This window comes from Mesoplodon mirus (genome assembly GCF_964341445.2).
Source record: "Mesoplodon mirus genome assembly, chromosome: 7".
NCBI lineage: Eukaryota > Metazoa > Chordata > Mammalia > Artiodactyla > Ziphiidae > Mesoplodon > Mesoplodon mirus.
Window position 1 is genome coordinate 16,211,132 of NC_138983.1, and position 142,789 is coordinate 16,353,920.

Here is a 142,789-nt window from a genome sequence, read left to right on the forward strand (position 1 = left end):
AGATATTTGGGATAAAGTTGGAAAATGTCATTTTTAAAGTAACATGATTTTCTAATCTCATAATTAATATTTTACATATTATTTTTATTCATTTTAAAATGCCTTATAAGAACGAATGTCACCTGTGGTAAAAGAGCATTTACCTGAAATTTAGCAATTTATTCCATTTCAATTTGCTGATCTATTTTAGGCTTTTTACTTGGAAATCATTTTAGACTGAAAAGTTGCTAAGTGTCCCCCATATACCCTTTCCCCAGCTTCTCCTAATGTTAACATCTTGCATAACCACGCCACGTTTGTCCACACTAAGACACTGACGTTGAAACAATATTATTAACTGAAGTACAGACTTTATTCAGATTTCACCAGTTTTCCCACTAACTGCCTTTTTCTGTTCCAGGATCCAGTCCAGGGTGGCACACTACATTTAGTTGTCCCGTGTCTCCTTAGTATCCTCCCATCTGTGACAGTTTCTCAGTCTTTCTTTGTCTTTCACAAACAACACTTTTGAAGAGTCCTGGTCAGGCATTTTATACAACATCCCTCAGTTTGGGTTTGTCTGATGTTTCCTCTGGACTAGATTGAGACTACAGATTTCGGGGAGGAATACCAAAAGAGTAAAAATGCCCTTCTCATATCATATCAAGAAGTACATGAAATTAACATGACTTATTACTGGTGACATTAACCTTGATCACTTGGCTTCACTTGGTTGAGGTGGGGTCTGCCAGTTTCCTCTGTGAAAAGAACCTGTTTTTCCCCTTCCATTGGACAGAAGTGAGTCACTAAGACCAGCCCTTATTCAAGGGGAGAGGAATTAATCTCCACTTCCTAGAGGGAGAAGTAGGAAAGAATTTGTGAACATATATTAAAACCTCCACAGCAATGAATAAATATTTTTGGAGAGATACTTCGGGGACATTCATCGGTGGATCTTGCCTGTAGAATTATTACTCTGTTCAAATGATGATTTTCTATTGCCCTCATTCCTTCTACGTTTATTATTTGGAATTCTCTACAAGGAATATTTGTCCCTTCCATTTATTTATTTAGCTAATCATTTGTTTATGGCAGTATGGACTCATGAATGTTTATTTTATTCTTTGGGTTGTAACCAATACTATCATCTGTTTTGTTATCTAAATTATTCCAGGCTTGGCCATTGAGAGCTTTATCAGGTTGGCTCCAGTGGGGTTTTTTTTCCCCCACTGAATAGACTTTATATTTTAGAGCAATTTTAGATTTACCTAAAAATTGAGTGGAAAATAGAGAAAGTTCCCCTCCTTCACCCCTCCACACACAGTTTCCTCTATTGCTAATATCTTGCATCCATGTGGTTAATTTGTTACAATTGATGAGCCAATATTGACACATTATTATTAACTGAAGTCCATAGCTCACATTAGGGTTCACTCTTTGTGTTGTACATTTTACGGGCTTTGACAACTGTATAATGGCATGTATCCACCAGTGTAGTATCATGCGGAGTAATTTCACTGCCCTTAAAATCCCGTGTCATGTCTATTCATCCCCCACCCTTGAACCCTAGGCAACCACTGATCTTTTTATTGTCTCCATAGGTCTGCCTCATCCAGAATGTCACATAGTTGGAATCATATAGTAAGTAACCTTTTCGGCTTGGCCTCTCTCTCTTAGCAATGTGCATTTAAGGTTCCTGTGGCTTGATAGCTAATCTCTTTTTATCGTTGAGTACTATTTCATTGTATAGATATACAACATTTTGTTTACCCATCCACCTACCAATTCACCTATTGGAGCATCTTGGTTGCTTCCAAGTTTGTTTTGTTTTGTTTTGTTTTTTGCGGTATGTGGGCCTCTCACTGTTGTGGCCTCTCCCGTTGCAGAGCACAGGCTCCGGACGCGCAGGCTCAGCGGCCATGGCTCATGGGTCCAGGTGCTCCATGGCATGTGGGATCTTCCCAGATCGGGGCACGAAGCCGCCTCCCCTGCATCGGCAGGCGGACCCCCAACAACTGCGTCACCACGGAAGCCCTGCTTCCAAGTTTTGGTAATTGTCAGTAAAGCTGTTATGAACATTCATATGCAGGTTTTGTGTGGACATCGTTTTCAAATAAATTGGGTAAATGCTTAGGAGCACAGTTGCTAGATTGTGGTGAAACTATGTTTAGCTTTGTAAGAAACTGCCAAATTGTCTTCCAAAATGGCTGTAACATTTTGCATTTTTACCGGCAGTGCATGATTGTTCCACATCCTCACCTGCACTTGGCGTTGTTGGTGTTCTAGATTTTAGCTTTTCGAATAGGGGTGTAGCGGTAATTCAGTGTTGCTTTAATTTGCAGTCCCCTAATGACTTATGATGTTGTATAGCCTCCTGTGTCATTCGACATGCCTCCACTTTTTTTTTTTTTTTTAAGTAAGCACTTTCTTACTTCTTTCTGGCAGTACAAGATGCTCCAGGCTCATCTTATATTTTTTCTAGAATTCAGTCCCAGAATCAGCCATTTCTCCAGGGAGTCCTGGTTCTTTTTATTAGAAAATGGTATTTAGAAATCAAGATCTGAGTGCTAGGTGTGATTATTGTTACTGGAGTGTCACTGCTTCCATGTCCTCTCAGCAGACACAGCTAGGAAATGTATGTATACACACATAACTATATTTATTTCTGCATTTACTTGTATATATATTATAATAAACATGAGTTCATACTGACATCTTGACTCTAATCCACCATTATAGCATTCATTCTAGGCTTCCCCCTTACTTATTTGTAATGTCTTTCTTTAACAGTGAAAAAGCTGGCTCTCATTATCTAGAATATATATATATATGTATGTATAGTATATACAGCCCTAGTACAGAGAATGGATAACCTGGAGGGTGAGAGTATAGTGTCTGTGTACTGTGTTTCCTCTTTAGGTTTACAGTATTGAGTCAAAAAACTGTTTTCAGAGTTACTTAGGTCAGTTCCTTTTCCCCCACTAAACTTGTTTTTATACTATTTTATACTATTAGAGTCAAGTAAAATTAAATGCAATACTTTTTATTTTAAAATAGGATTTTTGTTATCCCATATTATTATAGTACTTCTCTCTATTTTTTTTTATTATTTCTCTGTCCATCCTTCCCTCCATTAGTATGCATAAAGCAATGCCTGGAATTGTATTAACCAAGTGTTAATAACAGTTGCTTCTGAGTGATGGGATTTGAGATAATTTTTAACATTATTCAGGTCCATATTTTGTAACTCATTTTTATAATAAGCATACATATTATTTTTTACAGAAAACAAGGAATTGTTCTCTAAAATCAAGGAAGAAATGGTAAACAGGTGGAACACTGCTGAGGGGTAAAATCCTTAGTGGATGTAGTATCTAGGAGATCATTTGGGGGCCTCATGGGAGCCATCACTTTGGAAGAGTGAGGCAGCCAGATTGGATAGAGGAATAAATGGAAGACGTGGACAAGGCAAGCAATGAAATTGAGTGCTTTCTGGTGTGTAACATGCCTGGAAACCACCCGGAGCTTGTCCAAACATATTCCTGGATCCCACCTCCAGGGCTTTAAGTCAGCAGGTCTTGAGTAGAGCAGAAAACTTGCTTTTCCACCAAACTCCCAGGTGATGCTGACTCTGCTGGTCCTCACACTAAACTGAGCTGCACTGAGTTAGGCAAGTCTTTTGAGAAGATTTATGGGCTGTGAGGGAGGCAGGAGAGGACACTGGAAGGAAGTTGCTTTGTTTGGATTATTTTTGTTGTTGATATCTGTTTGTTTTTTATGTGCTCCTAGTCATATATAAACAACAAAAAAAATAGAGAATTACAAAAAGAAATAGAGAAATCAATAATCTTAGTGAGAATTTTTTTTAATACTTCTTTATTGGAGTATAATTGCTTCACAATGCTGTGCTAGCATCTGCTGTACAACAAAGTGAATCAGCCATATGCATACATGTGTCCCCATATCCCTTCCCTCTTGAGCCTCCCCGCCACCCTCCCTATCCCTCCCCTCTAGGTCATCGCAAAGCACCGAGCTGATCTCCCTGTGCTATGTGGCTGCTTCTTAGTGGGAGATTTTTAAAATACTTATTTATTTATTTTATTTTTGACTGTGTTGGGTCTTCGTTTCTGTGCGAGGGCTTTCTCTAGTTGTGGCAAGCGGGGTCCACTCTTCATCACGGTGCGCGGGCCTCTCACTATCACGGCCTCTCTTGCTGTGGAGCACAGGCTCCAGATGCGCAGGCTCAGTAGTTGTGGCTCACGGGCCCAGTTGCTCCATGGCATGTGGGATCTTCCCAGACCAGGGCTCGAACCCGTGTCCCCTGCATTGGCAGGCAGATTCTCAACCACTGCGCCACCAGGGAAGCCCTTCACTGCGCCACCAGGGAAGCCCTTAGTGGGAGATTTTAACACACCTTCTTCAGTAACTTTAGAGCAAGGTGGTAAAAAAAAAAATCAGTAAGTATGTAGATGATATGAATAACCTAATTAACAAGCAATGTCTGATGTATACAGAGAAATACATCAAATAATGACAGAATTATTTTCAAAGGCACATGGAATTTGCCAAAAGATTCTACCGGACCATCAAAGAAGTTTCCAGAAATTTCCAAAGATTGAAATAATACAGAGTATAGGCTGGTCTTTGACCATTGTGAAATCAATTATGATGATAACTGCAACATTTTCAAATGTTCAGAAGTTATGTAGTACGCTTCTATTTTCTTAACCGTTTATTTAGAAATAATGTCAAATTTACAAAAAAGTTGTAAAAATAAAAATAGTACAATGAACATGTATATTCCCTTCACTCAAATCCACTTATTGTAAGCACTTAACGCCATTGCTTTATCACCCCTCCCTCCCAGGCCCCCCATGTCCTGACCCCAGCACACACACGTTTTTCCAAGCTCTCAGCTGAGAACAGTACCAACTTACTGTGATGCTCTAAGGACAACGGTGCTTCAACGACAAAGAACGACCCTGCCTGAAAAAGTTTCAGAGTTACACCCCCTACCGGACTCTTAATCGCCCTCTCCACCCTGTTGCGATGGTTAAGAAATTCCTGAGACCACCTGGGCAACGCCCACCTGGGCCACAGGACCTGTCCCAAATAAGGAAAGGCATATGCCCTGTCCCACTCCCACCCTATAGAAGGAAGGTATATGTGCCTCGACCAATCAGTAAATGAAATTTTCACCTCGGATCATTCCTTTGTTTTCTGGCTATAAAAACTGATCAATAGCACATGTTCGGGCTCGACTCTCCCAGACTACTAGGAAGTTGGCCCGCTGTTCTGGCAGCGACCCTTCCCTCTAATAAATTCTATCTTCTTTACATTCTGCCTTATGTCTGGAAATTCTTTTCCAACCCGCGTTCGGACCACCACTCTTTCCAGCCACATGAATGAGTTCCTTGGAAGTGGATTCTCCAAACTCCCATGAGCTGCCCCATCTGATGCTGAATGGGGCAGAGCCAAGCCTTGCCCCAAATCACAGATTTGTGAGTTAAACAAATGTTGTTTCAAGCCAGTGAGTGTTGGGGTGTTTGATATGCAGCAGTAGGAACTGGACTTGATATTTCAGGGCTTGGGAGGTGAGTGGTCCAGAGATACATTAGGGCGTTGTGGGTATTAGGAGGCTCCTGTAGTTTCAGTGGGAACAACCTGCCGTGGGGGGTGGTTTCCTCCTTCTGTCCTGGTGCGGGTAAAGAGAAAGCTGAGAATCAACTCATCTAGGGTCGCAATTTTGCAGGTGAGTGCAAAAGACAGATGGAAAAGTGTGATTCAGGAACTGGCCAGAGGGTCACTGAAATGGTGGACCACCATGGATTCTAAGCTGGTTGCAGAAGAAAGTGGAGGTGGAAGGTGTTTGCCAGAAAGGAAGTAAATAAAAGGGTATAATGGTTCATTTAGTGTGCCAACTTGCCTGGATCATGGGGTGCCCAGATATTTGACTAAACATTATTTCTGCGTGTGTCTGTGAGGGCGTTTCTGGGTGGAATTAGCATCTGAATCAGGGAATTCAGTAAGGCAGTTTGCCTTCCCCAGCGTGGTGGGCAGCATCGAATCTGTTGAGAGCCTGAATAGAACAAAAAGGCAAAGGAAGTGAGGCAGGACATAGATGGGCCCCAGGCTGAACAGCTGGAGTTGTCCCCTGTGGACAGATACTCTAAGATGAAGAGGGGGAGGAGCTAAGCCCTGCCCAGTTAAGAGACCACATATTTCTCATTCTCGAGGTCAGGAAGACCTTCCCGACTGCACAGGTGCAGAAAGGCTCCTCAGAGGTCAAAGGGAGGGGGCGTCACCCCATAGTAGGTGATGTCAACCTACCCATAGGCCTATTCGCTAGAATCCATCTTGGCTAAGAGATGCGTGCGCACACGTGGGAGGACCCTGAGATAAACCAAACAGGGACACAGAACCAAGCAAAGTAAGATGATTGGCCAAAGGAAACCCAGAAGAAATGCCCTATATAAGTGATTCAAACCACCACGAAGGTGTGACTCTCTCTCTAAGCCCACCTGTGTGTCTGTCCACATGTACTCTTTTTCCTCCTAATCAACACTTTACTTGTTTCACTACTTTCCGTCTTTGTGGGAATTTATTTCTGCAGTCATATGGACCAGGGCCTTGTCACTGGCCACTGCTCCCAGCTGGTCTAGTGACTAGGATTCAGTGCTCTCACTGCTGTGACCTGACTTCAGTCTCTGGCCGGGGCACTGAAATCCTGCTTCAAGCCGCTGCAGGCTGAGGCCACCCAAGGTCAGAAGGACTAATTCAGCCTTTCCTGTCTGATTGCTCAGCTGGGACCCCGATCTTCTCCTGCCCTCAGCGCTCCTGGCTCTCAGGCCTTCAAACTTGGACTGAATTACCATTGACTTTCTTGGGTTTCCAGCTCGCAGATGACGTATCGTGAGACTTCTTGGTCCCATAATCGCACGAGTCAATTTCTTATAATAAATCTATCATCTATCTATCTATCTATCTGTCTATCTATCTATCTCCTATTAGTTCTATCCAGAGAACCCTGACTAATACTAGGAGTCAGGGCATTCAAGACCCCAATGAAGCTGACAGATGGTTGTAACTGGAGTACAACCATTATCAGGGAAGATGAGACCAGGAAGTCTCGGTCTCTACTGAGAAACTGCAGGAAAAGCCCTGGCCATAGGGCAGGGCAGTTTTAGGTCTGATGAGGACTTTCTCTTACTGGCGACTGCTGATTGTCTCTCAAATGTCAGCCTTCCCTTGCTTCATCACCAGAAACAGACACCCTTCTCTGCGCCCTGCTTGGTTCTGTCTCCTCTTTGTCAAGAGCCCTGCTCACACTGAATTCTCTTTGTTTCTTCCCCCTCTGCCTCCCTGAGGGCTGGCTCTGCGCTTTGTTCACCCCTGCATCCCCAGCACCTGGTCTGGCACATTCTGAGGCCCAGAAAGTGTTTGCTAAATGAACCAATACTTGAAGGCAGAACTGATGGATGGAGAGTCCAAAGGGACTCTGACAATGAAGGAAGTCCCACACCCTCTCAGGCTCATTCATTCTGCCCCACTTTCCAGAAGGTAAATGGGAAGCCAGAGAGGTCAGAGGCCTGCCCAGGTCACACAGCAGAGCAGGCCCGGTGACTGAAACTGCAGCAGAAATAAGATCAAGGGCAAGGTGGTGGTGGTGGGAAACAGCTGGAAGGAAGCCCCTAAATCCCTGTTCTGCAATGTTTCAGCACCTCGCTGGACCGGGACAGACACCCCCCTCTTCTCACATCTTCCTCCCTTCACTGGCTGGCTGCAGGGAGCCGCCCAGCCCAGGGGCCAGGGGTGGCTGCCCCTGAGCATTTGGCAGCCTGTTTACTTAATCCTTGCCTGCGGCGGGGAGGGGGAGGAGAGGGGGCGGGGAAGGGCCCAGCAGTATCTCGGCGCCCACCGCTCCCCCCTGCTCCCCAGCAAGTAAAAGGAAAAGGACAATTAAAAGGAAACCCAGAGGTGGGAAGGCAGTTTTCCAAGCCAGGCTCAGGGGCCTTCCCTGGGAGGAGGAGGTGCCCTAAGGAAATCCCGTTAAATGGATGTTTATTTTAATAGGAGCTGAAGGGAGAGGGGCTGAGACTAATCCTGGGGGTGGGAGGAGGAAGGGAGGGGAAAAGATGCAGCGTCTGTGCTCACAGACGGGCCTTTGTGAGCTTCCCGGAAGGCTGCCCATTGAGTAAGTGGCCAAGATACCAGAGGCAGACAGCAAGGCCAGAGGTGCTGGTTCTGAGGCTGCCATCTGGGTTGGGCGGTGGGGATGGGGGATGGAGATGTGGGGACGAGGTGGCACTTATTCCTTCCTTCCTTCACCTCCAACATCCCTTGGGTCCTGAGGACACCCTGACTCCATGCTAGGGGTTGGGTAAGTAATGGCCCATCAGCCCTGCTCCCTGCCCCAAGTAACAGGGGAGACGCAGAGCTAGGTGGTCTGTGGTAATGTTGGTGGGGCAGCCAGAAGCACAGGGTATCTGGGAGCATGGGGAGGCCCACGGCGCACAGGGAACATAGACGTCCCAGGCTTGTCCCACCGTTCGGGACCCAGGGTCTTGCGGAAGGGGTACTCTGAGGCTTGTCCTCACTTCCAGGCAATGACCTGGTGGAGAACCACTTTCTCGGTGCCTGGAAACCTAGCTGGGTATGGGGAGCCCCTCCCCCAGCTCCTCTGCTCATGGGGTCCCTGTCAGCCTTGATGGAGCTGGAGACCCTCCTGATGACTGGTCAGCCCCTAACACTCTCCTGGGCAGGGGTCACTTCCATCCCTCCTACTCACCCCCTCATTCAGTTCACAGCTCTTCACTGAGACACGATGGGGTGTTCAGATTCCAAGACGAAATGCTTCATTCATTTGCTTATTCATTCATTTATTCACTCCACAAATCTACACGGGGCATCTCTTCCGTGCCAGGCACCGCCCTGGGTGCTGGAATTTACAGTGAACAAAACACAATTAAAAATCCTTGTCCTCATGGAACATCTTGTGGATGGAGATGAGAAAGAAATGAGTAAACTACATAGAGTGTCAGATCCGGACGGTGCCGTGGAGAAAACAAGGCCAGGGTGGAGGTGGAATAAACGCTGCAGTAGCCACACGGTTCCTCCTCGTTCTAACGCTGAGAGGAGCATCTGGGTCCGGCTCGGAGCTGAGATCTCCAGATCACCCCCTTCCATCCTCACCGCTGGCCTGTGAGTCAGTTCTGGGATTATCCCAACTTTGGGACTGACCATGTGGAGACCCCCGGAGAGAATGCCATATGTGCCAACAGTGACAAGCTAGTCCGAGCGGGGCCATGCCTCAGTCCCCACCTTCGAAGGTTGCTTGAGGGCCCCAGCCACGAGCTCCTGCTTTGGCTCAGACCCAGGAGGCTTCAGTGATCAGAGGCCTTGTTAAGCGTGTGGCTCTCGTCCGGGGACACCCCTCACCCCCACTGACCACATCGTCAGTCCTCTTGGGGCTCCCACCTGCCCCTGGTCAGTAGCCAGGGAAGCAGTGGGGTCAGGAGAGAGGGTGATGGATGGGAGTCAGGAGGCGTGGGTTCCAGCCCTGCCCACGCCCCACCCCACCCCCGGCCTCACCTGCCTTGTTAATTCGAGGTCCCTTTCCCGCTCTCTCTGTCTCTCTCCTAGTCTACGGAAGGAAGGAGATGGGCTGAGATAATCCCTGAGGCCCTGTGGGGTCTACAGCTCAGTTTCCTCATCCGGAAGGGATGCTCTCACCTTGACCACACCCTTGGACAGGATGAGACAGCCTTTCCTGTGAATGCAGATTCAGGGGGAGCTCGTGACTCTGGCAGGTGGGGAGGGTGGGAAGCTGGCTTGCTGTCCTTTCAAATTACCTCCATTTGTGACATGGTATGTGTATTACCAATTAAAAACACAAACAAAAAACCCTGAACTTTAAATGTAAGCCTTTCTATGTTTCCTCCTCTTCCGGGAACCACAGTCTGTTTAGCAAAGTAAAGGCTCCTGACTTACCCCTGGGGCTGCCTTGCTGGTGACGACATCTCAGGGCCTGGCGCATCATAGCAGGAGCTCCTACTGACACCCTCTGCATTCACTCCTGTGAACAGGGGTGCACTGGCCTCCCCCATGTGCACACCTGCTGGATTCAGGCCCCTGGTGCACAGAGGCCCTACTTGATTGATCTCAGAAACCCCTCCCCACCCCCACCCCCTCATACACACAGACAGACACACAGACACGCAGACACGCAGACACACACAGATACGCTCAGACACAGACACACATGCTCCCAATGCCCTCTGGGGTGCTTTACCCATCCCTTAGTCAGTGATTAAGACATATTTGCTAAATAATAAATGAGTGCAAACTCTCAGGTCCAGGAAACCAGAGAGCCGTGCTGGGCCCAGCCTGTCTGCAGTTTCTCCGGCCTTCCAAGCTGCCTGTAGTCTGTTCGGCGGGAGAAACCGCTGAGCTGGTCTGTCTCACTGGGGCTGCTCTTAACGTTTCTTTTGTAATTTTTGAGACCAGGAGAGCTGGCACCGGTCGGGGTTACCCAGGGGAGAAGAGAAAATGAAAGGAGAGCTGTGTCCCAGGAGGGGCTTCTGGAAGCAAGGCTCTGGCCCTGCCTGGGAATGCCTCTGACTGCCGCGCTCCCACTCACTGCCTCTAATGGACTGCCCAGCCCCACGTCTGGCAGGGCGTGTGAGCATGGAGGGTCCAGAGTAGCCAGTCCACATGTGCTGAGGCGCACAAGCCTTCAATTATGTCTTCTGTGGTCTGATCCACCCAACCTAACTGGCTGCTCCCCCGCTGAATTTGAACTTGACTCTCTCCAGATGTAGTGCAGTTCACAGGGAGCCATGGTCAGCCCACGTATGTCCTGTGTGGAGTTGCCCTGGGGCACCTCTAGGGAGTCTGGTCTCAGGATCCCTGGAGGAATGAACTGGTTCCAGCTGATCTGGGTCTGGTATGTGGTAGGGGGTGGAGAGTGAACTGAGCATCACGTGGGGCTGAGCTGGCTTGTTGAAGGCAAGGCCCAGTTCTGGCCCCAAAGAGCATTTCCTTGCCTGCACCAGAACCCCAAGGGCACTGCTGCCCCCAGGGGCAGGTGGAAGGTTCAAGAAGGAAGTTGTAGACATAGAGGTTCCAAACCCAGGCCCTGATGGGGAGCCTGGGTTCCAAACACAGGCCCTGATGCTCCCTAATGGGTAGCAAGAGAGAGGGGAGGGGGATGGAGGGGGTACAGCTAAGACAGAATTCTACCCCATTCTGGAAGGCCCTTTAGGAATTATCTTGTCTAGTGGTTCACGATTTTGTGTACCCTGTGAAGAATTACAAAAATAAAGGACGGTTGTCTGACAAAATGACCATTACCAGCCCTTATTTTATAAAAGAAATGGTACTCTTTAATGCCAAAAATGTAAGAGGAAGGTGGGTATGATTTCAAGATAATGGACAGTTCTTTACACAGAAAGCACTGGGCTTTTTGGAAATCTCAATATACAGTGCTTTTTCTTTTCTTCCTTGGTGATCAAAACCTCCTTATTGACTAGCTGCTGTGAGCAGGCCAGTGTGTGGAACAACGGGGAAACTGAGGCCCAGAAAGAAGTGACATGTTTGGATCCCGTGGTGAGTGAGGGGCAGAGTGGACCCCGAGTCCAGGGCTCTTTCCACAGCACTGGTTCCTGGGAGTGACTTGGGCTCCAAGGTCCTGCATGGGTGGGGGTCTGCCCCCTGCTGGAGGCTCGGTGGGGCGACTGTTCCCAGAGCCCCAGGGGACAGGCAGCACAGAGCCCACCTCTCCCAGCCTCCCACGGTCCCCTGGGGCCCGCTCCAGAGCCCACTCCAGGCTGTAGTTTCACGTTTTGCCTCCTGCTCAACTGCCAGCAGTTCCCTCTGGGAACACTCCATGCCCTTGGTTGCCAGCTTTCCTGGCATGACACGTCTCCAGTGCCAGGAGGGAGGGGGCCACATGTTCCCCATATGCCACCAGGGTGGGACTTCTGCACTGAACAGCTGAGCTGCCCTCTCTTCCTCCTTCCCCTACCAGACCTCCCTGCCTCTCTTCTCTTTGTCTGTCTTCCTCAAAGGACCTCCCACTTCCGACCAAGGAGGAGACAAAATGGGATGTTTCAGCATTTGCAGGGCCTGCAGTCTTTCCAAAGCATGGCCACCCATGTTGGTTTCAACTAAACAAATATACATACCCTGAAATCAAACAGGTGCCTACCCAGTGCCAGGACCTGCAGAGACAGGTAAAGCTGAGCTCCTTAGAGGATGCTATCCCTCCATTTCTCCATCCATTCTCCACCCTGTCATCCATCCATCCATCCACCCATCCATCCATCTCTCCATTTCTCCATTCATCCCTCCCTCCCTTCCTCTGTCCTTCCTCCTTTCATCTCTCTCTCTCTACCTCTCTATCCCTTCCTCAGCCCCCCTCTACCTTTCCATCTCTTCATCTATCAATTTCTTTCTCCATCCTTCTCTTTATCCCTCCCTCATTCCTCCACTCAAACTCTCCCCCATCCCTTCTTCCAGCCAATTAGTCATCTTTCCCTCTCTCCCTCCATCCCATCACCCATCCAACCATCCATGCATCCACCTACCCACCCATCCAGTCATCCATCGAGTCATCCATCCATCCATCCACCTCTCCATCCCTCCATTCTTCCATCCACTTCCCACCCTTCCATCCCTTCAACCATTCATCTCTCCAGTCCTCCACTCATCCCTTTATCCTTCCCTCCTTCGATTTCTCCCTCCTCCCTCCACCCATCCCTCCACCCTTTTATCCTTCACCTAGCCAACAGCCCTCTCTCCACTCCGCTCCTTCCTCTCCATCCCCCCTCCACCTCTGCTTCCATCTGTCCATCTCTTCATCTCTCTCCACTTACTGAGAGGTCTCCATGGACCAGGCACTACCACTGTATTCCCTCAGGGGGACGGCATGCTGCCCACCGTAATATTTCAAGAAATGTTTGTTCCCTGGTGGTCTAGTGGTTAGGATTCGGTGCTCTCTCAATAAATGTTTGTTGACTGGACCTAATGGCACCCCTGCCTTCCGGAGCTTATGCTACCCTGAGAATCAAGTCCACAACTAACTCTGATTCTGCTAAGTCTGTGATGGGGACTGAGTCTGTGCTTGCAAAGCAGGTGGGCGGAAGAGAAACACTGGAAAGACTCAGCTTTCATGAGTACCTACAGTGAGCCAGGAGCCTTACACACCCTGTCTCTTTTTAGTTCCTAGCAGTCCTATGAGAAAGATGTGTTTTTTCGCCCATTTTATGACTGAGGAACTGGGCCCAGAGGCCCCGGCATGGGAAGGAAATCTGAGTGCATCTCTGCCCTACCACTAGCTCCACTTTGGGGATCAAATATGTGGTGCTTTTTTGGGTTTAATTGTAAATCCCTCCTCCAGCAAATCCTACATTCCACCAAACACAGCCCCCACTTCAAGGCTGATTTTTTTTTTTTAATAAATTTATTTATTTATTTTTGGCTGCGTTGGGTCTTCGTTGCTGCGTGCGGGCTTTCTCTAGTTCCCACGTGTGGGGGCTACTCTTCGTTGAGGTGTGTGGGCTTCTCATTGCGGTGGCTTCTCTTGTTGCGGAGCACGGGCTCTAGAGCACAGGCTCAGTAGTTGTGGCGCACGGGCTTAGTTGCACCGCGGCATGTGGGATCTTCCCAGATCAGGACTTGAACCCGTGTCCCCCGCATTGGCAGGTGGATTCTTAACCACTGAGCCACCAGGGAAGTCTGAGGCTGATTTGTTTGCTCCTGTTTCTTTCCCCAGCCTGGAATAGCTCAGTCTTCTTCTCCACCAGAAGAAATCCTACCTACTCCCCAATACTCACCTCCAAGGACCTTCCTCAGGAGGTCTTCCAAGATTGCTCCCGCCTCCACCAGCTTCAGCAAGAGTGAATCATTTCTTTAGTTCCCACAAAACTGTATTTACTCCCCCTTTACAAATATCACATGCTCTGCCTTGTCTGAAGATGTGTCGAGGGAGGGCGTGGTATGTCTGTCTTCTTCATCTGAGCTCCTTAAGTGGGGTGAGGGGCCTGCTATCCGAGTCACCTCGGTCGCTCCCTCCGCACCCACCCCCGACATAACCTAAAACCAGAACACACACAGTAGGAAAGCAATGCATGTAGCTGAACCACATTTACAACCAGGGGTGATATGAAAAATATTTGCCAGCCAGCAGAGCGTGGACACCGACCAGTCAGAAAGGTAAAAACCAACGGGGCATCATTTCCAAAGAGCTTCAAGCTTTTGCTCAGCCCCTCCTGACCTGATCTCTACTTCAGAACGAGAAAGAGGCTAAGAGGCGGTCAGCCTCTGGGGAGGCTCGGGGAGGGGGGTCCTGGCTGTGAACTTGGGGAGACCAGGTCCAATGAGGCTGCACCTGATGCCTCCTTCTCTTGTCTTCTGTGCCCTAGATCAGCCCTGTCCAGGCCATAGGAGCATCTGGGAAGGGAGGAGGAGAATCTGGGAGTCAAATAATCAGAGCTAACATGTAACATGCTCTGGGGGCTGAAACTTGACATGCACCATCTCCTTTAATCCAAACCACTGTCTCGGGGTTGGGGGCACCATGCTTATCCCCATTTTGCAGATGGGAAAGTGAGGCTCAAGAAGGTGAGATGATTTCTCCCAAGACTTCCCAGCTCATATGGTCAGGGGAGGAATTCAAGCAGTGGGACCCCCAGGACTCACAGCCATCAAAATGGCCCCCTCCCCCTCCCTGGCTTTGGAGTGGACCAAGAGGGAGCCTGGGCGTAGGTGACAGGTGGGGCCCTTTTGGACAAGAGGAATTTTGGAGCTGGGGCACCAGGCCTGCGCCATTCCCCCCAATAGTCTCACTTGCGGGAGCTGGGCCTGCAAGAACCATTTGGAAAAGAGGCTCCTGTGTGCTGGCAGGGCATCCTGTGCCAGCTCCGCTGTGAGCCCAGCTTTGCCACCAGCATGGCGAGGCAGTCTGTGACACCAAGGAGGTGAACTCTTAGTTTTTATCTATAAAATAGATAATATTTACATCACAGGCTTATTGGCAGGACGTGACACGGCACTTGCCCGGTCTGTAGCAGGCAATCACACTAGTCCCCTCGTTCCTCTGGCTCCTGCCCTGTACATGGGCACCAGGCTGGGCATGGAGGGGGTGGGAGGATGGGTGGGCTTCTGCCACAGCTGAGGTCTCCTCTTTAGCTCACATGGCACGTCAGGGCAGGAGTCTTGGCCAAGCACACTGCGAGGTCCCTCGGCCAGAAGTTGGGCCAAGTAAGTAGCAGCCTGGACCACACCACAGCCTGCCTAGGGTGCTTGCCCTTGGGGATTGCGATGCAGCACCCCTCAGCCCCCTCCCACGCACACCCCCGCCCCCCACAACCAGGACCGGCACACCCAGGATGAGGGCCAAGACAGCGACAATAAGGCCACGGCCTCTATGTGGTTCTGTGAGGCTCACTGCGTACCTTAGCTCTCATCTCACAAGCTGAGAATTTTCAGGGCCATTTCACAGAGAAGACAACTGAGGTCCAGAGAGGCTAACTACTTTGTCCCAAATTGTACACCTGGGCAGTGGCCAAGCTGAGACCCAGCCCGAGGTGCGGCTCCCCTCGCTGTCCCTCTCACGCTGATGCATGAGTGACAGCTCTCGGCACCCGCAGACACAGCTCCGCAGTCACAGGACAAAGTCTGGGCAGCAGGTCACTGGCCAGGAGGGCAGTGCTGGCTCAGCATGGAAGGAGGAGAAATGGAGGGCTTCCGGAGAGAGGAGGACGACCAACTCACAGGCCTTAAAGGTCCCCCGGAAAGACCCCAGCTTCACGGGAGCCCCTGCCCTGGGAACTCCTCATCCAGGGCCCCAAGCAGGAGTCCCTCCCAGGCCTTGGGTCCCAAGTTACCTGATCAGAGTGACACCCGCTTCAGTGCCGCCTTCCGTGAGAGGGCAGGAGGGCGTCAGGAATGCCCAACTTAACCAACTCCGTGTGCCCGGGAGCCTGGGTCTGTGCAAAGTGGGCGCCAGAGAGTGTGCCCCCCGCCTCCCCGTCCCCGCCCCCACCCCCTGCCTGTCTGCGGACTGAATGGGGACAGGGTGAGGGGGCGGGAGGCAGCCACAGAGAAGAAGAATTAAGAGCCCAGCTTTTTAAAGTTTCTTCTTGGGGGCCCAGAAAATTGATCTGAGGGTCGGGGTGCCACCCCATGCTCCCACTCTCCGATTTCACAGCCTCCGGGCCGTTTTCTGTCCCTGGGATCTTGCAGCCTCTGTCAGGTGAGGAGAGAGGAAGCAAGGCTGGCTGGAAGTGAGGCCGTTTTCCTACCTCTGGAGCCTCCTCCCTCTTTGATCCAGGCGGGAGGAGAAAGGCAAAGTCAGCAGAATCCACCCCACTCACCCACCTGGGGCCCAGCCACCCCCTCCCCTCCCCACTGTTACCAAGCTGGAAAGCACCAGAAAAATCGTGGCAGGGATGCCATTCTCTGGGAGGCAGTAAAAGCCAGCTCCCAGGCCAGGGCCAAGCACGGGCAATCTCCAGAACTGCTTCTTCCCCGAGGCTGCGCTTGGGTGGGTAGGGGGTAGGGCGGGGGCAGAAGGGAACTGATCATTCAGCAGAACCTCATGGTGGGAGTCACTACCCCCATTTTACAGATGGAAACACTAAGGCTCCAAGAGATTGCAGCTGAGGAACACTATGCTTGGGGTCTGAGCTTAAACTTGTATCCCTTCCAAGACTGCCAGCCCAGCTGGGGGTGGGTGCAAGGTGTTCTGTGTCACTACTTTCTAAGTGACCTTGCTGCTTGTTCTGGGCCACCTAGGAGGACCGCTCTTTGCCCAGGAGGACTGAGTGGATCTGCTGGACCACCTCTGAGATTTCCTGGAGAGTCCAGGAAAGAGTCCCATCTCAGGTCTTGTGAGAGCTCTCACCCAAAGTGACTGTTCACCGCAGGGGATTCAACGCCCATGGGTTGAACAGAACTTCACGGGTCAGCCCTTCCCAGGCTTTGTCACCTGGGAGAGAACTCAGGGCCCATGGTCACTGACAGGTGGCTGCAAAGTGACCATCCATGAGTGTATCATCAGTCCTGACGATACACTCCGTGAAGGACGTGCAAGATGAAAAGTGCCAGGAAGTGGATGTCAGATTCAGGAGACCTGGCTGGTAAATGGCTGTCTTTGCAGCCATGCAAGGGATTCATGCTGGGTTTTGGGGAGGTGTGATTGGAGTTCGGGGCTGGGGAAGTTCTCCCTGGAGGCTCCCTACCAGCTGCAGGCTCCATCACAACCCTTTCAGACCTGTCTCTCTGAGGAACTGGGGAGATAGGAGGCTTGATATCGCCTGTATCCTCTCTGAGAAGGTATCCTTCACACTAACCCAAGTTAGCTGGAACTCCTGATGAATTTACATATCTGTGTGTTTGCTTTTGGTTGGGTCTCCAGCCCAGTCCACCGTGGAACCTCACGAACAATTCTACCTGTATGTTTGTGAGCCCCCTACCTACAGACCCAATCTGGGGAAAACACAAAACACTTTCTGCCAAGTCTGTCTCTTTGGGGGCAGAGAGCACCCTCTAGCTACAGAGCTCCATTAGCGGATAGTTGCAGCCAGACCCCAGGTAGGAAGGGGCCTGAGCCCGGAAGCCAGGGAGCAGGGAGGGGGACAGGGAGTGGCAGCCTGATCCACCCCAGCTGTTCAAACATCCAGGCCCTCTTCCCTCTTCCTTCCAGAATCCTCGGTCAGCACTCAGACCTGGCTCACGGCCACCCTGGGTCCCTGCAGTAAACACCTTGCAGAGATTTCCTCCCACAGATATGAGGCTTCTCTCTAAACCTCGGAGGCCAGAAGGCCACGAGCTCTGGGGGATCCACCAGGGCTGGGCGGCCGCCCCAGAGAATAGAACAAAGGACCCTGCTGAGCTCAGCGGTGGGCACAGGAAAGAGCAGGGCAGGAGATGAGTGACCACAGGGCTTGGCTGCACCCAGGTCTCCTTGCCTTGTGCCCCTTCACCCGTGTGACATCCACATGACACAGGTCCCACCATTAGCAAGGTATCCACTCCGGTGCATGGAATTCCTCTCCAGCCACCCTTTGCTACAGCCAACACCAACCCCTATGTGTCTCTCTCCCCGTGTTCCCACCTCTAGCCATTGGCCACACTGTCCTCTCCTGTCTCTTCTCTGAGTATCTAAATTCTGTCTACTTTCAAGGCCCCTGATAAAGTGCTTCCAGGTAGAAAGCATCTCTCTCCATCCTCTGACCTCACGGTGCCTTGCCTTTTGTGACACTGGTCATTTTCTGCCGTATATGATAGATATTTGGGTAAAGGTCACGTCTGCCTTCCTGCAGCTCTTGAGGCCAAGTGTGAGCTGAGTCCTGCCGTGTGGTGCCCAAAGGGTGCTTAATCCAGTGCCTTGGACGCGAGCAAGAGGAACTGACATTTACTAATCTAGTAACTTTGCCCTTGCTAGTAGTCCTTACTTATCTCAGTAATCCTCATACAAGCATGGCGAGGCAGGCAGTACCGTCCACATTTTACAGATGTGGCAACTCTCATAAACACTATCATTTTTTATTATTTACATTTTCCAGTAGTATTGATACATACAAGCAGGATGGATTCTTTTCTGTGTTGATTTTGTATCTGGCAGCCTTGCTAAGTTCTCTTGTTAAGCCTAACACTATATCCATGAATTCTTTTGGGTTGTCCATGAAAAAAATCACATCATTTGCAAGTAGTTATTATTATTTTTTCTTTCCAATATTTATATCCTTTAATCTTAAAAAACTTAACTTTATCTTATTATCTGTCTTACCATGCTGTCTGGGACTTCCAATACAATACTGACTAGAAGGAGCATTAGTAGGCAACTTTGTCTTACGTCTGATTTTAAAAGGAATGTTTTCAATCACTCCTCATGCTTTATGATGTTTGCACTAGGGTTTCTGTAGCTACTACTTATTGGGCTAAAGAAATGTTTCTTCTCTTTCTAGGTTTCTAACAGTTTTTGTCATGAGGAGATATTGAAATTTATTGAACTTTTTCTGCATCTGTTGAGATTATTATATAGCATCTGTCCTTTGACTTGTCTGATGTGGTAAATTACATTAATCTATTTTCCAAAGTCAAACCAACTTTGCATTCCTGGGGTAAATTGAGCATGTCAGGATGTGTTGTCATTTTTATTCATTAGAATATTCAGTTTGCTAACATTTCGTCCAGAGCTTTATCTCTATGTTCACAAGTGAAGTAGCTTCCTTTTCCATCGTGTTGTGTCTGGCTCTGGTATCAAGGTTTAACTTGTCTTATAAAAATGAGCTGGGGATTACCTTCATTTTTCTGACCTCTGGAATATTTTGTGTAAGATTAGAATTATCTGAAACTTGACTGTTTGGTATAACTTGCCTATAAAGCTGTGTGAGCCTGGTGTTTTCTATTTGGAAAGTCTGGAACTTCAGATTCCATTTCTTCTGTGGTTCTAGAACTATTTAGATGGCGGGGGGTGGGGGTGGCATATGCACAATTTTAGAGACACTATTTTACCTTGTATTTCTTCTGGTTCCAAGTTTTAAAGTTTTATTTTTCTAAGAATTCATTCATGTCACATAATTTTAAAAATGTATTTGAAGAAAGTTCATAATATCTTCTGATAATTTTGGCCATTTAATTGAGCTATAACTGACATGAATTAACTTTACATATACAAAGCATGAAATCTGATGAGTTTTGACAGAGGTATACACTTGTGAAACCATCACTACTTTCAAGATAGTGAACACATCTCTTATCACCCCAAAATTTCCTCATGCCCCTTGGTAATTCCTTCCTGCCCCCTCCCCGACCTTCCGTCCAGGTAACTACTGATCTGCTTTATGTCACTATACATTTGTTTTCATTTCCTAGAATTTTATAAAATAGAATCATACAATACATACTCTATTTTGTTTGGTTTCCTCACTCGGTAGAATTATTTTGAGGTCTCCCTAAATTGCTATGTATATCAATAGTTCATTCTCTTTTATTACTCAGGAATATTCCACTGTACGGATATACCACAATTTGTTTATCCTTTTCCCTTTCAATGGACATGTGGGTTGTTTCTAATTTTGGTGACTAGAAATAAAGCTGCCATGAACATTGGTGTACAAATCTCTGAATGAAACACATGATGGAGCTGGAATGGCTGGGATGTATGGTTGGTATATGTTTAACTTTTCAACAAACTGCTAAACTGTTTTCCAAAGTGATTGTACCATTTTACATTCCCATCAGCAGTGTGTGAGTTCTTAACATATCCTCACTGACACTTGGTATGGTCAGTCTTTTTCATTTTAGACATTATAATAGTGTATATTGATATCTCATTGTGGTTTTAATTTGCATTTCCCTGTTTGGCTAATGATGTGGAGCACATTTTCATGTGCTTATTTGACATCTGTATTGTATATCTTCCTTGGCAAAGTATCTGTTCAAAATTTTGCCCATTTCTGTTTTTTATTTGTTGACTTTTAAAAGCTCATTATGTATCCTGGACTTGTCTTTTCATTCTGTTAACAAAGTCATTTGAAGACCGCAAGTTCTTATTTTCGAGGAAGTCTAGTTTCTCCACTTTTTCTTTAATGGCTCAAGGTCACAAAGATCTTCTCTTACATCTTCTTTCAGAAGTTTTATAACTTTAGATTTTACATTTAGGCCTATTATTTATCTTGAGTTCATTTTTGTATATTGTGTGAGGTATGGATCAAAGTTAATGTTTAAAATACAGACGTCCAATTGTTCAGCACCATGTCTTGACAAGACTACTGTTATGACTTTGTTAAATTAACACTTGTTAAGTAGAGCACAGGGCGTGGGATGGTGGGTCTCAGTTCAACATGAGACCACAAAAGACATCAAAATAGAGAAATCTATTATTCACAGGTCCAGAGGAAGCACATGGCATGCCTCAAGGGGCCACAGGGGGAGGTCAAGGCAGAGTGCAGACAGAGAGAGCAATAGGACCTAGAGCAACAACCCTTTATTAGGATCCGTGGGTCGAGTGCTTTGGGGTTCCCAAGCCAATCCCAATCTTAAAGCCAGATTGGTGAATTCAAACCAAAAGAACAAGTTTTTGGTAAACTCTATGGGGTCTCATCTAAGGGGTACAAAAGGGGAAGGCCCTGGGAGGCGGGGTTGACTTGATCAACAAGGGCTTTTTGTCATATCAGAACTTATACTTGCTTCTGACTCTTCAAGCTTCTATCTAGGTCAAGTGCTTGCATGAGGAGGCTGGTATTATTTTAAGGCTGCTGCAGGCCGCTTGGCCAAACAAAACAGATGTCGTGGCTGCGATACGTGGAATAGCCTAGCTAAACTCTCAAAAACTATCCTTTGTCCACTGAATTGCCTTTGTACCTTTGTCCAAAATCATTTAATTGTATACACATGAGTCTAGTAACAGACTATTAGTTCCATCAAACTATTTGTCTATTTTAGATGCTAGTACCACACTGTTTTGATTACTGTAGCTTTTATACTAAGTCCTGAAGTGAGGTAGTATAAGTCTTCCAACTCTGTTCTTCTTTTTCAAAATTGTTTTAGCTGATTCTAGGTTCTTCACATGGCCAAATGAATTTTAGAATGAGTTTGTCAGTGTCTGAATCTGTAGATGGATCTGAGGAGAACTGACATATTAACAACACTGAGCCTTCCAATCCATGAACGCAGTATGTCTCTCCATTTTTTTTAGCCTTCTTTAACCTCTCTCAGCAGTGTTTGTTAGTTTTCAGCGTACAGATTTTTCACATCTTTTCTCAGATTTATCCCTAAGTTTTTCATATTTTTGATAGATTATAAGTGATATTTTTTGCTTCATTTTCCTATTGTGACCAGTATATTGAAATACAATTCATTTTTATATATTGATCTTATATCCCATCACCTTTATCAATTCACTTATTAATTATTGCAGTATTTTTGCTATTCCAGGGGATTAGTTGCATAGATCATCATGTCGCTTGAAAATAAAGGCAGTTTTACTTCTTCCTTTCAAATCAGAATCCCTTTTATTTCTTTTTCTTGCCACATGCACTGGCCAGAACCTCCAGTACAATGTTGAATTGAAGTGGTGACAGGGGACATCCCTGCCTTCTTCCTGATCTTGGGGGAAAAACACTCAGTCTTTCATCATTAAGTATGATGTTAGTTGTAGGGTTTTATAGTCACTCTTTTTTATGTTGAGGAAGTTCCCTTCTATTTTATTCTATTGCTCAGAGTTTTTATAAGGAATGGATATTGGATTTGACAAATGCTTTTATTTCTTCCATTCAGATGATCAAATGGCTTTTCTTTTTTTTAGTCCCTTAATAGGGTGATTTATATTGATTGATTTTTGAATGTTAACCCAACCTTACATTTTTGTAATAAAACCACACTTGGTTGTGATGCATTATCAATTTAATGGCTATCATTAAAAAGTCAGATAATGGGCTTCCCTGGTGGCGCAGTGGTTGAGAATCTGCCTGCCAATACAGGGGGACACGGCTTCGAGCCCTGGTCTGGGAAGATCCCACATGCCGCGGAGCAACTAGGCCTGTGAGCAACAACTACTGAGCCTGCGCGTCTGAAGCCTGTGCTCCGCAACAAGAGAGGCTGCGATAGTGAGAGGCCCGCGCACCACGATGAAGAGTGGCCCCCGCTTGCCGCAACTAGAGAAAGCCCTCTCACAGAAACGAAGACCTAACACAGCCAAAAATAAATAAAAATAAATAACTAAAAATTAAAAAAAAATAAAGTCAGATAATAATAAGTGTTGGAGAGGGTGTGGAGAAATTGGAACCCTGACACTTTGCTAATGTGGTGCAGCCATTCTGGAAAAATCTTGTCAGTTCCTCAAAAGGTCAAACATAGAGTTTTACCATATGACCCCCCAATTCCAGTCCTAGAAAACAGATGTCTACACAAAAACTTATACATGAATGTTCATAGCATCTTCATTCATAATAGCCGAAAAGTAGAAACAACCCAAATGTCCTTTGGCTGATGAATGGCTGGGTAAAATGTCTGTCTATCAGACAATGGGATATTATCTGGCAATAAAAAGGAAGGAAGTACTGAAACATGCTACAACCTGGGTGAACCTTAGAAAGATTATGCTAAGTGAAAGAAGCCAGTCACAAAGCAGCACATAATGTGTGATTCCATTTATGTGAAATGTCCAGGACAGGGAAATCTATAGAGACAGAAAGTTGAATGTAGTGGCTACTTAGGGCTGGGGGTTTTGAGAGAAATGGGGAGTGACTGCTAATGGGCATGGGGTATCTTTCAGGGGTGATGAAAATTTTTTAAAATTGATGGTTGTGCAACCCTGTGAACATACTAAAAACCACTGATTTGCAAACTTTAAATCGGTGAATCGTGTGGTATATGAATTATACCTTAATAAAGCTACTATTTAAAAGAAGAAAGGCAGGAACATACAAGCAAACATAGGCACAAAGATTAAAAAATAACTAGCTTTGGGCTTCCCTGGTGGTGCAGTGGTTGAGAGTCCGCCTGCCGATGCCGGGGACACGGGCTCGTGCCCCTGTCCGGGAAGATCCCACATGCCGCAGAGCGGCTGGGCCCGTGAGCCATGGCCGCTGAGCCTGCGCGTCCGGAGCCTGTGCTCCGCAGCGGGAGAGGCCACAACAGTGAGAGGCCCGCGTACCGCAAACAAAAACAAAACAAAACAAAAAAAAACTAGCTTAGAGCTGGAATTTAACTTTTAATTGAGTCTAAAATTTTGTCTTTTAATGAGAACATTTAGTCCATTTGTATTGAATGTGATTACTGTTTAATGGGTTTATTCCCATCATTTTATTTTGTGCTTTTATTTGTACAGCTCTTCCTGTTTCTTTTCTTTTATGCTTCACTTTGAATTAAATGGGTTTGGCCCTCACTGAAGAACACATTAACAGGAGAAAAACAAACAGGAGGGACAAAAAGTAATGTTATCTGCCAATTCCCCCAGATCCAGCCCCCAGAAAAGTCAATCTGTTTTATTTGTGTTTTGTTTGTTTGTTTTCCTATTTATTTATTTATTTGGCTACGTTGGGTCTTCATTGCTGAGCGCAGGCTTTCTCTAGCTGCAGAGAGCGGGGGCTACTCTTTGTTGCGGTGCGCAGGCTTCCCACTGTGGTGGCTTCTCTTGTTGTGGAGCAGGGGCTCTAGGTACGCAGGCTCAGTAGTTGTGGTGCACGGGCTTAGTGGCTCTGCGGCATGTGGGATCTTCCCAGACCAGGGCATGAACCCGTGTCCCCTGCACTGGCAGGCGGATTCTTAACCACTGCGCCATCAGGGAAGCCCCGGTCAATCTCTTCTGAGGTGAGCTTTATCTTCTCTATGGCACTCTGCCCGTAGAGCCAGCTATTCTGGGATCTGCTTATATGCCCAGTCGAGGTCCAGATTTCCATGCATATTGAGTTCCATTCCCTCCCCACTAGTTCAACAGTTTTATTTTCTTTATCAATTCTTTGTTACCTTTAATATTTTCACATTCTTACGTAGCATAACAAAGCTAAGTTCTACCTCGTTATATTAGACTCCCTTCAATTAGACATTATTTGCTTTGTATGATACAGTCATTGGGTTTAGAATTTAACCACACATTTACCATCATCTTTGCTCACCATTCTTTCTTGCATCTCAGTCCTTCCAACTCTGAGATATTTTCTTTTCTGCCTAGAGTACATTTTTTAAAAACTGCTTTATTGAGCTACAGTTCATATACCATATAATTCATTCATTTAAATTGTACAATTCAATGATTTTTTAACATATTCACAGAGTTGCGTAAACACCACCACAGTCAACTTTTGAACATTTTCATGACCCCAGTAGGAAACTCCGTAACCTTAACCATTTGTAGTCATTCTACATTTCCCCCCAAATCCCCCAGCCCTAGGAAACAACTAAACTATTTTCTATTTCTGTAGATTTGCCTATTCTGACATTTCACATAAATGGAATCATACAGTACATTTTTTTTGTGATTGGCTTCTTTCACTTAGCATAATCCTTTCAAATTTATCACGTTGTAGCATGTATTAGTACTTCATTCCTTTTTATTGCCAACTAATGTTCCATTGTATGAATATACCACATTTTATTTATCTATTCATCAGCCAAAGGACATATGGGTTGTTTCCACTTTTTTATTGAGTTGTTTCCAATAATGCTGCTATGAACATTTGTGTATAATTTTTTTGTGTGGTTGTATGTTTTCATTTCTCTTTGGTATATATCTAGGAGTGGAATTGCTGGCTCATATGGTAACTCCATGTTTAATATTTTGCGGAATTGCCAAACTGTTTTCCCAAGTGACTACACCATTTTACGTTCCCATCAGCAATGTATGAGGGTTCTAATTTCCCCCAGTCCTCACCAATACTTGACATTTTCTTTCCTTCTGGGTGTAAAGTGGTATCTCATTGTAGTTTTGAATTGCAGTTCTGTGATGACATTATATTAAGCATGTACTTCTGTTTTCATGCACTTGTTGGCCATTCATATGTATTCTTTGGAGAAATGTCTATTTAAGTCTTGTGCCTATGTTTCACCTCAGTTATTGGTCGGGTTGTCTTTTTACTATTGAGTTGTAAAAGTTCTTTATATATTCTGGTTAGTTCTTTATCAGATAGATGATTTGCAAATATATTCTCCCATTCTCTGTTTGTCTTTTCATTTTCTTGTTGGTGTCCTTTGAAACATGAAAGTTTTAAATTTTGATTAAGTCTAATTTATCTATTTTTTCTTTTGTTGCTTGTGTTTTTGGTATTGTATCCAAGAAGGATCTAAGATTTACACCAAGGTCGCTAATATTTACACCTATGTTTTCTTCTAAGAGTTTTATAGTTTTAGCTCTTACATTTTGGTTTATGATCTATTCTAAGTTAGTTTTCATGTGTGATGTAAAGAAGGGTCCAACTTCATTCTTTTGTACAGGGATATCCAGTTGTCCTCATACCATTTGTTGAAAAGATTATTCTTTCCCCACTGAATTGTCTTGGCACCGTTTGCCATAAATGTACTAGTTTATTCCTGGATTTTCAGTTCTGTTCCACTGATCTATATGTCTATCCTTATGCCAGTACCACACTGTCTTAATTACTACAGCTTTGTAATAGGTTTTAAATTCAGGAAATGTGAGTCCTCCACTTTGTTCTTTTTCAAGTTTTAGCTATTCTTGATCTCTTGAATTTCCATATGAATTTTAGGATCTGCTCATCATTTTTTTTTTTTTTTTTTGGAAACAGCCAGCTGGGATTTTGAAAGAGGTTGCCTTGAATTTGTAAATTAATTTGTAGTGTACTGTCATCTCAACAATACTAAATCTCCCAATCCATGAACAGGAGATCTCTTTCCATTTACTTTGTTCTTCTTGATTTATTTCACTAGTGTCCAGCAGGTGAACGCTGGCACTGATATTGATTTACATCCTAAATTTCCTGAATTGAAAATCATTTTTGGCCTCTGTTAGTTTTTGTTTTATAATATTTTATCTGGCTTGTTTTAGCTGATGTATTTAGGAGGGAATGTCAGAGCAGCTCATTCTTCATATGACTTGAAGAGCCCAAGCATTTTACGTGTATAAACTCACTTAATATTCTTAACAACCCTGTATATAGGTACTATTATTATACCCTTTTACAGAAAAGAAAACTGAGGTGTAGGGAAGTTAATTAACGTGTCGACCATCACACAGCTAGCAGTGTGGAAACGGAGATTTTAGCCCAGGGACTCTGGCTTCAGATTCATGCACTCAGCCACTGTGCTCCAGCTGCCTCTAAGTGCAAGGGAGGATGAAACCAGTGGCAGCATCCAGATGGAAAAGCTCAAATGGAAATTACTTGAGTCATCCTGAAGGTCACCTATACTGGCTGCCATTAGGTGACATGTTCTTTGGTAATAGCCACAATTAAACCCTCAGTCCAAACTTCTCAATGATCCAGAGTTGATCAGGTTCATGGACGCTGATTCACACCTACCACCTCCCAAAGGATGCTGTATAAGTCAGAATGCCAGCTGGTAACGTACATAATCACGACTGCCTGTGTGTCACCTTCCCACTAGGAAAGCCAAGGCTCCAGACGTTAGCATGGGGAAAGGGGAGCTAGATGTGTGATTTGAGTGTGCACTAGTTCCCAAAGTATACTCTGAAAGTCACCCCTTCTACAAGATTAGTGTTATGGATGTCAGAGGAGTTTGACAAATACCAAAGGAGAAGGAAAAAAGGTAAAGCCATTTTTTTTACTGAAGTATAGGTGATTTACAATGTTGTGCTGTTTTTTAATACCAGAGCTCATTCATTCATTCATTTATTCACTCAAAAATATTAACTAAGGGTAAGCTGTGACAAAGCGAAAGAGAGGCATGGACATATATACACTACCAAACGTAAGGTAGATAGATAGTGGGAAGCAGCCGCAGAGCACAGGGAGATCAGCTCGGTGCTTTGTGACTGCCTGGAGGGGTGGGATGGGGAGGGTGGGAGGGAGGGAGATGCATGAGGGAAGGGATGTGGGAACAGATGTATATGTATGACTGATTCACATTGTTATAAAGCAGAAACTAATAAAAAAAAACAGAAAAAAAAATATTAACTGAGCATCTACTCTATGCCTGGCTGTGTACTAGACACTGGGGACACAGTGAAGAAGAGCAAAGCAGACAGAAATCCTTGCCCTCGTGAAGCTGCCAGTCTAGCGAAGTACAGATGACAAACCTATATGCTAAACGATCCATAGCACAGTGTCAGGTGGTGTTTCGTGCTATGAAGGAAAACGAAGCTGGGTGAGGACAGCAGAGCATAACATGGGGTGGGGGACTATCTAATTAGGGCGGCCAGGGAAGGCGTCCGAAGAGGGGACATGAGCTGAACCCTGAGTGAGCGGAGGAACTTTATCTTCAGTTTATATTTGTCTCCATCGTGTGAGCTTTTTACTGTAACCATGTGTTATTTTTATAACAGAAGCTTAAAGTGTTCACCATGAAAAGCCAAGGTGGGTTTGGGTGGATGGGGGGAGGTGGGGAAGGTTTTTTGCCTCGCTTGCCGAAGTTACTCAACCACATACCCTCACTACCGTCATTTTACTGGTGGCGGTGGTGGCAGTGGCGTGTGTAGGTGTGTATCTGATGAAGCACCTTGCAGGACTGGCATCCTGGGGGACACAGCTGAGAGGTGCTGGCTGGGTGGCACCTGCTGGGGCAGCCTGGGGGATCTCCTCCCTGGAGAACTCCAGAGGCAGCCAGAGGATGCGATGAGGGAGAGTGATCTCCCAGAGGGAGGGACGGGGAGGCTCTCCCCTCTCCCTGCCAAGCCAGCCGCCCTCTGCATTCGAATTCTGGGTCCCAGGTGGCAGCGGGTGGGGATTAAGAGCCTCACTGTGTTTCAAGGTCATTCCTGAATAAAACCTCCATCCAGGTATTTGCTGGGGAGTCACAATCCCCTTGATGGGAAGGATGAACAGCCAGTGATGGTATTGTAGCCTTGGCTCCCAGCTGGAGCTCCTGCAACCAGAGCGGTCCGGTGTCGGGAATTTGCACACGTGGCCGTGCCTCACACTGGCTGCTGTGGTGCCAGGAGGTGGGTGTTGAAAGCATGGGTGGGAGGTCCTCGTCCCCCCGATGGCCATGACAGCAAAGGACCAGACATTTAACTTTGAAATGGACCTTGAGGACTTAGGAATAAACATCCCACTGGCAACCAAGATGGCCCAAAGATCCCGTTCCCCCGGGCGGGACCCTGATGGACATGACCCCATTTAAGCCTCACAATCTTCCTGCGAGGCAAGTCTGATTACTGTCCTCGTTTTAGAGATGAGGCTTAGGGAGATAAAGTTACTTGTCCAGGGCCGCCCAGCTGGTGAGTGGAGAAGCCTGAGTGTGTATTTGTATCTGATGGCTCTGCCTTTAGGACCATGACTGCTCCAGCAAGACAGAGAAGCCTCCAGCTCAGAGGGGAGGCAAGGCAGCCTGAGCACGCTAAGCCCAGAGCTGAGGACCCGGGGACAGCTCCCTCCCCCACCCAGGATGTGTTATATTCTCAGGGGCAGCCAAGGGTGAAGGGTAAGCTGGCTGGGGTGGGGTAGGACTCTGGAGGGTGACGTCACCGCCCTCTCAGTAATGCTTTGGCAGACCTGAAGCTCCCACCTTGGGAGGGAGGGGTGAGGAGGGGCAGCACTGGAGCCAGCGGCCAGGAGGCTGCCAAGTTGGTGATCAGGAATGGGCACCCTGCCATGAGCACGCAGGACCAGGCCTCCCGGGCAGGGGGTCTCCGGGAAAGGAGAATTCCCAGAGTCTTGGGAGGGGACTCCGGAAGGGAGTGTCCACATCGGATTGAGTGTGGAGTGATGGTCTGTCTGGCAAGGCTGGCAGCCGGACATCCCCTGATCGATGCTCTACTATCTGATGGCCTGATCATTCATTCTCCTCACTGTGTGATGGACTGTCTGATTTATGTGACTGACACTTGAAGATGGCGGCAGGGATGGGCTGAATCTCTGTCTACTTTTATGAAGCCTTGGGCTAACCTCTCACAGGTGCCAGAGGCCATCCTTTCTGAGCACTCAGGGTCAGGTGGAAGGCAGGGAGGAAATTAACATCCAAGGGTGGCCAGGTGCCAGAGGAACGGAGGTGAATCCGACAAAGGGCCTGCCCACAAGCAGCTCGCATTCTGGGAGGGGAGACAAATCCATACCCATGAGGACAGAAACCAGTGAGCACTTGGGACAAGCTGGACTCATGGGGTGGACATGGAAAGCAGTTTTACTCTTGTCTCCTGATGTCTCTTTACAATCTCTTCATGGGAGCAAGTTCTTCCCCCATTCCTGGATGAAAACTCAGGCAGTTCCTCTAGTTTTCTATCTTCCGTTAGGGGACAAAAATTCTTAGGTCACTTTAAGTTGCAAACATGAAGTCAAGCTAACAATTCAAAGCATCTGGTCCCAGGTAAGAGTCACACCTTTGAACTTGGCTTAGATTTAATACTTCAGCCCTTGCTGTCCCCCACCGTCTGCGAGCTGGAGAAGGGCGTTAGACCCTCCTTCACCCCTGCATGGGCCCTTGCTCTTCCGCTCTCTTCCCTCATCTTGTTTTTGAGTTTCAGAGGTTGCCAGAGCCTTGAGAGGAAGAGGCAGAAGTCGAGGGAAGGAAAGGTTTGATTTCACTCGTCCCTTTCTGAGCTGGATTCTGCTCATGGGACCCTGCAGAGGGTAGGACTGACTCGGGGGGTCCTCAGGCCCTGTTTCCACCTCTCACGATGTGGGCGTGTGCCTTCTCCATGTGGCTGCTCCCCAGTCAACCTCAGGCTTTCCAGGGCCACACAGACTCTCTGATTATTGTTTCTCGAATTTACTAGACCACATAATGGTGATGATGTTCTGTGTCTTGTAAAACACCTCGGCAGACCAGGCCCACGTGTGGATCACAGAAAACACACATGTGTCCTGTACGAGCTCTGGGGTCCTGGGCCATTCTGCTCACCCCTAGCAGGTAGCAGCCCTTTTCTGGCCCTTTTAGATTTCCCTGGTGGGAGCCAACTATGTCTGGGCCACTATGTGCCAACCTACTGGAGACACACGTGACCATCTTCTTATGGTCCCCTGGGAAGCCTCTCACCAAGCTGGAAGTAGGGGTGAGTAGTCCCACCTCTCCCCGCTTCACAGGGGCCGGAAATTCAAGCACCCCCAGATCTCCCTCTAAAGAAGCCCTTTTGACAAATTCTCTCTCCTCCTCTGCAGCCACCTGACCCATTTACACCCTCAACATGGCGTGTCGAAAATCTGTTTTCTGCCCAAGTTCCTGTTCATCATGACCCCTTATCTGTTCCCAGTCATGCCCCTCCTCCAGGTTCCCAAGCTTGTAAATGTCTCTTCATCATATTCAGTTGCCCAAGCTGGAACCTGGGAACCTTCTCTGACCCTTCCTCTCTAACCCCAGTCGGCCCCCTTGTTCTGGGGACTCACCCATCCTGGAGTGACCAACGCATCCCGTTTGCCTGGGACTTTCCAGGTTTTAGCACTGACAGTCCCACATCCCGGAGAATCCCTCAGTCCCAGGCAGACCAGGATGGCTGGTCACCCTCCTCCATCTCCCCTGCTCCAAATGGTCCAGGCTGCCGACACCTCTTATTCGGACTACTGGTCTCCCTGCCCCTACTCAAGCCCTTTCAACCTGCTTTCCACACAGCAGCCAGAGTTATTCTTCAAGGTACAAATAGGGTCACGGCTCCCTCCTCTGACACCCTCCCAAACCCTCAACACTTGGTCCTCACTCACCTCTCCTCCCTCCTCTCTCTCCTCTCCCTAGCTCTGTGCTTTCTGCCCCAACCGTGGGGCCTGGAAATTTCCATCGCTAAGAAGAGACTCAGGTGATCGTTAAATCAGGAAAGTGTGGGGCACTGCTCAAAGGATCGTTGCCTGAGCTCTTTTCTGCATCACCCTATTTCATTCTGGCATGGAAATGACATTATATTCATTCATTCAACAAATATGCATCAAATGCCTGTCTGTGCCAGGCATTGTGTTCCAAGCTGGGGGCATGGCAAAGAACAAGCCAGAAGCCCCCTTCCCTCCAAGAACTTAGAGTTCAACAGAAGATGCAAACTTTAACCAGCAATTACAATTTACTGTCACCAGAGCTCCAATGGGGAAACAGTGCCCGTATCTGGCCCTGAGAGTCTGCTCCTGGTTGGGCAGCAGTTCTATGCCTGCACATGTGCTAACTCACTCCATCCCTCCAGCAACCCTCTGAGGTGGGACTATGATTATGCCCGTTTTACAGAGGAAGAAACAGAAGGTTAACCCACTCACTGAGGGTCACACAGCGTGGGAGGGCAGGGTCTGGATTTGAACCCGTGGCCCACGTGCGGGTAGCCAGGAGGCCGTGCTATCTTGTCTCGGGAGGAGATCTTGGGAGGAGAGGGCCGTGGGCGAGCAGAGCAAGGCCACCCATGTCATTAGGGGGTGTGGTCAGGGAAGCTCCCTGAAGGCTGACCTGAAGGCGGAGCAGGGCTCGACAGAAGACCAGAGGGAGATTGTTTCAGGCGAAGCGGACTCGTTTCTGAGCGCGCTAGCACGACAGAGGAATTCAGGGCGCTCAGGGAGTACAGGGTCAGCAACAGTCCAGAGCACCAGGTGAGTAAGTGTGGGAGGGCCACCTGCCCAGCAGCTGATGAATCTGGCAGGGTGTCCATGCACTTGCAAATGGTACCTCCCCCAGAAGGAGGGCCAGCGGCCATGAGGCCTAGCCCCTGTGCTGGAAATTGGGGTGGCTCAGTTCAAATACCCTGTGGCCACCCATTTGCCAGCTGTGAGACTCTGGGCAAGCTACCTAACCTCGCCAAGCCTCCTCAGTTTTCTCACCCGTAAATGGGGAGGATGCTAAGAATTTTTCGGTCTCAGTGTTGTTTGGAAAAATAACTAAGATACTGTGCCGTGAAGTTCTGAGCGCTTGCTAAACGTTGGTTTCAGCTGCTGTGCGTACGTGGCTCTGAGCGCTCTCTGTCCAGTTTAAAGATGAAGAGATGGAGGACCAGAGAGACAGAGTGACTTGTCGAAGGTTTCTCAGCCCGTGGGGGCCCCTAGTGCAGGGATCTTCCCGGCACCCAAGTTGAGCCAGGGGAAGAGAGCCACGTGTAGTTGCGGGGTGTGAAATCCCTGCCAGCGCCGAGAAGACCCTCAGGCCTCCTAGCCTAGTCTCTCTGTGCCCTTCCTGCCCTGCAGACACACCTGCTGCTGCGCCTGGGCCACGCGAAGGCTCCTTGCAGCTAGACTCTGATCGGTCGGGGCAGCTAGGTGAGGTCTGCTGCCAGCCTGGAGGAGACAGCCTTGGCGGGAACAGGACTCTGGCAAACTTTGAAGGCCTATGGCTAAGCCCCCAGCCTGGGAGTGTAATCACCCTGGGAGGAGGAGACAGCCTGGACCGTCCCTGAATTCCCCGTTTGTAAACAGTTCAGCCAGGAGGAACAGGGCACTGTGCCCAGTGCCTGGTGCTGGAAGATGGCTGCGGTCCAGCAGCTAAGCAGAGGGGAGGGGCTGGTGGGAGGGGGATGAAGGATGGCTGGGACTTGTCAGCTGTGGACACAGGGGAGCAAGATGGAGGCCGTGGTTGTCTCTCCACCCCACCGCACATGCTCCCTCTTTCCTGGCCTGATGCAGCTCACAGGGTTACCTGGGCCTGAGCATTGTGGCAGGGTGCCTGACAGCTCTTGGAGTCAGGGAACATTTTCCAGCACCCCACTACGCTTTCTTTCTCGTCTCAGCCTCCCAGTCCCCTATCTGCCACTCAGAGCCCAGGGTAAATTTCAAAAAAAGTATTTTTTTTAAAAAGCCACAGCTATGGTGATAGAGTAAGAAGAGGACCATCCTGAACTCAGCCAAATCTGGAATAAAATCATGTCCCAGCCACTTACTAGTTAGGTGGCCTCAGGGTGGCCACTTCACTTCTCTGGAACCTCAGTTTTCCCATCTGTAAAGTGGGGATGATCTTAACTACCCCAGTGTTGCTGTAAGGATTACATATACTAAGTGAGGGCCTGCCACACAATAGGGGTTCAGGAAATGTCATGAGAGAAAGAATGCTATGGAAATAGGCACATGAAAGACCCTCAATAAGTATTTTCTGATTAAATAGGAGGTTGAATAAAAAAGAAATAAATGACCCCAATATCTGTGCCTTTGTCTTTCTAAAACACATGGGAATTAGAAGTATTGGCTGGGGTGAGAGAGGAGCAGGGTGAGACAAGGCATAATTCTGGGGGAATGGAAGTCTGAGAACATTCTTAATGACATCAGCTCCTGTGTGCAGAATACATTATGATCTCAAGGGCTGCTGGCTTGCTCTGACACTGAGGTTCATCTAGGAAGGAGATTCAGAACTGAGTCCATGAAAACAGACTTTAGGTTCCAGTCTTGCTTCTGCCACCGGCCATTCAGGCAGGCATGGACGAGGCCCATGTCTTCCCCGAGTCTCAGTTTTCTTGTCTGTAAAGCAAAGATCTGAACACCAATGCTCAGAGTTGCTAGGAGGATTAAATGAGGTGATCTATGTCGAGAGCTTGGGCCTGGGCCTGGTGTACAGTAGGCTCAACAAATGATAGCCATCATTATTATTACCTAAGCTCATCACTGTATCAGTTAGCTGTTGCCATGTAATAACTACCCCCAAATTTAGGGGCCTAAAACAACCACCATTTAGTTAGCTCACGATTCTGTTTAGCACATTAACAATTTAGGTGGGCTCAGCTGGGTGATTCCTTGGCTCTCCTCTTGCGTCTGTGGCTGGCCAGAGGTGAGCTGGGCAGCTCTGCTTCCAAGGGGATGCTGGCTACCAGCTGGGGTTATGAGGTGACTGAGAGGATGCTTCTCATCCTCCAGGAGGCCAACCTGGGCTTCTTCACTGGGCAGTGGCAGGGTTTTGAGAGAGAGAGAGTGGCAGTGCCCAAAACTTCTTGAGGCTTGGGCTCAGATCTGACCTGCTATCCCTTCCCCAGCATCCCATTCACCATAGCAATTCTCAAGGCCAGTCAAGATTCGGGGGCGGGGCGGGGGGGGGAGCTAGCTGCACGGTCATGGTGCAAAGGGCATTGACACAGGAAGGGGGAGAGTGTGACCATTTCTGGAAACAACTGACCACAGTGCAGCCTATGAGGGGACCTCTGGGACAGGAACCAGGTTTCTTGATTCGCAGTGCAGTGACCCCACCTCAGCTACCTGCTCTGCCCTGCGACACCAGCAGCAAAGTCTGGTGCTTTCTCAGATGGCTCCACTGCTCCAAGCCCCAACCCCAGTCAGAGCCAGGTTGCCACCTTCAAATGCCTGCACCCTTAGGAGATGGAGCCCAGGCTCTGCACAGGGCCAGCCACATGCATCCCATTCATTCATGGAGTCATGGGAACCTGATGACCTGCATCCGCCATGGAAACTCTATGGAGTCCCTGTCCCCTCAGTCCTCAGGGGAAGGAAATATACACAGCACACCTGGACATGCATGTGTCCTCTGCCCTCCCCACAGGGCAGCCCCAGCTGTCTGCTAATTAAACTCATTAAACTTATCTCTGACGAGGTGTTTTAGACCATCGTAAGCTATAGATAGCTCCTTCTGCCCACGTTGCATGGACAGGAGGGCATGTCCGTTCCCCTTGGGGGTAGGGGGTACCTGGTTCTCATTTGCATTCACATTTTGATCGGTTCCTGTGCATCCTCTCCGGTCGGCCAGCCTCCTGGTAGAGCGGCAGCCCTGCAGTGCTCCAGGCCATGAGGACGTCAGGTCAGGAGGGCAGTCTGGGGACAGGCGTCTTCCATCCTCTGTGCATTTACTGACAGGCAGAGACAGTGTCTTGGTCATACGTCCCCGATAGGGGGCACATTTTCCAGTCTATGTTTGTACTTATGGCCTGTGCCCCACCCTAGACTGTAAGCTCCACCATGTCAGGGATGATGGTGAAACCCGATTCCTTCCACAGAGCCTGGCACACAGTGGGTGCCCAATAGTTATTGCATGGATGGATGGATGAGAAGTTGGATTTAATTGCATTGAGCCTCCTCACAGAAGGCTTACCTCCCCTACTCCTTTTCTGACCACGGGTCTTTACTCCCATTGGCCTTGAGGCCTAGTAGAAAGAGCCATGAACACAGAGCCACAGGCCTGGGGGCCAATCCCAGCTCCTCCGCTTACTGTGTGACCGTGGACACGAGGTGGTCACGTGCAATGGTACTGGCTGTCTACTGCCACCTCCGGGGGGAGCCATTTATTTAGACTACAATGTGAATGACTCCTCCTGGGTTCGTGCAGTGGGGCAGGCCTGCAGCAAGCGACTTAGATGTTTCACGTCTCAGTTTCCACAACCATAGGGTGCGTCTACTGTGCTGGGGTGTGAAGGGTAAAGGTTGACGCTAAGTACATGGCGGTTGCTGTGACGGTGCTGATGATGGTGATGACGACTGGGAAGGAAGCAGGTGCCAGGGAGATGCGCCTGGACCGCACGTCTGCTGGCTGCCCGCCCTCTCTCCTCTTGCCTCCCCGCCTGCCCTCTGTCAAGTCATGCCTTTCCCTGCAGAGTTGGCCCAGCTCTTATTCCCAGCTCTGCCGCCGGCCAGGGTCCTGTTCACAGCATCCTTCTCACCCTCGCCCTCCCGACCTCCTCTCTGCGGCTCCCTGGGTGAGCCTGCCCCTGTCCTCTCATCCTAGCAGACCCCAGGACAGGGACACCTATGGGTCCCCCAAGACCCTGAGTCCCCCAGGGACCGTCACCAAGAGGGTCGTTGTCCCCCCGGAAGCCCCAGAGTGGGCTCACCCAGGTGTGTGACGCAGGGCAGAGGCCAGACCGCTCCACTCCTGTCAGCTGCCGTCAGCAATTTCCCACCCCCGCTCCCCCCGACCCCTGGAGGCTGCTGGGGCCTCTTCAGCTCCCACCTTGCATCCTTCCCTCGCGCCAGCCCCTCTGTATTTGCAGCTGTTCCTGCCGATGCCCCTACACCCCCAGCATCCTGCAGGAAGCCCACTCCTGTTTCCAGAGGGCGCTGCTTGAGGCATCTGAGGTAATAGTGAGCGAGCAGGGAGCTTGGCTCTGGGCCTGACATCCCCCCAGCCCAGAAGGCAGGTGCTGGGGAAGTGACTTCAGAGGGGGCAGCTGGGGTGGGGGGTGCTCATAGCTCACTGCCCTCTAGCGGCCCCTCCTACCCGCTGCACCTTCCCCAGAAGCTGGGAGGCTCCGCCCCACCGGGCAGGGGCCTGGACACAGATTCCTTCCTGCTGGCAGCAGCCTCTTGGACCAACCAGCAGTTCCTGAGCTGGAGGCTCCAACCTGCCCGTTCCGGTCCAAGGAGGCCCACCCCAAGGGGATGAAGAATCCCACTGAGGCCAAGGACAGTCATGGGAATAGGCGGCACGGGAAGTAGCTCATTTTGTACATCATTTGATTCCCACGATAACCTTGGGAGTTAGGAATTATAGTCCCCATTTCACAGATGAGACTAAGAGAGGTGAAGTCACTGGGCCCATCACCCCCAGGACCAGGAGGTGTTTTGATTTTATTTGGTTTCGGCTGGAAAGGGGGTGGCCAGGGGAATGGCTGACTCGTGTGGAGTGTGACTGGAGCGGAGGGGGCTGAGTGATGGGCCTTCCACCCCCTTTCCTGTTTGTTCCACTCGCTGTTCATTATTCTACTTCCTTCCACAGGATGCCAGAGGCCTTTGGATGGGCCCCAGGGGTCCCAAGCAACACTCAGCAGGGACCACGCTGTCAGCAGCTGGCGGTTGTGTGCGTGCACATGTAGGTGTGTGCAGGTGAGTGTACAAGACTCCCTACATTCACCAGAACACAAGTGCCATGTAAGTGTCTTCACAGCCGTGTTATCAAGAGCCTAGAACAGTGCCTGGCACATAGCAGGTGGCCATTAAGTATTCCTGGCATGAATAAATGAATGAATGAATGAATGAGCCTTAGCCCACAGGTTCCAAAGACCCCAGGGAGCAGCGAGCTATTTTCCCTGAGGCAGTGTGGTAACTTAGGTCTCTGTCCCTCTGCAGGGGAAGGAGGTGGTGGCAGTCCTGGCCCACAACAAGTGCTGGTGGCTGGCCACTCCAGTGTCACGGTGACCCCCTTCACTGCTCCTTGGCCTGGGGGACTTGCTCACCTGGAAGACCCCAGGGCAGGGCCTGGAGGAGGCTCTGCCCTGAAACAGGCAGGATCGGGGTCGGTGGTGGGTTGCTCTGCCTGTTCTGGAATGTTCCAGGCTGGCAGACATTTGGCCTTTCCTGCCTACCACTGGCTGGCCACCCACAGCTTAGTCTGAGCAGAGAAGAGCTGGGAGTCTTCCCAGCCGGGAATGGACTGAGCTCAGGGGGTTTCAGGGCCCCTGTGTGTGTGTGTGTGTGCACGCACGCGTGCACACAGGGGTGACCTCCAGCAGTACTCACCCATACAGCCATGCCAGTTATTAAAACACGGAAATAGTTCTCTACTGGTGGATGAGAATCCCCCCAGGCCAGCCCCTAGGTGGCCCTGCACCGCCCACCAATCCACACAGAAGGACCCTATTCCAGCTCAAGTGTGGCTTCCATTCCCATTGGTCAGTGTCCATGCCACACAGCTCCTCTGAAGTCCAGCCTCCTGGACACTTCCTGGGCACTGCCATTGGCTCCCCTAAAACCCAGAGAGCAAGCTGGCACCCACCTAGGCCTCCTGCCTGGCCCCAGGGGCTCAGCAGCCAGGCACCGTGGGACCCTTGGCCAGTCCTCAGAATGGCATGTGCCCTGGCCTGGACCTTGGTGGGACAGACAGCGGCCCGGGGTTGGCCCCGCCCCACAGAAGGCCTGGCAGCAGCTCAGCTGGCCCAGCCGCCAGGGAGGGAGGTCAGAGGCTGGAGGCCCTAGGCCCCTGTGGACACATGACCGGCTCTCGGGGCCAGCTGGAAATTAGAGAAGCCAGTCCACAGCACCTCCCTGTGGAATTTCACAGGCCTGGGGCAAAAGCGGGTGGAGAAACTCGGTCCTCCCAGGAGGTAGGAGTGAGCGGCCAGCAGGCTCAGAGCGATGGTGACCAGGTTTCACAACACAACCCTGGGGTCATCCCAGGAAATCTGGGGCAGAGGGAGGCTGTGGAGGCAGGAGGATGTCCTTAGAGTCCGCTCCATGCCGTTCCAGTCCTGGTTCTGGCACTTTCCAGCTGCCAGGCCAGCACGTGCCTCAGGAGGTGGGCATGCCAGAAGAAGCCGGCTCTGGGATTTAGCCCACCCCCTAATCACTTATGACATCTTCTCTGTCTTCTCTAAAATATTTTCGGGCACAGTTTTGAACCCATTCCTACTCTCTGTGGCACAGGGCCCGTGAGGAGAGGCCAGGTAGAACCTTCTATACTCCCCCATCCCTCCCCTTCACCCACTCGAGAGGGAGGTAGCCAAGGTCCCATTTAGGTCGGAGGTCAGCAGGTGGCCGGGACAGGAGTTACCTCAGGTCTCGCTTGCCCCCCACCTTCTTGAGACTCCCAGCCTCAGCCCCAGAGCCCCAGGCATCGGGGCCTGACCCACCCAGATTTCACGCTGTGTTCTCAGCCAGCTAACATCTGCTGTTGCTTTTTGGGGAAGGGGCTCTGGGCTTCCTGGACCATCCTGGCTCCCCCATTCTTCCACCCAGGACGAGGAGGGTGGAGGAGAGCTGTGCATGGGGAAGAAAGGGGCCCGAGGTTTCCTTGTGCTCATCTGATTGCTAGCCCCACCCTGGTGTCGTCCCCAACTCCTGGGTCCTGATGGATCCTGAGAAAGGAGAAAGCGCCCGGGCAGAGACCCCTGTCTGCAACACCCAACACCCTCACACCTACTTTTCCAGGTGTCCCACTAGGGGCCCCATCCGCAGGCATCACTGAAGGGCAGGAAAGCGCTGCCATCTGGGCACCTAGACTCTCCCGCCACTGCCTACAGGGCCCCGGGCTCCTCCGCTCCCACCTCCTGCAGCCCCTCACTGTGCATTTACCATCAACAGGTTGGGCAAATCAAATAAACTTGTGTTTATTTCACCCAAGTCTATACTTCCTCATAAATGTACTTTTCTCTAAGTTTTTATATTTTATTTGATGTACTTCCTTTGTGGAATGAGGCAGATTATAAATAAAATAAGCTGGAACAGCTTCACTCAGAGCCCTCAGCCCTCTGAGCTTGGTAAGAGTTCCAGGGAGAGTCCCTGACTGCGGTGAACAGCCCCTCGGAGTTTAAGGTTTTTTCAGCCCAGGGCTGTGCCCGGCATCTCCCACAGGCCCGAAAGCGGGTTTGCCCTGGATTTTAGCGGCAGAAAGCCTCTTGCAAGAAATTAACTGGGTTCAGATCAAGAATTAGACTGTCTCTAAGGTGTACCCCCTCCCTCCTTCCTGTATAGACAAGGGCTATCTTTCCCAGGTTCACCCTCCAGCCCATCTCTCTTTGGGGAGCATCTGTAGCTACATCTTTTCAGAGCCTGAGAAACTAAAGCAACTTGATTCAGGAATTACCTTGGAGGGCTGCTAAAGATACAGTTTCTTTCTCCCCAGCCCAGATCTGCTGAGCCCTGGAATCTGCACTTTAACCAACCCACCCGACTGAGAGACCCACAGGCCTGGAGCTGGTGAAGCACCTGGAGTGACCTGGCAACAACTCTGGGTTCCACCAGCTCCAAAGCTGGGGCAGCAGCGCCACCTGGTGGGTCCCGCTGAAACACCTCTACCACCCTTCTCGCCCCACTTTAGGGAGGCAAGTCCCCCGCCGGCCCCTTCCTCTGCCTCCAGGGCCCCGGAGAAGTTGGAGAGGAGGAGATGGCAGAGCAAGTGCCACCCTAGACTGGCCGTTCTCCCAGCCTTCCCTACCCACCACACCGCCCCCCTCCACCCCAGGGAACTTCCTCCATCCTATGTCCTAAAGCCGCCGTGATGGCAGAGCGTCTGAACCCCTCCTCTGGGCTTCGTGATGCTGGGCAGGGGGTGTGCTGGGGCTCACCCCTGTGCACAAGTAAGAGCTTTCTTTAAAGTCTCACCTTGCATCTTTAAAAACCTCCCGAACTGTGCACATCTTACTCCATCACATTTCTTTAATATGAAAATGTTTCCTTCCTTTGTGAAAAACAGATGCTCTAGAAAGAGGCGGAGTTTATTCTGTGGCTTCACTGATGCACCCCCGCGGCTAGCCCAGGGGCAACTGTACCCTGGTCTCGGAGGCCGGAACCTAGGGGTACCATCTACACCTGTTTGAACACACAAATCAAACTCCAGCCACGCCGGCAGCCAGGCAAATGGACAAGAGCCAGGCATCACTCTTCTCATGGTCCCAGCTTGAACAGGGGACCAGAGATGCCCCAAAAGGGCCCCGGGCCCTGGAGACAGCAGTGAGGCGCCCACAACTCTCTCCTTCAGACCCAGCCACTCTGTTAACATTACCTCTCCCCTTTGGTCCTCCCCCAACCCAGGGAAGCAGCATCCCCACCATGGCAGGCTGGATTGTTACAAATCCTCTTTAATAATCAGTCATCTATGTTTTACAGAACTGTACACAGGGCCCCTCCCCACTCCCCTACAAGGCACAGCCTTACCCACCCGTTCCCCGGGGGACAGGGGACAGGAAAAAGCATCCTCTAGCTTCCCTGGACAGCTCAGGGTCCTGGAGAATGCAGGGCCAGCTCTGTGCCACACCCAGAGGGTTCACCTCTCTGATTCCCTAAGCGGCCCAGGGCCAGTCCAGACCCTCTGGCCCAGGCAGCCCCACTCCAGCCCAGCTCACTTAGGCACTGTTCCCACAGCACGGCCCAGACTGATCTGAGCTGCCTGGGTGGGGCTGGCTCAGGCTGGGGAAGGGGTGCTGCTCCTCATGTCAGGTAAAGCCCCCCTCTCCCGTTACCTCAACGAAAATGTGAAAACCGAGGACAGAAGCATCGTAGTGGAAACAAAGTTGACCCACGCAGTGGGCAGTCACCTGACAGCCCAGGGTGCCTTATCCACCCCACCCCAAGTTTTTAATACACTTTCTCCCGTACAATATACACAGCCCCCAAGGCAGGTAGAAACCCAGCCCACCTGTGCAGGGAGAGTTTTCTCGGAATTGCTAAGACAACCCTGGCAGACAGTGAGTGGAGGAGCCACAGAAGAGCTGGGGCTTAAGGCTGGCGGCAGAAAATCAAAGGAGAGGGGTCCAGGACCCAGGATGCCCCCCACTTCCAGCCAGCACAGGACGGACAAGGGGTGTTGGCAGTGAGGTGGGAGGCAGGCCTGGAGGGGGAGCCAGGGAGACCCATAGGAGCCCTGAGGTTGGGGGACAGGCAGGGAGGCGGGGACAGCGGCCGCTTCAGTACTTGGGGACCTTGCTGTAGTCTTCGGAATGGACGTGCCGGCACAAGAACATGGAGAGGAGCATCCCCAGGAGCTGTCGAGGGAGAGGGCGAGAGTCAGAGTCAGGCAGGGCTGCCCGGGTCCCCAGAGGCCCCAGAGCAGCATCCCGCTGTCCGGGTCAACACACGGGACTTGACCTGGATGAAGCTGACCCTCAACTAGAGCCTCAGGACCAGCCTGTAATTCAGGCGGCAGAGGGGCCGGTGAGGGGCAGTGGTCAGGCCAGGCTAGCCGCAGGACCTCTAGAAGCTGCTGAGCCTCAACCCGCCCCTCCCCGCACCGGACGTCTGCAGAGCAGGGACGATCTGGGAGGGCAGCATGGGGAGGGTTGAAGGGGATGGGACCCAGACCTCGATGACAGCGACGCCCACACACACGCCAAGGATGATGCCCAGGTTCTCCTGCAGCCAGGCCTGAACCTTCTCCATGCAGCCCTACAAGCGGAGAACACAGCCACGTCACCCCACGATGGGCCGCTTCACGCCGCACTCAGAATCACCTGCAGGGGCCACCCCCAGCCTGGAGGGCCGGCAGAGAGGGGTCTGGGTGTTCCTTGAATGGATACATTGATGAATACATAGATGAAGGTGCACATGACAAGCAAACAAATGAATCAAAGGCAGGAACAGCTCAGTGAAGAAAGGTCGATGGAGCAACAGGCCAGGCGAGCCAGGGGGACTGAGGGTCTGAAGCCACTGTGCCGAGCCCAGCCCTAGCCGACAGCCAACCACGCACCTCCTTGTACACAGGCCAGTCATCGGGGTCGTTGCTGCTCTGGGTCCTATTGCCAGCGGGGGCCTCGCAGAAGCCCATCTGCGGCAAAATGCTGCTTTCATTCTTGCTCTTTTTCTCGCAGGAACAGGGGTAGGTGGTATTGGTGCGATTCATGAGCTCGGCGTTTTCCGTCCAGTTGTAGAAGCTGACCCAGCCGCAGCACTGCACCTGCGCAGAGAAGGGGACAGGCTGTTCGAGCCCATCGCCCACTCAACCGGGGTCTCCCTGGACAGGAGCTCCGATCTGCCTCTTCCAGCTCCCCCAAACCCCGGTCTCAGCCAAACCACCAGGATTAGAGTTTAGGTTTCACTTTGGCATTTGTGAGCCACAAGGAATTTAAAGGGGTTCTCAGGATATACCATAAACTATGAAAACAGCAGGAAACAAAATCAGCAAAAATATAAAGCAGAGCAGGAGGGATGGTCAAGTTGAAAGGAGATGGTCAAGGTATACGGGACGTGAGGAGGGCAGATGGCATACGGCTAAGAGTATGGGGGCTGGAGTCAGGCTACCGGGTTCAAATCCCATTTCTGCCACCTACCAGCTACTCAACTCTGATCAAAGTGCTGACCTCAACTTCCCCATCTGCAAAATGGAGGGAACAAAGGTTCCTAACTCGGTCTGTTATAAGGACTAAATGAGACGAGGCAGGCAAGGCATCCAGCCCAGGATGGAGAGCACAGTACTCGCCCAGGTAAGGCCAGTTCCACTGTTAGGCTCTGAGAACATGCTGGAGCTGAGGTTTGGCTCTGAGCTTACTGGTTGCCAGAGTGAAAGGGGAGACACGGTACATCTGCCTTTTTAGAGGAGAAAATGCTCTAGTTCCTGAGGCAAAGAAAGACTTTCTGGGCTCCATGGGGTTCATGAAGAGGACCCCGAGAGGCTTCAGATCACATGTGGGCTTGAATTCCCGACAGGACTGGGACCTCAGGGACTAAGCCTGTGCCAGGCCAGGAAGGCAGAGCAGAGTCGGGGGAGGGCCCTTTCAATTTCTGGCCCTGCCCTGAGCCTCGGTTTCCTCACCGGAGAATGGGGTGATGACAGCCACTCTGCTAGCGCCCCCGGGAGGCTGAAAGGCTAGCATGGGAGAGCTGTGTGCCACCTTGCCCAGCACGAGGTCACTTCCCCACCTGCTTCCTTCCTATCTCAGGTGGGAAGTCCCTGACCAGCAGCCCGGTGGCCAGCAGAGGGCGTGCCAGGCACGCTCAGGCGTTCTCCGGCTCCAGGCAGTTTCTAGTCTAGGATTTATTTTTTATGTTGCAGGTGCCTGGCTGCCTCCTCTCCAGCAAGAAAGGCTGGCACCTCAAACCTCTGAGGGGCACCCACAGGCCCTCCCATACCCAAGCAAAATGAGGCAGCTTTCCTTGGTCCTTCGACTGCACCAGGCAGAGCCCCGCTCACCAGGACCCCCTGCACCAACGCCCCCTGTGTCTCAGTGGTTGTGCATGATGATTAAACATCACCACCCACATGCCACATGATAAGTGCCTCGGGCTTTATAAACTCATCTCACGTGAGCATGGGTCAACAGCCCCGTTTTATACATGAGGAAACAGGCTCAGAGAAGGCCTGGCCAGGAAGTAGCTGAGTTTTGTATTTCAGCTCTGGGAGCCTGACTCACCGTCTGTTTTCTTACCACCATCCCAAGCAGCATCTGACAGACATCAAATCACCTAGAGGCCCTGCGAACTGCAGGAATCCCCAAGTCAGTCCACCACCTCCCATGACGGGGTGCTCATCACCTCCCCAGGGACCCGCCTCTGCCCCCAGGCTCCTTGAAGGGTGACACTTGTTCATCCTGGGACACCCCGCTCCCTCTAATCTTAGCAAAGGGTCTCAGCCACTGCGGATCAAACCAAAGGTGGCATGAAAAAAGTCTTCCTGTGCGCCTGGAGCCCTCCAGATGACACAGGCCCCCTGTGTCACCAAAACTCTGTGACGCACACAGCCCAGAAAGTGTCACAGCTCAGATGATGGACGTGCCCATGTTGCCGGGACAGAGAACCATCTAGTCTCCACGCTGTCCTGGTGTCAGGCTTTCTCGTGCTGTCCTGTCCCTGCCCCTCACATCCCACAGGTCTCCCCAAAGGCAGCCGGCAGGCAGTGCCGGCAGGTCCTAAGTGATTGTTGTGTGCAGGGCCCTCTTGTGACAGAGGGGGAGGCTGCAGCCTGGAGAGGGCGGCTCCTGGCCAAGGGCACACAACATCTGGGACCACCAAAGGCGGGCAGCTGGGATCCCATCACTGAGGGCGCTTTGCGTGTGTGCTGATTGGTTCATCGTCGAGGCAGGCTGGGAACCCAGTCAGTCAGTCAGTCAGTCAGTCGTCAGTTGTTTCATCCATCAGTCTGTCATTCACTCGTTTCGACAATCAGTCAGTCATTCTGTCAGCCGGTTTGTCAGTCATTCTGTCAGTCGGTCTGCTTGTGAGTCAGTCAGCCCATCAGTCATTCTGTTAGTCAGTCCGTCATTCTATCAAGCAGTCAGTTAGTCTGGTATTTTGTCAGTCAGTAAGTCAGTCGGTCCATCAGTCAGTCAGCCAGTCTCTCTCTTTCGCTTTAACTGAGGTGGAAGTCACACACACACCAAAGTGTACAAATTCAGCTTGACGAACTTTTCCACCCATATTGGCAAAACCACCACCTGGATCAAGATTTGAATAGAACATTCCTTTCACCCCTGAAGGTTCCCACGGCTCCTCCCCAAGGCAGCCTCCACTCGGACCTGCGTCAGCATCTCAGCTCTGGCACCCAGTTTCTTTTTTTTTTTTTTTTTTGATCAAATATTTTTATTTGAGGAATTTAAGGCTAATCAATAGTAAGAAATCTGACAACATACCTTATTATATCAGCAAATCATATAATCATTTTAATAGGTATGGAAGTTTTCAATAAAAGTTAATTTTCATTCCCAATTAAACTAGAAGTAAAATGGAAACAAGGGAATTCTTTGGGGCAGTACATTTTAGCTGACAACCATTATTTAAAAAATTAAGCTTTCTTACCTTTATGATAAATACAAGTATTCTGAACTTGCTAACCAGCTGATCGCAAACAGCTGGCCAGGTAACCACATAAATTTCCAGAGAACTGGTTAGCCAGACAAGTTATCCTTTTTTAGCTAACCACCAAACTCTTTTATGTTACAAAATGCTCATGACATTCTGCAGAATGTCATGGCACCCAGTTTCTTTTTTTTTTTTTTTGAATTTTTTTTTTTTTATTAGTTTCTGCTTTATAACAAAGTGAATCAGTCGTACATATACATCTGTTCCCGGCACCCAGTTTCTTAACCTCCGGGGTGAGCTGCCAGCGTGCCCCAGTCCGGCTTGAGAGGAGAGGGTCGAGGGCTACTCCTGCTTCTGGCCACCTGGGGAGCACTGTGAGCCCTGGAGCAGCCTCCAGGGCCTGGGGCCCCTGGGTGAGGAACTGCTGGGGTCGGCAGGAAGCAGGGCTGCTCAGGAGCCCTGCCCCCAACAGACACACACTGACACTCAAACCGCTAATATCTTCTGTCTGTCAGGCACACCCAGGCCCACAGACGATCAGCCACAGACACACAGACACACAGAGGCCAGTCTCCCAAGTCCCCTCACCTGAGCCTGCACGTAGTCCCAGGCCTCCTGAAGGCTGTCCTCGTGACCATCCGTGTAGTTCTGAATGAGCTTGGTCACGATGCTGCCCATCTCCTGCTTCAGCTGCAGAGAAGAGAGTGAGGACCGAGGTCAGAGTCCCTGAAACCCGCACCCCACCTCTGGTCACATGTGCTTAAGCTGCCTCTCCCCCACTCCCCCCAAACACTGGGGACACACTCACAGCTCAAAAGCGTTTCGTCACCCATTCCAACCAATTTCCACTTTCCTGGTACTTCCTGGGTACCTCCTCCCCTGGTCACCATGCTAAGCCCAGCGTGGTCAGGGTCAAAAACTCCCACCTGACCATCTCCTCCTCAGCACTCAGCAGCACATGACCCTTTAGATGGGAATCTGTCCACGTCACTGCTAAAAAACATCCAGGGGCCTCTCACCACGCTCCGGAGTAACACACCATCTTCTCAACAGCCCACAAGGCCCTACACCATTTGGCCCTGCTTTTTCCAGACCTCGTTTCCTCTGCTTGTCCTCCCTCTATTTCAGTTACACAGGTCTTGCTGTCTTTGTGCGAGGCATACTCCTGCCTCAGGGCCTTTGCACTTGCTGTCCCCTCCGCCTAGGATCCTGTTTCCCCAAATATGAATGTAGCTGACTCTTCCACTTTCTTTAGAGCTCTACTCAAATGGCACCTCCTCAGAAAGGCCTTCCTGGACCACCCAGAAAATGTCAGCCCTTCTCTATCTCTTCCAAGACCCTCCTTATCCTACAAGGGGAAGCATGATATATTTTTCTTCATAGTCTCGTCATTACCTGCTCCTCTGTCTCCAGGATTTATGGTCTCTCTCCCCGACTGGAACATCAGCTCTGCGGGGGCAGGGACTGGGTCTGACCCAGCCTGGCCAGAGTATGTGTGTGGCGAGCACGGATAAGGGACGCATGTGTAACCCCGCCACCTGCCCCACACCAGGGCCCCACAAAGTTCGCATCCCGCCTGTGCTGGGACTCCAGGGCCCCCCATGGAGGAAGAGAGAAGCACCTGCTTTTCACTAACCCCACAGAGAAAACAGTCATTTACAGTGAAGGCAGGCGAGGGGTGCAGGGATCAAAGGGCTTCAGCCCCCAAGGCCTCTTACTGGGGCTCTGAATAGAGGATCTTACCATGGCAGCTTTTCAGGAGCAAGTCAGCTGTGCAAGGGAGGCAAACCCGAAACCAGCCTAAGAGCTGCGGACATGCTTCCCTCGGCCCAGAGGCCGGGCCCCACCTGCCGACTTTGCCCAGGGGCCTCCCCAGGTGCCCCAGCAGGGACAGGCTGGTCATGGTCACCTGCTGTCCCTGCAGAACCCTGGGGCGAGGTGCCTGAGAGGGGTAGGGGCACCGAAGGGACAGCCCCGCACCTGGTCCTCTGCTGCTGAGAAAGAGGAATTGGGGAGATGGGACAGGTGCCTCCAGGCGGGGGCTTTCAGAGCCTGGCTCAGAAGCCCGTGAACAGGGCTTCCGCCAGTTCCTCACGAATGCAGCGCTCAGAGAACCCACATCCTCCAGACCGACCTTTGAGCTGCGGGCCTGGCTCCCCGCCCCACTCCCTTCACCAACCCTGCGAGACCAGCCCCACCCCCAGGCAGCCCCACCCTCTGGAGCTGCTCTCTGCCCCTCTCCCTTTCCATAAAACTCTTAGCGAAGCATCAATACTTCTTTGATATCACTCACACGGAGCTCTACGATTTGCAAAGCTTGCCTGTCAGTAACTTATCACAACAACAGTGGCAGCTAACTTTGATCAAATGCTTCTTATTACCAGCACCTGCTAAGGACTTTTTTTTTTTTGCGGTACGCGGGCCTCTCACTGTTGTGGCCTCTGCGGCTGCGGAGCACAAACTCCGGATGCGCAGGCTCAACGGCCACGGCTCACGGGCCCAGCCGCTCCGCGGCACGCGGGATCCTCCCGGACCGGGGCATGAACCCGTGTCCCCTGCATCGGCAGGTGGACTCTCAACCACTGCGCCACCAGGGAAGCCCGTGCTAAGGACTTTTAATGCAGTGTTTCACTTGAATCCTCTGAGCAGACCTATGGCCCAGGTACTGACCTCGTTCCCTCATTACGGAGATGCAGAAAACGAGGCCCAGAGAGGTTAATTAACTTGCCCAAGGACTCAAAGCCAACATGTGAAGAGCTGGGGTTTGGACCCAGGCTTGTCTGATTCCGGAACCCAAGTTTTTACGCATTAAGCTCTATCGGCATTTAAACCACACGGCCGTACCGTGCAGCAGGTCAGAGCAGTTTTAAGGAGGGCCCAGAGAAGCTCAGTTGTTTGCCCATGTCACACAGCAGGGGCTGTCTGCCTGCAGAATCTCAGTCTTTTTGCCCCCACTGTCTCTGCTCCACCTCGACTCCCCGGTGAGCAGATGATCCCTGAGGCATGGAAAGGAGGGGGTCCCCAAAGGCATGTGCATAGACAGCCATCTCCCCACATCCTCCCACCCACCCTCCCCCACCGACCTGGGCTCTATTTATACCCGCAGCAGTACAGACTTCCCTGTTTCAGGCCCCAGAAATGAGAAGGTCATGGAAGCTGGGTGATTTCCACTGAGGCTGGGTGGTTTCCATGGAAACACCACATCCAACCTCCAGCCCAGAATGGGGCTGAGGGACACAACTGGGCCACGGGGACCATGGCTGCAGGGGCTGGTTCAGCTTGGAGCTGAAGCCAATGCCCAAGAGGCGGTGTCAGGAGCCCAGGGAAGTTACCCTGGCAACCAGGCCATTCCTGAGACAAGAAGGAGCAGAGAGGGAGACTGAGAAGACACTCACCATCTCACTTCATCCCTGCAGCAGCCTCTCTGTGGTTTCTGCCTGCCCCACGGCTACTCTCCCTTCTTGAAACAGCAGTTCCCTTGCTTAGCAGTAAGCACCCCTCAATCCCTCCATGGGGCTGGGAAGCCCTGCCCCCTTGCTGCCATGGGCAAAGACCCAGGCTGCCACTTAGTGCCTTCCACACCCTGACCACAGCAAGCGGTCTAGGGATGGGCATGTGAACCGAGGTCACACACATGGCCCTCTATTTCCGCTAATCTGGTGGGATGAGGGCCTGAGCTGTTGGTGGCCACCCCAAGAGCCACTGGGGATAGCTGGCCTGAGGAGGGAGCCAACGGAGGAGAGCAGGGTTGAGGATGGAGAGGGACAGTCTTGGTGGCAGCCTTCAGAAACCTGGATCCAGCTGAGCCTGAAGTCAGATCTGGCCAGATCTGGGTTACTTTCACATGTAATAAAGAGTCTTGCCCAGGAATGGGCTCATAACTTACAACCCAGTGCAAAATGAAAATGCAGCACTCCTTATTTCAAAGTGATTACGAATTTCAAGACATCAAACCAAGCACGGGGCCCTTCTAAGTGTGGGACACTGTGTGGCTGCTCAGGGTACACACCCAGGAAGCCAGCCCTGGTCTTGCCCAATACCATCCTCCCCACTTCCCAGAAGAGAAAACCAAGGCTCAGGGAGTGAGAACAACTTCCCAAGATTAGACAGCCGGCAAGCAGACGAGATATGACCATAACCTGCCATATGCAGCTCTGGAACCCTGAGATTCTAATCATAGCAAGCCACCCACCATCTCCACCTGGCCTGAGATCCTGCCATCCTCTGGCATGACTCTCTCCCCCCCAACCCCAGGCTGTGCTTTTATGTCACCTTGTAGTGTGACTTTTCTCAGAGAGATAGAAATAGAAGACACCTTTGAGTCCAACGTATCATCCAAATGTAAGAATCCTCCCCATACTTTTCCAGGCTCTGCTTAAATGCTCCCTGTGATGGGGACCTCAGTACCACACAAAATAGCACATTGCAGGTTGGGGAGGCTCTTGATACAAGCAATTCACTTTAAGTTGAGCCTAAATGACTTCTACCCATTCGTTTTTATCCTCCCTCTCCCTTGCAAGTCCCAGCTGGGACCACAGAAAACAAATCAAATTGTTCTCTCCCAGGACAAACGTCATTCAGATATTTGAGACTCAACCACGTCTCCCTTTACCCCCTCCTCCCCAGGGTAAGTCTCCAGGCTCCTCTGATGGCTCTTTGGGATGGTGTTCAGCCCTCTCTCCATGCTCTAATGTGTCAAATTGCCTCTTACAATGAGGTGCCCCCATGCAATGTAAGGGACCCACACCTTCCTGTCCCCTCCCCGGTTTCCCACAGAATGTGTTGCCAATGCTTTGAGGCTTCATCCTGGGATCCTGGCAAGAAATGAGGACCCTTTGCCCTGGTGAATGTGGAGGGGGTGGCATGTTTACTTTTAGTGACCATCCAAGTCTTTTCTGAGGGTCCGGCTGCAATCTACATAACCAGCTACCCCAGATTTCAGCAGGAGGACCACATCGTGTGCTCCCGGCCCTGCCCCCATAGGCGCCCTGAAGGTGGGGCCTGAGTCAGCTATGGGAGCCAGGCACGCAGCTGCTTAAGAGTCTCCGCCCATTGCTCTCCACATTCCTTTCCAGAAGGACAGCCTGGACGCCTTCTTCCCCCCTTCCCAAAAGGGAAGAGAAAGATCACCATCGCCTCCCCCTGTCCTGGCTCCAGCTGCCTCCCTATGGCAGTAGAAACCCAAGCTAGTGGGTCAGGAAGCTTCCACCGCAGGGAAACAGACATCTCAGATGTCTCACAGAGCGGCACTGTCCTCAAGGAACACGTTTTACCACGTGTGCGCTCAGTCCTTACGCGCATGGCTATTTGGCTACTTTGGGCTTCTTAGGTGGGAGAGGGAAGGAGGAGGGAGGGAATCATAGTTCTCCTGGCTGGCCACCCTCTCTGGGGAGCACACAGCAGTCCAGCCCAGCCAAGGTCACCACCCCCACCCCCCGGCTCCCACCCAGACCCTGCGAGCCCCTTCCCTCCACGCTCTCAGCCCTCAGACCTTCTGCACAAGCCCCTGACATAACCTTTCAGAGCCTCAGCGGTCTCACACGTGCAGGTCAGTGGTGCAGCCTGCGTGAGGGCACCAAACCCAGCTCCCAGCACATCCTGGGAAACAGTTACAAGTTCACCTCCTTCCTCACAGACCTCCCACCCTTCACTGCCTGGAGAGAACAAGTCAGAATCCCAGAGTGGCAGAGCTGGGAATGGCCCAAGAGGTCACCTGAGGCTCAGAGAGGCTGGGTAACATGTCCAAGGTCACACAGCAAATAGCGGCAGAGCGCCCCACCCCCCACCAGAACACAGGGCCCTGAATCCCAGACCTGTCCTTTTCCCACTAAACGGGGCTAGATAATGATCAGATGAAGAAACAGCCAGAGGAATCTTAACTCCACACCTAAATCCTGGTTCCCACAGCCCTTGTTAATACGAATATTAATACTGGTGACAACAGGAACAGCTGCCGTTTACTGGGCCCTTACTAGGCACTAGTGAAGTTAGTAATGGTGACAGTAATAATACACTCTTGCAACGACGCCAGCAAACATCTGCTCTGCACCAGGCGGACACTATGCCCTTCCTGTCTGTCAATGCTCTCCATACTTGCCACCACGCTATCAGGTGGCCTTTGGGGCCAGTGGGCTCTGGCACTGAGAAACGTTCAGATTTTAGGAAGAGCTGGGAGCTATGTGTCACCCCGCCCCCGACAACCTCTCCCATTCATATTTCCCAAGGGGCACCTAAAGGGGGTAAACCATGGCCATCAACAAGCTCATTTCCGTTCAGGTTCCATTTTGCCACCAAATGAGTTGCAAATGGTATTTTTGTTTTTCAAAGTGTTTTTTTGGACTTTGGAATCGCAGATAAGTGAGAGCAGACCTGTAGGATTACTGCCATTTGACAGAGGAGGGAACTGAGGCACAGAGAGAGGTTGAGTAACTTGCCGAGGGTGTCAGAGCAGGGCTCCAGCATGGGCAGTTTGGTGCTGGGGTCCAGGCCCTGGGCCACCACTCTGTATTTTCTACGAGCCTCGCAGTCTGGGTTCCCTGCAACCCTGGCAGGGGTGGGGGCCAGCTAGGTCTCTTCTCCTCCATTGACAGACGCAGAACCCACGGCTTGGAAGGCCTGTGCTTTGCCCAAGGCACCCAGACTCCCTTGTTGCTGCCCTGGGAACAGTGGCTGCTGGGAGGAAGGACAGATGGCGGCCCTGGAGACCACCTCAGGGAGAGCCCAGAGGCTCAGTCCCTCCCACCTGCCCAGGAGGCCTGGAGAGAGAAGGAAGATTGGACCCATCGCCTTCCAGAAAGCCTGTTTCCTTCAGGCTCATGCAAGTCCCACCTCCCCAACTGGGCCTCATCTGCAGGAATAAACACCACCAGGGCATGTTTAGTCTTCCACTGGGATTTACAATGCGCTAGGAAAGAAAAAATAAAGCATTCATTCCAACTCGGGCGATCGAGTGGCGCCAGAACTTCCCCAGCAAAGCCAGGAAATTTCCCCCTGCTTTCCAGAAAAGGAGGTGGGCCAAGGTGAGGCCAGCTGGGGCTGGGGGCGGGAGGTGTGAGGTGTGGAGCCTGGGGGTTGCGGGGAAGCACAGGAGGGGACGGTGAGGTACCACGACAGACACAGCCTGGACTGGAGTCGGGAGAGCTGATTCTCCAAACAAGCCCTGCTCTGGGGCCGGGGGGCGCCTCTAAGGCATGGCTCCCTGTCAGCAGCCAGGCAGATTATACCAGCTCGAGGGGAGGAGCATGGAGTAGAGGAAGGCATGGCCTTGGGTCGGAGGGATGGAGATGGAAATCTCTGCTCTGATGCATCTGAGCTGAGTGTGACCATGGCCCAAAGTCACTGTTTTTCTGGGCCTCAATTTCTTAAACTTGAAAATGCTCTTAAAACTAAAACGTGCGCCAAGTGACTAGCTCAGCCCCTGGGACATGGTTGGTGCTCATAGATGGGCACTGTCTTTATTACTGTGAGATGGGGAAACACGGGGGTGAAAAGGTGGACTGCCTGACACCCCTGCCATGTTGACCAGCTTCTGAGTCACAGGAACCCGCTCACTGGGGCCCAGTTCTTAACCACTCTCTTTGTAATGTACCACTGACTGGGTCCCAGAGAAGCCCCAGGTGCCACAGGGTGGAAATGAAGACCTAATCCCATAGTCCTTGCACTGGAAAAGTAGTTTCCCTTCCCTAAACACTGGCTTTCTGTCTGGCACCAAGCAAACTTCCTTTCATCTACTAAACTGCTATTTCCCCTTTTGCCTTGGCTGCCAGGAAGCTCAGTGTTCAAGTTAGCTCTCAGCTGCTGTGGGTATGCTGTCCCCTAGCTTCAGGAACAATGGTCTTCTTCTGTCTCAGTGTGCATTCGGATCTTTCTCATACTGATTTTAGTTGCTCTATGCCTATGTTGGAAGCCAGCTCCAATTCTCCTGGGAAACAGGCTGGGTGGATTATAAATAAGTAAAGCAGATTCAGGTAGGAACCACTATAATGAAAAATTCACCAGCATGAACCCAGAAGCCAGGCTGCCAGGGTTCAAATCCTGGCTTTGCCACTTACTAGCCGTGTGACCTTTGGCCCAGTGACTTAACCTCTCTGTGCCTCAGCTTCCACATCTGAAAATGAGGGTATTCATACCCATGACCTCCAAGGCTTGCTGTGAGGAACGAATAATTAAATGCAGTATATGCAAAGCGTTTAGTGCCAGGCTTGTTCTAAATTCTATTAAGCATTAGTTGTTGACGTTGCTGTAATGTTTTCTCAGCTTCCTTCCAAGAGAGATCTGTGGCAACTTGACCTTCAAGTGGTAAAATGTAGGAGATCACCTGGCTGCTGGCTCTGCCAGCCCAGTCAGTGGACAAGAACTGTAGCCCTGGAGGAAGGCAGGGTCCCAGCCTCAGCTGAGCCATGGGTGAACTCCGACTGGCCTCAGGGAGCTTGGGCTCTCACCTGGCCTGGCCACTGACCACTGTGTGCCCTCACCCCTCACCTGTAGGATGAGGAGGTGAGGCTCAGGGAAAGAAGGAACGTAAAGTGGCTAACACTGTGCCCAGGATGTGGTGTGAGCCGAACAGGGATTAGGGATGAGGGGTTATCGTCACTACTTCTGATGCTGTCATTGTTACTCATCTCTCTGGGCATCTGCTTCTCTGCCCGTCCACGTGACACTTACACGGCAGAGCTGCTGGGAGGACGAGACAATGTATATAAAGCTTCTAGAAAATACCATGTGCACGGAGTAGGTGCTCCACAATGATAACTGTGACAGCCACAATCGACTGGCAGGCCCAACAGCCATCACCAGCTCCCTTCTCTCTTATGTCTCTGTCTTTAGAGCCTGAAGGCTGGATACTCACTTTCTCAGCCTCCCTTGAAGATAGGGGTGTGTTAATAACCCAGACTGGGGGAGACTGTTGGGAGGCTTGCTTTTCTGATAAAAGGGGAGGCCATGGCTGGCACTACCCCACTCCCTTCCTTCAGGCCACAGCAGCACAGATGTTGTACCTGGTGCTGTGGCAGCCATCTTGCGGCCATGAGGTGAGTGGCAATATGAAGGAAAGCCGTCACAATGAGGATGCTGAACAGGCAGCCAGAACCAGGGCCTCTGAGCTTCCAAACCTGACTTCTGGTTAAGTCAACAACAAATGTCCTTAGAGTTGAAGCCCCAGTATGTCTGATTTTTTATTCCTCAACGCTGACTGTCTTGCCTCTGACACGGGAATAATGGGTTTTTTTTGTTTGTTTTTTTGGGTTTTTTTGCGGTACGCGGGCCTCTCACTGTTGCGGCCTCTCCCGTCGCAGAGCACAGGCTCCGGACGCGCAGGCTCAGCGGCCATGGCTCACGGGCCCAGCCGCTCCGCGGCATGTGGGATCTTCCCGGACCGGGGCACGAACCCGTGTCCCCTGCATTGGCAGGCGGACTCCCAACCACTGCGCCACCAGGGAAGCCCGAGGGAATAATGTTTTTATTGACAGTCTCCTCCCTGGGCCTCATCTGTGGATGAGGTACCGAGAACTGTGCTAAGTGTTTTGCTTAGATAAAGATCATCTCACTGAATCATCACAGAAACCCTGAGAGTTAAATTTATTAATGTCTCCAGTTTACAGAAGGTGAAACAGGCACAGAGAGGAAAGCAGCTTGCCCACGGCCACACAGCTAGAAAGTGGTGGGATGGAGCCAAGATTTGGGCCCAGCAGCGACTCCACCGACCTGTACTGTCCTCTCCTCTAACGTTCTGCCTTGTGACCACAGGGAGCTGGAAGCCTGGGAGGCTGACTTGGCACCTATGGGTTTCCGGTTTTTCTTTTTTCAGCTGCAATGCATGGCTTGCGGGATCCTAGTTCCCTGACCAGGGATTGAACCCGCACCCCTGGCCGTGAAAGTGCGGAGTCCTAACCACTGCACCGCCAGGAAATTCCCCACCTAGGGGTTTCTCTGTGACAACTAAGAGGCCTCTTGTCTAGCCCCCATCCCCAGGCCAACCCTGCCCCCGACCCCGCGTGGCTGGTCCAGCCCAGGTCGGGGGGGTGGGGACGAGGGGGGTGCTTACCTTGCCCATGTTGAAGTAGAATAAGACCCCAGCAGTCACCTGGGCGATGAGAATCAGGAGGAGGAAGGCAAAGTACTGGGAACACAGAGCAGGCACAGAGTCAGCTGGGGGCTCCCCCCAAGTCCTACGCGCCTCAGACGCCCTCACCCAGGCTGGGCCGGGGCTCTACTCAGGCCCCTCTGGGCAGGATGAGGGGGGCTGGGCGGGCGGTGGTGGAGGACCATACTCACCATCCCCAGCAGGCAGCGGACCTCATTGACAGCACCAATGCAGCCCAGGAAGCCCATGAGCATGGTGAAGCCCCCCACGCCGATGAAGACATAGGCCCCCGCCTTGAGAGAGGTGGAGGAGGTTTCTGCGGGTGGACAAGGGCATCCGATTCAGCCTGACTATCTGGCCCTTATTAAGTACAAAACCGGGGCAGGGCTGCTACCAAATCCCTGCCTTGGGGTCAGGGCACTGTGGTCAGCCATCCCGCCGGAAGCCTGTTCCTTCTCCAGCTTTGGAAGCTGCCTCCCCTAGATGTGCACCCCATCCCCCATCTATCCTATCCCCACCTCCCACCCGTCCCCGCTTTAGTTTTTCTCCTTAGCACTTACCAGCATTGAAAAGACTCTCGTTCTACTGGCCTATCTTGCTCATTGCTGCCTCCACAAGCCTGTGAGCTGCACGAAGGCAGGGACTCTGGTCCCTGCTGAACCCCCCGCCCCCAGAACTGTGTCTGGCACAGCAAAGTGCTGTATGAATAACTGTTGAATGAAAGAACCACAGACTGGAAGGTTCCGCTGAGGCCACAGACGCTGAGGGCCTGACTTCCTCCTCATCCGTGAACAAATGCCGGCCTCCCTCGCCCACTCCCTAGGCCTCAGGGGCTTCACATGTGCCGTCTCCCCTCTGCCAGAACTCTACCCAGTAGGTACCAGCACAGCCATCTCACAGATGAGAAAACTGAGGCTCAGAGAGGCACACCAGCATGGGCCAGAGCTGGGATTTGGAGACAGGCAAACCCCCAGCACCACACTCTTTGCACTGAAGCACCGGGCACGTGTACTGACACAGGCGTGACGCTCATTCATGTGTTCAGCCCCCAGAGATTTACCAGGGGCCCACTGTATGCCAGGCGCTGTGCCGCCTGCTGGGGATACAGCCGTCAGCCTGCCGAGGTCCCCACGCCGTGAAGCTGATGGGGTGAGGAGTGTCTCTTCTGGCTGTGTGAAGGGTCGGGAAGCTACTGAAGCCGGCTAAGGTCAAGGACATGGGCAGGGAGGGGCCGGGGTGGTGGGGGAAGGTTGGTCTGAGCAGGTGACATGATCGCTCAGATGAGAATGAAGAAGTCAGAGTGAAGATCTGAGGAAAAGCATTCCAGGCCGTGGGAACAGCAGGTGCAAAGGCCTGAGGAAGGAGTAAGCTCGGCGTGTTTGAAAAATAAAAAGGTGAGAAAGAATGGATCAGTGTGAGTGAGAGAGGAGTCTGACAGGCGACACGCCTGAGGCGGAGAGACGGGCCTACAGGCAATGACAGAGCCCCCGGGGTGGAGGTGGAGGTCAGAAGTTTCATTAGGGCACTTGACCAGCATTTCCTAAGAATCCCAATGGATCACACAGGGAGAAGCTCATGTCCTTCTCCAGCTCCCCGGTGTGGGGTGCGTGGGGTCCCCTCTACCCTGAGGCTGTGACGCACTAGGTGGACCAGGGTGGACGCGCCCCCCGGCAGGCAGGGTGCTGCGGGCTCTCTCCCCTGACAGCCCAGGCACTCCAGAGAGGCTGGTGTGGCACTCTCAGGGTGTGGGGTGTTTCTAGAAGGGTGCAGAACATCCTGGAGCGCCTCAGCAGATCAGGAGGACCTCTCAGGGATGCAGACTCCCGGGTCTGTCAGAGCCAGGCAGACTTTCCAGGAGACGGTCTGGAATCTGCACGGTGAATGTGCTTCCCCGATGACTCTGGCACAGCCAGGGCTGCCACAGTTGCCCGTCAATAGGCTGACTGACCACCATTCCCGGGGGGCACCTCAGAGAGGCTGAGATCCCCACCTCGACCACAGACGGGGCGTTAGGGCCCTTAAGGAATAGCGATAAAGCTGGAGTGTGGGTGGGTAGGAGAGTGTGATCCAGCTCCATCCACTTCCTGGGCACAGACAGAATGTTCTGGAGCTCAGGAAAAGCCCTGGCCAGCCCACTCCACTCTCAGGCACCAGGGCAGGGAGGCCCCCGCTCAGCTCCTCACAGGAGCCCCCAGGAGCCGGACAGAGGCCCCGAGGGGCTGAGTGAGGGGCTTCCTTTTTACTCCAGGCCCTCACCGCTCTGGCTCTCAGCCATCAACAACAGCAGGGGAAGGCCATCAAAGTGTGCTTTTCTTAAACTTCCTGGGTTTGGGTTCCAACAAGCCTTCCCAGCGAATACTCCCCCCATCAAAAGGCAAGTGGCACTGCCTGAAAATCCACAGTGTGCCAGCCCTGAAAAAGGCCCTTTATCCAAACCATCCTGCTGAATTTCTGCCGTGGGCCAATGAGGGTAGATCTGCACCCTGATCTGTCTGTAAGGGCCCAGAGGCCCAGAGCAGGCAAGAGGCCGCAGATGGGGCCCAAGGGGCAAGGCTGGAGGCTGAGACCCCCGCTCGGGTCCTTCGCTTGGGAGGCCAGCCGAGCTGCGGTGTGGCGTCTCTCTTTTCTCAGAAAATTTCATCAATACCAGTCCCTGTCCTCCTCCTGGGTCTCAGGCTGGCCCTGATCTGAGGAACCTGACTTAGGGAGGAGTGGGGTAGCCCGCCCACTGTGCACCAAGACCAGCATCTTCTTGGTTTTATCGGGCCTCGGAGGTACCAGCGAGGTGGGGAGGAAGTGGCCCAAACTGAAAGTGACTGAGGAGCACGAGAAGAGGGTGCCACTTAATCCCAGCTTTGCTGCTAACAGGCTCTGACCCCGGGCAAGCCATTTTCTGGGCCTCTATTTTTGGCTCTGTGAAATAAAACTAATTCCTACTTCTTAAAGATGTTCTAAGGTTCAGATGGTATAATAAACTAATTTAACAATCACTTAGGTAGGGTTTACTATTTACTAGAAACTGTTATTAACTCGCCTCGTTTCTCACGATAGCCTTATGACATACTGTCTATTATTGTCTCCATTTCACAGATGAGGAGACACAGAGGGTGGAGTAACTTGCCCAGGATCACACAGCTAGTAGACAGCAGAGCCAGGATGGGAACCGTGGCTGCCCGGCTCCACGGTTTGTGCTCTTAACCACTGTGCTTGCTTCCGCCTGTTACGGTGTGAATGCGTGGCGTGCTGCAGAGCCCTGTGGTACAGGGGATGGGGGCTCAGGAGCCATGCCCCCTGGTTCACATCCCAGCTCCCTCACCCTCTAGCTGTGTGTGTGCCCTTGGACAAATTCCCTTCAATTTCCTCCATTGTAAAATGGGGTTAGTAATGCCTAGCCCCATGGACCCACGGAGAGGATTCAGTTGGTAAGGGAAGAGCCGTGTCACGCAGGCCTGGCACACCATAGGCCCTGGGTTCCCAGTTCTGACCCTCACTTGCTGTGTGACTCTTAGCAAGTCTTTCTCCTCTTCTCTGAGCCTCAGTTTACCCAAGGGTATAGTGACCGGGCTAGCAGATTGGTGTTTTTGAACTCTGGCTGCCCGGGGAACCCCTGGGAAGATTCTTAAAAACCTCAGTGCTGATCTGAAGTCAGATCCCTTGGGGTGGGGCTAGGCCTTGGTATCTGTAAAAGCACTCGGGTGCATCCAGGGGGCCTCTAAAGCTTGGCCGGCCTGAGATTCTCAGCCCTGAACAGGGAGGAGCAGCAGGAGGTCCCCGGAGCCCCAGTCGGGGTGCAGAGGGCGAAATAGCAGTGGGCGGGTTGGGCTTTGAGACTTTGCCCCGAGATGCAGTGCCCGCAGGGTGTGGGCCACAGCCCAGGAAGCGGGAGCCTGGGCCGAGCAGGGCCAAGGAGGATGTGTCCCATGTGGGGAGGGCGTGGGGCTGGAAACCTAAACCTTAGCCCCAGAATGGGGAGCAGCCCCAGCAGAAGTGAGGACTGACAGCCCCAGATGCATCGGAAGTGGCTGGAGGGTGGATCATCCTTGCTTCCCTTCATGTGTGAGGGGAGGCCGAGCCCCCAGGGCCCCTCCATCACCCATCCTAGCCTGGTTCCGTTTCATTCAAATCAAGCAGCTGTCATGGGCCTGAGTCCAAACCCGCTGCCTCGGGCAGGGCAGCTGCTGGGAGGGGAAGTGAGCCAAGGCTGCACTTGCTGAGGGGAGTGGCATCTCTGTGCTCTGCTGTGCTTCCCTCCCTCCTCAGGACGTCCCCTAGAGCCTAGTGCAGCAAGCCTGGCAGCCTTCCTGGAGGTGACCGTGAGTAGATCGGAAAGGCCTCTCATCATCATCATTGGGCTTCTTCTCCTCCAGCTTCAAGAGTGAGACAAGGGGCTTCCCCTACCATGTGCAGCATTTAGGACCAAAGCTCTGGGGGTTCGAGTCCCACACCTATCACTCAGAGGCTGGGTGAACTTGAGCAAGGGACGTTACTTCTCTGAGCCTCATTTCTTCATTTGTAAGGCAGGAAGTTGCTACTGCACAGGGCTGTTGTGAGATTAAGACAGTTTATCTATGCCAAATGCTTGGCCGCATGCCTGGCCCATCATGACCACAAACGAGAGACACTGGGCCCAGCACCTCCTCGTCAGCACACTTGCCTGACCCACCTGGCTGGTGCCAGGCACACAGTAGGCGCTTCACGCATACTGGACGATCTGCCACTCCTGGCCCTTTTTCTGAACTAGGAAGGGGAGGGGCTGTTGGCCACAGTTTGCTGAGCAGGCAAATGGAAGAACTGAGGATATAAGAGGCTTTCTCAGGTCAGGGCAGAGGGAGGGGCCAGGATGGAGAACACGCCTCTCTCATCCCCCACCCAGTGTTCTCCAGACAACAGCAGCTTTGTTTGGGGAGGGAGAGAAAATTCCTTCTGGAAACCCCTGCAGAGAGGCCCAAGGCGGAGCGGTCAGCATGCAGGACCTGGGCGAGGCCCAAGGCGGAATGGTCAGCATGCAGGACCTAAGCGAGGCCCTGAGGGCAGCTGGAAAAGGGACCGTCGTTGAGGTTCAAGTACTCGTGGGAGCAGCCCTGCCTGCTGCCCCGGACCCCTTTCAGAGGCAGCTGGGGCAGGCGGAGCAGAGGGGTCCTTACGCAGGACAGAGATGAAACTGCTCCTGTCAGCCAGGATCCACACCCCGAAGCCCAGGATCACCGCGCCCAGGACCTGGAAGGAGAAAGGGGCACTTAGTGGGGGGCTGCTCCCAGCCACCCCTGCAGCCTGGCCGGGGGGACACAGGGGAGCTGCCTACATCCTGGTCCAGCCCAGGGATGTCAGGGTGGCCTCAGGCCCCGCACCTCAAGTCCAGTCAACTCCAGCAACCCAGACAGCAGGGCCGTGAGTGGGGAGGCCCTCCTGCCTCCCGTCTCCCCTACCCTACGCCCGCGTGTGGTCAACCTGAGCATACCGGCTCTAGGGGTGCAGCCTCCTGCCACGGGTACCCTCCTACTTATCTCCTGGCCCTGCCCCAGCCTGGGGGCTGGGAGCTTCCCCAACAAGCCAGGCTCAGGGTGGGGAAACCCTCGGGAGACATGACCTTCAGAGCCCAACCCGTCTTCCAGATCTCTCCGCTCCAAGGCCACCTTCCGCAGGAGGCTTCCTGACCCCCAGGCAGACTAAGGGGCCTCTACTGTGTGGCAACCACCGTGGGACCCTTCTTTAATAGCCTTTCCCTCTGGGTTTAACTCTACCACGTGTCTCTCTGGCTAGACTGTGAGCTCCCTGAGGGCAGGGCTGGGTTGCATGCAGCTCTGTGGGCCTGGTGCTGAGGGCCCAGGTGCTGAGGGCCCCGCGGGTGAGTGAGTTCATGAACCAAACTGTGTAAAGTCAGGATTAGAAAAGCAAATGAATGGTGGTGGGGATGGGGTAGGGTGGCTGGCATAGGCCCAGGTATTCCCTGCCTCTCTTCCCTCCACCAGGGGGCAGACCCACAACCGGAGCCCACCTCCCCCAGCCAAGATCAGCCCAGCAAGATCCCATTAAGCCAGCCAAGGCTGGGGAAGGGCCTGCAGTCTAGGCAAAAGCACAGATTCCCTTGAGGGTATGGAGGTGGGGAGGTTTGCATCACCCCATAAGTTTGGCCTTTCCCTGGGGCCTGGCCTGGGTCTACCTGGGGGATAACCCACCTTCAGGGTCCCAGCATGTCACCACCCACCTTTACTACCAGCCCTGGATCCCCGCCTCAGCCAGCATCCTGTAACCTCAGGTGCAAGAGCAGCAGCTGCTGATAAAGCCCTCAGCCTGGGGTGAGCCGCTCGGTCCCAGGGGTTTATCAGCCTTGCTCTACAGATCTTAAAAACCAGAGCTGGGACGCTGGGTAAGGTGAGTGGGGCATTTGCCTCACATGTGAAAATTCAGGGGACACCAAAAACACTCAGGAACCAAGATAAATGAGTTTATAGCAATCATTTTTAAGAAATGAAAATTAATGGGGAAAAAATCCATCATGATGAACAAAATATCAAGCTTTTAAATAAAGACAGGCTTGGTGTTCCTGATTTTTCCTTTTCTTTTTCTTTTTTTGCCGTGTACTGGCCTCTCACTGTTGTGGCCTCTCCCGTTGCAGAGCACAGGCTCCGGACGCGCAGGCTCAGCGGCCATGGCTCACGGGCCCAGCCGCTCCACCGCATGTGGGATCTCCCCGGACCGGGGCACGAACCCATGTCCCCTGCATCGGCAGGCGGACTCTCAACCACTGTGCCACCAGGGAAGCCCCCTGATTTTTCCTTTTGAAAAGGAGCGGGGCCCCGATGTGATGCAGCGCCGTGCTGTTTCTGATCCCAAAGTGAGTGCCTCACTCGTCTCACCCTGGCCCAGGTTCCTTAAAGACAACAGCAGCTGACGACCAGGAAGAGGAAGGCACAAGGACCTCCCCACATTTGTCCCCAGCAACTCACTTGTCCCCTCCTCTCTCCTTGTCAGATGGGCCCTGTTATTGTCCTCACTTGACAGATGGGGAAACTGAGGTCCTAACCTCACCCGAGGTCACCCAATTCACTCATCAGGGGCTCCAAGTCAGGTCTGACTATACAGCTACGCCAGATGGTGGCACATCAGCTGCAGGGATACTTCGGGTCCGTCCCGGGCCTTAGCCTAGAAAGCCAGTCCCTGGGGAGAGGAAGTGCCCACCCGTAAGTGGGGGCACCTCAGACCGCACAGCTTGCGGGGAGGAAGGTGGGCTTTACAGGACCTGGCAGGTAGGTTCCCAAAGACTCCTGAAGCCCTGCTCACCCCAGCCTCACACCTCACAGCACAGCTGGCCTGTGGTCTGCCGCTGCCACCTCAGACCCACGTGGCGGAGCCCCTGTCCGCTCACCTCCTGCACTCACGGGGCAGGGCTGCAGGGAGAACAGTCCTCCCAAATAGAGAATTCAAGACGGCAGAAAATTCCCTCTGGGCAAATATAATCCCAAAGAGAGTAAAATCCCAGACTGCCCAGCCAAGCTCCTCAGCTCGCCTCCCGCAACCCAGGGAGCGAAGTACCTGGGGCTGCCATCTCAGCTCCCCTGCATGTCTGATGACTATGGCCTGAGCGCCAGGTGTGGCTGGATCAGCGCCAGGCCACGGGACAGCCAGAAACGAGGCCAGGGCAGGGGGCCGACAAGACTGGGGGAGGAATCACGAAACCCCCTTTCTCTGTGAACCACCACTGGGGCCGCAGGACACACCCCACAATAACCCACCCCCACCCAGACCCACCAGAATCTCCCGACAGGAGCCAGGAGTCTCACAGCCAGTGTCCTACCCCCAGAACGGCCACGGCAGCTGCGGCCTCAGGGTCTCCTAGGATCTGAGAAAAGCTGACGACAGGGCAATTTCCTGGGGAGTTTGGGGTCCAGAGGGAGTGAAGGCGAGGATGTACACGTGGACCCGCGCGTGTGCATGAGCACACACGGCAACCAGAGTGATTGTGCCAGACCGCGAGTTCAATCATGTAACCGCTTCCCACTGTGCATGAAACAAAGACCCAGATCCTTCCTGGAAGGGCTACGCGGCCCAAGCCCCAGAGAGGCACGCTCTGGCCCACTCCCCCTGTGCTGGACTTCCACTCCTGCTGCCGGGACCCCACTCCCCCCAGCCTCACATAACTCCAGGCAGCTCTTGCTGGCCACCCTGACAAGGTCAAGTGCCTTATTATCTGCTCTCCCTTAGGGGCCATATCCTTCTTTCCCAGGACCGCCTACAACTGCAATTTTATCATCCATTTGAGTAAGCATTTGATCAAAGCCCATCACCCCCCAGAACATAAGCCCTGTGAGTGAAGAAGTCACGGCTCTTCTGCTGGTGAATGTCTAGCTGGCACCCAGGACGGGGTCTGAATACACAGGGGTGTCAAATACACATTTGGTAGATAAGTATTTGTGAAGGCGCACACACACACACACACACACACAGTCTCCTCTCACTCTCTCCTTTCCCTCTCACCCTCCTGTGATAAAAGCTTCCCCTCTCCCCCACTACATCCCCTCCACCACCATGCTGATGGGCCCCGTCCTGGGCCCCAGCACACAGGGAGTGAACACCTGTCCCCCAGGGCCCTGGAGTAGCTGGGAGGAGGCCAAGCGAGACCAGTCCCCAGAGCTCGGGCCCAAGGGAAGCTCTTCTAGGCTCTGGCTCCATAGGGGAGACTGGGAGCAGAAGGGACGCCTTGGCCCCAAACCATCAACTCCTCTCCCTTTCTCCATGAAGTCTCTACCTCCCTCCCTCCCACTGCATGGGGGGAGAGGGGGTGTCTGTGCCCTTGAACCCCAAGCCCCGCCACCTCCTAGGCTATAGCCCAGACTCCTCCCTCCAGTCCCTAGAGCCCCAGGGACAGAACCACAGGGCTCCCACGCTCCCCACCCCATCCTGGCTAGCTGGCCCTTAAAGCTGGGCCTCAGCCTGGGAGCCAAGTGCCTGCCAGGAAAGGCGTGCCTGTGTGGGCAGCCACTTTTTCCCAGAAGCCTGGTCCAGCTGGGAGGGACCTGACTGCCAAGCTGGGAAACCCAGGTGCCCAGGCCCGGCTGCCAACAGTGGAGGGCCAGAGCTGCAGTGGGGTCCCAGCGCCGTCCTTGAAGGGGGAGCTGGGGCCGGAGCCAAGGTGGACGACCAGTAGGGCAGGCAACACCAGGGCTGTCCACGTGCATGTGCGTGTGCATGTGTGTGTGTGTGCACGTGGGTGTACTTGTGTGTGCCAGGAACACACTTGTAAGTATCTGTGTGTTGGGTTAAAGTTATGAGGGGGAGTTTAGAAAGGTTCTTTATTTTCCAAACTTTCTGTAATCCTTTGTAACTTGTAATGTAAAACTTTTTTTTTCTACAAGAAATTCATGTCTGTTGTAGAAAATTTGGAAACTGCAGAGAAGCAATAAAGAATAAAACCCAAATTCCCAGGAACCCCAACACTAACATTAGGAGGTATTTTCTTCTCCTCTCAAAAATATTCATGTATGTGTACATTTTTAAAACTAAAGTTGAATCATAATAAATATCCTATTAAAAAATCTGATGTTTTTAACAGTATAGGGTGAACCAACACCATGAGAGGCCATAGTCTCCAGCAGCACTCCTTTGAAGGTCTCTCCAGGCCACTCTCCCCACAGCCCCACCCCCATCACACACACTCACACTCTCACACATGCACACTCATATACTCACACACACACTCGCTCACACACCCACACCCTCACACCCATATACACTCACACATACACACACACACAAAACCTCATATATACTCACACACATATATACTCACACATAATCTCACACACGCACACACTGATTCCATCATCCTGGCAACTCCAAGGCAGGAGTCTGTCTTGCCAAACCAGAGAGGAAAATTGGGGCCCCAGGAAAAGCAGCTCCAGATGTGCACAGAGCTTATATCTGGGCGGCCCTGGGGCTCATGACCGGGTGAGGCCTGCCAGGGAGGGTCTGGGGAAGGGTCACTGTGTCCTCACCCCGGCCCAGAGCCCAGCCTCCTCTTGCCCACCCTCTGGCAGCTCCAGGGACACCCTCCACCGTGTGGGTGGGGCAGTTGAGACCCAGACCTGTAACAGGCAAATTCTTCAGAGCGGGCGGAGGAGGATGGGGAGTCAGGAGAGGACGAGAAAGATCCCAGAGGCTCCCCTACAACTTCCTGATGAGGAGTCAGGGGATGCCCCAGGGGTTCTCCTCTCCCCATGCCCACTTCCGGCCCTGATAGCCCGGGTACGGCGGCCTCGGTGCTCCAGGAAGGGGGAGGGCTGGGGGGGGCATCCAGCGCTCTGCCATCCAGCCAGCTGGGAACGCTGGGAATCTCCTCACTGCTCCCACCTGCTTCCATTTCCAACAGTCTGGCCTCAGCCCCCTGACCCCAGCCACACCCCACCACCATCCCCAGGCTGGAGGGTCTTGGACGGGGATGTGCCCGGGAGGAGCATCTCTTTTGGAGGCATCTGGGTAGCACGGGTCATACTTACAAAGAAGAGCAAGTTGAAGAGGAAGAGGAAGTATTTGGTGACTTTGATACAGGCTGACCCCATCCTGCTGGTCCGGGAGCTCCCTGGGGAGAAGGCAGGTCAGTCAGCGCGGGGCGGAACCTGGCTGGGGGCTGGGGAGAGGAGAGGGAATCGGTGCTGGTGGGTACTCCAGACCCACCGGCCCCAAATCATCCCAGCCCACCCTCCCCACCCAACAACCTCATGAGGTAGGTACTAAGGTCAGGTCCTGTTTCAGGGGACCCGGAGGCCCAGAGAGCTTAGATGACTGACCCAAAGCCATGCAGCAGGGTGTGGGTGGTAGGTGGCAGCTGGGGTCCGGGTCAGCCACTCCACCAGGGCTCAGCCTAGAGGAAAATTATGGAGGAGACCCTCAGGCTCCCTGAGGCCAGAAACCCCAGAAATGGCTGTGGCCGTCATGCCCCATGGGGTTAAGGGAGCCAGCACAGGCAGCTGGGGCTGAGACAGCTGGACTGGGACAGCTGTGTGGGCAGAGCTGGGCTGGGGGGTGGGGAGAAGCAGGCCACTGAGCAGAGGGAACAGAGGGCCCAAGGCATGGGCTTTATCCCTTCTTCCTCCTGCAGGGGTGAAAGGCAGTCCTAAGCCTTGTGACTCTCCCCTGTCCACACGGAGGTCCCCTCGCCCTTCTCGTATCATTTTTGCCAAGTGGGAGCCCAGCTTCGACTTTACACCTCCAGTGACCGGGGTAGGGGAGTTAAGGGGGAGATTTGGGCACAGCATGAAGCAAAGCCTCCAACGAAGCAAAAGACTGCCTGGCAACGAGCACCCTGTCACAAGTGGCATGGAAGCAATATCTGACTAAAGACTTATGGGGAATTCAAGAGCTACGTGGGGAGATGAGACTGAACACTCTTCCAGGCTCCAGGGTCCAAGACCTGGGTCTGAGAAATGCGGGGACAGCAGTGACTCAGAACCAGGGAAGCCCGGCCTCAGCAACTCCACCTGGGGCTTCCCCCAGGCCCAGAGGGGGAGAAAACAAGGGCTTCCCCCCCGCGCCCCACCCCCATGTCAGGAGATCCTGAGATCTGAGATCCTGAACCCAGGCCTGGCCCCAGGAAGGCCTGCTGGGGATGGTCCACATGAAGGAGAGCTATTGTTTCCTCTCTCCCCTCCCAGCGCAGCGCCTGACAACCACAGGCGCTTCATAAACTGGCGCGGAGTGAAACAGCAAGAGGAAAGAGTGTCTCACCAAAGGAGGCCTGTTTTTCTTTCCTATCAGGGACCTGCTTGAGTCTCTCAGCCCCAAGCAGCTTATAGATAAATCATCATTTCCCCAGAAGAACTCCACCACAGCATCTGAGCCGGCAGCAGCAGGAACGGGACGCTGGCTGCATTCTTGTGAAATTGGAGAAGTGTTGAAACGGTCCTTTGGCAACTGATGTCCGCCAGCAGTGTTGCACAGGCAAGGGAGTTTCTCCACTCTCCGGCTCCTACATCCTCCGCTCAGGCTGGGTGTCTGGGGTAGCCTTGCTGGGTGGCGGGTGTTCAGAAAGGGGCAGTTCTTAGACAACAGTGAACAGCATCTGCTCTGGACAGCCATTGGCATGTGTCATCCCTTTAATCCTCACGACCTGCCCAGAAGGTGAGGAAGGTCTTCCTGTCCTGGGGAGCATGGGGTCGGGGGACAGCCTCAGAGAGATGAGGTAACTTGCCCGAGAAACATAGCTCGTTAGGCAGTGGTAACTCCCGAGGTCAAGATCTGTAAAGGGCTACCTTCCGGGGAGCGGCCACGGCTGTATAAAGGGGTCTCTGGGGATGGCTGGGATTCCATTGTCCAGGGAGGTGGTGAGCACCAAGGTCACTGCTCAAAGGAGCTCTGGTTTGTGGGCAAGGAGGCAGAGGCTGCTGGGCTGGTATCCCCCGATTCTCCGGGCAACCCCGCTGGCCTCTCGTCACTCACACAAACTGAACTAGGCGTAGGGCAAAGAAAGCCTTTCAGCATCCTACAAGCAAACTAAAGCTCAGAGGGGTGAAGGAGCTTGCCCAAGGTCACGGGTACATGGACCAGCAAGGACAGAACCCAGCCCTCCTGGCCTCTTAGGCCGCCTCCTCCTCTCCAGGAGGCAGCTGGGTGGGTTCAGACACTAAAACAGGAGCCAGGCAGCCCCATGACTGGCAGGTGGGTTGGCCAATCAGGGCAGGCCCAGAGACTACCTGGGAATCACCTGAGGGAAGAGAAGGGGCTGAGAATCAGAGCCCGGGTGGGTGGCTCCGGGGCCTGTTGGCCAAGATCCAGGATACAAAGTGTTTCTGCCCCGCAAGTGTTGACATTCCCCGCTCAGAGAAGCAGGGAGCAGGAGATGAACACCTTCTCCATAGTGGGCAGAAGCTGGGCGGTTCCACGAAGGGCTGGGAGTCAGCTCAGGCTGGGGGCGTATCCAGGTTGCCCTATGATGGGGGCTGGCATCAACCTCAGGGAGCCCATAACCACCACCAAGCCCCGAGGAGACCCCAAAGTCGGATTCAGAGGGCCTGGGGTTACGCTCTAGCTCTGCCCGCCCACCCTGAGAGGCCTGAACCTCAGTCTCCTCAGCCACAACAATAAGAAGAAGGGTTGGTGTAGGGCAGGGATTAGCCAGTTGGGGCCTGTGGATCAAATCCAACCCACCGCCTCTAGTCTGTACGGCTTGCAAGCTAAGAACAGATTTTTCATTTTCAAATAGTTGGGAAAAAATAAAAAGACTATTTTGTAACACGGAAAATTAAAATAAATCAGTTCAGTTGTATTGGCCCCCAGCTGTACTGTCCACAGCTGCCGTCACAGGCAACGGCAGAGTGGGCCGGTTAGGACAAGAGGCCACTGCCCCGCAAAGCCTAAACATTTACTGCCTGGCCCTTTATGGAAGAAGTTTGCCAGCCCCTGGGGCAGGGGATCAGATGGTACACACACACAATGTCTGTAAAAGGTGGCAAGGATTAGGACCGCCATTAGCTCGGGATCTGGGGGGAGAACGAGCTGGGCGGCAGGAATCGAATAGACAAGGGTTCGAATCCTAGCTCTGCCAACGCACAGCCACAGAGAAAGGACTCCCAGGGCCTCGTTTCCCAACTGAACCCCCTGTTATAAAGAAAAGTGAGATCAGCGCCTCACACAGTCGGGGCTGGATGAGCTGGAGCTGGGTAAGCGTCTTTATCGGCACTTGTGGAAGGAGTGAAGGGTGAGCGTTTCACTTGCTCATGAAACTAAACAAAGAGAGAGTCTCCCAATATTGTGCTTTACAGAAACACTAGGAGGTCTGGCCATGCTTTCCTGTGAGGATGTCTGGAAAGCCACAAAACAAGGGAACGAGATGCAAGCACATCTTATTTGGAAAATTCTGGAACAGTCACTGACAGCTCTGTGAGCAGTAGCAAGGAGGTGCTGATTTTATGTTATACTCTATAGCAGGTAAACTGACCATTTCTAAGCAACTCCAATTTAAATTGACCAAATATATAATTTTATGCCAAATCAGTTTATACAATGGAATTATTATACTACTAATATTTTACTAACTCCTGCTCATCCTTTTATACACACCTCAGACATCCACCTCCTCCAGGACACCTCCTACTCCAGCCACCCTTGTCACCACCATCAGGGCCACACGCTCCCCACCAACACATATGCTGGTTAGGAGCCCTCCCCCTCTGCTTCCTTCCAATGGCACTGGATACTAGAGCAGTTCCTGCGATGGACTCTGGCATCAAACTGCCTGAGTTTGAATGATGTTCTATCACCTCCTAGCTGTGTGACCTTGGACAAGTGACTTAACTCTCTGAATCTCAACTAACTCATCTGTGAGAAGAGGAAAATAAAACCTTTTTGGCAGATTTGCCCAGAGATTAAATTAGATAATGTGGGTAAAATGCCTGGCATGAAGTAGGTTTTCAATAAATGGAGGTTACTATTATCACTCATGATGCTGTACAGTAATTTCCTACTTACTTGCCCATCTCCCCTGTGGACTGTGATAGCTTGAGGGGAGAGACCATGTATTATTTACGAGGTCAAAGTAGGCTCCGAACAAATTTGCTGAAGGAAAGACTAGATGCATGGATGGAGGAAGGGATGGAGGGAGAGAAGGAGGGATGAGTACATGGATGAAGGGATAGATGGGTGATGGAGGGATGGGTGGATGGAGGGAGGGATGAGCGGACGGACAGTTGGGTGGATAGATGGAGAGGTGAAGGGGAGGGGAAGGAACTTCCACATAGAACACCAGGACTTTCAAGTACTGTCACCCAAAGGGAGTCTGAGATCCACTGCCCCTAAATCAGCTGAGACTCTCTTTTCAGCCTTCTTCTGTCTTCCTGCAAGGGGTGGGGTGGGGGATGTGTAGGGTGAGCACGCTGAGCCACCTCTGCATGCCAGGACCCACAAGCAAGGCTCCCTCGCCTTCCCCGGAGCCCCTGGGGAAGAACCCCTTCTTTTTTTTTTAATATATATATATATATTTTTTGATGTTGGAGATAGGAGTTTTTATTAATTTATTTATTTTTGCTGTGTTGGGTCTTCGTTTCTGTGCGAGGACTTTCTCCAGTTGTGGCAAGCGAGGGCCACTCTTCATCGCGGTGCGCGGGCCTCTCACCATCACAGCCTCTCTTGTTGCAGAGCACAGGCTCCAGACACGCAGGCTCAGTAGTTGTGGCTCACGGGCCTAGTTGCTCCGCGGCATCTGGGATCCTCCCAGACCAGGGCTCGAACCCATGTCCCCTGCATTAGCAGGCAGATTCTCAACCACTGCGCCACCAGGGAAGCCCAGAACCCCTTCTTTAAGAGAACCTCTTGTCTGTGTTGGGGCTCTGTGAGTCCACCCCTGCAGAGTAGGAGGTTGGTTTATCCTCCACTTGAGGTTGGGGCAGGACCCCTCCAGCCTGACCCCAGAATCTGGGTGTCCCTGAATAGCCTTGGGGAAACCAAGTGGTGCAGTGGTGCAGCCCCTCTAGAGCCAGAGTCCAGAGGTTCATGCTCGGTGCCTGCTCTGATGGGACGTGCTGTTTTTCTTTTTTTTTTTTTTTTTTTTTTGCGGTACGCGGGCCTCTCACTGTTGTGGCCTCTCCCGTTGCGGAGCACAGGCTCCGGACACGCAGGCTCAGCGGCCATGGCTCACGGGCCCAGCCGCTCCACCACATGTGGGATCTTCCCGAACCGGGGCACGAACCCGTGTCCCCTGCATCGGCAGGTGGTCTCTCAACCACTGAGCCACCAGGGAAGCCTGAGGCATGCTGTTTGAGACCCAGCACAGGTGACTGTCCCCGGACCTCCCCGCACCCCATCCTGGACCTGCCTCCTCAACGGTCAAACAACAGGCTGGGACCAGAGCAGCAGCATTTTCCACAGTAGCTCTTCAAAACACAAGTCCTAGAAGACACGCCCTTAAGAACAAGAGTCTTCGGTGTCACCAAGTTTGTGGAGCGCCAATTCTCCCCGAGAGTCACTGTGCATTAGGCACTTAGTGTCTCCAAGACACCTGGCAGTAAACACTGCTGACTTAAAACCACCTTTCACTCAACAGCCTAACATCACGTGGAATACATATTAGGCTCTTGAGGGTCCCTGGCCAGGGCTCCTGGACTCTACGTGCTGCAGGATTCAAAGGAGCGCGGGCGAGGAGATGCACGGCCCTTCGACCCACCAGCTGGCTCAGACCCAGCACCTAAGAGCCATGCTCGGGTCTCTTCCTCATTCCCCTCATCCCACAGCCCAAATGCGTCTCCTCCAATCCACCACCTCTCCTGGCCCCATGCCTCACCTCCCCCCTGGACCAGTGCAGCTCCCTGATTGGTCACAGGCTCCACTCCTGCCCTTGTCTACAGGGAGGGCTCTTTGAAAAATGCAAACTAGATCTTGTCACTCCCTTGCCTGCAACCCTCCAATGGTGATGTAGCTGACACTTTGCTATAAGATCCAGACTCTTACGTGGCCAGCGGGGCCCTGCCTGGTTGGCCCTGCCCCTCCTCGGTCCTCAGCACCTCCGTCCTCCCCATCCCACCTTCATCCCTAAGGCCGCTCTGTCTTACTGTTCTGTACACCAGGCCCCTGCCCACCTGAGCGCCTTTGCCCTCACAGTTCCTCTGCCAGGAGCACGCTTCCCCCAAAGCCCCTGGCTGGCTCCTTCCCTTCCTATAAGTAGACTGAGCTACTCCTCCCAGAGGCCCTACCCGAACACCTGATCTATACAGCAGGCCTCAACTCTAGCTGCGCGTTAGAACCAAATATGCCCGTGCACAGCCGCCTGTCCTTGCCCTAGGCCAGTCATCAGACTCTTGGGTATGGGGGGCTTCCCTGACAACTCTAAGGAACAGCAGCTTTGACACCTGGGCCTGTCACATGACCCTGCTCATTGCAGTCATCCTACGGGTCCACTGGGGCATCTGGAGTCCCCATGAGAATATGGTCCCTTCAGGGGAGGGGCTGCGTCTGTCTCACTTGCCCTGTACCCTAGAGCCTAGGACAGTGCCTAGCACGTAGTAACCCCTGGGTGTGTATTTTCAGGAAGAAGGAACAGAAAGGGGAGTCTGGGGAGGTCAGGAAAGGTTTCTTAGAGGAGATAAGAAAAACCAACTTTGATCCTGCAACTGGAGGTCTCTGGGCCTTAAAAATGACATCATTGGCTTGTGGGGAGGGGGTTGCTTCCTCCCAGGACTGGATTTTAATCTCCTTTTGGGTCAGAAAAGCCTGATAGAAGCCGTGAACCCTCTCTCTATAAAGATGCATGAAGACAGGCAGGCACACGCTTTCATCCAGTTTCAGGGGGCCACTAACCCCGAAAAGCCAGGACTTACTTTCCCCGTCTCCCAGTTGCTTTAGAGCAGTGGCCCCCAGTCTTGGCCATACATTAGAATTATCCGGAGAGCTCTAAAACGTGCTGGTGCCTGCCCCGCCAATCCCTTCCCCCAAGCCCGAGATCCTGCTTTAATTGGCCTGGGGTGCAGCCTGGGCATTGGGGTTTTTTTTAGGCTTCCCAGGGGATTCTCATGTATTGAGACCCCAGCATGGCCTGGTCCCTCTGCTCTGAGTGGGATGCAGAAAGGCCTGGGGTCCCTGGTGCAGCAGGTCCTGGCTGGGGAGAATCTCACATGAAGCTTCCTGTACCTTTGCTCCATCCTCCACTTCCTGAAGGCACATTCCCAGCATCATTCACCAGAGAGCAATATCCACTGTGCAGAAGACTTTTGAGATCATTGCCTTTCTCAGAGGGGCCAGAGAAAGCAGGAGACCACAGGTCACAGAGCAAAATCAGGGCTGCACACACAGTGGAGGACCCGCAGATTCCTGGTCCAGGCTTTTCTCTTTCCATCTGCTGCCCTGCCCCAGCTCACCAGGCCTTCCGCAGAGAGATTTAAGGAGAACTGGACACAGAGTCACACAGCAGCCCTTGGTTGCCACCCCTGGATCTGCTACATACGGGCCACGTAACCTACAGAGCTGCCTCCTTATCAGTGAATGGGGAGACTAAACCCACCCACCCCTCACAGGTGTGAAGGTGAACTGTAATCAGGCTAGCACATAGTAGGGCTCGATCCATGCTGGCACCCTAGCCCCCTCCTCCCACTCTCTCTGCCTGAAGATGCCAAATCTGCCACATCTTAACAGCTGTGTGGCTTTGGGCACTCACTTCATCCCTCTGCCTCAACTTTCCCACCTGTAAAATGGACTTAATAATGGGCTATGGTGAGGCTTACATGAGTTAGTATCCATAAAATGCCTGGCACCTAGTAAGTGTCAAGTAAAAGCCACCAATTACGTTGATGATGATTATTACCTGGAAGTTGTTGATTTCCTGAGCAACAGTCTGAAGCCCTCTGGGGGCCTAGATCCAGCCTCCAGATACATGCCCAGCCTGGAGGCTTCTGTGCCAGAGAGTAACTACTGCTGCTCTCAGGCAAGGCGGGTGGGGTGAAACAGGGTGGGGCTGGGCCACCTAAGGAAGGAGACCTCTGCCCTCCACAGGGTGGGGGGCCTCTGTCCCTAAGCCTCCGGGCTGTGCCTCGGGGGCCTGCCTGAGACCTGGACGTCCAGCCAGTTTGGTGAGTCAGACAACTGATCCCGTGGGAGCTCAGTCAGCTTGGATAGAAAGTGGAGTGAGAAAGCCTGGCCTGGCTGTTCTACTCTGGAAACCTGCCTGTCAGCAGACACTCCACCTGCAAGCTGGTTCTTGGCCACCCAGCTCTGCAGTTCTCTGGACTTTGTCCCGATTGCCCGTGAAAAGAGACTGGTCACAGGTGGCTGTGTTTGTTTTCACGTGTGACAGGTGATGTGTTTCCTGAAACCCATGCTGACTCCAGGGGCTGGCTTTTTGACCTCCCTACTACCTTATTTTTCCATCTTGGGTCTTACCTTTTCCCCTTGTTGTTAAAACAGAAAAATAAAAATAAAAAGCTGTTACCCGGGACCTCCCTGGTGGCACAGTGGTTAAGAATCTGCCTGCCAATGCAGGGGACACGGGTTCGAGCCCTGGTCCGGGAAGATCCCACATGCCGTGAAGCAACTAAGCCCGTGAGCCACAACTACTAAGCCTGCTCTCTAGAGCCCGCAAGCTACAACTACTGAGCCTGCGTGCCACAACTACTGAAGCCCGTGCACCTAGAGCCCGTGCTCCGCAACAAGAGAAGCCACCGTGATGAGAAGCCCACGCACCACAATGAAGAGTAGCCCCTGCTCGCCGCAACTAGAGAAAGCCCGAGTGTGCAGCAATGAAAGACCCGATGCAGCCAAACATAAATTAAAAAAAAAAAAAAAAAGCTCTTACCCTGGCAACCAGAAAATCAGGAGGCCATAAAGCATGATTAGGATCTCACATTTCCTTCAAGACTTAGGTTTGAATCCCAGCTCTGCTTTCTCCTGTGTGACCTTAAGCAAGGGAGTTACCGAACCTCTCTGAGGCCAACGTCTCATCTCTAACATGGGGATACTAGCAGGACCCCCTGTCTTGTAGGGTTGTTGGGGGACTGAGATGGGGCGAATAAAGAGCTCTGGGGGCACTGTCAGCTGCTCACAATGCAAGTAAGCAAACCCTACCACCACCAACACCATGGGGTGGAAGAAACACATCCAGATCAGACCCCCCCAGGAATCCCAGGATCTTAGAGCCCAAGGCCTCCTGTTTGTCTTATAGATGCTGAACCCAAGGAGCAATGAAGGACAACCCCATCACATGATCCCATGAGCCGGTGTGACAGGCTCTTGTTCTCCTGAGGACCTTAACAGCCTGAAGCTGGGACTGACCCCTGACATTTGGGGGAAGGAGGCCGGGGGTGGCAGAGGAATGCAGGCCACCAGCCACCCTGGCAGACTATGGCAGTAGAGTGACAGCACTTTTTCATTTGTATAATGCCATTCCCACTGTCTCTCATTTAATCTCTGTAACAACCCCCTGAGATATTACTACCCCTATTTAGCAGATGAAGAAACTGAGACTCAGGTTCAGTGATTTGCCTAAGGTCACACAAGTAAGTGGCTAAGCCCTGAGTGAACTTCAGGTCTGACCTGAGACAAGAGCTCCTTTCTCTCCACCTGCTGCCAAAGTGAATGAGGTCAATGGTGGAGCCCGCCCGCCCCACCCTGCCACACCTCTGCTTGCCTGACTGCCACAGTCTGCTTGCCTGACACCCCATCTTACCCCAGCTCTGAGGCCTGACTCTTGGCTTCCGTCAGGAAGGAAAAGATCAGCTCCACCAATCCTGGCCACACTGTTCCTTCACTGGCTGATGAGGCCAACAGATGTGGTCCTTCCTTGCTTTTCTCTGAAACCCAAGCAAGGAGACCAGAGCGCTTTCAGCATGAAGAAGGGGCCACTCTGACAGAGGGTGCAGTTTTGGGGAGAGCAGACACTTTGAAACTTGCAGCTTCCCCACCTGGCCCAATGCAGCCAAAGATTCAAGTTGAGATTGAGCCATAGTCTCTGACCTCTCCTTCTCCATGGCTCCCTTTCCTATTTTTTGCAGGCTGCTTGGGCCCCATGCAAACCCTGCTCCCTCCCAACCCGGGTTCTAAGGCTTGTACACTCAGATTCACAGTGCTAGAAAGGCCTTTGACATCACCTATTTCAGTCTCCATTTGTAAGATGAAGAGACTGAGGCCCAGAGAGGACCACGAATCCCCACCCTTCTGGGGAGTGTATTTGTACAGCGCAGGGAGGGGATTGGTTAGAACCATCAGTACTTCCCAACATGTTTCACATCATGATACATGTAGAGAAGTACACATATTTGTTCAGCACCCTGATGTGGACAGACAACACTGAGTCTGGTCTGAGGTGACCCACCAGAGCTCTGTTCCTGGGGCTGAGGAGATAACCAGCCATTCGGGCACATCAGTTGGGAAGCCCTAAGTTAGAGAGATATTTAGGACTATATGAGAGGCTGCCCAGGAGCCCCACAGTCTAGGGGCCCTAACAAGAAGACCCAGATTCCCAGATGGGTTCTCAGGGGTCAACTACCTTCTGAGGACCCCTCCCCAGCCCCATGGTGGGAGGGAGAAAAATGAACCAGTTCATAGTATGGACTTTGAATTGAGAGAGACCTAAATTCTAACCCCATTTCACAGAGCTGTGTAACCTTTGGCAAGCTGCCTACCCCACTGGGCCTCAGTGTCCTTATCTGTAAAATGGGGATATCAAGGCTTGTCCAGGAAGATGGTGGAATCAGCTTGCCAAACCCTAGAAAGCAAGCATGACAGAGGCAGGAGTCTCTGAGAAGAGGTGGTATTAGGCAAAGAGTCCCTTCCTTATATGGCAGGAGGAGGGTATGCATAAAGACTCTCCCTTGAGATGTGGGACACACAAAGATTCCTACAAACTGACCCTGGAAAGTTATCATCACCCAAGAACTTGAAATAGATGTCAGGCAGAGGGAGGACTGATGAAATGAATGTTAATGAAAGCATCCCCATGTGAGCGGTGCTTCACAGATCTTATCTGATTTAACCCCACATCCCCCTGCCATGTGGAGAGCATGGCTTCATCATCTCTGTTTTACAAGCAGGGTGTCTGGGGCTCAGGAAGGTGGTGGCACTTGCTCCAGTCACATGGAGGACAGTGGCCGAGCTGAACTTTGTCCTCCAGACCCTCTGACTCTGGAGTCTGATGTCCTACCTGCTTTGTGATACTGCTCCTTACTGACAAGCCCTCTCACATGGGGTCACCCAGCATCAAAGCCCATGGAATCAGAGTACCCAGGAGTGGGGCCAGGTGTCTGCAGGTGTAACAAGCACACAGGGGCTGTGGAACTCTTACCCTACACCAGCCAGCTATGGCAGTGGTGGGTGCAGAGGGCCAGGCTGAACCACCAGGATGTGAGTGAACCCAGGCCTAACCCTCAGAGGCGACCTCAAGGGGGCAGCAAGCCTCCCCCCCAGAACCACTCATGGGTCAGAAGGCCTGAGGGGCTGCCCTCCCAGAGGGCTCCCAAGAGGCCATCTCTGCTCAGTTTCCATCCTGAATCAATGCAGTTCTTTGACCCCCACAACTCTGGCTGGGCCCGGAGCTGGACATAGGAAGTGGATGGATGAAACCCATCCCTGCCCTCAGGGAGTGCTCAGGCTGGAGAAGGCAGAGACAGGAAAATAAGCAATTATACACCAGCATCATCATAAAGCAGCACGGTGATTCCACCCAGCCTCCAGCTCTTCCTCTGTGGGACAGGATGGGCTCTTTAGAACACAGCTCTCAGTATTCGATAATAACAAAAGCTAATGTTTTTGCAGTTACTATTTGCCAGAGATTGTGCTAAGCGCTTCACATGGCTTACTTTATCCTTGCAATGACCCTATGAGGTAAGCACTGCTTTTAACCCCATTTCACAGTTGAAGAAACTGAGACTCAGGGTGAAGGGACTTGCCCATGGTTACACAGACCACAGGGCTGGGAGTTGAACCCCAACACCTCACCCAGAGCCCCTGAGCATTACTGTCATGCTGCACTGCCTGCAGAAATGAAGTTATAAATGATACGTAACTAAAATAACCTCACCAAGGTCCAACCTACATTAACTGGGTTTCACAGCCCAGCCTCCAGACCCAGCCAACTGAAGACACTCTGGGAAGGCACTAGGCATCAGGGACCAGCTCAGACACCCATCCCAGGGCCTGGCTAGCTGGGCACAGGTGGCTAACAAAGGGTTACCCTCTGGGTCAGGGCTGCGGAGATGGAGGCTGGGAGCTGGGTGTGGGGAGGCTGGGAGCTGGGTGTGGGCCCTCCGCAGGGTGGCAGGGTGATTAGGGAGAAGGAGGGGGGTTCTAATCAGGAACCTCACATGGCAGCAGTCACAGCACTCACCCTCCAGACCCTGGGCTCAGGAAGGAAGAGGTGGGGCCACTGAGATGCCACCTCCTCTGAGCAGCCTTCCCAGAGCATTCTCCTGCACAGACGCTCATGGAGCACTACCTGGCAGCCCCAATCATCTTGGCATGAGTAGTTAGGGTGGGCATCGGACGGATGTGGGTTCAAACCCTGGCTCTGTCTACCCATCACTGTCACTTAACTTTTCTGAGCCTCAGTTCCCTCATCTGTAAAATGGGCTAATACTTCCTACTTCCCAAGCTGTAGTTCTCAGCACCTTCCTAGGCTTAAGAGCTATTTTGGCTTTGGGGATATTTGATGAGAGAGAGACAGAGACAGAGAGGGAGGTGAGTGAGACACAGTAAAGGCAAAGTGCTGCACACACAGGTATACACAGGTACGTTTCCTCTCATGGGTCCTGGGGGGAAAACACAGAAAAGATGGAGAGTGAGGAGGGCAAGGGCAGGTCTGTAACTCCAAGAATTTGGAGGTGCAGGGTAGGGGGTAGAGGGGGTCTTCCACCTGAGACCCAGCTAGAGGCCACTCGGCCAGGGGAGGAGGGGGCACTGCAGGGCCTCTGGGCCCTCCCCACTCTGTCCTTCAGTCCCTCCGCCTCACCCGTCTCTTCCCCTCTGTATCTGTCCCTCTCTCTGTTGGTGGCTTCCTCCAGCCTTCCCCTCTGTCTGTCTCTCCCTGTTTCTGAGACCAGCTCTCAGGTCTCTCCCTCTCATATCCTGAGGGCCTCAGAACATCCAGAGCATCCAGGGCACTCACTCCAGACACAGGGCCCGGACTCCAGCACAGCCAGTCCTCCCCATGGCGGGCACCTGGCTCCAGGAAGGAGTGGCCCGGGGGCCCCATTTCCACAGTCAGCTGCAGGGGTCCAGGCCCTCCGGGGCTGGGAGGAAGGGCTGCACCTCCCACATGGAAAGCAGAGCCCAAGCCCCAAGTTTCCAGGCAGGGCGGCGGCCATTTAACCCACCCGGACACATGGCAGTTGGGGCAGGAAAGCGGGTCACAGAGGAGACCAGCACAGCCTGTCAGGGATCCCTGTCCAGGGCTCCCTGGGCCTCTTGGGTCCTCAGGGATTGCTAAGGAGCAGGGCTGGGACGGCTCCAGCTCCCCTAGACTGGGCTCAGCCAGGGTGGCCTTGGGCCTCAACACCTGCTACACTCTCCAGAGATGCTCTGGCTTCAGAGGCATGGGAGACTGATGGGGGCATTGGTTGTGGGGCAGGTAAAAAGAGAGGCAGGGGAGAGTGAGAGAGGCGGAGGCAGAGATGAGGGAAGAGAGACAGAGAATGGTAGGCAGAGAAGGACAGACAGATCCCAGGTGAAGGGAGCCTCCCGCGCAGCCAGGGCTCCAGCCCACAGACCTCAGGTCCTCTCTGGTCTCCACGGAAAGCCCTCAGGGGAGGCCTGAAGCAAAAGCTCTCCTGGCGTGCAGGTCTTGCTGGCCCAGGCAGGACCCCACCCTGGGAGCCAGCCCAGCTCTGCCCTGCAGCCCGCCCGGGGTGCTCACCACCATCCCGCCCCCAGTCTTCAACAATGGCCCATCCCTTCCCCAGACCATTCTTCTTAGCCTTGGCCTCCCCCAGATTCTGGGAGCACCAAGCGGTGCCTGGACAAACACACCCATCCCGTCACACACACACACACACACACACACACACACACACACCGGTGCCTGGACAAACACACCCATCCCGTCACACACACACACACACACACACACACTCACACACACACACACCCCTCCGGAGACTCTGAGCAGGCTGGGTCTTTATCACCAGAAAGGTGCTGGAGCCACTCCCAGGCCCTAAGGGAGCTGAGGCAGGGTGAGGGACTTGACGTCAGCCCGCAGCGCCTAAGCCACAATGAGCACCCAGGTCTCACACAGCCCCATGGAATCCCCCCAACTCAAGCCCTGGGGAGGAAAGAGCAAAGCCCAGCCAGGTCCTCACTATCTCATTCCTCTCCCATCAACCTCAACTTCCCCCCCTCAGCAATGGGGATAATCCCTACGCCAGCCCCAGAAGCAGGGGTACTGCCCCCACAACCCTGGAGACCTAGGACTCCGCCACCCTCACCTTCTCTCAACCCACTTCCCACTCCCAACTCCAGGGGCACGCCTACAGCAAAATTCAGCCAAGAATATGAGCACCCACTGAGGGCTGGGGTACGGAGCTGGGCAGAGGTCGTGAGTCCCCACTGCGGGCTTTGAAAAGTCCTTTTCCCTCTCTGGGACGACAACAATTCACTCCTACCTTATAGGGAGGAGACAGGCTTGAGCAATCAAAATGCTCTAGCACAATAAAGGGAAGTATGGTGATTATTATCACCGTGAGAAGGTTCCAGGCCACAGAGAGTTAGGAGGAGTGTGTGCAGACAGACAGAAATGGAAAGGAAAGGGGCTTGGTGCTACCGGAAGGGGTCTGTGTCCCCAGTGAGCCCCAGGGGCCAGGGGTGGGGTTCTGAGAGTTCTCAGCGCAGGGACCTTGAGTCAGGCAGGGCTTCAGGCCCGGGCCAGCTCCCTGCGCTGCGCAGGAAGAAACGAGTCCAGACGAATGGTGACCCTGTATGCCAGGCCCAGAGCCAAGAGCACAGCAGCCTGGTGAGCTTCCAGGTGGCCAGAGGGAAAGGGGGCTGTTTGTGTCGCAGCAGGAAGGCGGACATGGAAATGAACTGTGACTGGCTGGACGCCAGGCTCCTGGGAGGAAGCACACAGCACTTCCGGTCACCTGGATTCCCACCCCTACTCCTCCAGCTCTCCCAGGAAGCCCTGTGTGACCCTGAGAACACAGGTCAGAGGCGTATGCCCCCTCCACAGACCTGGAAACTGAGGCTCAGGAGGTACTGTGCCCAGGGTCACAACGTGAGGCTGGCAGAGCCTGTTTGGAGCTAATTCTGTCCCTCTGCCCAATCCTTCCCCTGTTATCTGCCTAGAATACCTCCCAGCTAGAGAAGATAGAGTTCAGGCCTGACACCAATGCCCAACCAGACACCCATCCCAGGGGATTGGGTGGGTGGAGGAGGAATGAAACCCAAGCTGATTGCAGGCAAGGGGTTGGGGGGGGATCTGCACTTCCCGAGCACCTGGAACCCAGGAGACATCAGCGGCAGGTGTTTTGCATATTGCATCTCACGCCAGCCTCACAGTGGTTGGTGAGGAAGATAGCTTTCTTATTTTTATAAAGAAGCCAGTGGTCAAAGAGAAGAGGCTTGCTGGGGGGGGGGGGGCGGGCAGGGGGGCAAAGTATGAGTCACAGGTCTGAGGCTGACCCTGAGGGACTCAGCTGTCCCCAGCCCATGCAGACCCAGCGCCCTGAGCCCTGCCAGCCTGACAGACCCCCCCAGGGCTTGGGCCCAAAGGAACCATAGTCCCTGCTCTCATGGCCACCCTGGTGAGTTATCTAACCCTGTTAGCCAGTTTACCCGTTGGACAGAACCCAAGACAGTTGAGTTGCCTTGGCCACAGGGAAGAAGGCGGCTAGAACTGGGTCTGGATGGACAAGGAAGACACAGATCAGAAGATAAGGGATGAGCTGAGGGCATTCAGGCAGAACCACAGGGCAAGGGCACCGAGGCCTGAGAGTCTGGAAAATTTTGTATCGTGTATCAGGAGGGCAGGCACAGTCCTCAGAGCAACCAGGAGCTGAGGTGGGAGGGGGACCTTGGCCAGACCCTCCTTCCCACCAGGGACCTCAAATGTCCGGGTCTGGTTAGGAACCAGTAACAGGGGCAGCCTGGACCACCCTATCTTCCTTCCCCACGGTTTTTGGCCCAGAGTGAGGATCTCCGGCCAGCCTTTCCTGGAGTCCTGGGACCCTGGCACCCAAGAGCCACCACCCCAACTAAGAGCCCTGAGATCTGCAATCCTGAGCTGAGAATAGAGAGTAGCCCAGAGTTCTCCCTCCTTACTTAGGATGCAGCTTGGGGTGATGGACCAGCCTCAGGACGGGGAGCAAAGACAACACAGGTTCAAGTCCCGGCTCTATCTCCTCCTGAGCTGTAGGATCCTGGGCATCTCACTCACAGCCTCTGTCGTGATCTGTAAAATGGGCTCAGTGATAATAACCTCCCTGCCTATTTCATAAGGTGCTGGGAGGCTTGCAAGAGTAAGTACGTGAGAAAATGTCCACTGCTAAAAGCTATAAAGCATAAGGTATCATTCTGAGGTGAATGAAGCATGATCTGAACTGGGTCTCCTGGTGGCTGGGCCAGGGTCCTCCCACTGCAAGACCCTGAGTCCCAGGGGAGCCCTGCCCCTCGGGCTGACCCTCTCTGCATGGATGGTGGTGGAGCACAGGCTGAGTCCCCCACATCCCAGCTCCTTCCGTCCAGGATCCGCTGCCACTCCAGACCAGGGGCCCCAGTCTTGGAGTTTGGAACTGAAAGCCCAGCTCTGCCTCCTTCAGCTGTGACGTTGGGCAAGTCATTTCAGCCCTGGGAGCCTCAGTTCCCTCATCTGTAAATGGGGGCTGATGATAACCTCTGCTGGGGGGAGGGTGCTGCTGGGAGGATGACCTGACATCACGGCTGCAAAGTGCCCAGGGACGGGCCTGGCACACATCAGATGCTCAACAGGTGAGGGTTCTCTCCCCTCCCTCTGCTGTGCCTGCCACACAGCGCCCAGGCTCAACCAGAGAAAGTTTCTAGCCCCCCGGAAAAGTGGCCCAGAACAATAACTGGGAACGTAAACTGGCTGGAGAACACTGGATCTCGGAAGAAGATCACGTTGCTGAATGGTTAGTGGGGGTAAAAAGTAGAGCAAAACCCTGGCTCAGAGATGGGGAACGTGCCTTCCCAGCCCCCTCACTTGGAGTTCCCCAGGGCAGGCACAGGGTTCAGGGAAGGTACCTCTGCTCCTGCATCACACCTGCATGAGGTAAGCCCAGAGAGTGTGTGTGTGTGTTGGTGGGGGGTGGGGTGGGTGGGGAATGAGATTCAGGAGGAGCAGGGAGAGGTGACAAGGCCAGCGGTCCTGTATTAGCACTCCTGCTGGCTTTCAGAGCATCCCTGGATCTATCAGATAGCCTGTCAGAGCCTCAGTTTTCCTTACTGTAAAATGGGGATGGTGGTAATCATCTTATCCTCTTGCACATGGCTATATAACAGTGCATACTGGAGAAGGGGTGATGAAGTGGGGGTAGGGGGAAGGTGAGTTCAGATTTCACACAAGCCTTTATTAAAGGAGGCAAGGTTCCTACTGGCAGCAGCCCCAGGAGCTGAAATTCACTACACAGCCTCCCCTGTCCCAATCCACTACTCCATTGGTTCTCAAAGTGTGGTCCCACAACCAGAGCAGCAGCGTCTCCTGGGAACGTGTTAGCAACACACATTCCTAGGCTGCACCCCAGACCAATGGAACCAGAAACTCTGGGGGTATGATCTGTGCTTTCACAAACCCTCCAGGAGACTCTGAGGTATATCAGGGTTTGAGAACCACTGCGCCAGCCCATGACCCCCAGCCCTACTCCAGAGAAACCTCCTCCTACTGACTCATCTCACTTTCCCTGGCTCCCAGAAGGCTGTTGGGGAGGAAGGAGTCACCATGGAGAGAGGTCATTAAAGAGTAAAGATCCCATAATTAGTTAATGACGCTGCAGGCTCCCGGAGAGGAGGAGGGTCCAAAGTCAGACCACAATGGAGGAGGAAAAGCTCCTCCATATCTGTCTTTCTCTTTCTGTCTCACTCCTGTGCACCCACACACGCCCCAAGAGCCTGCCCCCTTCCCTCCGTGAGCTTGCTAACCAGCACCAAGGGACAGACAGTGCCTCTCGTCCCAGGAGAGCTGGAGCTACATGTGCGGGTACACGCTGGTGCGTATCAGGGAAAGGGCTCTCCCCCAGGAATCTGGTCCTTGGACCTTGAGTTTAAAAACCATGTGACAAGACAGCCACTTCGAAGAATTCAGTCTGTGAAGATCATTAAAGTTGAGAACAAAACAGAAATATGGACCAGGTGGTCACTATAGCAATGTGGGTACTAATGAAAAACTCTCAACAGCCTAAGTGTGCAACAGCAGAGGAATGCTTAACTGGGTCACGGCAGATCCACGTGGTATGAAACTAGGGAGCCGGGAAACACGCTGTGGAAGAATATTGAATAACGTGGAAAAATCCTCCCTCTACGACGTTAACCTAAAAGTGGCAGCACAGGACGTGGTTCACAGGGTAGGGTCCCGATCTTGTGTGTGTGTGTGTGTGTGTGTGAACACCAAACTGTTCACAGGACATCTCTGAGCAGTTATTTCCTCCTTTGCATCTGTTCTTCACCCTCCAACTTTTCCCACAAAACTGTTTCTTCAATGGGCCTTTTTTTTAAAGGGCCCATTGGTTCAGGTAGAGAGGAAGGCTTTTTTAAAAAGTTGACAGAAATGGATTGCGATTGACATACACACACTACAATATATAAAATAGATAACTCACAGGAACCTACTGTATTGCACAGGGAACAGTGCCAACACTCTGTAATGACCAAAAGGGGAAAGAATCTAAAAAAGAGTGGATATACGTATAACTGATTCACTTTGCTGTACATCAGAAACGAACAGAACATTGTAAATCAACTATGCTCCAATAAAAATTAGTAAAATAAACAACAACAAAAAGTTGAGAGAAATGTCTCTTTGCTACATCAGAATCACTGGCCTGAGGGTGGGGTGGGGCGTGACAAGGGAGGTCTGGTTACCCTCCCCCACACCCAGAGAGCCATCATACTCTACATGGTCCCCAAGTGGTCCCCAAAGCATGATCAGGACCAACAAGTCAAGGGAGAGTGGGTTTGTTCAAATTCTACACAATATTTGTTAAGAGTCAGATATGTCCAGACATGAAAGGTAGTGAGCTCTCCAAGCCTTGAGGTGTGCAAGCAAAGGCTGAATGTTGTCCATGGGATCGGACCGAGTAGGTAGGTTGACTCAATGAACTATAATGCTGCCCACAAGACTACGATCTTGTGAATCTAGTCACAAGCCCCCAACTTTGCCCTCATACTAAGCCAAAAGCACCCAGGTCGAGGCTGGGCTCAGACAGTCTTATAGAGGACCAGGCCCATAGAGGTCTAAGGTCCTCCTGACCCCCAGATCTCCAAACAGCCCTGGATAACTCCTTCACTCCAGACCGGGGACCTCGGTCTTTGGGGAGGAGGACTCTGTCATTTCCTCAGAGGGGTGGAAGGCGCAGCCTTCATTCATCACTATCACCCTCATCAAGCACTGGCTTGTATGGAAGCAGTATTGTGTGCTGGGCCCACCACTAAGCATTTTACCCAGAGCAGTTATCTCATTTAATCCTCACCAAAATTGGTGAGAAAGGGGATCAGAGGGGCATTTGAGAGCCCCTGAATGACACAGCCTCCTGCCGCAGTTACTCCTCTGCTGTGAGTTCAGAGAGGTCAAAGGGTAAGGGAGGTGACTTGCCTATGTGACCGTCAGTGACCCAGGGCCTAGCTAGCCACCCACTCATTTGCGGTGGGATCTCAGACAAATCAGTCATTCCCCACCCCCACTGAGTTTCTATTTCCTTTATAAATGAGGACGTCTCATCGTGTCCCGTTGCAACAACATTCTAATATTCCATATCCTAAGACAGTGGGTGGGAGAGTAATTTTTCCAACTTCAGTAGTAGAATTACTCATTGCTATATCATTATTGTTAACAACGTCAAATTAACATTGAGTGTTTGCCTACCAGGCATCATTGGAAACGCCCTGTAGTTATAAGGAGGAACACATATTTCTCTCTCCACTTGTTTCCCTGAGGAGGGACCTCTACGGGGAGAACACCTCTGGCCTCGCTCCACCCACTTCTTCACTTCAGGCCAGGACCCCAGCAGTGAGTTATCTGATTGGCTCATCTGGGAGACGTACTGGGCATGCTCAGTGGCTGCCCGCAGGCAGTGTTCATTCTGGGCTGCTCCTCTGCATAATACCAGCCCCTGCAGGGAGGCTGGCCCCTGTTCAGAGTTGCCTGTGACCGGACCGTAACTCTGCCAGTTCCAGGGCAGACGGTTAGCCAGCCCTCTGGGGACTGGATCTAAAGCCACGTTCTCGGGGCTTCCTTTGGAGCTCCATCTTTGTCAACTGTTCTTTTCACTTGGTTCCAGATTCAGAAGAAGAGGGCTTCCCTCGCAACTTAAACAAGTGTGAAGCTCCTTTAACCTTCACAGCACCGCTCTGAATTATGTCTTATTATTATCCCCATTTTACACGTGAAGAAAGTAAGCCCGTCGGCGTCAAGGATTGTTGAAAAGCTTTCTAAACACCAGGCGGCACTTAGGGTGTGTCCACCACGATGGAAGCTGGATTATGATCCCATTCAGAATCTGACTCTTGTCTCCCTCCAAGTCACTCCCTCAGTCTTCTGAGGCTTGACAAATTGACATTAACTTCAAACCAACACCCGACCCCCTTTTGAAATAAATATGATTTATTAACAACAACAAGAACTTCAATATGATCCCACGTTCATATAATGCATTTTTGTTTAAATATATATAGTACGTTTTTTGATAGCTTTATTGTATAAGTGTGTTCTTTCTTTCTTGAGCATAAAAATAATGTGGGCTTACTGCGGAAGATTCAGAAAATGGGGAAAAGTAAAAAAAAAAAGTCTGTAATTTGATCTAGATAATCCCATTATGTGTATATTTAAATGTTTCACCTACTTTTTAGCCTTGTTGAGTGCCATTGCGGGGGGCTGCCCTGTCGTTCTGTGTCTGCAGTACCTCTGTGACAGTGTGGGAACCTGCCCACCTGCTGTGGCTGTCTCAGGGCAGGATAACAGGCTGGGCACCCAGAAGTCCTTTCCCTGAATAAAACCCTGCAGCTCTGCACTGTGATATCACATGTGCCTGTCTTACAAAAGCCAAGTGCAGCAAATGCAGGATAATAGAGTTTGGCAGCCCAAAGAGGACTGCAAGTTGCCCAAGGTCACGTGGCAAGTAAAGGATGAGGTGGGGTAAGAACCCAGGTCTCCAAATTCCCAGACTCAAGCCATTCACCAAACACTTAAATTCTGCTTCCTATTTATAATAGCAACACTATCCAAAACATCTGGTACATATAAAGCACTCACTATGTGCCAGGCACGTCTCACAAATGCTTCACATACATTAGTTCGTATCATTTTCAAACAACCCTATGAAGTAAGTATTATAACCAACTCCATTTTAGATGCTGAAACTGATGTACAGAGGGGTTAAGACACTTGCCTAAGGTCTCACCCAGCAGGTAAAGAGCAGAGGCAGAAATGATCATCCCTCGGCAGTTTGATTCCAGAGTCTACGGCATTGCCTATGGTTCGTCCTCCACTCTCCTGGGCCAGGGCCAGCTGGACCCCAGGCAGGCTTCTGGAGCATTTCTGCCTGAGGAGTAAGCAAACTGGCCTAGGAGGTCACCCCCCTGGAGCAGCTCACTCTGCAACTTCACAGCAGAGCCAGGAGCCGAACCCAGGCTTCCTAATGCCCAGCTTCCGGCACTTTTCTGCATGGGTCCTATGAGCCTAGGTCCAGAATCTTCAGGAACTCCCACCCCAGATCACCTCTTGACACAGCAGGGAAAGTCAGGGGTGGGGCCCAAAGAAAGGCAGAAGCTCCCACTTCCAGGAAAGAAGCCAGAGGAGAGAGTGGCGGGGCCTCCCAGAGCTGCCCACCTGGTGGTCTCCAGGGATAATGTGAGGGGTGGGCCTCCTGGAGGGCATCTTCCCATCCCCCAGCCCTGCGCCCACGCCTCACGGGGCAGGAGCACCTTCCACAAATAACTGTTGTCTTGAACGTGCCTTTTCTGCTGAGTTAGGGTTCACTAAGGGCCAGAGTGGTTCTCACAAGGCTGGGGCTGGAGGAAGTTGGGCTCTTCCCCTCTCAGGAGGGGAAAAGCTGGGCCTCATGAGGGAAGCCGGAGCCCGGGCTGAAGAAATCCCAGGCCAGCCACACCATTCCCACCTCCCTGGACCCCGGTTGCAGGCACGGGATGGGCAGGCCTGAAGGGCAAGGCAGGGGCATCCAGACCCTGCTTCCCAGCCCCGCCTTTGCCAAAAGGAGCCACTGAGGATCTGGCTCTGAACTGGGTCCTACTGGGCCACCCTGAGGAGAATCACTTATTCATTCAACCATCATTTACTGAGTGCCCGCTGTGGGCCAGGCCTTGTACCAGGAGTCAGGACACAGAGATGGATGGGGCAGTCCTTGGCTGGGAGGGTTCACAGAGATACTCCATATGCCACCAAACAGCAGCAAAGAGGCAAGTACTCAGTGTAGGCAAGCGCAGAGGAAGGAGGGGAAGGGAAAGGAGGGGTTTTGGAGAAAGTCTGCCATTGACGTTCAGACCTACTTCCCCTCAGGAAGCTCAGAGTCATGGTGGGGAGACCCAGCCACCCCCAGGAAGAGCACCACACAGGTGGAAATGACTGGTGTCTTGGAGCACGTACACACACGCTGGAGAGGCACAGAGGGCCCATACGGAAGACTGGTGCTCTGGGGAATGTCTCTGGGGGCCTGAGAAGCAGCCTAGTATAAGCCTTGAAGACTGGCCAGATGCAGAAAATAAGGACAGCAGCAGCTCTCATTCATGGAGGATACACCATGTGTAGGTAGAAAACTGCTAAGCGCTTCACATGCCCTTTTTTTTTTTTTTTTTTTTTGCGGTACGCGGGCTTCTCACCGTTGTGGCCTCTCCCGTTGCGGAGCACAGGCTCCGGACGCACAGGCTCTGTGGCCTTGGCTCACGGGCCCAGCCGCTCTGCGGCATGTGGGATCTTCCCGGACCGGGGCACGAACCCGTGTCCCCTGCATTGGCAGGCGGACTCTCAACCATTGCACCACCAGGGAAGCCCCAACACACGCACTTTTTTGTTTTATCCTCACATCACCCTATGAAGTAGTTACCATTATTATTCCCAATTTAGAGATTCAGAAACTGAGGCTCAGAAAGGGTCAAATAGCTAGGAATGGTCAGGGCCAAGATTTTGCTCCAAGTCCAACTCTTCACCACCATGCTGTACCATCTCCCTCATCTGTGGACAGGCAGAAGGTAGACAAGGGTGCTTCAGGTGGGGGGCAGGCCAGGTTAGGAGGTAGACTTGTCCAGTTCCACTCTGTATTGAGACCCTGTGTTGTATGTGTGTGTGTGTGTGGTGTGTGTGTGCACTCACATGTGCCCTACTTTACAAACGACAGAGTCCAGATTACAGAACCCCCTGAGAGCCAAGTAAAGAATAGGCCACTAGCAGAGGAGGGAAGGAAAGCCCAGACAGGAGAAGGAACTCATGAAAGGTCACACAGCCTGTAAACAGAAGAGCTGGAACTAACTCTAAGAACCAGAAGACAGGCCTCCTCCCTCCCCTCAGCTGTGTCTCCATGTCAGCACAGAGTGAATCAGCTGCTGACAGGAAAACCACGGTGTAGGGGGAACCCCAGGGGTGAGTCAGGAACCAGACAGCCCCCAGACACCAGCGGGGCCGTCACAGGGGTCCTGGGCCTGTGGTTGGCCTCCTCACAGGCAGCATCAGGGGGCGAAGGGAAGAGGGAAGCAAGCGTAGCATGAAGCTCGGCCAATGTTTACCTGCAGGCTTCCCTCCTGGCCCCTCAGATCCAGGCTTAGAGGAGGGGAAGCCGGTGGGCAGGGCAGTTCCTGCTGAGATTAAACCGGACCCCCAACCCTGGCCCCGGCCTGTTGCACACAGGGGCCCAGGCTCTTCCCTCCTGCCTGCCTCTCACAGAGCCAACTCCTGACTGTTTGATTCTTCCGTGAAATCATAACCGCTCCCTGAGTTTCCCGTGGGGTGGAGGAAGTGGGTTTAAAGATTTGGAGCAGGGGGTCAAGGCTGAGGCAAAACCAGGGGGTGCCAGCTGGCCCCAGATGCTCCAAATCGAAAGGAATGCTCGGGGCTTGGGGCTGCTCTGCCCTGGGCCAGGAGGGGCTGTCTGGTCCTCAGGGTGAACAGGGGCTGCGTCCCCATGGTTGGAGGGTACGAAAAGGGGGTGAGGCGCTTCCAGGAAGTGGTTCAAAAGTCTGAGGCCACAAGAGAGAGGGGACTGCCCCACATTGCAGAAACTTCAGAGGAGCCCTGGAGGAACCCAAAATCCACCCCCCTGCCGCATGTGGGAACTTTGTGCCCCAGCTGGCTAACCTCTCACCCTGGCCTTCCCTGGGCTGGGACTAGGAGGGAAGAGCTGCAGGCACTTCTTTCCAGCCGCCCTGCTCTCCCGCCCCCCCAGCCCCTGCTGACTGGCTCAAGTTCCCTCCACTCGGCCCAGAGGCCTCCCCTTCATGGGCAAACACAGAGCCTTCTTGGGCGGCTCCCTCTCTATCACTCTGTAGCACCTGTCACCCTCCCCAGTGCCTTTACCCACCCAATCCAGCCACCTTCCTGAGCACCTGCTATGCACCAGGGTCTAGGCTCCATGGGGGATCGAAAGAAACAAAGGGCACCCACTGGGGCACTTGTTCCCCCTCCCCTCCAACAGTGCCTTTCCTTTCCCCCAGCTGCAGACATCCCCAAAGCCCCCCAGGCCCCTGCTTCCCCATCATCACAGCCATCGGTTCGTTATCCCTTGACCACTGGGTCCTGCAACCCAGTGCATCTGGCAAGACTGTCTTTCCAAAAGTGCCACCCTGACTATGTCACTCCCCTGCTTGGAAACCTTCAGCGGCCTTCACTTTCTACAAATCAAATCCAAACATCTCACCTTGGCATTCAAGGTCCTCCACAAGTTGATGCAACCGACCATTCCCCCTTCGCATCCCTGCACAGTCCCAGCTCTTCAGCCAGACTGATCAATCTAGCAGTTTCCTAAAAGTCCCCTGAACCCTCTGGTTCCCTTTCCCATCGGATCTGAACCCTGGTCTTGGTGGTTGTAAAAGTACCAAAGCTGTGCTCATAGTGTCTGCTATATAGTATGTGGGCTACTTTCAAACAAGGCTGAAAAAAAAAACAAAATCCCCTGAACATACTGACCTCCTTGTCTTCCCCTAGGTATCCTCCTCTTCCCAAAACACTATATTTGCTGTGGCTACTGAAACCTTTGCAATCCTTAAGGCCCACCCAGAACTCCACTTCCTCCATGAAGCTTTCCTGAAGATCTCTCTGACCCTTCATCTATCTCCTATCAGAGTCTCCTTGTCTAAGTTCCTCACCAGATGGTAAGCAACTAAGGATGGGGTCAGTGTGTCATTGTCCATCATTCATCACGTGGGGTGGAGGGGTGGTAGGAGGACTTTCCAGTAGATGTTAACTAAGCACTGTTTGAAATGAACATCTCCTCCCTGCCCCCCCCACAGGCAACACCTACTGACCCCTCTCCCTCCCCACCAGACCAAACTCTAATCTTAAGCCACTCAAATGCTTGGAGAGGGGAGTCTGGGGCCCCAAGTTGATCCAAGCCCAACCAGAACTTGGGATCTCAGGCAGAAAGCCCTGATCAAGTCTCACCACCTCCCTTTCTCCCGTGTCTCACCTACCCTGAGCACCACCCTCCCATACATACACACGCTGTTTCCTCCACATAGCACAGCCCTCAGTCAAACTCTGTCCCATAGTGCTTTCCAGCTGGTTCCACAGTGTAGGGCTCATCTCCCCAGGAGATGCAGGGAGCCAGCCACCTTCAGTGTCCAACCCTGATCAAACAGATAAAAGGTGCCCGCACTGCCCCTCACCTCCACCCCGAGCCAAGCATGCAATGGAAGAGCTGGATTCTGGCCACCAGGGCAGTACAAACCCATGAGATCTCATCTGGCCTTGAGCTCTGGGTGTAAGTTACCCTCTCCAGCAGAGGCATGGTGGGGATGGGGACCTCACTGTCGGCAACTCAAAATGAGGGCAGAACCCAGAGGCTATTTCACCTCTGTATTACCTAGCTCCATCTAATATATAGTAGGTGCTAAGTAAACATTTGGGGGTTTATTTAATGGGACACCTAACAACTGCAAGCAATATTACTGAAAACTCAGCTACTCTTTGGTCCAGATGACACATTCCCCAACCCCAAAATGGGCAAAGTGATGCTGGTGGCAGGTGGCAAGTTTTGGCTCTCACAAGGTCAAGAGGAGCTGCAGCCAGCCCTCCAAAAACAGTCTCATTCCCAGGCAGGAAGCCAGTCTATCACCTGCCCATCCACATCAGAGCAGCTGTCATACAATGAGGCCTCACTGGGTGCCTGGCGCCTTGCTAAGCACTATATACACATTATTCTATTAAGTCCTCACTACTAACGTTGAGTACCATCACTACCCCCATTTAACAGATGAGGAAACTGAAGCTTGAAGGGGGAGTGGAATCCAAATTTGGTCGCAAGTCCTTGACCACTGAACTAGGCTGCCCAACTACTATGGCCCTGGCACAGAGCACCTACCGCCACCAGGGACAGAAACCTCCAGCCCAAGGAAGGAACCCTGGGCATGCAGCAAGAGCCCCGGCTCTGGGCTTGACTCTGGGCCCAATGTTTGCGGGGGTTTTCCCTTGTCTTCCCCACTCACCCGAATAAGAACTTGTCCCCTAGTTTCCGCCAGGGGCCTCCCAAGCCAGCTCACTTGGAAAAGCCCTGGGAGGGGACAAATGCCCTGCTGAGTTTCCCACCCCAAGTCTTACTAGGCTCTCAGAGCTGGGGGGAAGGGGAGGCTGAAACCTCCCTGACTTGGGCACCCACCCCACCCCCCCGGCTCTGCCCCCCGGTTCCCAGGCCTGTGGGTTCAAGTCCCATGCGAGGAACTAGTGTGACCTTTAAAGCAATTCGCTTCACACTCGCAGAGAGTTCGCTTTGCTCAGTGTCACTCTGCAGGGAAACAAACTGTAGTCTGGGCGACGCAATCCGAATACCTGTTGAGTCCGCTCTCACCTGCCAGCCTCACCTTCCGGGGTTTCAGTGGAAAGGGCAATAAGAACACGGAGTCCACCTAGTTCAACCTCCTCCTTTTACTGGAACCCGAGAGGTCCAGGGCAAGGTGGGGGGACGCGCCCGGGGTCACACAGCTGGAGCACGGAGGAGCCGGAGAACTGGGGGTCAGGACTTGGGAACTTAAGCTCCTTCTCACCCACCAGCTGCCTTCTTGGCCCGACCTGTCACTCGTTGCGAGAAAACTGCCCGAGCGGTCTCCGGAAGTGGGGACGAAAACTAACTTTGCTCGTGGTTGCCGGCAGGCCTCCCCCCACTCCCTTCTCACCTGCTGGCTCTGCTTTTTGCTCGGCGCTGCAAGCCTGGCGTCGCCCGTTCGCGCCCCAGTCAGCGTCCGACTGCGCAGCCCTGGGTTCAGTAGCTCGGTCGTCCCCCTCCCGGCAGTTGTCGGGGAACGCAAAGGCCTCGGCCAGGCCACGCCCTCCTGAGGCCACGCCCAAGACACGCCCCTCGGCCTCCTGACTTGGGCCCACCAGCCCCGCCCCCAGACCCTGCAGGAATGTTGACTGGCTTCCAGCCGGATCGAGCTCAGTCCGCTACGGCCACCCTGCTCTAACTGGCCAGCCCCGGCCCCGGTCCTGCGGGGGACGGAGCTACGCCCCTCGCCCCGCCCCGCTACGGCCCAACTTCACCCTGTGGATGGGGCCCTCCTTGGGCTTGCCTCCTCGGCCGGGTCTTCTGCGCCCTTCCAGGCCCCGGGCCCTGCCCGGATAAAGCCTTGTCTGGGTGGGCATGAGCCTCAGCCCTGCCGGGTGGGAAACCTCACTCCCAGCGCTTCCTAACGGTCCCGCCCCTCCTCGGCCTTCCCACGCTCCTCCCAGGCCGCTGGCCACTTCCCTAGGCCCTCCCACCACCCCCGCCTCCGACTCCCTCTCCTCCGGGCTTATCCCCGCCCCCGGCCCTCCTAGTTTGAGGCCTCTCCCCAGGAACGCCCCTTCCTCGCTTCATCGCCTCCCTAATCTTACCCTGCCCTACTCTGGCAACCCTACCCAAGGCAGGCAGGCCTCCGGATCCCCACGCTGGCATTCCGGGGCGGGTGTATCCGGGTGCAACCGGGGAACGGCGTGGGAGCGGTTTGCGTTCCAAGTCCGGGCCTCTACCAGGAGGTGGCTTGGGCCCACTAACAGCTACCACTGATTGAACTTTCGCCAGTGGCCAGGCTGTGTGCCAAGCTGTGGCTTAGAAAAGTACTTTAAAAGTACTGGCCGCTGAATTTGCACAACTCTATGCAGATGTTGCGCCCATTTTACCAATGAGCAACCTGAGGCTTAGAGAAGGGAAGTCACGGCCTCTGAACCTCACAAGGGTGGTGAGCAGGACTCAGTCCCAGGCCGTGAATCACAAGGCTTGATGCTGCACCAGCTTGCCTGGACTGGCCCCTGGAGGAGTAGCCCGGACCAGCCGTCTGCTGAGGCAGTGCTAGGAGGCTGCCAGAGGTAAGGGAGGAGGCATGGGTTGATGAGCTGGGGGGCATCAGGGGCTGCTGGTCCATCCATGAGAAGCTGGCTTTCTCCCTTGAGAAGAAGTGGCTCAGAATTAAGATGGGCTGCAAAAGATCTCCGGATGGCTGTGATACCCGCACCTGCATCCCAGCCCTCCACACACCCAGACCCCAGGGACCAGCCTCAGGTCCCTGGGTTATGACCAGAGCCATTGAGCTGTGCAGCTGACAAAGCTCTTTCACTCCCATTATCTCACTGGCATTTCACAAGGACGTCATTGTGGGGAAGGTATGATTGTGCTGGTTTTGCATGGGTGCAGTAGGGCGGGGAGCTGGATCCCCGCCCAGCAAGGTGGTTCCCAAAGCATGGTCCTTGGACCAGCAGCAGCAGCAGCATCTGGAAACTTGTTAGGAACGTGTGTTTGGGGGCCCCATCCCAGATCTACCGAGTCAGAAACTCTGGGGGATGAGCCTAGCAGTTTGCTTTATCAAGGCTTCAAGGTGATTCTGAATCCCACTTCAGTTTGAGAGCCACTGTTTAGCATAAGGGTGAAGAAGTCAGGGTGCTCTGAGAATCACACAGACCAAGTAGCCTCCTGGGAGCCTTGTCACCCAAGGCAAGGCAAGGAAGGTACTTAACCCCTCTAGACTGAGCCCTTAAAAGGGATATCATGATAATAAAAATAATACCAATCTTGAGGGTGGCTGTTGAGGATTAAACGTGGTAGTGCTCGTGAAGTGTTTGTCCACCCTTGGACACTGTGCATGCTCAATAAATAAATGTTTTCTTTCCAGTAAAAAGTCCCTTTCATAGAATCCCCACATCAAGCCGGAGGAGTGGGGCTGGGGAGTTCTTTAAGCCCAGAAGTGTCCCATACTGTTGTCCTTCCCACAGAAGGACACCATCTTTCCTGCAAGGGGCCAAGAGCCTAAAAAGCTCTGGATGATGTTGATGCTACTGGTCCAGGGACCATACTTCGGGAAGCACAGTGTTATTCTGTCTTGGCCTGGACTCCAGCTCCCCACCCTAGCCAATCTGTGCAAAATGGGCATGAAATACCTTCCTCTCCTACCTTGCTCCGGATCCCCTCCCCTCAAGCTGGGGGTGTTGGTGATGGTGATTGGCAGGTGGCAAAACAGCTGGATTCCATCAGCAACGCCCCTCTTCCCCCAGGCAGGCATTAGGTCACATGAGTCCCATCTGCCACCCCTTCCTGTTTCTGTCGCTCCAGATTAGAGATGGAGGCAGCTGGGGCAACATGGAGGGCAGTCTGCAATCTCTGCCAGACTCTCCCACCATCCTCTGCAGCCCACAGAAGAGGGTCTCCTATAGGAGTTACAGCCTGGGGCACTGGTCCGGTTCCACAGAGCTACTCTGACATGTTGATTGCGAAAACTGAGGCCCACATATATATCTAAACATTTAACAGACTGTAAAATAAAATATGTCTATTCTCCTGCCTTGAGAAATATTCTTTATAATGACCAAGAAGGCCATGTTGAAATTTAGAATTCTTGTACTCTTTGTAATTCTATGCAGGGACATGGTGGGTGTAGGGGTGAGTCAGCCCTGACCCTAGCCTTCAGCACACCCACCCTAATTCTCTTCCTAGCACCGTCTGTGTCCTGTGTCACACGTAGCCTAGGACTCAGGCCTGTGAACACCTCAGCCCACATGCCCAAACTCTGTCCACACACCTTGCCTATAGCTACCACTCAAGTCACCCCTCTAGGGGTGCACACGGGGGCATGTTGTACCCTCAGACGGATGGACCTGGAGAAGTCACTTGTGTAAGCCCTAAAACTGGGCTTGGGCCATCTAGGCAGAGATTTCTAGGTTTTTAGATACCTGAAGCATGAGGGAGGAGGAGGGTGGGGTGCAGGCTTTGGGTGGTCACAGGTGGCTTTCCTGTCCAAGTCTGTGGGTGGCACTGCCATTCAGCTTTGTCTTCCCAGCACCCAGCATAATGCTGGGCACACATTGGGAGCTTAAGGGACAGTCAATGAATAGATGTGTGTCTCAGTTATTTACTGAAATGTCAAATTGGGTTGGTTTTTCAGCGTTTCCTCTCTTCCAGCGGGAGTCAGGCTTCACCGTGACTTACCTCGGTCATTTTTCCGGGCAGAGAGCACAGCCACCTCTAGTGAGAGATTACTTCCATCTTTTGGGAAATTCTCCAGTCCATTCCAGAAGTGAAACCAGGAGTTTTGGAGGCAGGAAAAGGGGCAAGAAGAACCACTCTAGGGAGTTCCCTGGTGGCCTAGTGGTTAGGATTACAGGCTTTCACTGTTGTGGCCTGGGTTCAGTCGCTGGTCGGGGAGCTGAGATCCCTCAAGCCACATGGCGTGGCCAAAAAATATCAAGTGGTCAACTTGGAGGTAGGGGAGATGGTGATTATAAGACCTCAAAAGGGTATGGCCATGGGGTTCCCAGCCTCCCAAAGATTCTCCACCCCAAAGGTGGCAAAGCAGGAGATCTGAAGGTCCTTGTGGACAAGAACATGGGTGTCAGGGTCTCATCGGTGCCTGGGCCTAGGAAAAGCCCCAAGACTCTTGTACAGCTCTGGGAGGAAAGAGGAGGAGAGGGATGGGGGAGAGTGGTGCATCTGTTTCCTATTGCTATGTAACAAACCACCCAGTCATTTATTTAGCCCATAAATCTGTCATTTGGGGTACGTTCGGTGGGGAAGGCTTATCTCTGCTCTAGGCAATATCAGCTGATTCAGCTGGAGGTTGAGGATCCATTTTCAAGATGGTGCACTCACTCAGCTGGCTAGCAAGTTGGTGCTGGCTGTCAGCTGGGAGCTCAGCTAGAGCTGGCGCCCAAGGCCTCAGTTCCTCTCGATGAGGCCTCTCGGCAGGCTGCTGGGGCCTCTTCACAGCAAGATGGCTGGGTTTCAAGAGCTAACAGAGAACAAGATAGAAGCATATGGCATTTTATGGCATTTTATGACCTAGCCTCAGAAATCATGTAGTATCACTTCCTTTGTATTCTATGAGCGGAGGCAATTACAAAAGCCCACCTGGTTCAAGGGGAGGGGACATAGTCTCCTTCTCTTGATGAGGGGTGGCAATGTTCTAGAAGCGCTTGCAGGGCAGAAGATATTGTTGCAGATATTCTAGTTGGTGGGAAACTCAATCTGGAAAACACAGTCTGTCCCAAGTGGGACCTCAAAATGACTGGAGTAGGTATTCCTCTGGTGGGAACTGAGAGTCTGAATTCAGCTGATTTAAAGAAAAAGGTGCCCAATATTTTCTTACACAACCATTTGTGCACAAATGATTCAGAAGTCTGGCAGCAGACACTTAGTCCTGAGTGTTTAGGTTATTTAGGATCATCCTTCTTCAGAGAGTCCTCAGAACAGATTTAGCACCTCCCTCCCTTCGACCTGCATGGTTTCCTTAAAATTATAAACTTAAATAGCACCCCTGGATCCTCATATAACAACGACCCTAGGAGGTACATACTATTACGATGCCCATTTCCAAGATGTGGGAATGGAGGCATTGAGAAGGTAGGTAACCAGCTCAAGGTCATACAACTAGTAAGTGACAAGAGAAGTGATAGTTTATAGCCAACTTAGTTTTCGGTTGCAGAAATTGACCGTAACAGGAAAAGCCCAAGTTGCATAGGACCTAGGTACCCAGATTCTGACCACCAACACTAAACCATGTGGTCTATTCCTAAAAGCTCACACTGCATCAAAGAGCACCTCCCAGGGCCTTGAAAGGACCCTGCTTCCTGCTTGAGAAGTAGAAAGAATGCTGGTCCCCGAACTCTTGACATAAATCTGCTCCGTACTCTGTCCTCTTGCCGGGTCTTGGGCCAGGAAATGGTTAATAGCCATTTATCAATCCTGAGTCTATTGCTAAGCACAGTAACTCCTGCATTTGAATGGATTCAACAGGGCCAGGGCCTTTCTTCTCCAAAGAACTGGATGAGGATCTAAACTCTGAGCCCCTTATAGCTGGGTTGTAGCTGGGACAGGATCCAGGTTCCCAGCAGAGACTGAGCCGTTGATTTTTCTCCATCTCAGCCATTTAACAAAGATCATTTAGACCCCTGCTCAAATCCCACCCTGCCCCCCGCTACATCTGAAGGTCCAGGGGTTAATCCCACGCAGCCCTGGCCTCAATGGGGCTTTCAGCACAGTGGGCCAGCTGACCCAGAAACCAGTGCAGTGGTACCCCACAGTGTTACAATACCAAGAGCAACAGCAAAAAATAATAATAGAGCCTCCATTTTTAAAGCAAACTCTTACCATGCTCCAGACAATTTAAAAATGACTTTGGGTATATTTAACTAATTTGATAACAAGCATTTGTGTAGTGCTTTACATATTATGAAGCTTTTTTTTTTTTTTTTTTTTTTAACAACTGTGGCACTTGAGTAACTTTGAAACTATTGAATGATGTCTCCCCATCCACCATTCCCTGTTATGCCTGTTGTTTTCCCCTTTCAGGCATCAGGTCAACCCCACGGCAGGAGTTGGGTACCCCAAGCAGTCATGAGCCCCCATGCCAATGTGTGTTAGTTTATTTATTTATAATCTAGATGTATGCACTAATTTGCTACCATTTGGCATATTCCGAGCCATACACAAAAACAAAATTTGAAAAGACAAGATAAAAAGTTATTTAAGGGGCTTCCCTGGTGGCGCAGTGGTTGAGAGTCCGCCTGCCGATGCAGGGGATACGGGTTCGTGCCCCGGTCCGGGAAGATCCCACATGCCGCGGAGCGGCTGGGCCCGTGAGCCATGGCCGCTGAGCCTGCGCGTCCGGAGCCTGTGCTCTGCAACAGGAGAGGCCACAACAGTGAGAGGCCCGCCTACCGCAAAAAAAAAAAAATGTTATTTAAAATATTCAAGATATACAAATATAAAGCACTCCTATCATTTTCTCCTTGAACCCCAGTAGATCCTGTTAGAGACCATTCCTTGTGACCTCTGTGCCCACAGGGAAGAGTTGTTGGAGCAGAAAAGCAGAAAACAGAAAAGGCTCCTCTGGACAACGCTGTTTTGGTGTCTCCAGATACCCCTGAGTCCCTGAGATGGATGGGGAGCTGCTACCAAAAGGGGACTAGAAATGGCAGCTCTCACTCCTGCCATTGGGTGGAGCTGCGCAAAACCAGCGTGAGATCCTTCCCTGAAACCGGCACAAGGCTAAAAAGAACACTCCTGTGGCCCAAGGAGCCAATGGTGTAGACAGTCTCCCCATTGTAAGGTTGAGAACGCCAAGGCTCAGAGAGTTGAGCTGAAAAAGTTTTGCATTTGTCACGGGTATTTCAACATTGGGGGATTTCATAACATTTAGACATACAGCTTCTGATAAAAAACAGAAAAATCCAAACACCCTGACGTGCATCCTGACAGGGCAAGAGCCGGTGGACCTGAGTGTGGTGTCCCCTTCGTTTGTAACATTCACCCTCCAGCTGGCCACAGTCCCCCCCACTCCCCATTGCCTACCCGACCTGCTTTCCTCATTTTTGTGACCTGCCTAGTCCCCATGGGCAACTGAAGTTGAAGTCCTGGGCTCAACAGATGCTGGTTGAATTGGCATTTGTACTGAAAGCTCTCTGAGTGGCAGCACAGCCACACAGACGTCTGTAGGAAAACACCACAGTCTTTTCTTCCCTTCTCTCCGTGACCCTCCCTAAGAAAACTACGGTGTTAGCACAGTCCTCCTCTCTGAGAGATGGTTTATGCTCAAGTCCCTGCCCTGATAACTTTCGAGCCCTGTGACCTTAAGCTTGCATCTTCACGTGTCTGGGTCTGTTTCCTCACCTGTAAGCTGCAGGCAATGCACATACAACATTTGCTCTATTAGGGTTATAAGACAGACTGGTTAGTTGTCTCCAAGTCGTTTCTTTCCCTAACAGAAATGTAGAGATTAAAACATACACACACCAAAAAAAAAAAAAAAAAAAAAAAAATCCCACACGCTTCCCTCCAAAATGAGCATTTAGCGCCCTCTGGTGTCCATACCACCCAGTGCAGCCAATCAAGAGAAACCTGGAGTGAGACCAGGAGAGGAAAGCCTGGAGAAACAGGGGAGGGTCCCCACCTCCCACCCTGGGCCTCAGGTCAATTCAGGCTCCCAGGAGCAGAGTGTAGGCCCCGCTTGAGAGCCAGGCGAGGGCAGACATGGAATTAGGTCTCCTTAACAGGTTCGAACTGCAGGTTCCCCACCCTGCCCAGACAAGGAACTTGGTGTGGGATTTACCAGCCAATGCTAGTTGGCCTGCAGTCCCCCTGGGTATCTGGAGGCCTCGAAGACCGATGACTCTTGTTTAATATGGTAATGAAATAATATTAATTCTAGTAAGTACTGTAAGCATACGAAATACAGTCTAGTTGTTCATGCAGAAAAATTTACTAAGAGGTATTGCAAAGCCCCCTGAATTGTTGAGTGGGGGACTGGGGTTGGCTGGAGAGTCAGGCTCAAGCTCAGTTTCCAGAAATAAGACCTCAAACTATGCTGAAGCACCAGCCTAATAATACAACTATCACTGTCACATCCTCCATCCGATGCCCCTCTACCCCAGGTAGTCAACTTTGCAAACCCCTGGGATCCTACCACCAGGAGGTTACGTCCATCATGACAGCAAAACACAGAAGCTCCTCACAAAGCCTACTGCCTCTGAATCCAATCCTTGCAGCCAAGTGTCAGACCCCAGGCACCGAGGCCACTGGCCTGCAGGCTGGCTTCCAGCGAGGCTGGGAGTTAGAGTCCTGATGCTTGCTCTGGGAGGTTGAACTTGTGGGAATTTCCTCAAACATAGAAAGACTATTCCAAAGATGCAGGGCAGCTATGACTATGACTGATGTCCACCGCAACTCCTGCTGATGGAGGGTGTACCACATGCCAACACTGGGTATTATCTCATCTAATCCTCACACTGACCCTCAGAGGCAGAAAAATTACCATCCCCATTTTGTGGAGAAGGCGACTAAGGCTTGGTGAGTTTAAATAATTTGAATAAGATCTCGTGGCTGGTGAGTGGCGAAGCCAGGAGCAAGTCAGGACTGCCTGACTCTAGACGCTAAAAGATATGCTATATTGTTTTCCTAAAGTGTCTCTTTTTTCCTAAAGTGACTCCTGTCCCATTTACTGAGAACGAGCCAGGGAGTCTAGAATGAGGGCCTAGAAGGGAATTCAGAGGTCGTTTAACCTAACTATTTCTCTAGTGCTACTCCTTAGCCCTGTATCAGCCAGCTTTTGTGAGGTTATGCTGCAGTAACAAAGAACCCTGAAAATCTTGTCGACTTAATAACAACCAAGTTTTAGTTCTCATTGATGTTAAGTGATTGCTGAAGACTGCCATGTGTCAGGTGAGGTTCTGCTCCTTGTGTCTTTGTCACTCCTACATTCAAGATGAAAATTTGGCCCCTCTTTGGGATATGCTGTTCTCATGGGACAAGGAAAAAGAGCAATGGCCAAGCCACATGATGGCTCTCAAAGCATCTGCTCGGACGTGGCATCTGTCCCTCCTGCCCACATTCCATTGGTTAAAGCTCCACATCAGTGGGCAGAGACCTATCCTCCCTCAGGGAGGTGCCTCTAGTCATGTGACAATGTGCGGGGCTGTCTAATCTTCTTATAGGGATGGGGAGTGGTTAATTGGGAACAAAAGTACACTCTACCACCAGCTCTTCTGGCACCCATGGCTGCATTCTAGGTAGCAGAGTTACCATACGAACCAGGTGCAAAACAACCGAATGCAAAAAATCGGGCTTAACACTAACTCACATTTAATGATCATTCATTCCTTCATCCCATAAATGTTTGTTGAGGGTCTAGTGTGTACTGGGCAATATTCTAGCACTGAGAGGACAGCAGCAAACAGAACAGTCAAGGCCCTGCCTCTTGGAGCTTCTTACCTTCCAGTGAAGGACAGAAAATAATATGGCAGGTGGCAACAAGTGGATTGGAGATATTGAAGCAGGGTAGAGGGTAGGGAGTTTCTGGAAGAGGGGAGTTATTTCATATAACAGATCAAGGAAGCCCATCTGAGGAGATAACATGTGAGTGGAGACCTGAATGAAGTGAGGGAGTGAGACTACCTAGAGGAAGAGCATCCCAGGCAGAGCAGGTACACGTGCAAAGGCCCTGAGGCTGAAGCTATATTGGAATAGGGTGTGTGAGGGGCAAGTAATAGGAAATGAGGCCGGAGAGGTGGCAGGGCCAGATGATGGGGGGCCTTCCCAGCTTGGGCTTTTACTCAGAGGGAAGCATTTGAGCTGGGAAATGGCATGATCTGACTCATGTTTTAATAGGATCCCTTAGGCTGCTGGGTTGTAAACAGACCTTAGGGAGGCAAGGCTAGAAGAGGGGAGACCAAGGAGGAGGCTACTGCAATAATCCAGGCAGGAGATGTTGACCTGGACCAAGGGGGCCCAGCGAGCATTCAGAAGTACATTTATCGATTTACTTATATCCCCAGGAGCAGCCGGCAATCACAAGAGCAGACATTGTCAACAAACGCAAAAATGATGGAGGTCATGATATAAAGGAAAAGAGAAATCATATCTGTAAAAAGCCCAGGTGAGAAAAGCTCTAACAAGTGAGCACAAAATCGAGTCACTGCAGTGCTGTAAATATGAAAATAATCTGGTTCAGTGCTCTTCAAGCTTTGCAGTGATGTATATCTTCATATCTTTGTGGACGTGCGTGGAGTCCACTAGGGTGGTTCCAGGGGCGGGGCTTCGGGCTCCACTACCCCGTTCCTCGGGCAGCTCTGCGCTCAATTGTTTTGTATATATCACAAAAAGACTTCTTCTGAAGAAAGAAAAGACTTCTTCTTCTGCTAGTAATATACTTACTATCTGAAAATGGAGCTGATGACAGTGCCTGCCTCCTAAGGTTGTTGGGAGGATTAAATGAGTTTGTTCAGGTAAAGCACTTAGGACAGTTCCTGGCCTGTAGTAAATGTCCAGTAGTGTTGGATATTACTGTAAATTACACTTCCGTGTAGGATTTAATTTTCCCTGATTAAGAGGAAAAAATATGTGAAAATTTGGTTTTCATGCTTTGCATTGCAATTATTATTCTATAACAATATTATATGCTTGAGGTTTCTTGAGGGAAACTTCTCTCACGCTGGAGGTTTCTTGAAGGAAAAGATCACATTTGGCTTTGTGTCCCTAACACCTTGGACTATGCCTGGCACAGAGCAGGCCTTCTATACAGGCACACTGAGGGTCTGAGGAAAGGAGAGAGTGAAAGTGCCCTGGCATCTTCCCGGGCTACTCCCAAAGCATTTAGCAGCATACCATACTCATGAATTGCCACCAGGAGTCGCCCTTGTCTCTGAAATGAGGTCTTCTGGGCCTTGCCACTGTGGTCCAGGCTCATGCACGGGCAAGTGACACCCGAAGATGCTGCTGGCCCAGTGGATGGGCAGGAAGGGGGTTGTTCAGCACCCAGGGGAAGACACTGGGAGAGGCGTGAAAAGCCTCACCATAGCAAGCCTCATGCACTGTAGAGTCCCAAGGCCTGGGTTCTGGTCCCAGCTGGGAACACCAAGACAGTCCCTTCACCCCTCTAAGCCTCAGTTTCCTCATCTGCCAAGTGGGGGCAATAATGCCACGTCTGGACATAGGTATCCTATCCAGGCCCTACTGGATAGTCGATAAGGATTTGATTTGCTTTCTTGTTTCCTTGCTTGTTTTTAGGTTTCCCCTGCATTTGCCAGGGAAGCCGGGGGCATTTGCAGACCTTCCCACCTTATCCCACCTCTCTGAGTGGAATGAAGTGAAAAATTTACCAGCCTGGAGTTCTGAGGAGGAAGGGACAAATAATGAAGAATAAATGGGATTGGGTTGCCCAAGGATGTCAGAAGAGCCAATGGCCTGGGTACACCTCTGGGTGACTCTTCTGTGCCTGCGTGAGCCCACCTGGGTAGACTAAAGATCTTTCTTGAGAGGCAACCATGCTAGTGTTAGGGGGATAAGGGAGGTAGCGTGGATGCTCCTCTCTTACCTCAGTCCCTTCAGCCTTCTTTGCTGTGTGACTCAAGCCAGTCCCTTTCCCTCTCTGGGCCGTTCTATCTGTGAAATGGGATGGGCCTAGGTCAGCAGTTTGCAAGCTGATCTTTAGCAGTAGAAGCTGCTTCAAGCCACATCCCCTGTGGAAGGAGATAAAGCAACACCGTCAGGGTCTGGAGGGGCCAGGAGAGGAGCTGTGAGCCCTCTGACCCCCTCCCCTGCACTCACCCTGAGCATCCCCTAAGGTCCCCTCCAAGTGCAGCTTGATGACTCTGCAGGTCCTCCTCTCCCAGTCACCTAGCTGTCCTCCCACAGCCAGGCCTCCCCCCTCCCCCCCCCCCGAGACTTCTCATCCCCCCGAACTTTCCCCACATTCTCAGGCCTAGGGAATGTGAGGTTTGGAAGGGAGCCCCTGGAAGGGGGCCACCAGCTTCATCCATCACTTTTTTAGAGGGGGGAAGGGATCGAGAAGTGAGTAGGGACTAGTCCAAGGTCACCAGGGCCTGGGGACAGAGCTGGGGCTGGAAGCCAGGTCCCCGGACCCCCAGGTCTGAGCCAGATCCTCCCTGCCAACCTGTGCCCCACCTCTGCCCCTCACCCTAGAGCTTCTTCCAGGTCTGCTTGAGAGGGGCCGGATGTCTGTGGGTGCCAGGCCGGGTGTCGGGGCCACTGGGACGCCAGCCCGCCTCTGAAGGTCAACATCCTCGCCCTCCCCTCCCGGCGGCTAATCAAGTCCAGGCCAGGCCTGGCCCGCCGCAGCTCCCTGGACGGTCCTGACTCCCCAGAGCTGGGGTGAGCCCAGCTTCCCGGGCCTGCTGAGGTCACGGCCCAGCCCCGCCCCTGCCCTCACTGCTCCTCCTGGCCCATCTCTGGACACATTGTGCCATCTTGAGGACATTTTAGGAGTTACCCACGCTCTGCAGGTTATTTGCTTACCTACCCACAGGGCTTGGCCTCCGAAGGGGCATAAAGTCCTGTAAGACCGGGCCCCGCCCTTGAGTTGCTCCCCAGGACATCTGTCCACAGAGCACAGGCAGGTCCATTCAAAACTTCTATCCACCCTCTTAGCAAATGGATGCCTGATCGGACCCTGCATCCCATCTGCCCTGCCTCCAGCCCAGATACTAGACCGTCTCACCCGGACAACTCCGGTTGCCGCCCTGCTTCCTGTAGCGTGCCGTCCAGTCCGTTCTCAGCCAGCATCCGGAGCCATCTGTTGAAGAGGAAGATCCCATCCTGATACAACCTGCCGAACTCCTTACCCAGACTCACCCAGTGTGCCCTGGCCCTGCCCTCCTCACCCATGTCAACTGGTCCTTCCCCACAAAGCTCGCCATGTTCCAGCTGCACTGGCCTTCACTCTAGTGAGAGATTTGTACCTGCCCCAGGACCCTTGCACTGGCTGTTCCCATTGCCTGGAGTACCCTTCCTCCAGAGAGTCACATCATCCAGGTGCCAGCTCAAATGTCCCTTCTCAGAGAGGCATCTTTAGGGACCCAAAGGTGGCCCTGCCACTCCCCAAAGCTCATGCCACCATGTCTTTTCCTCACAGCTCTTACCATCTAAAATCATTGCGTCCTGTCTCTTGCCTCTCACCTCCCCATCAGCTTGTATGCCCGTGATGCAGAACTGTGTCTGCCTCTTTTTCCTGGCTCTGGGCTTTGATTTCTTTGACTTCTCCAGCCCTGGCAGCCCCACTGAGCCAGGGCCCCATGCCCAGCCATAACTGCAGGTTCGGCTCACCCTCAGAAACCCCGCACCTCATACCCTTGAGCCTCTCTTCTCACCCAGGAGCCTCTGCAGTCAGGGAAAGTAACATATGTCCTTCTGGGTTTGCTGCTAGGATTAGCCAAGGAAGGGCCTCCCTGGTCCAGGGCTATCCATGTTATCATGTGAGTGCTCGGCTCGGTGGCCTGGCCACAGGTCTCTGGGACAGAGAGCATCTCCAGATGCCTTGCTTGGAATGAGGAAGTCTGGGAGCAGGCTGTCCAGGAACGTAGGAGATACAAAGTGCAGACATAGAAATACGAGTTGGAAGGGAAGCCTGCTGGGCATCTGTAGACCACCTTCTGAGCTTGGTGTCCAGCCTGGAAACATGAAGAATAATGGACAGTGTGAGCAGGAAAGAACCCAGATTGCCCTGAGGTGAGCTCCCTGGGCAGTTGGGATGTGTGCCCTGGTGGGCCATCCCTGGAGTTCCAGAGGATGACTTTAAAAGGCTACAAAGACCCAACAGAACATAGCATTGAGTTGCAGAACCAGAGAGCTGTTTGTTCTCTTTACTTCTTTTCCTCCTTCGGATGAAACCCATGAGGAGGTCTCAGTTTGCTGCTCCTCCATCTTTAACACCCCTTCGATATTCTCAACTTCCCCAGCTAACAGCAGCCTCCCTGCTACCTCAATGACCCTTCCGCCAGCTCACTCGGCTACAAGGTTCCTCAGATACAGGGGAACACTCCTGCCTCAGGGATTTTGCACTTGCTGCTCTCTCTAATCTGGATGCTCTTTTTTTAAAAAATAAATTTATTTATTTTATTATTTTATTTTATTTATTTATTTTTTCTGGTTGTGTTGGGTCTTCGTTGCTGCACGTGGGCTTTTCTCTGGTTGAAGCAAGTGGGGGCTACTCTTCATTGTGGTTTGCAGGCTTCTCGCCGTGGTGGCTTCTCTTGTTGTAGAGCATGGGCTCTAAGCGTGCAGGCTTCAGTAATTGTGGCACATGGGCTCAGTAGTTGTGGCTCGTGGGCTCTAGAGTACAGGTTCAGTAGTTGTGGCGCACGGGCTTAGCTGCTCTGCAGCATGCGAGATCTTCCCGGATCAGGGATCGAACTCGTGTCCCCTGCACTGGCAGGCGGATTATCAACCACTGTGCCACCAGGGAAGCCCTGTATGCTCTTTTCTTAAAGACCCACGTGGCTCTGCCTTCGCTCCTTTCAGAGCTTTGCTCAAATTCACATTGAGACCCTCCCCAACCCTCAGTAAGGTAGTGACATGTCCTTCATCTGCTTTCTTTTCTTCCACAGCATGTGCCTCTACCATACTGCATTTATTTTACTTATTTCCTGTTTCCCTCCACTAGGGCATGAGCTCCATGCAAGCAGGGACTTTATCTATTTCTTTTTAATTGCTTTATTCCAGCACCAGAACAGTGCCTGGCGCATGGAAGGAGCTTCTGGAACAGTCATCAGCTGAATGGGTAGGAGAGAGAGCGGAACGTTGGGACCACAGCCCTCAGCAGGGAACAGTTTCCAGTGAGGCTAATAACACTATTTTCCCTTCATTGAATTTATTTTTCTGGTTACCTTTTTTTTTCTTACGGCAAACGATACTGAGTTTTTCCATTTGCAGAAGTGATTTAAAATTCCCTTCTAAAATAAATCCACTTAATTAGAAAAAGTACATTTATTTCAAGAATAATATTCAGTTAATAGAGTTACAGGTGGTAGGCGGATGTGGCAAAATCTGGGAAGGAGAGACAGGAGTGACCAAGACTGTGTGATTGCTGGAGTCCAGGTCTCCCATTTGACAGATGGGGAAGCTGAGGCCCAGAGCCCGAGTTACTCATTCAAGGTCACAGAATGAGTTAATGGCAAGGTGAGCACTTACACCCTGGTTCTGCTTCCAGGTGTGCCTTTTCCTTCTAGATTCTCTGTTTCATCTGTCAGTGGACACTTAAGGGAGGTGGGGCTGGGGGCAGCTTGTGCTGAAGATAATAGGACTGAGGACATTTTTTTTTTTTTTTGTGGTACGCGGACCTCTCACTGTTGTGGCCTCTCCCGTTGCGGAGCACAGGCTCCGGACGCACAGGCTCAACGGCCATGGCTCACGGGCCTAGCCACTCCGCGGCATGTGGGATATTCCCGGACCGGGGCACGAACCCACGTCCCCTGCATCGACAGGTGGACTCTCAACCACTTGCAGCACCAGGGAAGCCCCTGAGGACATTTTTAAAATGACTTTATCTCCATCACCAGAACAGTGCCTGGCAGGAGGCACATGTTAGATGCATGAATAGAAAAGAGACTAGAAGACCTTGAACCCCAAATCCTTCCCTGATGAGTACCCAGTGCTGCTGGGGAGAGGTACCAAGCCCAGGGCAGCAGAGGCAGGCTGTGGAGATCACCTGTTGACATAAATCTCTGCATGTAGATGCCCCAGTACAGAGAAGCAGTGGGGATGCTGGTGCTGAAAATAGGGAGGGAGGTGCACCCTTTGGGATCTAGAGAGAGATGTGTGCTTCGTGGGGCAGCCTGGGTTGCAGGGAGCAGTGAAGAGCGGGATGTGGGTGATTCCTTCTTCCCGAGGGCGCCCACAGCCGTGGGCTCTAGTGTGGAGATGAAGGCTCAAGCCCTGCATCGGACAGCTCTAGCTTGGAGCCTGGCCCCTGCCACTCACCAGCACCATCTTCTTTATTATCTTCATCTCCTTCCTCCTTCTCCAGAGGGCTGACATCAGGACTACGTGAGAAAGTCCTCCTAGAGTGCTCACTGTAGCATCGGGTCCATAGATGGAGCTCAGAAAATGCTAATGCCCGATACTTTAGGGTAAGGGTCAGGTTCATTGATGGGTTAAGAGCACCAGGATGTCTGCTATGCACATTTCTTGGTAACAACTTTCTAAGGCTGTCCATTCCTATTTATTTGAGGAGAATCAGTGACGCTAAAAGGTCCTGCCCCTTTGGGGTTGGGGCTGGAGAAGTGAGAGGCTGGGAGGCTGAATCAGGAGGCTGGAGAGAGCTCAGGAGTAACAGGGTGGTGGAAAGAGTCTCAGGGGGCTCAAGCCCATTGCCATGACCACAAAACTGAGTGGGGATTGGAGGCCAAGTGCGTGGATCCCATACTCTGTGTTCTGCTCCTTGCTCCTAGCAGCTTCCAGACTCAAGAATTGGAAATTCACTTGCTTTGGCCAAGTGAGATATGACAGGTCATCCTGGCATTGTAGCTGAGTTGGCCCTGAATGACTCAGGACAGAACCTGAGCCTCAGTTTATCTCTCTGCTGAATGGGGAGAAAGGTACTGCCTAGTCTGTCTCACTCAGCAACCTGAAAGTTGAATGAAATAGTTCTTATTTCCCTTTGATTCCTCCTCCAATTATTTTGACTATTCTGATTTCTTAGCTGCCTGGCTCAGCCTCTGGAGGCCCGGGGACACCTGAGGACAGAGCTCACACCCCCTCCAGGCCTGAAGACTTGGGGAACGGGGTCTCAGAAGCCAGGCCTTGGGGCTCTACGGAAGCGTGGGGACTCTTTCCCAGGGCCCTGCCTGAGAAGGATTTATGGTTTGGTCTGCAATGTGGTGAACTGTTAAATATGCAGATTATGGGTACAAATCCGGGGGTGGCAGGAAAGGCTGCCAGGTCGGGTGGGGGGTGTGCCGGTGATCTGGCTGCTGGACCACGTGTGCGTGTGGGGCCTGGCTGCTCCAGATGGGGCTGCAGATGTGCCTGTGGGAGTGCTCTGGACGGGGGCGGGCTGGGGGGGCTGCAGCATTGTGGCCTCACCCCACCTCCTGGCCCTCCATGGGCTTCCAGGCCAGACCAGCTGAGCTGCTCCCCCCGAGGCCGCAGCCACTGAAGCCCTCTGGGTGTTGGGTCCTTGAGCAGCTGGACAGTGGGAGAGGTGGGGGGGGGATGGAGAGAAGGGGCATGTTCACTGCTCAGATGGGGAAATCAAGGCACAGCGATGTGGGGTTATGTCCCCCAGGTCACACAGCAACTTGGTGACCAGGTTTGAAACCAAAGGCAGGTCTCTTGACTCTTGGTCAGCACTGGGCATGACTGGGCAGGAAGAGGGGTGACTCAGCCCGTAGCAGCTCAGATCATATCCCAAACAACCCAGGGCACAAGGGGTGGTCACTGTTGTCACACACATGAGGAGCAGGAGACACACTGCCCGAGGTGCCCAGCTGGAGGCAGTTGAGCTGGGTTTGTCCCAGGGCTGGGGAGGGAGGCTTCGGGGAGGAAGGGGCCTCAGTGAACATAGGATGGCTTCCTTAGGTTAGCTGGAAGTTTCCTGGACAACAAAGCTGGGTTGCCGGAGGGCAGTGGAGTCAGGATGTAGCTGTATTATAAGTGAAAGATGAGGAGCGTGAAGCTGGAGGGTCCTACAGTCCCAAAGCGGGTATGGGGAAGGGTGTCATCCCTCCCACCTTTTCCCATAGGGGAGACAAGGCACAGAGAGGGCCAGTCATTCCTTCAAGGAACACAACATTTGGGTGGACTCATAGCAAACGGATTTGATGCCTTGGGTTCCTTCCCAGGGTGCCTGGGGTGAAAGAAAGTGGTGCTGAGTGCTGAGACCAGGACCTTCCCTTGTCCTTGGCCGAGGGGTCCAAGCGTCCCCTCCCTGCCCCCAGTCCAGGCCCCTCGGCCTGACCCATGGCTGGTCCTAAGGATAAGGCAGGTCAGGGGTGCCTGGGACTCCCACCCCATCCAGCCAATCGCCTCCTCCTCAGCAGGAGTACCAAACTATGGGAGCCCTACCCAGTGCAGAGGAGATGGTTCACTCTCCCCAGCTTCCTGTTTCTAGGTCCTGGACCCCCAGGCACTTGGCCTAAGATGGCAACGGGGAAGCGGGACATCAGAGACTCAAAGTGGCAGGCGTCAGGATGTAGGGGCAAATCCATCAATAGGAAATGCAAAATGAAATCGGAAGTGCCAGGGCCCTGGGAAGCAGAGCCTACTCAGGTGTCTGAGTCAACAAGATGTTCCCGGGACAGCTCGGATTTTTCTCAGGGAAAAGTGGCACTGCCCAGAACATGACCAGTACAGGCGAAAGTGGACGCTCCCATCACGTACAACAAGGGCTGCCAGAGGGACGGTGACTGCTGCAGGGCCTCTGCCCTGCCCCTCTCCCTGCCCCTCCCTCCTTCACAGCAGGATTCTGACCTGAGGGCCTTCCTCTTCTCCACCTACTCATGGATCCCCACATTCTACCTTGGAAGTTGTACATGGCTTCTGGGGAGGTATTCTCAAGGATGGAATAAGCTAAGCATGAGCTGGGAGTCTGATGGACCCAGGTATGAATCTGAGTCTCTTTTGTTAGCTGTGTGACCTTGGGCAAGTAACTTAACTTCTCTGAGCCTCATAGAATAAGGGTTGCAGGCCTCTCACTGTTGTGGCCTCTCCTGTTGCAGAGCACAGGCTCCAGACGCGCAGGCTCAGCAGCCATGGCTCACGGGCCCAGCCGCTCCGCGGCATGTGGGATCTTCCCGGACCGGGGCACAAACCCGTGTCCCCTGCATCGGCAGGCGGACTCTCAACCACTGGGCCACCAGGGAAGCCCCATCCCCCTTCTTTTGTTTCCCCTTGAGAGGAAACTTCTGTTGCTCCACCCCTCCTATTGCCAATATACCCCATACGCTCCTTCTCCTCCAACTTACTTCTTCCTTAGTGATAACAGGACTGTAGGGAAGTGAATAAGTAGCAGCCTTACCTACCAGGCCCTGTGCTGGGTGTTTCCATCACTGCTGGGGAACTGAAGCGCAGAGAGGTGAGGTCACTTGCTCAAAGTCACACAGCAACTGAGAGACCAAGGAGACAAAAGTCCAGATCTGTGGGAGCCCAAGGCTTTGCCTTTCCAGTCCGCCTTTCTGTCTGCCTCTTCTAATGAATCATAGACAGGCTTCAGACTCAAAAGATCAATAAGGTGGGGGGGGGGACGACATTGGGGCCATGGGGATGAGGGCACAGCCTGGTGGGGTCTGGAAAAGAGAAGTGGGCTCGAGGGCAGGGTTTGTCTCCTCACGGTTTTGCAGAGGGGAGGGCCTGCCCCATGCAGTTGGGTGACTCACAGGACTGGGGGGCCCAGAGGAGGGTCAGGCTGGGGCTGTTGGGGGACTAAGAAGGCCAGGAGAGGGCCAGAGATGGGCCCAGACCTTGGGCACCCACTGGTCCTGCTCTTTGCTCCTGGGAGGGCAGGGATTTCTCCTTTGCTTTCAGGGGAAGCTCCGGGCTTCAGAACGCTTGTCCCCACCCCTAGCCCCTACCCCCAAGCTAGCCACAAGAGGAGGGCTTTCATCCTGGGAAAGGAACATTTTTCCCCCATGTCGTTTTATTGAATTCAGCAGAGCCTTTTATTTCTAATTCAGGAAGTGTCCTGACAATAAAGACATCATCGATATATTAACTCACTTCAAAATTTCAAGCACATTCTGGAGAGAGATTTTCCAAATGGAAAACAACACTGCAATAAAGGGAACAGTGTGGTCCTGGCTGTCACTGCGTTTATGGTTGGGCTTTGAGCAGGGGAGGGAGTGTGAGGGGAGAAAACGAATAAAAAACCTAACAAACCAACCAGGAAAGGCAAACTCCCACCATCGCGTCAAGGCGTTCGTTCCAGAATTGGCCTCCGTGACTGGGCATTGCTTCACTTCACTTCCATCTGCTGTAGCAGAGAAATTACAAGAAGCAACAGCTATGTTTTAGTGCCCCTGGCCATGATATTAATGCTATTGACACTCTCTCAGGAAGACATTCAAGCTCATTCTCTAATTTCCAGTGGTCACGGGTGTCTGTGAAGTCTCTTATTGCACACAGAGGCCTGTGATAGGATTTATTTTCAGGGACTCTTTCAATTCAGGCCTCCCAGCACGCTCTGGAGCGGAGACGTCTCTCCCCACTTTAGAGGTGAGGAAAGCTGAGACTTGTTCAATGTCACACAGCTAGAAGGCGACAGTCAGGGTGGTGGTGTTCAAGTGCTCGGACCCAGACACCCCTGCTGAGAGGAAGACTTTGGTTCTTGGAGGGCACTGGGGATGGAGGCCCTCCAGCCTGACACCCTACTTTACCCTCAGTGTCAAAGTTGAGCCAACTTCTCCTTAGTGGGAATTCACTCATTCATTCATTTATTCCACAGATACTTATGGAGAATCTTCTAGAAGCCAAGGCTTGTGCTAGTGCAGGGGTGGAGTAATAAATAAAAACAGCAAATCCCAGACTCACTGATTTTCAGGGTCAGGCCCCTTTCTCCTGCCACCCGCTCCTCACTGAAGAAGAGCAGCTTTGGCCCCGGACCTGCCTTAGATTTCTTCTCCACCCACCAGGAGCAGCCCCCAGACGGGCGTGAGACCAAGGCTGGTGCCTCCCACTCCCTCCCCACAACCCACCCCTGGCCTCTGCCCCAGACCCTTCTGGTTTCAGCTCTGCCTGGGACAGGCCAGGGGCAAGGGAGCCCCCGGGGAGCCTGGAGCAACAGCCATGAGGGGGTGGGGAAGGGAAGCGGGGCAAGCAGAGGTGTGTTTTGAAATCTGCTTCCTTTTGGCCACGCTTGAACTTCCAAGCAGCCGGGTTTGACTGACAGGCGCGGAAAGGGAGCCCCGGCTCCCCGTGGAGCCCGGGGCAGAGAGGGAGCGGCTCCGAGGGGGCTGGGGCTCCAGGGCCCTCTTCCTCTGCCCTTCCTCCCTGCTCTCTGCAGGGGAGAGCCTTGGGGCCTGGGTTCCGGCTCCCTGGGCCCAGAAAGGCCAGGCTGAGGGTGGAGGTCTTGGAGTCTGAGACAGGAAAATCCCAGAATTGCTGCAAGACTGAGCCCTTTCAAGCGTGTTTGCCAACAGCAGCCCCGTCAACAAGGGCAGGCAGCATTTACTGAGTGCCTACTGTTTATTCTTTACATATGCTTATTAAATGAGTTCATCTTTGTAAAAATCTTAGAATAGTGTACAGTGGATACATATGCATATATGCATATGCATATATATAATCATATATATGCATTCCTAAATGAATAAAGAAGTTGAGGCTTGGCTCTGCCATTTGCCTGTTCAACTCAGATCTGTCCCCTGCTCTTTCTTTATCCTTCTCTGTGTTAAGGGTTGACTCTGGCCAAACGACATCTCCCAGGCTCTCTTGCCAACCGACTTCCTGTTATCCTTGGCCAATGGGAAGAGCCGGTTAGAGATTAGAGGGTGGGAGCCAGGGTTCTTCTCCCCCCCCCCACCCTGATCTTCTGCTGTCATCCTGGGCAGTGTCTGAGCCACCCCTGTGGTACCAGGTCCTGGGGACAGGCCCTCCCTCTGTGTCCCAGCTTCTGTGGTCAGCTCCTGCCTAACTGTGGTTCCAGTGTCCCTCCCCGATCCTGGCTCCTGGTCTCTCGTGTCCCTCTTGTCCCAGGGATGTTGCAGCTTCCTGCTGATACTTGCCCCTGAGTTGCCCTCTCATCCCATAAAGCCTTTCAGCTCTTCTAACCCCTTCAAAATGAGTGCCCTGTATTAAATTCCTTCTGTTGAAATAACTGCAGTTCTGGTTTCCTGACCAGATCGAATAAAATCCCCAACTATGTGCCACGCTCAGGTGCCTGCCTTCAAGAAGTTTATGGGCTTCCCTGGTGGCGCAGTGGTTGAGAGTCCGCCTGCCGACGCAGGGGACATGGGTTCGTGCCCCGGTCCGGGAGGATCCCACATGCCGCGGAGTGGCTGGGACCGTGAGCCATGGCCGCTGGGCCTGTGCGTCCGGAGCCTGTGCTCTGCAACGGGAGAGGCCACAACAGTGAGAGGCTCGCGTACTGCCAAAAAAAAAAAAAAAAAGTTTATAATCCAGTAGGGAAGAAGGGTGTTCATCCAATCATCACATAAGTACATATATAATTACAGACAGCAATCAGGGCTGTCAAGGACAGAGTCTATAAAGAAAGGTCCTATCAATGGGACCTGGATTTCACCTTGGGGTCAGGTTTCCCCGAGGAATGGACATGTTTTCCAGGCACTGCATGAGATGCTTTCTATACACCAGTTAACCTCATGGCAATACTGCAAGGTAAGTGTTATTATCCGCATTTCATGGATAAAGAGGGGAAGGTCCAGCAAGATACAATCTTCTACTGCAGCCACACGATCCTGGGGGGCCTGGGCTGTGAGGGGGACCCGGAGCCCGCCTAATCTTTGCCTGGCTCCATGCTGCCTACTGTCTGGAACTGAAATTTTGCAGAGGAAAGAATAGGCCTGGAGAAGGACAGTGACTTCCCCAGGGTCCCCAAACCAGGAGAAGCTGGATCACTTTGTTCCATAACAGATCCCAGGGCCACCTCTGCCCTGTGAACTTCTCCAGTCACTGCTCAGCTGCAGACTCAGTGTTTCCTCCCCTTCCCCCTCCCCCAGCTTCCCTCCAACCCCAAGGCTGAGGCCCACAGTTCTGGGCCCAGTGCCAGAGCCTGCCCCTTAGGCGACCCCTTTCCCACTGTCCTGCATTTCTAAAACTTGCTCTCTGTCTCAGGGGAAAGAAAGCTTCTGCAGCCCTCTTGAGGCCATGTGTATGTGAGTGAGTGTGTGTGTGTGTGTGCGCACGTGTGCGCTCACGCTTACCTAGGGCACGTCTCCCCTGTGGTAGGAGGTGGGAGACCCTTCCAAGCAGCCCTCACTGTGAGTCAACCCCCTTAAAAGTCATGCCTAGGTGTGGGCACGAACTACTGCTGCAGGGGGCATAGATAGGTGGGGGAATGTGGAGAGCTGGGGGTCCTGGGGGCTTTTCAGGGCAGAGCAGCCCCTGCCACAGGCTCTGGGGTCACAGGGAGGGGCCCAGGGCTTTCTTGCTGGGAGCCGGTGGGGACAGAGAGCTGGCCCAGGGACAGTGGGAGAGGCAAGACTCCAGGACATCTGGGCTGGGGGAAGGTGAAAATTATTCATTCAGGAGGTAAAGGCCTGGCTCTGCGTGGCCCTGAGGTCTCTGACGGGAAGTTAAGGCCTCAGGGAAGAGGGAGCTTGGCTGGGAAAGGGCTGGGGGAGGGAACCAGCCACAGAGAGAAGCTGGCTGATGCCTCCTTGAGCAGATGGGGACACTGAGACTGAGAGGTGGATGATATGTTCAAGGAAGAGACTGGAAATGACCTAACTTTCAGTACTTCCGACTTTCTACCCCATCATTCCTATATCCATGCCAACCAGGAGCCACTTCTTTAAAATCCCAACCACCTTAGCCTAATTTTCTGTGAGAGAAGGGAGGTAGCACTGGGCTACAATAGCCAGCATTTATTTGACTTTATCATTGTATTTTATTTTATTTTATTTTGGGGCTGCACCGCTTGGCATGTGGGACTTTAGTTCCCCAACCAGGGATCGAACCTGTGCCCCCTGCAGTGGAAGCGCAGAGCCTTAACCACTGGACCGCTAGGGAAGTCCAGCCAGCATTTATTAAACTCTCACTATGAGTCAGAATCTGTCTAAATAAACTCACAACTGTCATTCCATGTGTCTTCACAGTAACCCAACTAGGTAGATGCTATACTCATCCCCATTGTACAGATGAAGAAACTGAGGATAAGGAAGGTTAATATTTGCCCTAGATCACTCAAATAGGCAGTGGGAGATCCAGGATTTAATCCAAGGATCCAGAGCCCCTCCGGTGCCGCCAAAGACTTGCAGGAAAATGCCCTCCTCCCCACTGTGTGCCCTCACGGCAGCAGCCCATGACTGTCCTCTCTGGGAACTTCAACAGGGGCCTTATCAGCTGTCTCAGGCATCCTGGGCTCTGCACACACTGCGGTTCCTTTGCCTTCATTCATTCATCCATTCATTCATTCCTCATCCTACAGGAATTTATTGAGCATCTACTACATGCCAGGTGCTGGAGACTGAGCACAAAATCATCACCATCTCCACTGTCATGGTGTTTACATTCTAGTGGGAAAGACGGAAAATAAAGAAATATATATAATACCAAATACTCATACTGCTAATAAATAATCAACAAAGGGGATGGAGATTGACAGGGTGGTATTTTAGAAACAGGGGTCAGGGAAAGTCTCTCTGAGGAGGTGATACTGAAGCAGAGCTGTAGGGAAGTGATTTATCACAGCATAAATGAATTATTCTCTGAAAGTCTATCTAATGTCTGTCTTTCCCACCAGACTGTCGCTCCATGAAAACAAAACATTTGCCTGTCTTGTCCATAATGGTATCTCAATGCTTAGAACAGTGCCTCTCACAGAGTAGGTGCTCAATGAACAGTGCCTTGCCCACTGTGGGTGAATGAATGAATGAATGAATGAGGCAGAAAATCTTTGCAGGCTCAAGTTCTAACTGTGCTCCTGCCCCAAAGAGGATACAGACTTGTCAGTTTCCTCCTCAAAGCCTCCCTTCCCTCCCAAAAAGCAAGTGAACAGGGAGCTTGACTGATCCTTTGGGACAGATGTTGAGAATCCCAACTCAAACATCTGGGCCCAAAACAGATGATTAAGGAAAGCCAGCAAGCAGCGAGGCTACAGGGACGTGGAGTGAGAAGAGAGAGAGCTGGAGATGGGACCAGCTTACAGTGCTCCTGCTCTTCTCCAGACAGCCCCCGTGCGCCGTCATCCACAGCCCTGTTAGAAGCAGGGCCCCCGCCAGGGAGGCCAAGGTGGTGGGAGAAGGCTGCTTCCTCACAGCTGTGTCGACTCTGGAGCTGCAGGGCTGGACAGGAAGGTGGCTGGGGAGGGCACCTCCACCCCCAGCACGGGGGTGCTGTAAGTGGGCAGGAGGTCAGGGCCATCTGGGAGTGTCCCAGGCTCAGGAGAGTCAAGGCTGGCTGGCAGCTAGGGGCTTTATTCTACCAAAGGGAAAGATCCCTTCCAGGGTGGGGGCTGTTAGCGAGGGCCTGGGCTTTGGGGATACTCTTCTGCTCCCCAATGCAAGGGCCAAGAGTCCACCTGCAGAGTCTCAGCATCCCTCAGGTCAGCCCTCCTGAGCTGAGATTGGACTGAGAGGGAGGAGGTGTGGGAGTAGCTGAGGGGCTGTGGGGAGAGGGCGGGACGTCCACCTCAAAAGCTCTGGCCCAGCCACCTGCTGGCTGTGGCCCTGGCACGTGTGTCCCCTCTCTGGACCTCAGTTTTCTCACTCTGTAAAATGGGATGATCACAACAACACCGACCTCACAGGATTGCTATGGGGATCAGTAGGTGTAGTCACATTATTGTGCAAATGCAAAGCATAGGCACTGGGTGATGGACTCAGAGGAAAAAGAAAACTTGTTCCATGTTTTGCTGATTTTTCCCCCCAACCTGGCGCTGAGCTCAACAGGCCAGCACTTGTGTTTTGGAATCAGACTTGGAATCCTGTCTAATGATGCTCTGAGCCTCAGTTTCCGTGCCTGTAAAATGGATAAACACAGCACAGCTTCTGGCACATGGGAAGATATAAACGGCAGTTTATATCACGGAGTAAATGTCAGGGGCTCAAGATGAAGAAAGGTGGGCTCCCTGCCCTCAAGCTCATGGTCACTTGGGGACAGATACCAAATGACTGTGGGAGAGGTTAGTAAGGGCCAGGAGGGGGCCTGGATGGAGCAGGGGTGCCAAAGCAAGCATGCCAACAGCAGATGGCATAGACGCCAAAGCTGCGAGGGCAGGTGGGACTTCTCCAGGGCACCCAGCACTCCAGGCAGAGGGACCTGCGTGGGTAAAGGCAAGGAGGCTGGAAAAGCACAGAGGCATAAATTGGCTGAGGACAGGGCACCCGGAGGCTCCCTACCAGAGGTCCCCAGGGCCAGCCAACATAAGGAAGGGGGCCAAACCCCACACCCCTCTGTGCGTGACCCTGAGTCACCGCTGCCCTGCAGGGCCCGACCTGTTTTTCCCTGGATTGCGCAGGGCGGAAATCCAGCAGGGGCAGCCAGGCTGACATCAAACCCTCCCACCACAGGCCTGGCCTCAGCCCCTCTCCAGGCCTCAGCGAAACCATAAATCCCCGGGCAGGGCGGTGGGAGGGGCAGGCCCCCGCACATGTCCCGGCGGCTGGACAGAGGCCGGCATCTCTGGCTGGCGGTGACTGAGCGCCCCGACACCCCATCACTCATCCCGCACGCCCAGCTGCCCCCACCTTGGCAGCAGCCCATCCATCTCAGCCGGACGCTTTCAAGTCCAGCCCCAGGCCTCTCTGCTTAGTGTTAAGATGAGCCTGGGCTCACGCGGACTGTTCTTATTTATCTTCAGGTTCATCCCCCAGCGGCCATCACTCTGCGGGGCAGCCCCAGTTCTCAGGACAGGCCTCCAGAATGCGGTCCTCCTCCGGCTTCCTTTTCAGTTCCCCACCTGGCAATGCACAGAGAAGGCTTGCTGCCCGAGGGCGATTCGTCTTAGTCACAGGCCGTTATAACTGGGCGTTTGGGCCTCTGCTATCTCTTGGCAGCCCTTTGAAGCATTAGTGTCTGTGCACTATACTGGGGGAAACGGAGGCACAGAGTGGGGAGCCGCTCGGCTCAGGGGTCTCCTGGCTGCATGGCTCTGCTGCGGGCACCAGTGGCCGATCTTTGGCCAAATCACGCAAGGCCTTGTGGGGCCTTTGCCTTGATGTCCTGCAGGTCTGAGCACACCTATTCGTGTCCAGTGTCCTCTGCTAGACTGGGAAGTCCTCCAGGCAAGGCCCACGCTGCCCCAGATCTCCCACCCCAATCATAGGATTCTAGACTCAGGCACGGGAAGGAAATTTAGTGCTGGGATTCAGAAGTGGGGTTCTGGAATCAGACGGGGCTGGAGCCCTGACTCTCCACATCCCACCTCGTGACCTTGGGAGCTGGTAAGGTCTCCGAGTCTTAGTTCTTCCCGTATAGACTGAGGACAGGTAATAGAACCTGTGAGGTAACACGTGGAAACTTCCTGGAACCATACAGGGCATAGGAGGTGAGCTCCATGAAGGCCCATGACTGCGTGTCTTATCACCATCACCCTCCCAGGGGCTCTTGACCTGGGGTCCTCAGAGAGGTAACAGAATAGGTATCATCCCATTATTCTGGCAATTGCAAGGCCCTTACACCCCCAGCTTGGAGAATCCTGCCTGGACAGAGAATGTTCTCTCTTAGGGGTGATTAGAATTCCAGCAGCCCAGTGTGGACACAGCAGTCATCTCAGAGGATGACCGCAGGCATGTTGGAGGGATAGAAGGAGGGAGGAATAAATTAATTATTACTTTAAAACAAAGTTTGTTCAAGAGATAAGATCTTTCAAAACACAGGATAATGAAAGCTTGGAAAAAAGACTGGGAAGCTCTAATTTGGTCCGGCACCATCCCTGCCCCCCCCCCACCCCAGCTCTGGGCTTGATGCTGCTTTGATGACCCCTCCTGTTGGCCCCCTGAGGGTGGTCCCATTCTCCAGGTGAGGACACTGAGTTTTAGGGAGGTGACCTGACTTGCCCATTGTCACACTGGTGGAGGCCAGGTCAGGCCTCCACGCTGCAGAGGTAGAGGCCTTAGGAAGGAAGACACAACACGGGCTTTGGAGTTAGGCAGACCTGGATCCCAGCCCGGGTCTGCTACCCACTGCTGTGAGATTGTGAGCAAACCTCATTTCCTCATCTGGAAAAAGGGTGTGAAACCACTTGAGGGAGTTAAAGACTAATTCTCTAGGTGATCTGACTCGTGGGCACATTTTCAGAGATGAGGCCTCACACTTCCTGACACCCACGGGTCTGGTGGCCAAGGTCCCCAGTTCCCACACCCTCCATCTGCAGCCCCCGAGGTCTGTTCCTGGAGCCAAGAGCCATGGTCTGGCTGCCAGGGTGAGGTGGAACTTCCCAAACAGCGGCTCTTGTCTTCTGCTGCCACCCTTGTGGAGACCTCCTTGGTCACAGAAGATTGTGTCTTTGAGTGGTTGTAATCCCCTTTGACCTTAGGATGAGGAGGAGAGAAAGGGGGTGGAAGAGAATGGAGAGTTCATCATTAGGCAACATAGACACCCAGGCCTCCATTTCCACCCCTGTGAAATGGGTGAGCAGGAATGAGATTAGATGATCTCTTAGGACACTTCCAACTGAGGGCTGGGTGTGGACCTCCGCAGTGCTGGGGCAGGAGGCAGCGTCTCTGTGCCCCTTGCTCCCAGAGATTTGCAGTCCCCATGAAGCCAGAGCTGGGAGAGACTTGAGTGACCACCTCCTTTTACAAATGAACACAGAGAAGGAAAGGAACTCACCCAAAGCCACACAGGATGTACATGGCAAAGCCCAGGGAGCAACCCAGGTGTTCTGACCTCAGCCCAGGCCTCACCTGCTATGCCACGCTGTGTGCAATAGAAAGATCCTGGTTGTTGAATGAATGAATGAATGAATGTCAGTTCAGTGAGAAGCCCCAACCTCCTCCCTCCCTCCCTCCCTCCCTCCCTCTCTTCCTCCTCCCTTCCTTCATTCTTGCCTTTCTCTTCTCCTTTCTTTCCCTCCTCCACACTCCAAATGTCTGTTCTGGGCCAGGCCTTGTCCCAGATAATGGGGCCTCCAAGCTGAGCCGACCACATCCCTGTCCTCTGATAACTCTTAGACAAGTGGGCAAGAAAGATCCTCCTGGGAGCCTCCTGACCCTGATAGGCCCCCAGGAGTCCCTCTCACCCCACACACCACGCCCAGGATGTGAGGGGGTTAAAAAGCACAGGGCAGAACAGGCCCACTCACGGCCCGTTCCCCGGCCAGCCAGCCAGGCCACCTCTGGGGGCTTTTCCCCTCCTCCTCCTCTCTCCTTTTCTTTTTTTTTTTTTCAAGAAACACATGTCGTTCGCCATAACTCATGCGCTTATTATAATCATGACCAGATGGTTAATGGGATGTAATAAAACCACCGCTAACCTGGCCCTGCTCACAAATCTCTCCCCCTTGCCTCCACCCTGCGGCCAGCTCGCCTGCCCCTCAGCTACTTCAACACTTTTTCATGGCAAGATTGACCTGAGGAAAAGGGAGAAAAGGGGAGTGAACGCTGTCATTCACTTTTCGTTCATTTGTTCATTCATTCATTCATTCGTCATTCGTCTCTCATCCATTCACTTTTTATTGAATGCGTAGTGTATGCCAGGCCCTGAAGATGCAACAGTAAAGGACAGGCTCACCTGTGTCCTCCTTGGTCCTCTGGCAGGAAAGATAGATGCCTCATAAACAGGCAATTAAACCCTTAATTAATTACAGTTAATTACAGAGGGGATGGCCTTACAGGAAGGCCAACCAAGACTGGATGGTCGCCTTCAAGAGCAGAACTGTGTCTCTTTGATGCATCCATGTATACTGGGTCCCTAGGAGGTCCTTTATGAATATTGGTCCAGTGAATGAATGAATGAATGAATGAGTGAGCTGTAGATCAGAAAAGGCTTTCCTGAAGGTCAGAAGTTGAGTTCTCAAATAATGTCTCCCAAATGGAGGGTCCAGTGGATTACATGAAGAAAAGAGTAGAAGTTCTATTTATTTTTATTTCTCAATTTTAAAATAAGAAACTAACCTTTTCTCTGATTATATATACAGACCGATGATAGACTCTGTGGTATATACATGAAGTTCACAAATAGCTCTACATGCAGTGGGGTGTGCTCTGTGTTTTTACGGCTGGGGAGAGGCGTGTGGTCAAGAGTTGGGGGACCCCTCGTCTTAGCTCAGGCTGCCCTCACCAAATACCATACACTGCATGGTTTAAACAACAGAAATTTATTTCTCATGTTTCTAGAGGCTGGGAAGTCCAAGATCAAGGTGTTGGCCAATTTGTTTCCTGGCGAGAGCTCTCTTCCTGGCTTGCAGCTGACTACCTTTTCCCTGCGTCCTCACACAGCTTGTGTGCACGTGGGTGGAGAGAGAGGCCCCTCTTTCTTCCTCTTCTTATAAGGCCACCTAGCCTATCAGACTAGGCTCCCATCGTATGACCTCACTGAACCTTAATTCCCTGCTAAGAGACTTATCTCCAAATGTAATCACATTGGAGGTTAGGGCTTCAACATATGAGTCTGGGGGGGGCATACCTCTGCTCTAAAGGATGGACAGGTGAGGTCCTGGATGAAGGGTGAAGGTGCTGGGAGAAGGGGACCCACATTGTAGAAGCAGTGGCTGTTTCAAAAGCCCTGACATGGGGATGAGTTTGGGGACAAGAGGAATAAAATTCCCACCTTTCCATTTGCCATCCTTAGGAAGGTATTTCTTCTCTCTAGTCACCCTTTGTGTTGACATGAACCTAGTACTTATTTAGATGCACAAAACAACGTAGGAGGTAGAATTGGAGGATGGTCTGAGAGTCCAAGCCCAGGGAGGCTTCTGGACAGCGGGATGGCTCAACGGAGGTGGTCATAATATAAAGATGTAGTGTGGATGTAATGTCACAGTGTGCGCTCCAGGGCAACACCTAGGACGTAAAGCTTCATTCTCTGCTGTCCTGATGCCAAGACTCCCCTACCCACTCTCCCTCTCCAGTCTCTCCTTGCCCCAGAGCAGGCCCCCACCTGCACTGCTCCCAGAACCCACTCGGGCCTTTCCGAGGTCTATCCCACAGGAGGACAGGATGCAGAGGGCATCCTGTTAAAGCAGATAAGCATGCCACTCACAGGCTTAAACCCTCAGAGCTTCTGCCACCCTCAGAATACATCCCAGTCCCTACCATGGCCCCTAGGCATGGACTGCATGAGCTGGCTTCTGACCACCTCTTCCAAATTCACTCCTATCCCACCTTTGGCTGCCACATGGGCCTTCTTGCACATGCTTGAACACATGGAACACTCCCACCCCAGGGCCTTTGCACTTGCTGCTACTTCTCCCTGGATCACTCTCTCTCCTTTTATCCCAGTGTCTCACTCCCTCACACTTCACTTTGGTCTCTACCCAAATGACATTGCTTCAAAGAGGTCTTCTGGGGCCACCCCATTCCTTATTCTTCTTTCTTTTTTAATAACACTTATCACAATCTGACGTTATATATGTGTTTGTTTATTTGTAATATTGCCTCTCTCCCACTAGAATGTAAGCTCTAGGAGAACAGGAATGTGTGTCTGTTCCTTACTGCATTCTGAGGGCTTATAAAATTATCTGGCCCCCAGCAGGTGCTTATGAAACATTTGTCAAATGACTGAATTAATAAGCAAATGAATAGAAAGCTTTTTTGCAACTTATCAAGCAGAAGGAGATGGGAGAGAAGGAAGGAGATGGACCACGAGAGACTAGGAGACCCTGGTAGGAAGTTTGGAGTTTGTACTAACTGAAATAGGGAGATACTGAAGAATCTAACATGATTTGGTTTATATTTTGTAAAGGTAACTCCCCTAGATGTGCTATGACAGAATAAAAGGGGAGCTTTTTTGACTATGGAATTGGGGGAAATTAGGGGCAATCTGATAAAATTATGGGGAAAGCAACACTTTCAGCCTCAGTCTCCCCATCCATCCTCTCTCCCTGTGCCTCCCAAAATCTCTCTAAGGTCCCGTTTTGGTTTAAAAAAAAAGACAAAGGAATAAATATAGGGGTGTTAAAATCACTGTCCACCACGTCCAGCCCTCCGTGATTTTTCTGTCTGTTCCCTGCGTGTCCTCCCCATTCCCGAGTGTGTGAGAAGAGGGTCCGGCGCTGATTTATGCTGCTGACAGAAAATCTAATGAATTGAAGACATAAAAGCATAACAAGGTTCCCCCTGGGATAAATCCATTCTGGATTCGGGCCTTTGAGAGGGGCACGTGGCCCTGCTGACAGCCCAGTGTCCGTGATGGATGTGGCTCTGGACGCCGCCCTCGGGGGCACCGAGGATCTCGTTGGGGGTGGTAATGGGAGGAGCTGATGGAGACTCAGGAGGCTCTAAAACATCCGAACCTTGTAGCGAAAGGAGCTTAAGGCAAATCCAAAACGGAGATTCCAAGCACGTGTGGGGTGCACGCGGGCTGATTTCACTGTACGGGAAGGATGCATGGAGAAGCCGGGGCAGATGGAGGCGTGGGGTGAGGACCCAGGGACTTTGGTCCCGGCCTTGGGACAAACTTTGTCACTAAATGCAACCTTGGACAACCTTCTAGCAGGGCATGTATGTCCACCTGTAACATAAGGCTTTAAATAAATCAGGGACCGAAAATGTCAGTGCTTATGGGAGGCCAGGACAGATTTTGCATAAATGGGAGACGTGAGCTAGGTAGAAGCTGTAGGAAAAAGGAGAACATTTGCCCTGTTTGTAAGAAGTGGCCAGCATTCAGCTCTGACCAATGGGATTATTGTCAGAGTTGGGTCCAGGAGGGAAGCAGCGGCAACTCTTCTGCTTATGAAAGAGAAGTCAGAAAGTCATCACTGTGGTGACTTTTTTATTATTCATCTCAGCAAGCCAGTTAGACTGGCTCCCGAGGCAAGGCCCCTACACGGTACTCTGGTGCCCTCAACAGTACCCTGCACATTTTAGGGGCTCTACACTCTGAAGTGTCATCCTGTGCCTGGTGTGAAATGACTCTTAAATAACTGAATGCATAGGTGGGTGGATTGTGTAGCAGGAGAAGGAAGGACAAACGTAACCAGTTCAATATTTCAAGTATTTTCTTCAGTTGAAAGACCACTCTCCTTTTTCCATCCCTTTAACCATACTCCAGACAAAGGGAGAACAGATGTCCCCTTAGTCATACCACGGGTGCCCCAGAATTGGCGAGACACCATCTGGGGCCAGCTCCATGTCTCCCACTGGGAAAGAGGGATTCCGGATGTTTCCGTGGAACTGGCTGCTCAACCGCCAGGTGGTGGCGTAGAGGAGAGATCGGGGTCTCTGCGTGTCCGGAGAGGGCGCGCAGGAAGCCCAGCTCCGGGACACACACCGGGGAAGTACTCGATGTTTGTGTGTTGCGACACAGGCTCACGAGTGTCGAGGTTTTTCTCACCCCAACATCACGTCATGGAGTGTGTCAGAGATGGCTGGAATCCACCAAATATTCCAAGGGCTCCGTCCATCTCCCAGAATCCCTTGCAGCAGGGATGGGGCCCCACGACTCCCTGGGCTAGTCGACTCCGAATGGAGACTCCGGGTGCCCCTGCCAGGCACAGGCAGTTAGAGCCAGCGTCCCTTCCTCGTCTTTCTCTCCTCTGCCTCGGGACCTAGGCGGCCACCTATTCCAGAGTCTGCTGCTAACACACAGCAGAGTTGATGAGAGCGAGAAATACAAGGGTAATGGCCCAAGCCGCTGAGCTGTGTGGGTCTGTCAGTTACCATAGCACAGCCTGGTCTGTCCTAACTAGTAGCTGGATTCACATCTAAGCAAGTCTCCTGCATGTTTCAGAGATAGGCAAGAGCTCGTAGTTTTATCAACACGAGAGTTCATTTTAAGGACTCTCAGTCTTCTGGTTCAACCACCCCCTTTTCACAGATGGAGAAACTGAGGCAGGCCCAGAGAGGAGGAGCAACTGCACCAGTGAGGCACCAGGGTGGTCTGGGTGAGTCCTCAGCTGGGGTCTCCTGGTCTGCAGCCCATCATGGCCACTCTGATCAAATCAAAGTTTCAATGAAATACACTCTAAAATTTCAAAAGACTGGCTCCTCCAAAGAAGCCTAAAAAGACACTTTGTCTGTGGGGCAGGCTTCTGGTGTCCCAGAGGCTGCTTGCCTCTGGGCAGCTCACTGTAAACCACCCTGGCTTCCTTCAACACTTCAAAGACCCCTCTTTCCCCTTCCCCGGCCCCTCACTGCCCCTCCGTCTCTCACCTTCTGGAATTCCGCCTGCTGGACATCTCAAGTGAGATTTAAGCTCGTCGCTGACGCCCAGAGATGGGCTCCACCACATGTGTGTGGCTGAGAATCCAGCCCTTCGTGAAGCTATTAAGTTCCCTTCGAGAAGCCACAGGCTTTACCATGTAATGAGCAGCCTGTACAAGACGAGCGCCACCATTAACACGAACAGTCTCTCAACTCCCAGATGTCTGTGTGTCCCTCTTCAGGATCGAGAGGCATCAGCTGGTGCAGGGCTGGCTACAGGAATTGACAGAGTAGTTCAATGTATGCATTGAACCGTTTACTATACACCCTCCTATGAACATGATACATTCCCCGCACCCAGGAGTGGATGTTCTGGCAAGAGAGCAGACATAAAACAATTAATTAATTGCAATTGTGTTAAGTGCCATGTGTGAGATATACAGGGCAATGTGGGAGCAAATAACATCATCTAGGATAGGGTGGTAGGAAGGCCCTCTGTGATAGGATCTAATCAGGTGAGAAAGGAGATGGGGGAAGCACTCCTGGCAGCAGGATCTGCATGTGCAAAGGCCCTGGGACACGAAGGAGTTTGGAATGTTTGATGACTTGAAAGAAGGCTGATGTGACAGGAGGAGAGAGAAAGACAGACTGTGAGATGGACAGAGGGAAGGAGGGAGGGAGAGAGAGAGAGGAGATGAAACAAGGGAAGATAAGAGCCTGGTCATCACAAGACCACATCATAGATCTGGGACTTTATTATTTTTATCCAGAAAGCCACTGAAGGACTTTAGAGCGATGATGATGGCTGCTTTGTGGTGAACTGATGTAGGGAAGCAGGAAGACCAGTTTGGAGGCTACTGCAGTGGACCAGGGTAGAGATGGGCCTTTAATTAAGATGGCGACGGGGGAGATGGAGAGAAAAAGATAGATTTGGGAATATTTGGGGGGTCTAATGGGCAGGCCTTGGTGATATGTTTGATGTGGGTCTTTGCTGGAGGTGGGGGAAGCGTTGTCAAATTTCTGTCTTGGGCAACTGACTGGAGGACAGTGGTGCCAATTCCTGAGATGGAGAAGGCTAGGTTCATGGGGTAAGTGATCAGTTTAGCACTGGATGTGGCTTTAAGTGGTGGAACCAGCAGGTGGGCTCTGATTGAGAACTCCCTACCTTATAGGCAGTGGTAGAGTTGTCAGGTGTCTACCTCTACATGTTCTCCCTTTCCTCTTTAGTATATAATATAACCCCTGATTCTTAGCTGGGCACGTAGCCACCTGGAATAAAGAGCCACTTCCCAGCATTCCTACTATCAAGATGTAAGCAGAAATGCTGTGTTCAACTACTGAGCAGTGCCCCAGTAGGCTACCTTCCTTTGTTTTTTCTTCCTCCTTCTGGATAACTGGAAAGTGGACTTGATGTCTGGAGCTCAAGCATCCATCTTGGATCACGAGGAGTAAGTCACATGCTGAGAATGTGGAATAGCAACATGGAAGGAGCTGGGGATGTGACACTGTGTAGTGTCACACCAGCCCCAAACTACCTACTTCTGGACTTCTTTGCCATGCACCTGACCTGGTCCTAGTTAATACTAGGAAATCTGACCCCTGACTATCAGATGGTCCTCACTTCCTACCCCTCTCCCTCTTACTCACTCCATGCCAGCTACAGTGGCTCTCCTGTTCCTATAATGCTCCAAGCTTATTCCCACCTGGAGACTTTATACTCTCTGTTCTATCTTCCTGGAATGCTCTTCTTCATCTTCCCATCTGGCTCTGCTCAAACATCCCCTCTTCAGAGAGGGCATCCCCAACCGCCTTCCTAACGAGGTTCCTTCCCCTAAGATTTCCTCTAGCTAGCATCCTATTTCCTTTCTTGCACAGCATTTTTTCACAGTCTGGGTATTTTGCTTCTGTGTGTGTTTACTTGGGATTTACTGCTTTTTCCCATGAGAATGGGTGCTTTATAAGAACAGGAGCCCTGCTCTTTGTCTACCCGGCATCTCCCAAAACTAAGCAGAAATCAGCAAGGACTACGGGCTTAATACATAATTATTGACTAATTAACAAAAGAAACTAGAGCAAGTGCCTCATTTTACCAAGACGGTTGAGGCCAGAAAAGGAACTTAACTTGCCCAAGGTCACTGTTCAGGTCAAGGACAGTCCTGGAGTCCAGGCCTCTCAGCACCCAGTCCAGGGTGTGCCCCTCCCACACCTCAGCAGGGACAGGCAGACCCTTGCTGGAGGCACCACCATCCCCTCTCTGCCTCAGGGGCAGGGATTTCTGCATCCATGACCTTCCACCAGCCTGGCTGGGCTGGCCTGGCTCCTGCGACCCCAAGACACAGTCCCTAAAGGCCTTTTGTCCCTCTCCTCTAGCGCAGCATCGCCCTGAGGGGCCTGCGTGGGAAGAGGGCAGGGGGGAAAGAAGCCTGCTGGGGATGGGCCTTGGGCCACATCTGGAATTAAGAGCCAGAAACCCAGCTCAGTGCTGATAACGCTTTATTGACAGGAGATGAAAGTCGGGAGAGCTATCCCTCTCCCCGCGCCAGCTCGCATTGCTTTACGAGGTGTGATGCTCTCCCGTAACTTCAGCGGGCCCTGCCCGCCCCCCTTCCTGCTCCCAGCCCACATTAGAGCCTTTACAGGCAGGAGCCCCCGGTCTGCACTCCCACCCTTGGACTTGGCGGGGGAGGCGGGGGAAGGGTGGTGTGCGGGACAGGGTGGCCCCCCCTTGGAAAAGACTAAAGAGGCCCAGGAAAGTGACGGCTTGTTCCCACAGGACCCGGAATTCAGGAGCTTCCCATTTCCAGCAGCCTCAACTGAGGCAAACCTTAATTCTCCCATCATGTAACATATCACAGGTTCTGGGAATTAGGACGTATCTGAGGGGTGGCATTTTCTGCCAATCACACAGGTTCAGAGAGAGACCCTCCTGAGTGTGTGTGTGTGTAAAGAGAACTGGACCTTCTAGCAAACTCATAGTGTGAGGTAGGACAATAAGGCAGGTATACGTTCTACAGGCAGGTGAGCAAATAAATGTAACTTTTTTTTTTTTTTTTTTTTTTTTTTTTGCGGTACGCGGGCCTCTCACTGTTGTGGCCTCTCCCGTTGCAGAGCACAGGCTCCGGACGCGCAGGCTCAGCGGCCATGACTCACGAGCCCAGCCGCTCCGCGGCATGTGGGATCTTCCCGGACCGGGGCACGAACCCATGTCCCCTGCATCGGCAGGTGGACTCTCAACCACTGCGCCACCAGGGAAGCCCGTGACTTCTGTTTTTTCTGTGACGAACCTTTATTTCTCTCCGGAGCCCTCATTGTGCTGATGCAACAAAATTTGGTCACATCCAGGCGGATGCACCGACAGCAGTGAGTTTCTCGGGCTTTCTCTAGGCCAGCATGGGAGGCAGGCATTACTCAGTAGGGGGCCACTGCCCCATCCTTCATCCTTTGGAGGCAGTTCTCAGCCGCTGGCCCCTCAGGCTGGTGCCCGTGGAGGCAGCTCAGGCTCCGTTGGACCTCTCCTTGCCAGCTCCCCAGGGCTCGGGGTTCTCCTCCGCTTTGGGCCCCTGCCTTTCTGTCATTTAGCCAACTTGAGTCCCACAGAAGCCGTGGGGAGGTGTCCCTGGACACCCACCCAGAGGCTCTTGCCACACTGTGGAGCCACTCTCGCTCCAAGCCCTGCTTGCTTGGGGGACACTGGCACAGTCCCCTGGTGCGGTCATTGTCACTTCTTGCAGGATGAAGGGCTGTGCTCCAGGCTTGCCTGGACAACCCCCTGGACTGCAAGGCACCACCTCCGTGCGCCTGCCCATCTCCCAGCATAACAGGGGCTGTTCTTCCCACCTTCTCTGGATTCTGCCCCAGCGCCGGCAGAGCCCCCATTCCAATGCAAAGCCTCCGGCTACCTCCCCCAAACTCTGCTGTTCCTGAAACAAACCCTCTTCCCAAATTACTTAGCTTTTTACCTAAATTATAGAATGTTGGAAACTTTGGCCTTTCTCAGTTGCTTGTGACACCTCCCTGGGGACCGCATCTAAAGGCTAGTTAAAGCTAAAAGGTACAGTACGCAGAGGTGAGAGGTGGGGAGTGTCAAAGGGTTAAGAAAGTTGTAGAAAAGCATATGAATTATGCGTCGCTTATCAGCCTGCCGTGATCCCAGCATGATGGTCCACCATCGCTGAAGTCCAGTTCCCTTTTCTGTAAAATGGGTACAGGGAGGCTGCTATCCACATCAGAAGATTGTTTGAGGGCTACATGGGACTGTATGTGAGGATCTTAACCCAGAGGCTGGCACCCTTCACAGGCAGGATATCGGGCAGTAGCTGCTCTTTTCAGGTGGCAGGTAAGCTGTATTGGGGGACTTCCCATGAATAATATGCAATGTTTAAAAGTCATTTGTTTACAGTAGCTTCAAACTTTGCTCCAAGAATATTGATTTTGTAATCTTGCATATATTGCTTGTTTTTAAACTCAGAGTTGAAAACATGGGGCCCCGTGTCCATTGGAAACATCTCCATCTTGACAAAGTCTCAGAGGTTACCCCAGCTGTTTCTCCCTCTCCCCAAGAGCAGCAACCGCTGACTATGAGGGTAGAGTCCACAGAGTGTGACCTGTGGGTATGGGGATTTCTCTCCTGCTTAAGCCACAGAGCAGAGGGCACACAGGGTGTGTACAGTATCTATTGCATGTGTGCTTGTGGGGAGCTTTTCATCTGGCTTTATGTCTAGATGGACTTCTCATTTTAGAAAGGCTCCATGGAATCATACTGGATGAATTCACCCAGTGCCTTGTAACCACACCTCCACAGACACCTGCCCATTTTGCAGATGTAGACAGTCATGGGCCCAGCTTTCTTGTAGGCACTATAGCTCAGTGGCCAAGGATGTGAATTCTGGAGCCAGAGAGACCTGGGTTTAAATCCCTGCTCTGCCATTCCTCATGCTGGGTGATCTGGGCAAGTGACTTCATCAACTCCAGCCTGAGTCTCCCCCTCTAACAAATAAAGACACTAATAGTACCTATTTGTTGAGACAACACCTACCTTACACTGTTGTCAGGAGAACTGAATGAGGTCACGTACAGATCCATTTTACAGACGGGTAAACTGAGACCCACATCACTATCCCAGAGACTCATCTGAGGCCACACAAGTCCCTAGAGAAGAATTGGAGGTAGGAATCTGGGTCTTCACTTCAAAACGTGAAAATCCCTGGCAAAAAAACCTCTCCTCTCAGAGGCTGTGAGCTAGGCACAGGCCCCTCACCCTTCCAACAGCAACCTTCCCTCCCCTCCCCTTTCTCCAGTGGCATCCTCCTCCCTGTCTCAGGGATGTCACTGGTGTTCATGTTTCCCTGGCTCTCTAGACAATGTGACCATGCAAAGACTTGGAAGAGAGGAGAGGGTACAGCAAGTGCAAAGACCCTTAGCTGGAAGGAGCTTGGCACGTTCAAGACTGACATGGAGGGGGAATTCCCTGGTGTTCCAGTGGTTAGGACTTGGCGCTCTCACTGCCAGGGCCCAAGGTTTGATCCCTGGTCAGGGAACTAAGATCCCGCAAGCTGCACGGCACGGCCAAAAAAGCAAAAAACAAAAAAGACTGATACGGAGGCTGGTGTGAATGGTGTGTAGTGGCCCTGGGAGAAAAAGGAAGAGGGGACATTGGAGAACTCAGCACGACCAGGTCTCCCAGGGCCTTGCAGGCTGTGGAGAGTGCAAGAGAATTACACGGTCCCAGTTAGAATTCTAAAATATCCACTTTCTGTGGAGTATAATGTGCATGTGGGTTGGGGAAAGAAGCAAGAGAGAAAGCAGAGACTCCAGTTCAGAGGTGTATTCATTTGCTAGGGCTGCCGCAACAAAGAACCACTGGCTGGGCAGCTTAAACTACAGAAATATCTCGTCTCACAATTCTGGAGGCTGGAAGTCTGAGATCAAGGTGTTGGCAGGGTTGGTTCCTTCTGAGGGCTAGAAGGGAGAAGCTATTCGTGCCCCTCCCCTAGCTTCTGATGGTTTGCTGATGATCTTTGGCATTCCTTAGCTTATAGAAGCATCACCCTCATCTCGGCCTCCATCTTCACGTGACATTCTCCCTGTGTGCACATCTGTGTCCCAATTTCCCCTTTTTATAAGGACACCAGTCATGTTGGATTAGCGGCGCATCCTACTCCAGTATGACCTCATCATAATAAATTACATCTATAAGGACCCTATTCCCCACTAAGGTCATATTCTGTGGTTTGGGGGTCTAGGACTTCAACATATGAATTCAAAATTTTTGAATTTTTCAGTCCATACCAGGAGGCTAGTGCAATAGTCCAGGAGAGATAGAACACGTGGCCTGGACCAGGTGATGTCAGTGGAGGCGGAGAGAGCGGTCAGACAGAAGGCATATTTTGAGAGCAGCGCTGATGGGACCTGCTGATGGATTAGGTATGTGGGCGAAGTGGTGGTGGTGGGCGGGAGGACCCACTTGGACTTCAGATTCTGGCTTGAGGAGCCAGGGGGATGTCGGGTGGGGGCTGGGAAGTAGGTCTGGGGGCGAGAAGTCAAGAGCAAGGTTTTGCAGCCAGCTGTGGCAGACACATCTGGCGTTTGCCCTGGCTTACCTCTCGGGTCCACCTTGTCCTGGGCTGGAAGAAGCCGGCCCTAATGAGAGGCAGCTGTGGCCAGGCGGCCGGCTCACATTTGTTCTTCTTTCAGCATCAAAGGCCTGAGAAGAGGTTGTCCAGCCCTGAAGGCCATGACCATCCATCTTGGAGGCTACTCCGCCAAGAAGCCAGGTCCCCGTGGCCAGCGCCTGTTCTCTCCGTGAGGAGGACCCTCTCCCGCTTTCCAGCACAATTTCCTGGCTGCGGCTTTGGAAACTTCCCCTCCACCCAACACCCCTCCCACCCCCACCCAGGATTGGTTCATCCCTGCCCGAGATCAATCACATGAGATAAAAGGGAACTGTGAAGGCAGAGAGGGAGAGGCTCATGGGACATATCTGACTGTCCCCAGAGTGGTTCCCAAATGCGTGCAATTCTACTTAATAACCAAGGAAGGGAGCCATCATGCTCTGGCATCATCGTGCCTATTTTAGAGCCTAGATCTGCTTCTTATCAGCATCTGTAAAGCGGAGGGAGAAGTGATACCTACATCATAAGGTAATTATGAAACCTAAGTGCTTGTCACGTGGTACATTCCTGTTATTATTACTATTGCCATTTTTCTTGCTGTTTGGAAGTAATCATTTTATATCAAAATCGTATATTTCAAATGTTCACCCTTACAAACCAACAAAGGCTCAAACATTCTAGATAGATCTTCTACTTAAGGTAGAAATTTAAGCACTTATAGTATGATAGAGCCTCAAAATTAGTAATAAAAATATTTATATCCCAGCCATGTGCTGATGTGGAAAGATCACCTACTGTAGAAGCAGGCCTGGAATTCTAATCTCAGCTCTGCTGTTTGCTAACTGTGTGACCCTCGGCAAGTTACTGCACCTCTCTGAGGCTCTAAATCAGGGACAGAATGGTAATACTCATGTATTAAAGATCATATATAAAGGATCTGGCCCAGGACATGGCTCATGGTAAATACACAATAAATGATGAGTTTTGTGGTAGATGGTGTTAATACCTCTACCACCTCCCCACCTCCCCACCCTCTGCCTAATTCTTTACCCCATCACAGGTCCTCACTCTCTGTTATGTACATTTTTAGTGTCATGCCTCTCTGACTGTGACTTGGACATGTGACTGGCTTTAAACAATAGAATGTTAGCTTATACAGTTGACCCTTGAACAACATGGGGTTTAGAGGCACCAACCCTCTCTGCAGTCAAAAATCCAAGTATAACTTAGGGTTGTCCCTTTGTATATACAGGTCCCTTCTACCTGTGGATCCTCCATATCCATGGTTCCACATCCACAGATTCAACCAGCCACGGATCTTTAGTACTATAGTATTTGTTATTGAAAAAACTAGTGTATGAGTGGACCCTGCGCAGTTCAAACCCATGTTGTTCAAGGGTCAACTGTACTTCAAGAAACACCTTCATATAGGTCTGGGCATTCCTGCCAGAGGATGTGACACATGCAGCAGAGCTGGGTCAGCCCAGTCATCTCAGACGAGGCCAACCTAGATCAGCCAGAAGCCAGCCAACTCCAGGCATGTGCACAGACTCAGCCAAGTTAAAGCTGCCCAGACAACCCGCAGCTGGCAGCAGATGCATGAGCAAGTCCAGCTGAAGTCAGCCAAGCCCACCCCCATCAGTGGAACCCTACAGACTCTTGAGCCAAATACATGTTTACTGTTGTAGGCATCCAAGTCTCTGTGGTTGTAAATCAGCATTATTGTGGCAACAGATAATAGATACAGATCTTAACATGCCATATTAGTGATGCTTGCTTATGAAATCGAGACTCCTTTAGATGGCTCTTCAGGCATTTAGAACCCAGAGATATTGACATTTGTAATGAGAGTTCACCCCTGTCTTAATCCCCATAAGACTATTTAACTGTGAACCCATAAACCTCCAAATCTGAAATATAGTTTTTAAAAAGCTTCATTATTTTGTTTTGCTTTGTTCTGTTTGAGGTAAAGAGCCAAGAGCAGAAACATTAATGATGTTGGCCAGACAGACGAAGTGAGAGGAGAAAATAGGCCACGTCACTCTCTCTTTCTTTTTTTTTTTTTTTTTTTTTTTTCTGGACACGCAGGCTCAGCGGCCATGGCTCACGGGCCCAGCCGCTCTGCGGCATGTGGGATCTTCCCGGACCGGGGTACGAACCCGTGTCCCCTGCATCGGCAGGCGGACTCTCAACCACTGCGTGACCAGGGAAGCCCCGCTCTCTCTTTCTATGTCTTCTAACCCAAACCTTGTAGCCTTCTTGGCTCCAGGATCATAAATTAGAGCCCTCTCTTCAGGACCTTCCCTGTTAATTATACAAATCTGATTCTAAGCATCTTAATATGATGGCTTTAGCCACCTCCTGGGCAATCGTTCATTGTTGTAAAGAAAAATCTCCTTATGAGTCTGGCAATCCACTTAGCTCCCACCAGCCTAGGAAGGAAGGCCAGCACAGAACCTGTGAGTCTGGCTTGGCTTCAGGAGCCCTGGCCCTGAATCCCAGCAGCCCTACTTTCCAGCTGTGCAGCCTTCAGCAAATCACAGAACTTCTCTGTGAGGTTTTCACAGAGGCTCCTTCTCTGTAAAATGGACATAAACTTGGTTTAATAGGATTCAGGGGGATAAAGCAAGGGAAGAGTCAGCACACAGGAAGTGCTTAATGATTTGGATCTGTCATGATGGGTATATTCATTTAGTCCAGGTACAACATTGAACCTGTGTGTCTCAAACTGTCACAACAGGGTCAGTCCTGGGACCTAAGGGCTATAACTGATGCACTGCCCCATCCTGCTGTTTCCAGATTTGTTGAGGCTTTTCTCTGAGCCTCATGTCAATTTTATAACTTGGGTTAGATTTTCAGGATGATCAGATGGCTAAGTAATCATTGACAACTGGATCAGTTGTTAGTTGATACTAAAAATAGAGTAAATCCCAAGATCTTAGCTGTTTAACATAATAGAAGCTATTGCTCATCCATGTAAAGTCTAAATGGCAGTGGGATACCAGGGAGCTGTTAGCCCCGTGTTCTCAGGGACCCAGGTTGATGGAGGCTATGCCATCTTCATCCCCTAGGTTCAAAGGTCACACTGGGCATCAACATTCAGCCAGAGACATAAGAGGGAGGATGTGGAGGCCACCAGGAGAGATTCTGTGGGCCCAGCCTGAAGGAACTCATCACGCTATCCACAGCCCATCAAGCAGAACCAGTCATGTGACCACACACCGATGAGGGGGCTAGCAAATGTCGTCCTCGGCTGCACGGCTGTTTGCCAGTAATGACTCTATACTCTGGAAGGAGGGCATAATTCTTGGTGGATAGACAACCACCACTGGCTATGTGCCTCGCTAGCACTCCCTGGTTATGTGCCTGGTCCCACGTGATACCCTTTCCACCCATCATTCACGGATGCTCATGGCAGCTCCATAGGGGAGGACCCTTCGTATCACCCTCGTCTTCCAGCCGAGGAATGAGGCCCTGAGGGATGACCCCTTGCTGCAGCACTGTGTCTCAGAAACGGTGGTTTCTCCTGTGTTCTAATTGTGCAGGCAAGGTGGCTGGGTTCGCATTTCTGAACTCTGGCTTGAAGGCTGACTGTCGGCACTGTCTTACCAACACAACACTGCTGTTCTCTCAGGCTCTGCACTGCACGCTCTCCATCACCACCTGTGCAGAGTATCCTGGGCTAATCTCCCTGCTCAGCATCACTGCCATTGCCAACCCTCGGCTCTCACCAAGCCATTAGCCTTTCCGTGGCTCTAAATTAACATGCCTTGCTCTGCTCTCTGTCCTAGCTAAGATCAGGTAGACCAGCTCCCTAGACTTCAAACCGCAGTGTATGAAAGAACTACAGGTAGGGTTTCGTCCTTGGCTGTCTTATCAGTGTGGCTGCTGGGATTACCATTTGTGGTGGACGGTATGATGCACACCCCCCCCCCAAGTTGTCCACATCTTAATCCCCCGCAACTGTGAATGTGTCATTTTACATAACAAAGGGGAATTTGAAGATGTGGTTAACTTTAGGAATTTGAGAGGGGTGGATGATCCTGGGTTATCAAGGTGGGCTCAGTATAATCACAAGCATCATATAAGAGGAAGGCAAGAGGATCAGAGAGGAGAAGTGACGATGGAAGCAGAGATTGAAATGATGTGTTTCGAAGATGGAGCAAGGGGGTTGTGCCTTCTTTGCTCTAACGTGGGTCCTTTGGTCCGATGCAATATTGTGCACGATCTGGGTGGGTGGACAAACACCTGGCTAGACCTTGAATACTGGTAGGTATGTGCTAAAGCCTTGTGGACAGAAAAGACAAACTCATACCTTGAGTATGTGTCACTTTTAGTCAAGATAAATCTGCTCCTTCCTGGGTGGACAGAATCCAACACAGTCACTTGCCACTGAGAAGCTGTTTGTTCTCCTTAAGGGAAACTGCCATGTGGGGGGCTCAGCATTGGGCCCACTCCTGGCACCAACTTTTCCAGCAGTGGCAATAGCTAGATCAGCCTTGAGGACTGGGACCCCTCGCATGCATAGCCTCCATCCCAGCCACCGTGCCTACTCCATTCAGTGCCAGTTGTACAGGCACTGGGGGTGGGGGGCGATATCTCTTTGGCTGACATCATCTGGCTGAGTCGTTCTGTCTGTTTAGTTGGTTAATGCCTCTTCTGAAGTGGACGCTCCCTTCCAGACATTAACATGCAATGGAAAAATCTTCACATTTTATGCCTGTTCCCTTAAATCCATCCACCCATTTCTTCCAAATTTTCTCTTTCCAGTTTCCTGAACAGCCAATCAAGCCATTCACCTCTGCCTATGAATCTGTCCATATTCTAACCTCAGGTCAATTCTCTTTCTACACTAAGTGGATGACCAGGTCACTGCCCAAAACTCCACCCAGGGCTAGAATCTCCCACCATCACTGTTTTCCAGGCACTGCTTGCATCCACACGTCAAGCTAACCCATCTGTGAATTTTTTTTAAACTGTTTTTTTTTTAAATTGAAGTAGAGTTGATTAACAATGCTGTGCCAATCTCGGCTGTACAGCAAAGTGACTCAGTTATACACATATAGACATTCTTTTTTTTTAATATTCTTTTGCATTATGGTTTATCCCAGGAGATTGGATATAGTTCCCTGTGCTATACAGTAGGACCTTGTTGTTTATCCATTCTAAATGTCATCTGTGGACTTTCCCCCTCCTCTATCAGTTATTTATAAGGACCCTGCATATGGACATGGGGTGAGTGGAACAGTGGCCAATGATGTGGGGATTTGGGTTATTTGCCTGTCAGCTTATTTGTACCCTCTGGTCCTGTTCGGCCAAACTTGTGGTTTTGCAGTGCTGTCTGAACTCAGCTAGTGATGGACAGCTCTGGCTACCTGGAGGCTTGCTGTCCATGGTTGGGTACTCTATCAATATCAGTATCAGTATCAGTATCAGTATCATTCCAGGAGCTGTTTTTGAACGATGTATATTTTTCTACTGCAGATGGCATGAACTTGCTTCAGAACTTCAGAGGTCTACACTGAGAGTCTCCTACTGGGGCTCACCATAAAATCTACATAGCACTTTTTCCCACCTTGGAGAGCTCCAGTACCATATAGTTTGTTGGGTCATATGGCCCAAGCAGCTGAACTTCTTACACTACAGTCTGGGTCTGTTGTAGACAGACCCTGCTCTGGTCTCCATTGAAAGCTGGCTGCTTCTCATGTATCTCGATGTATAGGTGGAACACATGTAAAATATGCTGGCTCTAGAACCCGAAGAGGTCTACCAGGATGCAATAATGTGCCCTTTACTTTAGAGGGAATGTCCTGGTATGCTCTAGACCAGGACTAGATTGGACCCTTAACTTCACTAATGTGGCTCCTAAATCTTCTAGGACTACCTCCCACTCCCTGGAGGAGTTATACCAAGGCTTCCAATGTATTTGCTACTTATTGTTCACCTAGTCCTGTTAACTTGATGTCATCAACCTAGAAGACTAATGTGATGCTCTGCAGGCTGTCCAGATGGTGCAGTTCCTTCAGATTATATTATGACAGAGGGTGAAATAATTAACATAGCCCCAGGGGCAAGACAGTAAAGATATACTATTGCTCCTTCCAAGTGAACGCAAACTGTTCCTGACCCTCCTGTCCGATAGATGGAAAATAACACCTTCACCAGATCAGTGGTCAGGTCATTTCCTAGAGCCCACACTAATCTGTTCTAGCAGAGAAACCACACCTGGCACAGTAGCTGCAATAGGGGCTACTAATTGGTTAAGTTTGCAGTAGTCTATGGTCATCATTCAGGATCTGTCTGGCTTTTATAGGGGCCAGACTGGTGAATTAAATGGAAAGAGGATGGGACCACCATCCATGCATCCTTTAGAATTTTGAGGGCCACTAATTGCTGCCATTTCCCCTACACCCTCCACCAACTCTGGGGTACAATATTTTTTTATTTACTATCTTGGTTGGGATGAGGGGGCCAATTTCAAAAGCTGACACTTGGATCTTCCTTCACATGCCAAGGAACCAATGTATTCTGACAACTTCTAAGTGTAGACATTACAGTGATAAATTTGGGGACAAGGCAAATGATCTGAGTAAGACCATAGACCCAGTGGACCCACTGTAAGCTGAGGCTGGCTCCCACATGCACTCACTCTAACAGAAGGCCCATGATGATGCTTTGAGTCCCTGAGTATCAGAGTCAACTCATGCCCTGTGTCTAATAGTCCTTCAAATGTTTAGGAATACCTCTTTCCCCAGTGTTCAGTTACCCAAGTAAATGGCTATAGGTCCCTTTGATGGAAGGGCTGGGGAAATCTTTATCATACACACTTGCCATGATGTCGCAGGCTCCTTCCTCCTGGAGACCCAGCCTCTTCTTCAGCCAGTGGGTTTAGGTCTGAAAACTGACTCAGGATCAGAAACTGGTCAAGGGATCATGGCTTTTTATTGGGTGGCTGCTCTCAGACTCCTGATTGTTCATTCTTAAATTTAATCGTATAGATTAAGAAAAACCCTTGTTGGTTGCCCGTCCAACCCGAGGATGTCATTTCCTCTTAACCAACTCCGGTTGGCTCTATCCGTTCAGAATATAGTCCCTTTCCCCTCTTAGAAGGTCCAGCACATCCCTGCCTGAGTTATACTGTGAATTAATCCTAATTATTGGTCTGATGGTCAGGAGGGGAGGTAGGAGCACATTCTAAGGGAGGCATGTATTGCCTGTAAGTCAGAGGCCTCTGCACTGCCATCAAGCAATGGTCAGAAGATTCAAGGTTATCTGGAGACAGAAGATTTTCAAGTGTATCAGTCCAGATGTCCCCAGCTCATATCTCAGGGTCCTACTCCTTCCTAAAGGTCTGACCTTTCATAGAAACTCCTTTCCTGGAGCTCTTCTACCCTAAAGAGTAGAAGTCCTGGACCCCATCCTCAGTTTTTCTTGCCTTCTGGTGTCAAGCGATTATAGTCACTTTTAAGCTGCCAAGAGGCCCTCTGGCTTTCACAATTAGCTTTTTTTTTTTTTTTTTTTTTTTTTGCATTACGCGGGCCTCTCACTGTTGTGGCTTCTCCCGTTGCGGAGCACAGGCTCCGGACGCGCAGGCCCAGCGGCCATGGCTCACGGGCCCAGCCGCTCCGCGGCATGTGGGATCCTCCCGGACAGGGGCACGAACCCGCGTCCCCTGCATCGGCAGGCGGACTCTCAACCACTGCGCCACCAGGGAAGCCCTTAGCTTTTTTTTTAATTTAAACTTTTAATTTTATATTGGAATATAGTTGATTAACAAGGTGGTGTTAGTTTCAGGAGTACAGCAAAGTGATTCAGTTATACACATACATGTATCTATTCTTTTTCAAATTCTTTTCCCATTTAGGTTGTTACATAATATTGAGCAGAGTTCCCTGTGCTATGCAGTAGGTCCTTGTTGGTTGTCCCTTTTAAATATAGCAGTGCGTACATGTCGATCCCAAACTCCCTGAACATCCCTCCCCACCACCTTTCCCCCCAGTAACCATAAATTCATTCTCTAAGTCTGTGAGTCTGTTTTGTAAATAAGTTCACTTATATCTTTTTTTTTTAGATTCCACATATAAGCTATATCACATGATATTTGTCTTTCTCTGACTTACTTCACTCCGTATGACAGTCTCTAGTTCCATCCATGTTGCTGCAAATGGCATTATTTCATTCTTTTTAATGGCTGAATAATATTCCATTGTATATATGTAGCACATCTTTATCCAGTCATCTGTCAATGGACATTCAGGTTGCTTCCACGTCTTCAGTATTGTAAATACTGCTGGAAATGAAAATGAAAGCACAATGATCCAAAACCTATGGGATGCAGCAAAAGCAGTTCTAAGAGGGGATTTTACAGCAATACAATCTTACCTCAGGAAAAAAGAAAAATCTCAAATAAACAACCTAACCTTATACTTAAAGCAACTAGAGGAAGAAGAACAAATAAAACCTAAAGTAAGTAGAAGGAAAGAAATCATAGTGATCAGAGCAGAAATAAATGAAACAGAGATGAAGAAAACAATAACAAAGATCAATGAAACTGAAAGCTGGTTCTCTGAAAAGATAAGAAAGTTGATACAGCTTTAGCCAGACTCATCAAGAAAAAAATGGAAAGGACTCAAATCAATAAAATTAGAAATGAAAAAGGAGAAGTTACAACAGACACCACAGAAATACAAAGGATCATAAGAGAATACTACAAGCAACTGTATGCCGATAAAATGGGCAACCTGGAATAAATCAACAAATTCTTAGAAAGGTACAATCTCCCAATACTGAACTAGGAAGAAATAGAAAATATGAACAGACCAATCACAAGTACTGAAATTGAAACTGTGATTTAAAAACTCCCAACAAACAAAAGTCTATGACCAGATGGCCTCACAAGCGAATTCTATCAAACATTTAGAGAAGAGCTAATAACTATCCTTCTGAAACTGTTCCAAAATATTGCAAAGGAAGGAAAACTCCTAAACTCATTCTATGAGGTCACCATCACCCTGATACAAAAACCAGACAAAGATATCACAAAGAAAGGAAA

At 51.9% G+C, this 142,789-nt stretch overlaps 1 protein-coding gene across 5 annotated transcripts; it reads right to left on the reverse strand.

The window, feature by feature from the left end:
• Positions 1 to 40,572: 40,572 nt before the first annotated feature.
• CD82 (CD82 molecule) lies at positions 40,573 to 94,135 on the reverse strand. Of its 5 annotated transcripts, none has more exons than XM_082628833.1 (10): positions 93,634 to 93,679; positions 75,818 to 75,941; positions 66,174 to 66,256; positions 60,825 to 60,897; positions 55,872 to 55,996; positions 55,642 to 55,716; positions 46,188 to 46,289; positions 42,556 to 42,762; positions 42,171 to 42,254; positions 40,573 to 41,854 (listed from the first exon to the last, which is right to left on the reverse strand). In XM_082628833.1, the coding sequence occupies exons 3-10, from the start codon at positions 66,234 to 66,236 to the stop codon at positions 41,777 to 41,779; spliced, it is 807 nt and encodes a 268-aa protein (XP_082484959.1). In that variant the 5' UTR covers positions 66,237 to 66,256; positions 75,818 to 75,941; positions 93,634 to 93,679; the 3' UTR covers positions 40,573 to 41,776. The 5 variants fall into 5 exon arrangements, with proteins under 5 accessions (XP_082484959.1, XP_082484958.1, XP_082484956.1 ...); XM_082628832.1 differs by having other exon boundaries at positions 66,174 to 66,304; XM_082628830.1 differs by lacking the exons at positions 75,818 to 75,941; positions 93,634 to 93,679 and adding an exon at positions 94,027 to 94,135.
• Positions 94,136 to 142,789: the final 48,654 nt, after the last annotated feature.

What these genes read in the sequence shown, in the direction of transcription:
- CD82 (XM_082628830.1), bottom strand. Translation starts at nt 94,099, where the DNA reads ATGCCCACCCAGACAAGGCTTTATCCGGGCAGGGCCCGGGGCCTGGAA. An exon ending in CAGAAGACCCGGCCGAGGAG is followed by an intron (nt 66,257 to 94,026) that starts GCAAGCCCAAGG and finishes CCTTCTCCCCAG; the next exon opens with GGAGCTCCCGGACCAGCAGG. An exon ending in TCCGCTGCCTGCTGGGGATG is followed by an intron (nt 55,717 to 55,871) that starts GTGAGTATGGTC and finishes CTGTGTTCCCAG; the next exon opens with TACTTTGCCTTCCTCCTCCT.